This window comes from Hyaena hyaena, unplaced genomic scaffold (genome assembly GCF_003009895.1).
Source record: "Hyaena hyaena isolate Hyena2069 unplaced genomic scaffold, ASM300989v1 scaffold_109, whole genome shotgun sequence".
In the NCBI taxonomy this organism is placed as follows: domain Eukaryota; kingdom Metazoa; phylum Chordata; class Mammalia; order Carnivora; family Hyaenidae; genus Hyaena; species Hyaena hyaena.
The window spans coordinates 3067983-3179149 of NW_024080740.1; the positions used below are offsets into that span (position 1 = coordinate 3067983).

At 36.2% G+C, this 111167-nt stretch overlaps 1 protein-coding gene across 1 annotated transcript; it reads right to left on the reverse strand.

Annotated features, from left to right (window-relative positions):
- Positions 1-6996: 6996 nt before the first annotated feature.
- CASD1 (CAS1 domain containing 1) lies at positions 6997-57783 on the reverse strand. Its single transcript, XM_039236280.1, has 18 exons — positions 57526-57783; positions 49583-49679; positions 48664-48784; positions 40087-40131; positions 38561-38623; positions 33790-33834; positions 33241-33364; positions 31392-31606; positions 29385-29807; positions 28275-28364; positions 22347-22466; positions 21214-21370; positions 19764-19843; positions 17111-17212; positions 14744-14884; positions 14108-14185; positions 10444-10536; positions 6997-8461 (listed from the first exon to the last, which is right to left on the reverse strand). Exons 1-18 carry the CDS (start codon positions 57656-57658, stop codon positions 8195-8197), a joined length of 2394 nt encoding a protein of 797 aa, XP_039092211.1. The 5' UTR covers positions 57659-57783; the 3' UTR covers positions 6997-8194.
- Between the last annotated feature and the right edge of the window lie 53384 nt (positions 57784-111167).

The window sequence follows — 111167 nt, forward strand, 5'->3', positions numbered from 1 at the left end:
AGACTTCAACTAAATATTTTTCCATCACTTTTTCTCTCCCAGTGAGACTGTCCTGAGATGAGGATGCGATGGAAGGAGGCAAGGAAAAGAGAAGATGGGTGCTTAGTTCTAGTTTGCTTTTTCTATACCAGGGATGGCTGTCACTGTTTTTCTCGCAAATTACCTTGGAAAAACACATCTTGCCTCTCCAAACGTTAGTTATCTTCCAAAACCGATCTCATGTAGTCTCAGAGGGGAGAATCTATTCCTTTCACTAGCAGAATTTTGACCCGATGGCTTGTCAAATAAAACAAACTAAAACAAAAAACACAACTGGCTTAGTTATGAAAAGCCATAGTCAAAAATCAAGTACTTACTGAGACTAGAAGCTATGAAGAGGGCGAAAAACTAAAAAAACTGCCAGATATAGATTCGAGCTTTATTTTTACTGTATAGTAAGCCTTTAAATACAGAAAACATTTACAATATTGGAGATATGTTCAGGGCGCCTGGGTGGCTCAGTCAGTTAAGTGTCCGACTTCAGCTCAGGTCATGATCTCATGGTTGACGTGGGTTTGAGCCCCATGTCGGGCTCTGTGCTGACAGCTCAGAGCCTGGAGCCTGCTTCGGATTCTATGTCTCTCAATCTGCCCTTCCCCAGCTCATACTCTGTCTCTCAAAATTAAATAAATGTTAAAAATAATTTTAAATATTGGAGATATTTTAAATTTGAAAATAAAAATATAAAGGGGAAATACATTTTAAAAAGTTTTGAAGATTTTTAAAATGTTTATTTTTGAGAGAGAGGGAGAGAGTGCAAAAATGGGGGCAGAGAGAGAGGGGGACAGAGGATCCAAAGCAGGCTGGAACCCAAGAACCATGAGATCATGATGTGGGCCAAAGTTAGGTACTTAACCAACTGAGCCATCCAGGCACCCCAAGAGAAAAGACATTCAATCAGGACATTTTTCTTTCTTGGGATAAGAATCTTGATACTATCTTTTTACTAAGATGTAAAATGTCAGATTTTTCGCTGTGCTATTATTCAGTACAATTTTACCTTTGAATTCTTTAAAGACGGGGTATATGATTTCATTCAGTTTTAGAGTCTCTCAAATTCTTCATAATTGTTACTTTTGAACATGGATAAATGTCTGCATAATAGTTTTTATATCTCAAGGCAATTATTCCTAATGTATATGTAGAATTCAGGTTTTCCATTCTTGTCATATGCAGGTTCTGGTACCATATTAAATGGCAGTCATATAACTTCCACTCGAATCTCATTTTCAGTCTCATTATTAATATGGAAAAGGTAAAACAAATAGTATTAGTAAATTTTTGTAAGACTTCAAACGAGAAAAGAATCTCTAGAATTCAGTCTTCAATCTCATAATTTTGAGAATGTAAGTTGTCACCACTTTCTCTAGAAACCATTTTTAACATAAGAAAATAGCCCAGAATACACTTTGCCAAATAAGTTTCCCCAAATCACAATTATTTTAAGAATGAACAGATTAAGTTGTATATTTACACAGTTTTAAAAGTCTTTGCAGAGAAGATAAGATGATAAGATAGGTTGAACTGCCAATCGAGAATGGTCATCTTTAGTCTAGTCCTTGTAGTTAAGCTAAGAGGGTCATTTTCCCTTGAATGAAGTGAGGAATTAAATTTCTTTCAATAGTTCCAAAACTTTCTAGGTACAATGCTACCCAATCTCCTGTAATACAGCAGAGTCCCATGTGGTATACTCAATTTATTAAGCAAAACACTTACCTGTTGAAGTCATGACACACATCCAGTTGGTGATATGATGGAGTCCCAAAGGCATTCATTTTAAGATTGTGCCATAAAGTCACTTCCAGGGAATGAAATGAATGGACCTAAGTTCTTTGTCCTTTCGAAATACCACCAATTTCACTTTCGTTTTGTATGTCCATGGATCATCGCAATAGCACTTCGTTATCATACTTATTAATGATAACTTTATTAATGTTAATATTAGCCTATATTAAACTTTAAGATTTCTCAACCCAACTGATCAATAATGAACCTGACATAGGTATGTTTCTGAGTCCTATGACCTGAGCCGAAGTCGGACACTCGACCGACTGAGACACCCAGGCGCCCCTTTCATATTTTTCTATAAGTTCTCATATCTCAATATACTGAGGAAGATAAGAGTTTTCCAGTTAGCCTTCTATTTTCAAAAGCTTCTTTCTTTTTCACATGTAATTTCTGCTTATTTCTTTTGGCATGTAATTTCTGCTACATTCAGTGGATATGCTTTTAAAACTTACCATCTGTTAAATGTTTTGATGCAATTTTTTCACTTAATATATATCTGAATTTCACAGAATTATTATTTTTACATTTTTCATTTACAATCAAGTCCTGTTGAAATTTCAGGCTCATTTAATTCATTAATCTGATTTTATTTATACTGGCACTCACATATACATTTCTATGTACTGGCAATCGTTTTTAGTATAGTTTATTTCCTAATGGTTTTTTAAGTTGTACTCTTTGACATAGTTACATTTTGCTTGTTAAACACAGAGGAGTATTTTTGACTTCCACAAAAAGCACAATCTCTCTTTCTTTTGAGAATACATGGCTTTCTTGGTTTATCTTTTCATTTTCCTACTTCCAATAGAGATGTGAGTCCAAAGAAATAATTCTTGACTACAAGACAGATAATAGTATAAGTGCAATGGCAAATGGCAATTGACACCTGGCCCCACCATAAAGCAAGAAAATGAATGGGAGGACCCAGGGTGAGGAAAAGACTGATGGTCTGCACGGTGTGGCTGGAGCTCAGCTCTGCAGAAGGGTCACTATTACCCTGCTGCAGGGTCCCTATTTGCCTGGCCTGAATGAGCGAGTTACATTTTTATAACATTATGCAAATCAACATTCTCATAGCCAGAGTACATCTTAGCCTCTTGTCCAAATTGCTAAGGAAAAGGAAAAGTTTTTTTCCCAGTTGCCTTATCATTTGCATGGCTGCCTACCTGCCGCAGAAGGGGGTTAGTACTTGGCACGGATTTTTGCCAGCATTTAGTAATGAATTCATCCGGCAAATACTTGAGAGAGGCATTGTTCTAAGAGTTGGGAATATCGTAGTAAATAAAACAGAACAACCCATCTGCAGAAAAGTCATGTTCTAATGCAGGGTGATGGAAAATTAAAAAATTGTTATGTAAGGTGTAAGTATGAAAGTATGCCATGACTATGGAAAAAAAGTGAAGTCATTACAGTATTCCAGAAACATGCTGATGGGTTTTGAAACAGGGTGATCACACTGGAGGTGATGAAAATGGTTGAATTACTCAATTACGGATATATTTTGACAAGATTGACCAAAATATAAGACGTTATTGTGTAAGAAAGAAGGAGTCAAAATTTGTTATTCGAGCAAGTTGAAGCATGTAGTCACCATTTACTGAGAAGAGAAAGATGGTGGTGTTTTTGTTTGTTGTCAGTAGTGGGGAAGCTTAGCTTTGTTTTAGACTTGTTAAGTTTTAGATACTCAAATGGAGATGTTAAATACGCAGTTGGATATCTGAGTCTGTACCTTAGGGAAGAGGTTTAGACTAAAATTATGAATTTGGTAGTCATCAGAATATAGATAATATTTAAATTCATGTGACTAGGTGATATCACTTAAGGACTGAGTACGGAGGTCTGAAGTCTGAGCTTTGGGGAACTGCCATTTAGAGGCTGAGGGTTCAGGGAACAAGCTTGGAGCAATGGCTCCTGAGGGGAGGGGAAAACAGGAAACCATGGTGTCCTGAAAGCATAGTGAAGATGGTCGCAAAGGAAGATAGTAAATCACCTGTGTCAAATACTGCCCATAGGTCAAGTAGGGCGAAGATTGAAAATCGATCACTGGATTTAGCAATATGGAGGTTCTTGTTGATCTTGACAAGAGCAGTTTGGGTAGGTAGGAGAAATAAACGAGACAGTAGCTTTGGGAACACAAGAGGTAAAGAGGAGTTAGTTTTGGTTTTAAGATGGGAAAAATAAAGCCAGAATCCCTTAGCTGATGCTCAAGACTCTTTACATCTACTTTGTGCGTGGCACCTTACTATACCACTCTTGACCCTGGAGTTGCAACCGTACTGAAGATTTGACAAAATAATAGGACTAGTAATTAGTGCTAGAAAGAGTTTAAAAATTAGATAATGAAAGTATTGTTTTCACAGAGAAGGTGGACTTTAGATTCTTAAAATTCTTCAATTTTTAATTCTTAGAATTCTTAAAATAAGTTGGATTTAGGTAGCTGAAAAGAGTGAGAACAAAAGAATAGTATGATATTTGGGGAACAGTAAGAATAGCCTGGCTGGAATTCATATTAAGAAGAGATGGGATGATAAACATGGAGAGCTTTTACCATCAAGCTAAATTCCAGCTTTGTTATTTCAGCAATGGAGATTATAAGAAATAATCCATCTGCGGTAGCTGTAGAATTAAAAAATAAAATCTTGTTAATAGTTACTTTTTAGTGACTTTCATTATCAGAAAATTATCTCAGACGCTTTCTAAATAAAGAGCAAAAGCTAATAAAACTAGCTGAATTTTAAAATACTGTAATAATTGCTTTTAAGCATGAAGATTTCGCTCTATGCAAGACAGAGATACTTCTTGGTAACCACAAATTTCCTTTTAAAATATTGACTGGTCCCATTTTTATGCTCTGGAATGGTATTTTAAAGGTATTAAATAAGAAATAAGTTACATAAATAATTTATAATTAAACCATAAGCTCATAATATCAACTCTACTTTGGTAAAATAGTCTCTTGTTTATATTACCTTATAGATCTTTTAATTAATTTTTTAAACGTTTTTATTTTTGAGAGAGACAGAGAGAGATACAGAGACAGAGAGGGTGAATGAACAGTAGAGAGACAGAGACAGAAGGGGACAGAGGATCTGAAGCGGGCTCTGTACTGACAGCAGCAAGCCCCAGGAGGGGCCTGAACTCATGAACCGTGAGATCATGACTGGGGCCGACGTCGGATGCTGCATGATCCACCAAGCCTCTATGGATCTAACTTTAAAGAAAAATAGAAAACATTTCTAATTTATACAAGAAACTAAGAGAGATTTCATTAAAAGACAAATATAGATTTAATGGAGATTTTCAAATTTGTCTTGTTTTCACCAATCATCAAAATCACCATAAATAAAACCAAACTTAGTATTTGGAGTTTTTGAAGTAGTTGTCAGAATCAGTTTTGCAGATAAATACCCAAGTTACTTTATTTTTACAACCTGTTAGGTTGAACCATATGAAACTGACCTTTTTATAGGTTAAAAGTGGTAGTGTATTAGTGTTTTAATACAGTGCAACGTAAAAAATCCAACTTGGCTATCCAAGGTTTGTTAGAAGTCCACATATAAAAGGGAAAGGACAATCTAAGGGAACGAGGCACTGTCCTAAAAATTGCATTCTCTGAAGAACTGGCTTTTATTGAATGTCTGTTACATGAAGTTTATGCCCTTAGTCCTATAGTTTGTTTACTTATTTATTTGGCCTTAATATTTATAATCTAATAAAAAAATAAATATAAGCAAACACAGATATGGTTATTACTAAAATTAACTTTACCAAGCTTGCAAGCTTCCTGTGCTAACATTTGAAATAATGCATCTGTGGGGGTAAAAAATTCACTCACCTTTAAAACTTTAACTGGTTAGTTTATCTGAGAATGGAACGGTAGGGTGCAAGTGTTACTTTACATCAGCACCTAAAGCCAAGCATAGGATCATCTGGCTGGTAGGTGCAGTGAATGGTTTTTGGTAAAGGCTCTGAATATTTAACGCTTTGCTGGCCATCCGTAAGAGCGGGAAAGTCTGGCCAAGGAAATGAAGAAGGACTGCAGTAGATTTGAGTCAAACAAGTACCTCTTGGGCCCGGGTGGTAGATTTCTCCGTGTGACTTATGTTACAGAAAATCTGAGTTTAGAGAGCCTCTGAGGCTCTATCTCAGTTTTAGTGTGTTGAAATATTCTGTCAAACATCTTTTCTGAAGAATGGGATGATAGCGCAATGCTAGTTGGAATCTGAATCAGTGTAGAAACAGTATTAAAACATACACCATACATTGATGCTGTCCTTATGGCAACTTCCACCACAGTAACCTCTTATCTGTAAACACTCATTAACAAAATTTAATGTACATAGAATACGCTTTAATTACAAAATGTACTAGATATGATACATATGATACATAACTATAAATAAAATAATACAGTGGGGCATATGAAATGAGAGCATGTGATGAAGAAAAGGCTTGCTAGTTAAGCTTTAGGCTTGAGTTCAAACAGGACGGAAAATGTATTCATTGGGTATCATGACTGGAAGACATAAGTGCTTCCAAAAAACAGAAAAATACTGGTCATCTTTCTTTTTCAATTGTTTCATCGGGAAGAATCTTTTTCAGGTGATAAAACTTACAAGCTAAATTAAAATGCACTCTACTCATTGGCAAGCCACACCAGCAAGAATAATGTGATCACGGTGCTTGGAAGTTTTTGATTTATAACTATACTATTCTCTACTTATAAGGCTGCAGTCTAGGAGGCAGAGCAATGAATCATTACAATTGTCTATCTGGGAAATGTCAAAAGATTAAGTAAGGGCAGAAGAAGAGAAAAAAAGAAAGAACACACATTTTTGTCTGAGAATTATTCCACAATTAATGGGACGATATCAGTAGCACATAAATCCATTGCTAAAGAAATAATAATTAAAATTTTAAAATCTTCAAGTAAGACTAGTAATAAACCATAATGCTTAAACTTGCTGGGTAGAAAGGCAAATTAGCTTCTGCGGCTCTGAAAACTAGCCCATTCCTTATTCAACTATCACAGTGACCTCTCCCTCTACACTAAGACATTGGGAAAGTAAACTTAGGCTGAATAAAATAAATGAATTAGAAATGTGAACCGATCATTAATGGATCCAGATTTTTAAAAAAGGGACACATACAGTTTAATTGATACTTTGCCAATACAAAAATAAGCATCCACAGAACGTTTATTTACTGTTTAAATTACTCCATATTTTCATATACCATGAACAGAAAATATATTTTATCCCACACACAGTAAGAACAAACAAGTGCAATCTTTCAAACATTAAAAGTTATAATCAAATCTGTACAACAGATAAATAAATTTATACCTCTAACAGTTAGCTTGTAACAAAACAAAATGAAAAACATATATTGCCTGAAGTCACCGGTTTACTTAAAATTCTACTCATGGTTATACATCTCACTCATAACAACTTGAATTTTTACTACACTGCACAGTTAGATTGATAAATATTTAAAAAATAGGGGGGAGTAATAGGAAATATGAAAATGATTATAAAGAGCTTTCCAAACATTGGAAATAATAGACAGAATTAATTAGTTGAAGGAAAACATATGAAATGGATCCACAGGGTACTGGTTTTACCCTGGTACAGCTAAAGGAGAGAAAACATGTGAGTGTCTGGACTGGAAAGAAAATTTGGCCTTTTTATAAAAAGAAGCAACAACTTCAACAGTGATAAAACCCTGTCATGGAGCCTAGAACAACTCTGTGAGACAAAGTGTACAAAGATTTAGGTATACCTGAAAAACACAGTTAGGAAGAAAAATCACGTCAGGAAACAGATAACATCAGAACACAAACATATATAAATTAAAGGCATACTGTTTATCGTTCCACAACATTGCACATATGATAAGAAAACAATACTGCAGTCACTCTTGAGTAAGAAAGTTTCGGTGAAGTAGGAATTTCCATGATGAATACAGGTGTAGACAATCTTATTACCACAAATTTCGTAAATATCAAAACACTCAGTGGTGTCACTAAGCTAATTAAATTATCTATATGTATTTACTGGAAAGGTAATTATTTCCCTGCCTTCATGTTAACTTAAAATCATTTATAAATGGCAATATAGATCCAGTAGAAAAGACTTTTCACATGCAATCCTATACAATGCACTCTGCTTCAATTTTTTTTCAGTATTTCACATTGGAGATGTATGTTTCCAATATATACAACCACACATGTTCAACGGACGTCACTGAACTGTCCTCTTACCACACAAGTTAACTTACACATACGTTTGTATCTCCAGATAGATGCTTTTCTCCTCTAGGCAGACACACAATCAGTCGAGTTTAAGTTTTTTAGGATTTTAGGAACCTAATGTCTGGATTTATCTTGAATCGACGATAAGATGAGGAGTCCACAAAAAAATGCAGCTATACATGCCAACCTCTTCAACAGAGATGAGTTATCTTTAGGAATAATAATCTGTGCAAGATCATTAGTGATCTGAGAAATTTCATGGGCCACACAAACAAATATGAAAGTGCTGACAATGATGTTGAGCATAGGGTTTCCGGGTATGAGAACCAAGATGCCTCTCGTGTCTGCTGCCAGCCATATGTGATACTGACAAATAAACAGCTGGAAGGAAAGTATCTAAAGTTAGATAGGTACAGAGGGTTCAAGGCTATATCACAGTTTTGCCTAATTTAAACATTTGGTAGCATAATTACATTCGAAGGCTTTTTCCAAACCATTTAATTCTGCTCCACTATTGGCTCTGAAAAGTCTACTGTGGTCTAACGTCCAGAACTCCTACTTGCTCAAGCACTACTTCAAATTCCCCAAGAAATGAAACAGGAACCTTAGAACTTTAAAAAACATTTTTTTGCATGACATAGAAGACAGCTGACAGAATGATATCGGAACTCTGGCAGTTAGACACCAAATAAAGAATTACTACCCGTGTGTATAAGCACATAAGTGTATACATATGTGCATACTGCATATTTAATTATATTTGTGAACTAACTTTCTGTATGTGGACACATAAGCAGGGAATGGCATGGATTTTAAGATGTCCTCAAGTTTGCTCTGCATGGCCAGACAAATGTTTTCAACTGCACTTCCATGCTTCCAAAGTATATTTCAACTCTGATGTGACTATGCATATTAGATGACACCACTGCGACTTTGATTATAATTACAAACGTTCTCTCATTACATTGGTTCAAAATATCAAAGAGCAGAAACATGCTTAAACTACCTCTCAAATATGAGACCATAAAGTTTCCATATATATAATTTTAATGTTTATTTATTTTTGAGAGAGTGTGTGTGTGCATGCACATGTGCAAGCAGGAGAGGGGCAGCGGGAGAGGGGGACAGAAGATCTGAAGCAGGCTCTGTGCTGACAGCATAGAGCCCGATGTGGGGCTTGAACTCATGCACTATGACATCATGACCTGAGCCGAAGTTAGACGCTTAACCGACTGAGCCACCCAGGCGGCACCCTAAAATTTCTATATTTTTACTAGAAATACCAAATTGTAACTTCATTCAATTAAAGTTAATACAAACTCTCATACTCCAAGTATTAAAGAGCTTGCAAAATAAACATTCTTTTATCAACTGTATGACTTGGTAAGTCATTCTTGATTAATAATTCTAAATTGTATTCAGTCTCATTCATGAGACCAAAAAAAAAAAAAAAGAATATTTATTCAAGAACTCAAAGAAAAATTTATTTTCCCTATTTTAAAGACAACTAAATAAATATTGTACTCTAAAATGTATCTTTTATGATTACAATATGAATTCCACTGTTTTAAAATGTTCTATCTTGGGGGTGCTTGGGTGACTCAATAGGTTAAACATTTGACTCTTGGTTTGGCTCTGGTCATGATCTCATGGTTCATGAGTTCAAGCCCCATACTGGGCTCTATGCTGACAGCATGGTGCCTGCTTGGGATTCTCTGTCTCCTTCTATCTCTGCCTCTCCCCTACTCACTCTCTCTCTTTCTCTCTCTCAAAAATACATAAACATTTAAAAAAGTAAAGCATTCTATTTTGAATAATAGAGCTCCGAATACTCAGAATGTATTTTCAAACCTAATTTAAGGTTTTAAATAATTCATATTAGGTACTGTACACAACATGTAATGAGTTTAAAACACTTCCCCAAATTTCCAATCACAAGGGTGGATTTTATTAGGATAAATATTGATAAACTAAATTCCAGTAATATTTAATTATAGAGATCAAGAAGAAATCAAAATCCCCTCACCTTGACTTCATTAATAACCATTGACAAATTTCATTTATACCCATTTAATTTTTTCTCTCCTGATCTCACCATCTTAGTTGTGCTTTTATTACAAGCTTAAGACAATATAAAGAATATTTGAAAGTCATCTATGTCCAGTCATTCAAATAAGGCTTTAAAAACATATTATTTTACTGCTGTTGAAAGTTCTGAATTCTTTCTCTGTAATGCCACAAATAACATAGCTTTGATTTTTTAAAAATGTCTGCTGGATTCACACACACACACACACACACACACACACACACGCATGTAACACTTGGCTGTATATGAGAGAACAAAATATTAATGTACCAACCTCTAATGAAATTTTTCCAAACCAAGCAAAAAATGAACTATAAACTGAACGGGCATATCCAGGGATATTCCTTATTAGGATGAAGGCTAAAATCTAAGGAAAAACCACAAAGGCAAAATGAATAATCTGTTTACCAAAAGCATTTGCTTTCCTTCAAGGGGTAACTTTATTATTCTTGGATTTGACACATACACAATGGGTTTTTTCAATAAAGGTTTAGCAAGTCATTTTTGTTCTAGAGTCTTACCAAGTTAGATTTCTCAACGTGTGCTCTGTACATATACTGCGCAGCAGTGCAGATTATAGGTAGTACATGGCTGAGCAATTTTATGTGTATTTGAAAAAATATAAACCCACCTGAGGCCCTTCGTGTAGAAAGAAATGATACCATATGTTGTATAGCAAAGTTCATAGAATCTCATGATACAAGTTGGCTTCTTCTATAAAGTATCTGCCTGACTGGCAGCCACATGCCTGACTTTGCTCTCTTCAAAAGCCTCCTTCCACTAACAGCTATGTAAAGATGAGAAATGGCAAGACTTTTAAGATGTCTTCCTGTTTGCTCTGTATGGCCAGGCAAATGCCATCTTGAACTGCATTCACATGTAATATATTTTCTCCTTTTGATCTCTTCTCGCCAAAAAGAATCTGCAGCTCTTGGGCACCTGGCCCTGGCCTTCACCTCTGTCCCCCCACTCACTGTACTAGGCGGAACAATCTTGAATTCTCTAAACTTCTAATTCAGTGTCACATTCTGTAACTAGCTTATCAAGCAAAGAACTCTCTTTAGAATCTACTCTCTGTATGGAAAAAAAAAGAAATTGTAAGTAAAAAATAGTTTTCACTTTCACCAATACTTTCTCTCATAAAAAGATGGAAAGATCTATTTGCACTTCAGAGAAAAATCTCATATTCACTGTTGATCACTCTAGGCATCTGGTCAAAGGCTTTAGGAAGAAGCCTCTGGGATGCCTACAAGATGAGCAAATAGCTCTGTGGGTCACTCTATCACTGGGAAAAAGGAACCAAGTGAACTACTCAGGTACTGTTAAGTTGAGTGATCTTCGTGGGCAATGGCATCAAAGGGACTCGAGTTTGAATCTGGCCTTTGCCTTGTATGATTTCTGGGATTTTAGGCAAGGTAGTTTACCCCCTTAGGTCTGTTTCCTCATCCATATAAAGAGGGATACAATTTACTTTGACAGTTGATGTGAACATTAGATGAGAAAACACATGTGAGGTACTTAGCATGCATTATGAGCATTTAAAGAAACATATTAGGTAATTAATAACACAGTTATTATGTAAATGTAAAATGTATATGTAAATGGTGAAAATCATAAAGACCTACACAAAGCCCTTGAACACGAAACCATTTACTGAGTTATTATAAAGTATTGCATAAACTGTAAAGTGCTAGAAAGAATGACACAGATACCTACAAATCACCAGTCTGAGCATCAGAAAATCCAGGAATAGTTCTAAGCAAATCAATTTCCTTCTTTCTAACTTTAATCTACCCTTTTTCAATGTGTACTTATTTCTTTAGCATATTCCGGTTTGAGTTTCGTCATACACTTACTAAACAATGTGATTCAGGGAAAAGAAAATCAATAGCCATGGAGAAGACAACTGGGGTCTAGAGAGTCATCCTAATGAGTTTGGTAAAGAAATCATAATAATGCTTAAGATTTGTTCAGCACTTATATCTTGTTGCGTACTGTGCTAAGCACTTAAAATACATTATTTATGTTTAGTCACCTGTATGCTGTTCTATAATAAGCCCTTCTGGAAATTTGCCCATACAGATTGATGGGCAAAACTAAAGGGTCAGGATTCAGGATTCTAGGATTCCTCTACAAGAGTGAAAAAATAAAAGGATTGAGAGTATAGAATTGTTGGATTGTGTGGACCATTATATTACACACCTGAAACCAGCATAATACTGTTAGTTATACTTGAATTTTAGAAACAGGGATTGATATATGAGATTTCTGCAGGGTCAGGCTGGGAAAATACTTTCTAACAGAAAACTAGGAATCTTGTACATGTTAAAATCTTAAGAAGCCCACTCAGATAAGTATGCTAAGGGTATATAATCATATATATCATTTTTAATAATCACAATGTCCTATATACACACATCCACACCCCACCTCCACACCTACATTCCCTGTTGGCATCTGAGAATATGAGTGAAGTGTGATAAGGATGTAAAATTTGGGGCTCCCTGGATGCTCTGGTTTTTACAGTGGGGGACTAGTGCCCTTGAAAAGAAGGACACTTCTTTTCCAGTAAAGGAAGGCAATAAGGCTCAGCAGTGCTAGCCTGTTATTCTATGTGTAGCCGCTTGGTGCATTGTGGACAGTAACACCTCCCTTCCATTATGAGTAACAGAGATGATATCAGCTATGATATACAGATCGTTTTTGGTAAGCACTACTACTGTCTACAGAAGTCATGAAAATGCCACATGACTACAGCATACTGTTTAAAATTTCATTATCAGTTACAGAGTCCATCACAGGCTCAATTCTACTGACTTTATAGAGGCTTAAAAGGAATAAAATAGTTCCTTGCACTGAAGAGAACTTAAGACCTATAACAGAAGGTCCTCTAGAAATTATCCCTGCTCCTCTTTGCTGGACTCTTCATTTATTAGGTCATGGCTTAGATACTACTTTCTCCAAGAACCCTGCTCAGATACCACGATGGGATGAGAAGAAACCCCACATGTTTCCAAAGCTTCCTGTACTTAACCATCACTACACTATCACAATGTCCTATAATCCTTGGCAACGGGAGGTATTTCTGCAAAATGTCAATCTGATTTGAGTTGCTTCTCACTGCTGCCCACCTCCTAGCCAAACACTTCTCTAGACCCTGGCTCTCTGAGTTCTAGACTGAACAACTTCCCTTAAATCTCCTGAATGTAAATATGCTTCCTTCCACCAAAGGGCTGTCTGCCTTCATCCCTCCATTCTCAACTTAATTTTCTCAGGGAAATAATTTCTGACCCCAGACCATGCCTGATTCAACTCCAACTAGGTCATATCCCCTTACTACATTCTCTTGTAGTATCACATGCTACTCTTTACAATTACGTGGTGATTCTATGATTACTATCTGTTATAGAAGAATGGAGGCTCTGGGGGGGCTAGGAACTAGGTCATATTTGGTTACCACTCTATAACCCCCAGCATAATATCTAGTGCATAGTAGGTATCAAATATTTGTTAAATGAATTAAAAGTGTTAAATGAATGCATACTTACTGGTCCATAGCTCTACTAGACTATAAATTCTATGAGGGTAGGAGCTGCATGTTATCTTAACACTGAACTTCTTGCATGTAGAATGGTACTTAACACACTAATAATTATGATTAAATAAAGAAATATGAGTAAATGAAGACAAAGCAAACATGAGGAGAGTTAACATTTTCTAAGTGCCTGCTAAATGACAAATACTAATCATTTCCATACATTTAATATAACAATCCCTTAAAAGAAATTTTAATGTTCCTGTAAAGGAAGGTAGGGGTTAGGATGATTAAATAACATATGTACATTTTATAGTTTGGTCCCAAATCTCTCTGCTTCTAAAGACTGTGTTCTTATCAAGAATTAAGACAAACACTTTTCTTTCTAAATCAAGATTATTACCTGTACCACAGATACAGATGGGTGGAGTTCATTGCACTCTGCTTTGTTTTTACAACTGCTAGCCCAGATAGAATAGGTCTAGAACAAAAAGAATATATATGGATCAGTTCATGAAAATACTTATGACTCAATGAGGCAGCTTTCTCAGAATCTTTACAGTTTTTTGTTTGTTTGTTTGTTTGTTTATAACATTATACTCCATTATGTTATTTAAAAAGCCTCAGTGCAGACTGCCCACAGTTTTGGTTATCACTTATTTTGGTACACTCAATGGTCCAACTAAAAGAAAGCAGACAGAGAGGAGCACAGGTCTGTGCTTTTCTGGAAATAGTGATCATGAGGAAATGATCGCTCTTCTTGTCAAACACTTTACTTATTTATTTTTCCCCCAATTTATTACAGTTTAATAAATTTCCATTTCACAGAATCCTCAGATATTCTTCATACTTAACATATGCATATATATACACACACATATATATATTCTCTTAGCATTTATGTTCAATTAGAAAACTACAGAGAAAAGGAATTTTAAAAGAGTTTATTTATTAAAAATAATTGACTGAATTCCTATCTCTTAATTTTCTGTACCATTTGGGATTTTGGAAAATTAGAAGGTTACATTCTGAAACTTACCAAGAAAGAAACTACTGAAATAAACAATAGAAAATTTGAAATTTTGTTTGAAAAGAGAGGTTCACCCTTTCCTTCAGAAAGTACTTGACGCTTCTGTAAAGCCAGATAAATGAAAGCAAACAGCATCCCATGAAAGACTACCTGAAAAATAAGAAGAGAAAATTTGTTTTAAACAGCTGCTTTTCAATAAGTAGCAGAAATAGTTGGAAAATAAGAACAATATATATAAAAGTAAGTAGGTTAAAAGCTTAACAATTGAATGAAGGACTTAAACTTCAAGAAATGACATAAAATCAAGGATTGTTAGAAGCTATCCACATCTCTTGCAACAATATGAGATAAGCTGGTTCATTTTCAGCAGTCTCAGTACCAAGTGAAGAAATAACAAGTTCAAAATAATGATAAAAACACAAGAAACAAGTGTTGGTGGGAATGTGGAGAAAAAGGAACCCTTGTGTACTTTGGTGGAAATGCAAACTGGTACACACACTGTGGAAAACAGTATGAAGTTTCTTCAGAAAATTAAAAGTAGGACTGCCTTATGATCCAGTAATTCCACTACTGTGTATTTATCCAGAGAATACATATGCACTAATTTGAAAAGATATATGCACCCCTATATTTACTACAGCATTATTTTCAATGGCCAAGGTATGGAAGCAGCCCGTGTTCATCAATAGATGAATGGATAAAGAAGATGTGTGTGTGTGTGTGTGTGTGTGTGTGTGTGTATACATAAATACACACACACACACGATGGAATACTATTCAGCCATAAAAAGAATGAGATCTTGTTATTTGCAACAACATGGATCTCCAGGGGATAATGCTAAGTGAAATAAGTCATTCAAAGAAAGACTTAACACTGTATGTTGACATAACATATATGTCAAGTATACTGGAATTAAAATTTAGAAAAAGAACAACAACAATAATAAAAACTATTCTGAAGACATGGTAAAATTTAAACGCTCAACCAAAATAAAACACATTTTATATTGATACTTTCAATCAAATAAAACAACAATAACATAACCAAGATCATGCTTTTAAGAAGGAGCATAGGCACACAAGAATGGGAAAAAACTATGGTAGACTAAAAAGCACATAAAGCTTTCTTTTTGAAAAAACAAAAAACAAAAAACAGATTTAAAGTGAACTATCATAGTAAACTGCTCTAATGACAAAGTTGAGAATTTAAAAGTATGGGTAGCAAGACTTCAGCAAAGCTTTTATTCATATGTGGTTTTGAAGTGCAGTGTAGTATACTGGAAAGTGCATGGGTATTGGAAACCTGAAATGGCACAGAATAGGTATTAAGAAAACATTTGTTGGGGTGCCTTGGTGGCTCAGTAGCTTAAGCATCCAACTTCGGCTCAGGTCATGATCTCATGGTTCATGAGTTTAAGCCCCACGTTGGGCTCTGTGCTGACAGCTCAGAGCCTGCAGGCTACGTCAGATTCTGTGTCTCCCTCTCTCTCTCTGCCCCGCTCCGGCTTGCACTCTGTCTCTCTCTCTCTCTCTCAAAACAAATAAACATTAAAAAAAATTTTTTAAAAAGAAAACGTTTGTTGAATGAAAAATAGGATGAGCAAAATATGGAAGAGAAAGGGAGAGAAGAGAGGTAATTAATATTTATTCATTGTCCATTATTTTCCAAATGTTATGCTAGATATTTTATTTTCTTGGTCAACTGAATCTTAGCTTTCCTTCAAAATTAAAGTTACAGAATCATCCATGACACTGTTCTCTCATATTTACACCTCTACCACAAAATCCATATTGCATAATTAAGCACCTAAATATAAGTAGCAACCTTGGGTTTTAAACTAGATTGTAAGGCTTAAAGCCTGGTGGTATGTCTTCTTTCTGTAATATATTCCTCACAAAACCAACATCTAGAGCATATACTAGGGTTCCATAATTATTGTGTTGAGTGGTCAAAGCATATATATGAGGGATCATTTTAAATTTTTTAAATTTATAGGGATCATTTATTTTTAAGTTATTTATTTAAGTAATCTCTACACCCAACACTGGGGCTCAAACTCATGACCCCAAGATCAAGAGCCACATGCTCCACTGACTGAGCCAACCAGGAGTCCCTATGAAGGATTGTTTATAAGTCAAAATTATGACTCAAACAAAGGTCACTTTATAGACAACATTTTTATAGTATTTTCCTGCTCATATACACACACATGCATACTCTCTCTGCTATAAAAAAATGGGAGCAGGGCTGCTTTAATTTACCAAGTCAACATATTTCCTTATACTGAGAACTAAATAAAGATAATTATAATTTTCTCCAAATATTTTTAAAAGCATTAATTTGAAATGGCAAAAGATCACAAGGTAAATACATACGTAACGGTCTAACCTCCATCTGAACCACCATTCATATACATTCCCTTTCAGTTCAAAACACTTGGACAATGGCCAAAGAGAAAAGATCTTCTCAAATGCACCCTGAGAAAAGGAATCCAGAACACAAATTAAGATGGTACGAGTCAATACTTATTTTCTAACGCTATTCTAAATTATAGTTTTCTAAAGTTAGGATTACATAAGAGTCATTCACAATTTTAAAATTCTATTTCATTTGACATTCATTTGACAATAAATTTATTTTACTAAAGGCTAATAACAATGACTTAAACTTTTTTGTTAACTTACTTTCACTGCACATGAAAGGCTACTGAGATTACAAAATCAGGACAAAAAGTAAGCTAATAATTGGAAAATTCTTCAAGATTTTTAATCTGTTACACAAAACAGCTAATATTTATTGATCAAAACATCAAGATACAAAAGACCTCAGCCATTATGATATCAATATCCTAAAGAATGATGTTTAAGATTAAAATACAGTTTTTCTTTCTCTAAATGTCCTTAATAATCTATAATCAACCATCTGAATTAAAAGAATCCTCTGAATTAGTCACCTTACTTAATCAACCATACCTAAATACCATTACCAGCCTTTGAAACAAAGTTTACAATTTTACTTTGGTCAAGTTAGTGAATATACTCTCATATTAATCTGACAAGCCTGGAAAATCTGGGAATGGAGGGGCAGAAGTCTTGGGTGCATTCCTGCACATTAATGAAGTCTTTCAAAGAAGAGAACAAAAACCTCAATTCCCAGACTAAAGAAGGACAGCAAACTCTATGAAGGAAAGCTCCATTGTTAGACCTAATGCTGCAGCATAGAAAATGTAACATAACGATTTTTAAGAAGGCTATTAAAAACCAAAAAAGTGAAAAGGGTATTGTATTTTAGGTAATGCTGAATCTTTAGAAGAATTTTATTATTTTAATAAAATGCAATATTCTCCATTTAACCATTTAAATAAGAATTTAAAATACTTATAACTTATTAAACAGAGGTCCTATCAAAATCTATGCCTCAGAAAATAAGAGTCTTACTAAGAGTTGCAATATAACATACTTATAGATCATAAATATTGATATGAAATACAGAAATATAAATACAATATCGATATGAGATATAGAAATATTTGGTATCTAACAGAAATACATGGTTCTATAGATCATATATATGTGATGCATTTAGCATTTAACATATTATTTCTGATTAAAAATTTATTTCTTATGTGGTCAACAGACAAGTATTTAGTGAACACCCATTTTGTGAAAGACACCGGGCTACACTGGGCTATGTACTTTTTTCTTTTTTCTTTCTTTTTTTTTTTAAATATTTTTTATTTATTTCTAGGAGAGAGAGAGAGACAGCGTGAGCAGGGGAGGGTCAGAGAGAGAGGGAGATACAGACTCTGAAATTGGCTCCAGGCTCTGAGCTGGCAGTCAGCACAGAGCCCGACGCGGGGCTCGAACCCACGAACCGCGAGATCATGACCTAAGCGAAAGTCGGACGCTTAACCGACTAAGCCACCCAGGCGCCCCAACTATGTACTTTTTTCTTTTGTACACTAATCCAAAGCCGGGGAAACGTTCTTTATTGAGCCTCGGGTTCACCTTCTCTTGTCTCCCTCAGATGCATCACAGAGTGTTTGGAATTTTAATGAGTGTCAGGTAGCTGTTGCAGTTACCTGGCTATTTCTTCATACTTTTGCTATTGTTTCCTTATTATTTTATAAATCTCCTGCAAAAAGCCTTGGAGGTCAGGTGGGTAGAAATAAAAATGCTTTATTTTTAAGCATGAAAATAAGAATGAAAGCCTATAAAACAAAGAAATAAAAACCAGCTTTATAGGATCTCTCTCTCTCTCTTTCTCTCTCACACACACACACACACACACACACACACACGATGCTTATATGGCATCTGCACCTGACACAACTAAGTACAAGACAGGGAAAGTTGGAGATGGGAGCAAATTGCAGAGTAAGTCACAACTATAGGCATTCAAATTAAAATATTTTGTATAAAGATCATGCTGCTCAAATAATATGTCGGCCTGATGGAATGACCAGCAGGTAGCAGTTTGCCACCTTGCTAAAGTAGCTGAGAAAATCTCAACCATCATAATGGGATTGAAGGGTGGAGGTTAGAAAATGACCAAAAAATTTTATTAAATTAAACATATTCCATATATACAAACCCATCTGCTCCTAAGTTGGTTTTACTAACTGCCAAAATTTTAGTCTATGCAGTTATGGAAAAATCAAGTAATACTTTGAAGCAATGAATAATGCACAAACCAAGCTGCAAATTCTGTCAAGAGAATTTTGATATCCACTTAGAGTAGTGTCTTATAAGAGGCATTCAATAAATGTCTGATTGATCAAAGTCAAGTAAAATGGATTTTGAACAATTGCCAGAGGAAGAGCTTTAAATTGCTCTTACAACAAAAACAGTGGTAACAAAAGTAGATAGGTCTCAAAAGAACTACACTGAGTAGTCAACTACAGAGTGACACTTTTATTACAGTCATTAAAAAATGAAGCTAAAAAAAAGCTCTGACTCTTCTCACATACTTTGACTTGAACTTTAAAATAAAATAGAACAAAATATAAACTGAAAAGACTGTACAAACCTGAGAATATGCCAAAAAACATATACATAACAGCAAGAAGGCTAGTTTCAACAGTAAGCCAAAATGCCAGAAACAATTTCCTAAGAGAGAAAACATTTAATTTACTAAAAGGTGTAAATTTACATTACAAAATGTATTAAATAGTCTCTGTTTAACATATTAACACTCTGCACAGCCCTTACAGTAACTGAAAGCTGCTTATAGGACACATAAAACATACGTAAGGGGTATAAAGTATAAGGGCACAGAGGAAAAGACAGCATCCTCGCTAGGCCACAACCCACACCTGACACCCTACATGTCTCCTGTTCATTCACTATTAATGTATCTGAAAGCACCTCCTGGGTTCAATCATATCTATTTATTATTCAAAGTTACAACAAAATTGAACAAAACATTCAATGTAATTCTAACAAACATTCTTGTTGAATCTGGCTTAGGTAACGTTGCTTAAACATTAAAAAGTTCCAAGGAAAGGGCTTAAGAACTCCCTAATGGACTAAGGTTTAACCTTAAGGTGTATTTTAACATATGCATATTTTAAGTTATGTGCTCACAGTTTATATATATTGATTTCATTGATTAATATGCTATGCTTGTGTCGAGGGATTAAGCTACAAAGGCTATTCAAAGACATTAATGGACTTGATTAAAGGCTGGAACTCAACTCTTTCCTGCAAAAGTTGTTTGACATTATAAAGGAAGTTAGTGGAAAATATTTTCGATATATAATATTTGGTTGAAAGAGTTAAATTAACAATTTTTAATTTTTCCAAAAAAGGGAAGCCTTTATTTCAATGATAGGATCTTAAGGAGAAAAAAAGCATGAAGAGAAATGAGTGCGCCCTCACTTTGAACATGATCAGTAACTGGCTATGTGAAGTTTGAAGGTGATGACCTTCTGGATACTTGGGTTTCCTTATATGCACAACAGGTCGACAGTAACTGCGTAAAGAGCTGTCTAGTGGATAAATTATATTAGTGCCCTTTAGATCTGGCTGACATAAAAAAGCTTTTTGTAAATGAGTGTTTATCAAAAAATCTCGATACGTGTAAAAAATCAAATAAAGCAGAGCTGCCAAAGACGAGAGAAGGCTGTAAGGTCTGGAACCCTATTGGATTGCTATCGTTTCTGCCTGGGCTCTTCACGCGGGCTCTATGCGGAACAGTCTGAAAACTGCTGGGTCATCTGATGTGTAAAATGACTTGGAAAAATTTAGCTTAAAAAAATATACATACAATATACATACAAACTATTAATCTGCACTGTTACATTCCTTGAATTAGTTAGCTGTACCATTTTAGAATCATAGTTTAAGAACAAAGTTTCAAATGTCAAAACTACACATAGATTTAAACTATGTCTCAATAAAAAATAGCTTTTAACAACCAAAAATAAATTTAGTACATTAAAAGTATATACTTATTAACAGTAAGAGAGTATATTTACCATTTGCTTTCTTTTGGATTATTTGTGGCCATAGTGCTAAAGTAACATATATGACCATGAACCATACAGTGACCAAGGGGACGAAGTAATAGAATTGATAAGGCCGATCCATGACTATACATAACACTACTACCAGGAAATTGAGACGAAATAAGACCTGTTAAAAAGGAAAAGAAAATGGTTTTCATTCCAGGTATGCAGGAAGAGCAAAGACAGATGCTCTCTGACAGAGTACAAACGTTTATTTAAGACCAAAGTAATAACTGTGCAAGTATATTTTACTAATCCTTAAAATTACATTTGTTCTACAATCACTGTAAAGAGTTGAATATAAAATATTTATGCATCATTATATTAACTAAACCCAAGCAAAGCACCAGCCTGAGCTGTCCTCTGGCTACAACTGCCATCTTGTTAAATGTAGGGAAAAAACTGTAAGTCTCCTTCCTAGGGCTACAGTTTATAAGCACAGATTAGATTACCTCAACAAAAGGGTGTCCATTTCATCTCTGTTTGATGTTGATTTACCTCATTTAGGATTAAATTGAGAGTTGTCATAGATACAAAATAATATTACTGAAATTAAAAAGTGTCTCTGGGACCTCTGCAACAGGCATTTCAGACAGTGTGATGTCGCTCAAAGAACACAGAATTTGAGCAGATTGATATTAGAGTCGTACCACTTACTATCTGAACACAGGCAAATTATCTAACCTCTCTGAGCCTCACTGTCCTTTCTGTAAACATGAAGGTCACAACTCAGGGTTGTAATGAGGGGTAAATCATGTTCAGGAAGTGCCCAGCATAAGCTGGAAAGTTAATAAACATTAATCCTCTTCTTAAAGAAAACAACATATTATACTAATTCCAGGTAACTATGTATTTCTACAAAACTGAAGTGAATTAGCAGTGTTGTCCCTTGTGTACTGGTGCTTTTATTAGACATTCACTTAAATTACATTTTCCCTTCCCTCAATAATGAATTATTTATCTCAGATTATTTAACCACAGAACACAGAAATAACACAACTTGAAAGTGCAATGTCATAAATTCAAATTATTTGTGGCCTTATAATGACCATATTCATATTTTCATGTCAAAATGAAAGAGAAAGAACTGAACACATTCCTACCTGACAGACTCTATGAATTCCAAAGTCTCCTTTGATCCAAAAGTATGAGAAATGCCCATACCCCGTCTGAAACAGGTATGCAGCAACCAGAACCCGGATGTGCATGTACACAGGCAAAAACTGTTGACAAAAACAAGCAGGTAAAATATGTTGGCAGTAACTATACTTTGAAATATCAACCTGTACATTTAATCAAGGCAATGGATCAGCGTAAACAGCTGGTATAAGCTCAATAAAAACATTCCTTTTCAAAAGTTAGGCAACATAGAGCAAGCGTTAAAAAAAAAATGTAGATTTCAGAATCAGACCCAATTCAAATTCTGGCTCTGCCACTTACCAGCTACATGACTTTAAGACTGAGTTTTCTAAACTGCAAAATGAGAAGGTTCTTATGAGGAATGCAGGAGTTAATAAATGTGAAACGCTTTGTATATTTCCTCCCTTTAGAATTAAATATATGATATCCATAATTATTAATCATCAGATATACTGAATACAAGGTAACTCTGGATTTCACATTTTCCCAGGAGAGGATTAAAAACAAAACAAAATCCCACATTTTTGGCCCCCTTAAATACATGGACTTCAGATTTGTAAATAGTGTGTAACTACACAATATGTAATCATTTAGCAAAGATATATATATTAAAATATGTGCAAAAATATATAATTTAGAAATATTATTCCCCTCCCATTCTTAATTTTTTTAGGTTTATTTATTTATTTTGAGAGTGAGAGCCAGCAGGGGACGGGCAGAGACAGAGAGATGGAGAGAGAATCCCTGACAGGCTCCACACTGTCAGCACAGAGTGCCTGATGTGAGGGGTCAATCTCAAGAACTGTGAGATCATGACCTGAGCCAAGATAATTTAAACTATGAAATGAAACTATCAAACACTTAACTGAGCCGCCTAGGTGCTCCTGATTCTTAATTTATAAAACAATTTTATTTTACACTCCCACATCAATGTTTCATCATGACCAAGACCCTTAGAATCATTCACCATGGTTTTTCAGAACATCTTATCTTTACCTCTAAGTAAATTGACATGCAACACATTTCTGATCTATATTTTATGGAAATGACTGGAAATATCTCATTGACAACTCCTAATTCTCATACCCCTAGAATGCTGTCATTTACCCTATCAGCCACTGCACCTTTTCGTTTATACTCATGATCTCCACTGGTTTTTTAATTAATCTTGTTTTTATTTTTTAAATTAATCTTTTAGAGGGACAGAGACAGCGTGAGTGGGTGAGAGGCAGAGAGAGGGAGAGAGAGAGAATCCCAAGCAAGCTCTGCACTGTCAGTGCAGAGCCCGATGCGGAGCTCGAACTCATGAAGCCAGGAGATCATGGCCTGAGGCTGAAACTGAGAATCAGAAGCTTAACTGACTAAGCCACCCAAGTGCCCCTTGAAATGATCTTTAAAAGGCTTGTTCAGTGACATCCAACCCTTGAAATGATAATTATTCTTTTAGGGATAATTACTGAATCTATGTAAAAAAATTTTTGGCTTCTATTTTATAGACACATCTGATCACTCTGTAATTATCCAGCATTGACAAGCTTATGGCCACTTCTGGTTAATGTATCTTTTCCAAGTGATACTTTGTAGGAAAAAATAAAATAAGTAAACATCTTAAATAGATTTTGAGTTCTTCAATGTTTGCATCTTTTGTAAATATCTTTGAAATGTACCCTTGAGCACATCATTTTCTTTTCTGAGAGGGCAAAAAGCCCTGAATTTATGATAGGTTATAAATTCTTCAATACCCCCCTCCATATTAGCCAAACTGCTAGGATGCTCTGTGTCCTAAAGTGATCCTTCTTATGCCTCCTTGTCACCTTTCCTTTGTTTACCTTTTTATTCTCTCTGGAATGTTCTTCTTGTGACCATGTTTTGCTTATTCAAATTTTATTCTTCTTTAGAGCACTGTTCAAAACTTCCTATCTTTACTCTCAGATAAGAGTCATTTTTCCTTCCTCGGAATTTTTTTTTTTTTTTTTTTTTTTTAATGTTTATTTATTTTTGAGAGACAGAGACAGAACATGAGTGGGGAGAGGCAGAGAGAGAGAGACACACACACTGAATCTGAAGCAGGCTCCAGGCTCTGAGCTGTCAGCACAGAGCCCAATGCAGGGCTTGAGCTCATGGACCACAAGATCATGACCTAAGCCGAAGTCGGATGTTTAACTGACTGAACCACCCAGGCGCCTCCTTACTCGGAGTTCTTAAAGCGCTGACATCTATGTATCAAACAGAGTTTTAATTTATTGCCCTTCATCACTAGTTCTTTTTAAATGTCATATCGTTAAATCAGAAATTTTAGATGTGATTTTCATCGAATCACAGTGATGAAGGTAGGAAATGTCATATTAAAATAACCTCAGGATTTATCTAAGCCTGTTACCTCATTCTTGAGAGCACTTTAAAATATTTCCTTGGAGTATCTGAACACTTTGAATAGCAGAATATGTACAAATTCCCAAGGCAATCCATTCATTTTCAGATGGTCATTTACTGCTATAAAGTTCCTTTTCAAGAAAAGTTAAAATCTAACTCTATGTAAAAGCTACCAACTTCAGTCCCCTAGGGCAATGCTATGCAACAGAAACAAAATGTGAGCCACATAGTACACTTTTAATATGGGAACCAGAATATTTAAAAGCTCAAAGAATCAAGTGAAACTAATTTTAATAAATATAATGTATTTAACTTAATATATACAAAATACTATCTTTCTAACATGTAATAATCATGTAACAAGATATTTTGTATGTTTTATACTAAATTTTTGAATGGAGTAATTAATTTATTACAATTAATCATACTTAACTGGTATGTATTTCACATTCAGAGTACATCTCAATTCCAACTAGCTATATTTCAAGTGCTCAACAGTCACATATGGCTAGTGGCTTCCATAATGGAGAGTCTAGCTCTAGAGCCTTTTGCATACACTTAATCACTCCTATACCTGATTGTTCTATAAGTATCTGAAAATAGCTGTCAAACCTAGGTTAACTATTCCCAATTACTTTAATCACTGTCCATAAAACATGCTTTGAAATGCCTTCAAAACTGGGCCTGGGCCTACAAACCTGGGACTTGGTTATTACATTTAAAAAGTAAATACTATTCATTTAAATTTAACACTATCACAGCAATATGCCAAATACCTGCCAATGTTGGATTACTGAAAATCTCAGGTAATACTTCTCCCAGGTTTTTATTTTAACATATTTTAAACCAGCAGAAGAGCTGTAAGAATAGAGCAATGGACATCCATATACCATGCTGACCCATTTTAAAGAATGCTGCAGACTACAAGAACATTCCTAAGTGTTCTAGCAAATATCTTTTAAGAAGAAAAAATAGCTTCTTACACAATCATATTATCATTTTCATAACTCAAGATTTAATACGACTATAACAGTATTTATTGCACAATTTATTTTCAAATATCCTTGATTGTGCCAGTAACATCCTTTATGGTTTAAAAACAAATTTTTTTTAGCAATTTGGAATCAAGGATCATACATTGCACTTAGTTGTCGTTTCTACTTTAATACAAATTATTTTTTCTTTTATCTGTCATGAGTCAAGTACTATAGCAAAATTTTAATATTAAAATGTTTGGAATTCTAACTGCATTATAATTAATAGCTAGGTTGGCTTCTGATTCTGTTGTTTTTTCTAGTCCCACAAATTTTCCCTTAAGATCTTTTATTCGGATCCTTTCATGAAAGTTACTTACAAACTCCCAAAGGAAAAACACACAGTGGAACATAAAATCATCTACTGTATAAACCTAACTCGCTGCACTCTCCATATTAAATTCACAGTGTTTTATCCATATTTCCTATAAATTATGCTTTAAAAGAATGTTTATACCAACAATTGCAATCTGCTAGACCATCTGGATAATCTTAATAGTTCTCTGTATTTTTTATGGTTTCTATTTTAGTGTGAAAACATGGCAAAACTAAAGTTTGACACATTTTAACATATTTTACTCAAAATAAAAAACATTAAGATTAGGTAATTGAAATAACCATGGCAGTTAAAAAGAGTTTTTAATGAGGGTAATCCCTCAAATATCCAAGAATCAGGTCCCAAAATATGTTATAAGCCATGCTAATAATGCTTTGCCAGTGTAGACACAGGTAATTTTTAACCACAAAATTCTATTATATAAAAGAACAGGAATATGTTAATTAATCATAACAAATGGTTTGTTAATGAAAAGTATGTCCTTCCAGAACAGGGATTTTTAAAAACTGTAATTTAGGATATATTGGGATGTAGTCTAAGATATATTAGAATTAGAATGCTCGCTTGGCAAATGATTATAACAGAATACCAAATTACCTTCTTCCTTTTGTGATCCAAATTCTTTCTGGAATCACTGAATTGAGGAACTTAATCTGCCATTAATTCTTTCTATCTGATTTTTTTTTAAATAGGAGTATCACCCTTTAATATGTCAGCAATTAATTATGTCTCTAAGTGGCATTTTCTTAAAACAAAAGCCTTTTTTCTTTCTCAAATTAATCTAATCTTTATTCATGTGTCAGAGATATTTCTAGGATTCAATATTCATCTCTACTGACTTTTTAGAGAATCTGACAAATTTATCCTCCAAATTCTGAGCTGGGCCTACAAACAAACAGTCTTACTATCCTCATCTCCTCTTGCCTTGAAATGTCTTTTACTGTCTTGGATCTTCTGTAATCACTTGAACTCACTAGGTCCCCTTCAGTTGCAGTATGACAGGAATTTCACTGCCGCCACAAATGCACATAGCATAGCCATGCAATTTCAATAAAAATGAAACTTCATTCCTTCATCTTTTGCCCTTCAAACAAACCATTCATAAAATCACTGACAATTTTTGAAAGTAATGAAAAGATTCAATGAAGAATAATATTATTTTCAAATTGTTGGACATATCTGAAGAAAACTTCAGTATTATTTATTTTCTTAACTGCTACTATGGAAATTTCAAAATACTTCTGCTGTCTGGACAACATTCCCTTCTTATCTCAATTTATCACTGATTCAAACACTATTTACAGATGTGTGCTTTATGTAAGCAAAACAATAAAAAAAACATTTCAGTAGTTCCATAATTATGAATGGGTTTCTTAAATTTTGAAAACATATTTTATAGAAATCGGTTTGTATCTTCACTATAAAACTTGCATGAAAAGTAGTTATCAGATCTAGATTCACCCTCAGAAGCCTGCTTTACAGTGTAGCTGGAATGTTACAGCTCGGAACACTTTTTTTTTTTTTTTTTTTTAACCCTGAAAATCCAGGGTATCCTGAGACCATGAGAATCCTATCTTTTAAGACAACTAGGGAGAAGGAAAAAATGATTTTGTCCTGGTACAGCACATCAATGGTACAACGGTAGTCCATTAGTACCGGAGTTCTTTGAATACTGGAGCAAGACAGTTCTAAGGTTTTTAAACCTCTGAAAGTATAACAATAGTTGGTCAAACTGCCTAAAATACAAGTAAGGGTAGAATATAAATATACTCATCTAATTTGATTTCTTTTGATAGTAACTTGCCTATTTGAAATCTTTTGCAATTAAGTGTCATCTATATTGTTTCTTCCTAAATTTAAATCAGCAGTCTAACAGGGTGGCATGAGTTAATACCCTTAGGTTATCAGCTGTTTCTACTCAATTAAAATTAAGGTCAAGTATTACAAATAAATTATCGCCTTGGAACTATACATTCTCAAAGAGTCAGGTGGTAGGAGGAGAATGGGAAGCCATAGAGGTTGGGTGGAAAATAAAACAGGTCTCTACATGGTAGAGACTATAAAACGCAAAAGAGGTGACGCCCTTCAAGAAACATTAAAGTGCCACTATTTCCCATATTTTCTGAATTTAAATTCAAAATACTTACTGTACTTGCTCCAGAGATATGATAAATCAGAATCACAAGCTGCATCCAGCCTTTCCATTCATCTGTTTGCTCTCTATTTAACACTTTAGTCTGTGGAAAAGAACCAGTCTGTTTCAAAATTCATTATGAAGGTATTATTAAGTAAATTTTTCTTATAGGACATAAAGCTAAGGCTTCTGTCAGAAGCTTGGGGGGAAAAACAATTAAAGAGTGTCATTTGATTTGATAAGAGATATAATGAAACCGTTGAAATAAAAATGAATTGGAGAATTAATATAAACTAAAGGAGATTTTAAATATTTAAGTTACTACTCATGGTTTTATATTAATATTACATTTAAACTATGACAGATGTGTTTGTGAGTCTAAAAAAATGGCATTTTATAATTTTCTTTAAAAAATCTTAGGAGTTTCAGCTGGAGAAGATCTTACAGCTCTCATACTTTACTGTGAAAAAAGGGTCCATTATTATAGTTTATTTTCCCAAAGAGATGAAAAAACTGATTAGTCATCCTCATGAGAGTTACTTCTTACAAGAGAGTTTATTAATTCAAATAAATCATGCCTTATAAAGAAGTTACACTAATATTCTGAGCAATTACAATAATTCTAAAACAGGAAACTCAGAATATTATAAGCAGTGCCCACATTATTATGTAAATTCTAATTTGTTTGTATGCATGTCTGACTGTATAAACATATAAATATGTTTGTACATATAGGCATTTATTAATTATATCTTTTAGTTACTTTGAAAAAATTTACTATAAGATAATAGTATCTCATGTTTGCAGACCATTATAAAATTGGGAGCACCTCCACTCTCCCCATCCCCAAACAGGCAAAATAATACAAAGTCATGACATCTGTTTCACAGATCATTGTTCACCAATGTTTCAACAATCTTTATGTAACTCTGAACTTTTTCCAAACTGTTTCAAAGAAAACAGCCGTTAAGAGTCCACCAAGCAAAATACAACCACAATATTCTTTTGTCCTCTTCTGTATACGCGTGTGAATATCTGGCAAACAAATGATCTTATTTCTTTAATCTAGAGTTTATAATGAGATGAAAGGGTTAGCATGAGCTAAAAAGAAAATGATTCTTACCTCCTTGGTATTTTCATTGTAAAATACTCCCAAAACCAAGATGTAGATAATTGGAATAAAGAAAGTTGAGTGTGTGTAAAACTTGTTTTCCTTCATAAATAGATTTGCACGGTCACACATATAGAAATAAGCCATTATCAGGCCAAGTTTGCAGAAAGACTGTAAAAGTATTTCTAATGGAGACACAGGGGTATTGATAATATTTTTCTTTTCCTCTCCACTTTCCAAATCAGTGCATGGCTTATTCTTCCGATGAGTGTTACGATGAATTACATAAAAAATTAAATATCCGATAATAGATAAAGTGAAAAAACAAGCAGCTAGCTTCTGTATGAGGGTAAGAGGAGGCCGAGGCTGACAACAGGAACCATCTACAGGCTTCAAAATCTTATTGCAATACACGTTCATAAGAATCATTGCACTCTGTGAACAAATCAAGTTATTTGGTTATTATCTTGTCAGTAATGCAGCTCGCATTAGATTTTCTCTTGTGAATACTACTGACTTTTCAGCACCGAAGCCAAAACGCCTTTGTACTTTTTGCTACCATTTCCCAAATACTCATGCAAATAATGGTATTCCTTAATCTGTAATAGCAAGTTCAAGGTTTTTCAAACTTCCTGGACTATGATCCATAATGAAACATTCATTTTATAATGTGACCCAGAACACATCCACAGGAAACAATATCTATCCTTACTATCTAGAATGCATCCTGACATTTTTCTAATCTATTCTTAAAAAAATAAAATGCTGATTTCATGACTATTGGGCCATGACCTTCGGTAAAAAACCTACTGACAGATGTCAAAGCCCAAAGAACTTTAATTAGCAGACTTTCAGGATACTTAAGATGGAGTGTCAGTCTTTAGATGTAAAAAAAGATGTAAAATTACTGCCACTGAAAAATCAGCAATTCTTAGCTACCAATGTTTGTAAGATGCTTTTCATTTGGTTTATCGTTTATGGACCACACAGAATTCTAACGTTTTAAGATTTCTAATGTTAAATAAAATGTGAAATCTTCAACATGGTTTCATTAGAGTACACATCTTCTAGATGTAGTTGCCAAGATTCTGCCTAGTTGAAAGTTCAATCAAATCTAGTTTTATAAAAATTTTATAGTTTAGGCAATTTTGGAACTCTAAGATGATTATATTTTTTAAGCCTAAACATTCAAAATACTCAACTAGTTAGACAATCTCATCCTTTAGGCCCTGCAACTTCAGGAAGTTCTGTACCTGGCAATCTTGAAGATACCAGCCTACAAACTCCAACCCAAGGTTCTTAACCAGTTCCAGGGGGTCCACAAAGCCCCGCAAAGTATATGGAGAACCATGTGTGTGTATATATGTAAACATGCATTTCTGCAAGACAGGAACAGAATCATTCCTTTTTATGGAATAATCAAAGGTGTTATGTGATTCTCAAGAAGATTAAGAATCACTCCTTTATAAGAAAACAACTAAATAATATCTGCTGTACTGTATGTGAAAATTTATAATTCTACAGTTCTCTTTCTTCTTTAACCGAAAATCCTTTTCCACCTGTCGATTTGTTCAGTAGCTGCTATGTACCTTGAATAAAACCTAGGGTATAAAAACTATAAGAAAATAATAAAAATTATGCTACATGTTTTAAAAATGTGTCCTTCACAGAAGCTTGACCTTACAAATTTAAGGTTTTTAAGGTAAAGAGAACATAAAGCAGTAATTTTTAAACAGAAGAGTGCTGAGAACTGATAAGCTTAGGAGACAAGGTATGATAAGAATGAGTAGCACTCAATAAATGAAGTTTCACTTCCTCCCTGCCATAACTTCTTTCCTTCTTAAACTACGACTCTCACTTGCATAAAAGCAAAAGTAGTTCTATGTGCATGTTTAGATAGAATAACTATAAGTAATTAAGATTGTAATAAAATAATTTGTTACTATATTATAGTGACTTATAGCTAAAACCAATAAGATATTATAGTTTCTATCTCCTGATAGATACAAGAATTCTTACAGTTTCTCTGCTGGATTCAGGAAGATGTAAGCCATCCAAAGACTCCATGATGGTTTCTTGAGCAATTAATTTGGAAACACTGAACATCTTAACATTTGATTTAGAATTTCTGGTGCTACTATTCAAAATACTGACTGCTGCTTCATTGTAGGCATCTATCTTCTCATTAGTGATCATTTTCCTGTTTTCACTTAATAGATCTTCATAAACTGGATCTGTACACAAAGCACATATTTTTAAAAACACATTAAAAAAAATCCCTACTGGTAGAATTAGTGATCATGCAAGGTCATTCACTGCACTTCGTATTTGGTTGTGAAAGTTCAGATACTTTGAATCAATCAATATCTCCTTTAAATCTAAAGAACTTCTATCCCTGTCTTCTCTTAGGTACACAGCTTTGGTAAATATTTTTATCTTCTAGCATATCTTAGGAGTTTAAAATTTGGGGATATTGAGTGCCACTGGGCAATGGGAATTTAAAACTGGATCGGGGAATAGGGTGCCTCAGTGGCTCCGTCGGCTGAATGTTCGACTCTTGATTTTAGCTCAGGTCATGGTTTCACGGGTCCCTGGGATCAAGCACTGTGTCAGGCTCCACATCAGACTCTGAGCTCATGGCATGGAGCCTGCTTAGGGATTCTCTCTCTCTCTATCTGGCTCTCCCTCTCTGTCTCTGTCTCTCTCACTCTGCCCTTCCCCTGCTTATATGCTCTCTCTCAAAATAAATCAATAAACATTTAAAAAAATAAATAAAACTGGATTGGGGAAGACTGACCAATTAAGAGTAACAGTCAATCTTTTTTCTCCTGTCACTGCTATGTTCACACAATTAGGAGGTAATGTTATTGAGGATCAAATTCCTTATCACTTACCATAAATATTTTTTTTCTCATTTTAGTAAGAGAAAGGTTAACAATGAGTTTGTAAATAACATAGACTGCAGAATAATCACTACTCTTGTTGTTCCATTTAACTTGATATTCAATTTGGAAATAATGGTAAGAGTTTCTGATAGGCAAGTTGAATTGCTAAAATATCCAAGGCAATTTCATATTGTGCTAGGCATTAAATAATGGACATTCAATAAACTCCTGAAATGACCTGATCCAATGTCAATGTTCTCTTAAAGAATTTCATTACCAAGTATAAAAGAGACGGGTATGAATTTAAATACGTTCTGTCAATTCTAGAATATATTTGCTTCCAATGACTCTAATATTATGAAATAAACTTAACAATTTTTGCCTATATTTCCTAATCACCATAAATATGCTTTGTAAGAAATTAAAATCAGAGGTAAACATTTCATTTATCTTTGAGAACTTACTCTTTTTGTTATATGCTGAAGCCATTTTGTATGCTGAGGCTCCTTGAAAGATGTTTTTGTCTATTTATTATTTATTTTTACTTATTATTTTTATTAGTCTGTTACTTAAGTTCAAAAAAGGAAAGCAAATAACTCAAATTTATTCTAGTTTTGGAAACCTTACTTCTTTAAAAAAATTTTTTTAATGTTTTATTTATTGAGAGAGAGAGAGAGAGAGACAGCGTGAGCAGGGGAGGGTCAGAGAGAGAGGGAGACACAGAATCTGAAGCAGACTCCAGGCTCTGAGCTAGCTGTCAGCACAGAGCCCGATGCGGGGCTCGAACCCAGGAACCGTGAGATCATGACCTGAGCAGAAGTCAGATGCTTAACTGACTGAGCCACCCAGGCACCCCTGCAAACCTTATTTCAAGATTTATTCTCATAAAGAAGTAATATTGCTTCTTGAAACTGGAGGAGACAATACAAACCCATGCTTCAAAATATATACACAATGAAATTTGTTCGTTACTCATTCCTTACCTTGTAAGACCCAATAAACATCACTTGTCTTTGCCAGTTTTTCTAAAAGTGGTGCTATGGAGGTAATGTTCATTTTATATTGGGAAAGCGCTTCGTTGCTACCATTGTGAATCTTGATAGACCACTAAGAAATAAAAAATAGGCATTAATTCAGTATTTATCACAGAAAAATTATGATTTGCACTACTGTAACAAGTTATTATTTTAAGATAATCACTTTATTCAACATTAGAATAAAACTTGGTCAAATTATTTCATGAAATCTATGAAGGCAATTTAAAAAAGCTGATATAACATTAGACACTCAATGTATAACATTCAAGAAGAATGTAATTTTAGATGTAAAATAATATTGACATTTAACACCAAGTTTATTAAGTTTATTCAGGTTGCTTCATTAAAATTCATCAGCCTCATTAATTATAATAGAAATAGGAACTGAAATATAGGTAGAATCAAGAATTCTATTTAATATAAGTTAACGTTTCCTTAGCATGTCCTTAAGTATGAGCCAAAGATCCTTACGTAAGAATATGCATAATAACTCACCGTGGCAGCTCCTGCTACAATCACATGGGGCTTTGCAACAGAATCCTAAAGAAAGAAAAATCTTTACAATCGTGTTCTATCCAGATATGGGAATGAATATAAGTAACCTCACTTACTTTTTGCCTTCAACTTAACTTCTTCCTTCCAAATGCATTTTAATTTTCTAGAGTTCCTTACTGGATTCTCATTATAACAAGATGGCACATCCATCCAATGCCTAAAACCTTACATGGTTATGTGGCTATATAGAATGGCATGAAGCTTGTATGTTTAATTTTTTGGTGTTCCAAAAAAAAAAAAAAAAAAAAAAACCCAAAACATTTCACTGAAATTTAATATGGCTTAATATTATTCTGAACTCTGAGTAAACTGTTTTGAGTAAAACTCTAAGTATATTATGTCAGCCAATTAAAAAATATTCATGAAGACTACAGAGTACATAGCAAAAATGCTAAATAAAATACAAGAAATGTAATCTTTGGAAAAGCTAAATCCAATATGTATTTAACAAAAGAAACTGCTAATTATCATAGACCACAATGTGCAAAGAAACAAGGAGAAATTTGGTAGAGCGCCTCATCAAATGCAAATTGTACTATTACTAATACTACCAATTATACAGTACTTAGTAATTTACTGAGTTCTCTTAAATTGGCTCATTTGAATATAGATTCTTGCCACCTGTGCGACAGGCAGGAAGATATTATACACATCTTATCAAATTAAGGATACAGACTCAGAAAAGTTTATAGGGTATTGCTGAGGCCTGGAAGGGACAAAGCCAGAACTTAAGTCTTGTGACTTCTAAATTTAGTGCGATTTCCACATCAAAAGACCTGCTATTATAATCATGTGCACAAGGAACAATTAAAAATAAGCAAGATACTTAATTAGAAAAAAATCTGACTCATCTATGAAAATAAAAATGACAGGTATTATCTCATTGTAAAGGTAGAAGACTGAAAGCGGAGAAAAAGAGTAACAATAATTTCCTTCATAGATACTCTCACTTCCAGCCTAGTGTGTTTCATTTTACACTGCTATTTTAGTGGAACTTATTCCTCATCTCTAGGTTACTCCCTTTCTCATGTGTCACAGTGGTTACCCCAAATCTTATTTCTCTTCTACGGGTCTCTCTTGCTTCCCTTCTCAGTTTCAATATAAAACTTAATCCTCAGATTTCATGGAGAAAATGGGATTCATCTGGCCTATGTGCACTAGACTTCCTTCCTCTATTCTTACAACCTCTCCCAGCCTATCTTCCTTGAATAACAGTCAATGGCTAATCCTCTTAATGGCTAAGCCTTACTTTGTGTCTCTGTTGCCTCCCTCTTTCTCTCCAGGGCTATATCCATGAATGATCGATCTCCAATTCTCATCAATTTCATCTTCCTTCTCCAGTCCCTTTTCTTCCCCATCTACAAAATGCTAAAACATCTTTATACTGAAAAAATGTTCCTTCAAGCCTGCCCCACTCTCAAATCCTTCCGCCTCACACCATTAACCAACAGATTACTTGGAAGAGTATTTTGCTCTCCCCATGTCAATTTTTTTTATCTCTCATTTAAGCCTCAATTGATTATGCTTTGATTTGGGGCTTCACCATCCACTAAAACTGAGCCCATTCATGAACTGTGGATTGCCACATTCTCTTAGCTTCATTCTACCCTGTCTAGTTCCTAAAGGAACACTTCTGACTGTCCACTTTTTAAAACTCTTTCCTCCCCTGTGTGTCACATGTTAGTTATTCTTCTCCTGCTTTTCCTCTTACCCCCTTTACTGCCCCTTCTCAAAATATTTTTGATAGCTGCATTACCAAGCCCTCTTCTTTAATCTTTAAACTCTCTCTATTCAATGTCTTCCATTCAAATAACTTTAGCTATCACCTCACACAATACCCAGATTCTCCAAATTCATCTGAGTAGCTCAGACTTTTCTTAATGAGTACCTTCACCTACAAAATTAAATCCAAATTGTTGGTTTCTTCACAGTTCAGCCTAATTTTCCACTATTGCCCCAATACATGTCACCATTCTCTTGTTTAAATGTTTCAGTGGGTCTCCGCTACCCTCAACATAAACTCAATATTCTTATTTTTAGGAAATACACCCTGAAGTCTTTAGAAGTAATCAAAACATAAATAGATAGATAAATGAATTTATACCACACCAAATACAGCTTAGGGTATTATTCATAATGTAATATCTGCTTACCTCGTCTCTTATTAGCCCTCTCCTCAAATGAGGCACATGAAAATAACAGCCAAAACCAAACATAAATAAAGAAGCACTTTGAATTTAAGCTCCAGCCATACTAACACTGCTAGTGGTTCCCCAAATAGGCTATCCTCTAACTTCAGTATCTTTGCGTATGCGATTTCCTGTACGTGAAATAATCCTCCTTTCTCACACCAGATCCTCATCCTTAAGATCACTTTATCTGAAAACTAGTTTTGAGAACTTACAGTTAGTGCCTACTTTCTGTAACTGGCTGTACCTTATTCTTCCCCTATTTTGGCACTTGTCACATTACTTTCTTAACTATATCTGCCACTCATCTGGAAACTCTTTGAGGAGAGGAACCTATTACGTTAACTGGGTATCAGCACTTTTTAGCCTAGTACCTAGAAAATGGCAGGTGATTAATAAATATCCGTTGAATCACAACAGAGTTGTCTAAATTCAACTTTGGTTTTATGCCTGTAGGCTACAATAATGCTCTTTCAGTTAATAAGTGTTATCTTTCTAACCCTACAGTTCTTCTGGAAATATTACCTTCTCTGTAGAGCTTTCTTAAACCAAAACCTGTATCTAACCCACCCCATCATAAATGCCTCTATCCATAGTGCTTTCATAGTCCTTTTGTGCTTGATTCTCTACTTACTCTTCATCTTACCATATTATTATTCATCAGGAAGTCACTATACACTAGTTACTGCAAATTCTTTGAGGGCTGAGACTGAGGCTAATTACTAGCCACACTCCTAACACCAGCATGAAGCCAGCAATATTACATAAATGATAAAAATATGGATCATTTATTCTCAGGGTCTAGCTGCTTACTATGAAAATAATTTTAAAAACACATAAGTTTTTATGTATACATAAATGCATACATACATACTTTTTATTTATTTATTTTTTTTTTACAAATAGTTTATTGTCAAATTAGTTTCTACATAACACTCAGTGCTCATCCCCAAAGTGCCCTCCTCCATGCCCATCCCCCCCTCCCCCCCACACCCATCAGTCCTCAGTTTTTGTCAGCATTCAAGAGTCTCTCATGGTTTGCCTCTCTCCCTTTCCCCCACCATTTCCGCCCTTCTTCTCCCCCTTGTTCCTCCGTCAAGTTCCTCCTAATCCTCCTATACGTGCAAACATATGATATTTGTCCTTCTCTGCCTGACTTATTTCGCTCAGCATAACCCCCTCAAGGTCCATCCATGTTGCTACACATGGCCAGATTTCATTGTTTCTCATTGCCAACATACATACTTTTTAAATAAATGAAATCAATCAATTAATCAATCTTTGGTAATGACACGGTCATCTACCTAAGTAAGTGGAGTCTTTCCCGTCCTCCAGTAGTAATAAGGAATCTTACAACAGAATCCAAAGCTCTAAAAACTGGTTTTAGCAAATTGTAAGAACTGAAAATCTGGATACGCAATGTAACTCCAGGTTAGTATGTAACAAAAGTTATCTAGGATTTTGCAGGACTTATAAATTATACTGCACTGATGTTTCTTTAACTGTTAATTTCTACTACTTTAATGGATATACTTTCAGGTCCAGCACAGATATAAAACATACGTTTAAATCATTTGAAATATATACATGCAACATTATTCTACACTTTTGGAATAAACATATCAACAAAAACAAAACACAATTATGTGAGACTGCAATTTTCCAGAAAGGTGAATTCTAGAAGCTGTCTGCATGTTTTGTTTTTTGAAAACTTAAACATTTGTCAAAGAAACAAAGTTAAAATGTTGACTAGGTTCCCACTGGATCCTACAAAAGCTTATTTGGTGTATGAAGTGGCTACGGTGCTAAACATATACTGTGAAAAGAAACAAGGAAAAATACCATTGCAGCACAAGTAATTAAGCAAAACAAGGTCAACAAAATTGAATATGGTTTTATCCACCCCAAATGCAAACACCTCTGGGAAAGAAGACAGGTTTAATTAAAGGACAAAGAGCTATATGGAGACTACCATGGAGATTCTAGAGAGGACTCTGCAGTTTTCGAGGTGAATAGCATGCTTGCCCTTGTATCTGTCTCCGAACATTTATGACCCAAAATATACCAGACTTGACTTCTGGGCAACAAATGTAATGATAAAAGGGAAGAAAACAGGCTATTCAACAACAACAACCACAACAACAACTTTCCCGAAGAATCTGGGCATGAGTTTCAAGGACAAAGTGGGAAAATGCTCAAGAGAATGTATGTTGTCCAAGGAAGATGACCTGGGTTTGAGTTAACTGGGCAATGATAGTAACAGAAAATTCTCTGTCCGGAAAATACGGTATCAGCATAACCACGGCAGGGTTAGAGTGGTGGCAGCAGAGGTACTGGATCAAAACTCCCTCTTCTCAGTTAAGTGACAGGATCAATCCAGCACAATTAGTCACTATTAAGAAAGTCGGCACAGAGTACAGAAGAGTAGGAGAGGTGAGTAAGGGGGGATAAACGATGCATGCTCATGAGCTCTTAAAATTTGGGGAATTAAAGCAAAAAGGCCTATATTTTCAAATACAGACCTCAGTCCACACTTTGATACACTGTTTCATAGAACCATTGACTTCTGGATGCCACAGAAAATCCTAAGAAAAGAAACATAAGGAAATAATAAGTCAAAGAGACTTCTATGCGCCACCTCAAAGAAACATGAACCCATTTCTTCAGGAGGACCTGAAGGAAGACACCGCCTCGTCCACGTGTTCATCTCCCATCTGTTCCCCACGGGCCTCACAGGACCTCTTGCATCCTCTTCTGCTAGTTACTCTCTGAACTAGTCTCCATAGTCGTTGTTTAAAAATTTAAATCTGGGGGCGCCTGGGTGGCTTAGTCGGTTGAGCGTCCGACTTTCGCTTAGGTCATGGTCTCGCGGTTCGTGGGTTCGAGCCCCGCGTCGGGCTGTGTGCTGACAGCCAGCTCGGAGCCTGGAGCCTGTTTCAGTCTGTGTCTCCCTCTCTCTCTGACCCTCCCCTGCTCACGCTGTCTCTCTCTCTCTCTCTCCTAGAAAAAAAAAAAATTTTAATCTGATCTGGCCACACATTCCTGCTTAAATATGCAAGGACTTTCAATTGTCCTCAGAATAAATTCCAAAGTCCTTAAAACTACTAAGGAGGCATAGGATCTGGCCTCTCCTGAGACATTCTGCCTTTCCTCCTGTCACCCTGCCCCCACTCTAAGCACCTGTTGGTTCTCTGTTCAGCTCCCGGAATGCTCTATGTGCTCCTTCTGCTCCAGGACTTTGCACACACCATTCTGCCTACGATGGTCATAAAACATTTCCACTAACTAGCTCCTCTTTATCCTTGAAGCTTCGGTTAAAACATCTCTTTCTCAAAGAGGAAAACTATTTCTAATTCATTGTTTTGTACGTTCCTAATGCCCACTTTTTCCTTTCTTTTTTGATTTTTTAATTTTTTTAAGAGAGAGAGAGAGAGTACGAGTGAGGCAGAGGGGCAAAGGAGAGAGAATCTTAAGCAGGCTCCACCTCCAGCACAGAGTCTGACTTGGGGCTCAATCTGAGCTGAGGCTCGATCTGAGCTGGGATCATGACCTGAGCTAAAGGAGTTAAAATAAAGAGTCAGAAGCTCAACCAACTGAGCCACCCAGGCGCCTCCCACTTTTTCCTTTTCACCATCCTTATTCCACATTTAAAGCATGCACAGAACTGGAATGACTTGCAAAATCCATTAAGTCGAGGACATTTTTGTCTTGATGCCTACTGTACTGTCAGTATTTAAAAGAAGTCACTGTGACTAGAAATTCAGAAAATCCACATATATTCTTTCATGGATATTAATCCTGAATACATAGTGGTTTCAAATGAACAAGATGATTATTTCTTGGATTAAAAAATCTGAGAGACCAAATTTTCCATTTTATTACACAAAACTGTGCATACAAGCATTTATTCCACCATTTTACCATTCTCATCTATTCTAAAGACATTAAAATATATTTAATAGATACAAAGCATTAGCTGATCTATAAATAAATTAACCAATGAATACAGTTTCAACATAACATTTAGTTTCCTATTACATTAACTTACCACTTTAACTGATGCAATCTTGTCTTCAAAAGGAATGTTCCCATGCTGTCATTAAAAAGAGAAAACAAGAAATATTAATGTATAGATTAATTTTATGTAATAATTCTCCCTTCCACTGCTTTTGCTGATTTATTTATGCACTACATCTCAATGATCTACATTCAACCTGAAGGGAAAAAGACTAGCATAAAATACCCAAAAATAAGTAACACTAAATTGTGTATATGTAATTTTTAACATCTAAGATAGAGTTCAAAGATAAAACCTCAGCTCCAAACAAGCAGTTATATGAACCTGCCCATAGAAATTATGTTTTTTTGCAAAAGTTGCACATTCCAATTTAGTCTTAATATTATTATGTAGGCAGAGATGGATTGCTCCTCTGCATTTCCTAAATTTCCACCAGTTAGACAGAACCACATGACTAGTTCTGGTCAACGTAGTGTGGCTGGATGTGATACGGGTCACTTCCACCTGAATTTCTCACGGTAATTCTCTAGTCTCTGGCTTACCCTGATGCTGAGACTACACAGGCTGACTATTCCACATCGTATAACTAGAAGATGGTACAAATTCCAACAAGCAGGAATCCCTGAATCTTGTCAACACACCTAGCATGCAGCTCTGTTTTGTTAAGATTGTAGAGTGGTTTGTTGCTAAAGCAACATCTAGATTGTTCTCAACAATACACTAGTATCAGTCCTGTCTGAACAGGAGTGCACATATATGGCTCTAGGTTATTTGGGGTTTTATCTTGAAGACTGTATAAATAGTCCAGTTCAATAAAAAAAAAATCAAAGTTTGGAGACACCTTCTTATAACCAAGTATTCCATATAATGAATATAAATTCTTTCAGAGTTAAAACTCTAGAGTGGGGCGGGGGATAGACGTGGTCAAATAAAAAAGGTAATTCTTCCTAAAACCAAGGTTGACATGTCTTAATTTAACCAGACAAATAGTATTAACACTTATATCTCTGTGAAATAAAGCTTATTTTATCAGCATGCTAACTTTTAAAATTCAAGCATCATTTCCCAAAAGGACTCTTGGGACCAACTGTACTTTAAGGTATGTTCTATGAATAGAGTTTCCTTGGTCAAATAAATCTCAGAAATACTGGGTCAGACCAAATAACACAAGTGTTTTCCTTCTACTATCCCATCTGAACTTTGTTAAAATTCTTCTTCAGAGAAATAATGTGTCATGAACTTTCTTCTTCCTCCTTTTGCATAGCTCAGGTAATTCAACTCCATCTCTCTCCTTTTGTCTCCTTTATCATTTTAATGTTAAAATTTGATACATACAAAAGACTATGTCACATATGTAAGTTAAAAAGCACAGTAAAAATAAATAAGTACTCATGAGTCCATGGCAGAAATCAAAGCACTCTCAACTCACTGAATGACCTACATGGACTTTTCCCTCTTAACTCCTTGCTTCACCCAAAGGAAACACTACTTTGAATTTTGTTTATATTTTGCTTTCTTTTTTATTATACAGTTTTGTCACATGTATATGCATCCTTAAAAGATACATTGTTTAGTGTTATTGGCTTTCTCTCCAACTTTTAATTTCGAAAAGTCTCAAACTTAAAAAAAAGAAAAGAAAAATGTTAAACTTAGAGCAAAACTGACAAAATTATATGAGCACCTAATACTCTATTGTTAACAATTCCTCCACTAGCTTGTCTCTTTCTGCATAGACATATGCATTGTTTTGTTTTGTTTTTTTAATGAACCATATAAAAGCAAACTGCAAACATAACATTTTACCCTTAAATATATTAGCATGTATTTTCTAAGAACATGGACATTCTCTTACATAACCTCAATACTATAATCCCACCTAAGAAATTTGATATTGATAAAATATTAATCTAATATACAGTCCATGTTCAAATTTCCCTAATTTCCCACTTTTTTCCTCTCTATAGTTCTTCTTATTCTTTTTTTTTTTAATGTTTATTTATTTTTGAGAGAGACAGAGGTAGAGACAGAGCATGAGCAGGAGAGGGCAGAGAGAGAGGGAGACACAGATCTGAAGCAGGCTCCTGGCTCTGAGCTGTCAGCACAGAGCCTGACGTGGGGCTCGAACCCACAAACTGTGAGATCATGACCTGAGCTGAAGTCAGGACACTCTACGACTGAGCCACCCACGTGCCCCTCTCTATAGCTCTTCTATTTTAATCTAGATTTCAACTAAAATCAGAGATTTAGTTGTCATGTCTCTTGAGTCTTTTAATCTAGAACATCCCCTGATCTTTTTCAGACATCAATTAACTTATTATATTTATACATATCAAATATTGTATTTATTTATTTTTGTAGAGTCTAGGCCAGTTGATAAAATGTACCAAATCTAGGCCATAAGCAGCACTGCCAGTTACCCTCTTGTGCATGTCTCTTATACATGAGTAAGAGTTTCCCTACAGGTTCACTGGCCATACAAACATTCACCCTCACATGATAATGTAAGTTATTTTCTGAAGTGTTTTAATAATTTATATTCTCATCAACAGTTTCAGATACAGAGTCTTTAATAAATCTTGTCAGATTTAATATTTTTTTTGCCACTGTCAAATTTAATTTGTTATATAAGGAGTTATAAAATGGTATTTCACTATGGTCTTAATTTGAATTTCCCTGATTGCTAGTGAGGTTAAACATCTTTTACATTTCCTCTTCTGTGAAATGCCTGGCCATGCCTTTCCTCTTTTGTTTCCTATTGGGTTGTCTTTTTTTTTTTTTTTTTTAATTAATTTGTGATTCTTTATGTCTCTTGGATATATATTATAAATATCTTCTAGTTTGTAGCTTGACTTTTTTCTGTCAGGTATCTTTTGGTGAACAGATACTCTTTTTTTTTTTTTTAATGTTTTTATTTATTTCTAGGAGAGAGAGAGAGACAGCGTGAGCAGGGGAGGGTCAGAGAGAGAGGGAGTCACAGACTGAAACAGGCTCCAGGCTCTGAGCTGGCAGTCAGCACAGAGCCCGACGCGGGGCTCGAACCCACGAACCGCGAGATCATGACCCAAGCGAAAGTCGGACGCTTAACCGACTAAGCCACCCAGGCGCCCCCCTTTTTTTTTTTTTTTTTTTTTGGTGAACAGATACTCTTAATCAAGGTATGTGAATTTATCCATCTTTTATTTTATGGTTAGCACGTTTTGTTTCTTATGTAAGAAACTTTTTCCTACTTGAAGTAATGAAAATATTCCCGAGGGCTTTTTTTTTTTTTTTTCCTCTAAAGGTTTAAAAGTTTTGGCTTCCATATTTAAGTTTAAATTCACCTAGAAATGATTTTACTTGATGGCATGGGGTAGGCCTTCCAATTTCACTTTTTTCTCTCTATACAACCAACTGTGCCAGATCATTAATTGGACAGACCTTCTTTTCTCCAAGGATTTTTAATGGCATCTCTGTTATTTATTAAGTCTTTGTATACGCAAGCATTTATTTTAAAGTTCTATATCCTGTTCTACTGGTTTCTTTATTTAGCTCTACCAATACCATGCTGTCTTAATTATGACACAGTTAAAATCAGTCTTGATACTGGAAATCAGTCTTTTCCACCTTGCTCTTCAGATCTGTGTGGTTATTCTTGGTCCATTGCCCTTCCACATGAAATTTAGAATCAGCTGGTAAAGTTCCACAACATATCCTGTTAGGATTTTACTTGAGTTACATTCAACCTATAGATCAGCTTAGGAATAACTGACATCTTTACAATATTGATTCTTCCCATTCCAAAATATAGTATATATCTTCCATTTATTTATATCAATTTAAATTTTGTTTACATAAAATTTTTTTTGCATACAGATCATCCACATTTGCTAAGCTTGTTCCTATGTACTATATGATTTTTGTTACTTTGCACACAGTGTATTTTAAACGTTTTGAACTTTATATTCCTGGAGTGTAGTATGCAATTCACTTTTAACAGCTTTATTGAGTTACTATAATTAATTTTTGTATGTTTATCTTAATATGAGTTAACTTGCTGAAATTTTTATTATATCTAGTAATTTTCTATAGATTCTTTAGAGTTTTCTTTGTATATGATTGTATCATATAAAATTCTGAGTCTATCTCTTTCTAATCTTTACATCTTTATCTTTCCTTGGCTAAGGGCCTCCATTACAATACTGAATAGAAGCAGCAATAATGGACAGCCTCGTCCTCTTATTGAGTTTAACATAAATGTGTCTAACATTTCACTATTAGGGATATTTACTATAGGCTTCTAGAATTTTTATCAGGTTAAGTTAGAATATAAAGGAACTAATCTAATAGAGACAGAATGATACCAATTCTCTGATATTGTTGAGGTCTGCTTAATGACACAACATGTTGTCAAAAAAGGTTCCAATATACTTTGAAAAAATATATATTTGATTTTTTAGTGTCTTCTTTAAGTATTGAGCTGTAAGTTCATAAAATCAGATATGCTTAGTAATTTTGCTTGTCCTATCATTAAATGCACGAGCAGTGAGCAATTCTCTCACTTTGATGGAGGATTTGTCAACTCTTCACTGTAATCACATTAATTTTGCTTTATAAATTTTAAGGTTAATTTATTTCATCTGCATGAGTTTAAAATCTTAGTGATTTGAAACTTTTGTCATTAAAAAGTATCTGTATGCCTGCTAATACTTTTTTCCTTACAACTGATTTTGTCTCATATTAATAAGGCTTATCTTTTTTTATTAAAATTTTTTTAAATGTTTTATTTATTTCTGAGAGAGAATGTGTGAGCAGGGGAGGGTCAGAGAGAGAGGGAGACACAGAATCCGAAACAGGCTCCAGGCTCTGAGCTGAATGTCAGCACAGAGCCCGATGTGGCGCTCAAACCCACGAACTGCGATCATGACCTGAGCCGAAGTCGGACGCTTAACCCACTAAGCTACCCAGGCACCCCATGACTTGTCTTTCTTTAATAAGAATTTGTCTACTAAAACTTTTCTCATTTTTAATTAAAACCTTTCATATTCTTTTGTTTTAGATATGTCTTTTTAAAAGCAGAAAGTTATTTTAAAAACAAATCTGAAAATCTGTGTTTAGCTGAAGAGTTTAGACTACCGCATTTATTTTTATTATAAATGTTTCTATCATCATGTCTTTTGATTTTGAGCTCCCTCACACATACATGGGTGTTTTATATATATGGAATATATATAAGCATTGATTTTTACATGTACATATGATTTTTGTATACATATGTGAATGTATGTATATCAGCATGTACATGAGTGTGCATGTGTGTATGTATGTATGGGACACTATTTGGCATTAGATGAGTTTGGTTTTAAATTTTTGTTCTTCTGATTTGGAATTCACACACCCTAATTCTTTTTAGTCTTTGCTCTTGAAATTTTACTATCATCTTTAACTTAAGTTCTAAAGTAAGATAGCATTTTAAAGAGTAAAGAGGACATTAGAAAACTGTGATCATCTCCCTCTGACTTACAAGCTATTATTGGCTACTTCTTTAATACAGTTTTTTAAGTAAAATGCAAAAAGAATTATTATTTTCTGTAGACAGCGTTTGTTTAGATTTACATACATGTTTAGGATTTTCCTTAACATTGCTTCTTACATTTCAGATAATTTTTTTCTGAATTACTTCCCTTCTTCCTGAAGTTTAGCCTTTAAAAAATCCTTTACTATAAGTCTGTCTAGTAATAAACCCTCATCACTTTTGTTAATCTGAAAATGTTCTAAATTTCAAGAATAGACATTTATATATTAGGTACACAGTACAATTTTAGTTTGAAATTTACTTTCTCTCAGAAGCTTAGAGCTATTACTCTAGTGTCTTCTGGTTTCCATTATTACTATTGAGAAATATGCTGGCCCAAAGCTTAGTTTTCTACATACAGAGCGCTGCAACAATTGGCATCTGTCTTCAGGTCAGTCTGAACCCCTACTTAGTATCTACTATCACTGTTCCCATCTCTGGTTTGACTCACAGTTTGTTGCTTTTGGGGGGAGTGTGTCCCATTTCCTCCAAGTCTAGAAATACATCAGCAAGTTTTTGTTGTTGTTATTTTAAATCTAGGATCTAGTTGGTTTGAGGTAGAAGGGGACCCCAGAGTATCTAGTTTGCCCTCTGGCTGAAAGCAACACAGTTTGCTATTTTACTGCAAGACTTCCAAGTTTTTAACATCCTAGCCTAAATTAAAATCAGCAAAAAGTGGATATGACATCCAGCCCTGCCCAAACTTATTTAACCACAGCTCCCACAGAACTAGTCTACAAAACAGAATTTGAGAAAAGTCCTGCTCTTTAAAATTCTTTTCGCCTTGGGGCGCCTGGATGGATCGGTCGGTCGGTTAAGCGTCTGACTTTGGCTCAGGTCATGATCTCATTGTTCACGGGTTTGAGCGTGGTGTCGGGCTCTGTGCTGACAGCTCAGAGCCTGAAGTCTGCTTTGGATTCTGTGTCTCCCTCTCACTCTGCCCCTCCCGTGCTCACTTTCTGTCTCTCAAAAATGAATAAACGTTAAAAAATAAATAAATAAATAAATAAATAAATAAATAAATAAATAAAATTATTTTTGCCTCAACACAGAAAAGAAAAAAATTCAAACAAAGAACTATCCTCAATACTTCTATTCTACCCAAAGTAACCCACACCAAGGCTAAAATAATAACAACAATAATCAGCTTATACAATATGCCAGGCTGGGTGAGGCATAAGACATGTATTTAAAGAATAATAATGATAATATGTAATCTATGTCTTCAAGGTGATCAGAGACAAGAGAACTAAATAAAATACATTTTGGCAAATGCTCCACTAGCAGTTTGAACTAGTTTCTCAGTAAATGTCTATGACAAACTGTCTTTGTTTCTCTTTAAAATGCATATACACTTAAAGGTATCTGGTTTGATAACTGTGGGCTAACTGGGCACCTCTAGAAAACAACAATTAGAAACCTCAGTGTTATAACTAGGGCTCAGAAACAATGTACCATATTGTGCCCACTTAGGGCTGTAAACTAAACCATTATAGTTTTTTCAACTAACTGTGGCCAAATCCATTATTCCAAATTTCAGAAACTCATACTATTCTATAGAAGAAATACTAAAACTGCTTCTTTGAAGTCAGAAATCTCTCTAATTTCTAAAAGTTCATTCACATTTTTTTACTTTAAATCATGATGATCTCATATAATTAAATAGTTCCAACTCTTCAGTATAATTTTATGTATATAATTACCAATGAAGAATACATTTACAGATATCAAATTAAATGAAAAGCTGACTTTACCATTTTCCATTATTCATATTTAAAATCTATAAGAGCCTTTCCTACCGGACAAAATTTCTGATAGCTGATGGACTCTTCTCAAAAGGAACAGTTCCCAAGGATTTAGTACCCACTACCATCATGACTATGGGACTAGATATTTCAGTTGTGAAGTCGCTAATTTTCAACTCCTTACCACAGGGCAGGTTGAGGTGAACGGGGAGATTTTCATCATAGAATCATGAGCTATCCTCCCTATAATTTTGAACTTTCTTGTGTTTCACTTTTCTCTCCTTGCTATTGCTCACTAACGATCATACACAGTTGAAGACAGGGATTAGACCTTTGGATCACTTAAAAATGTATAAAAAGAAAGATGCGATGATTCATAAAATATTAACTAAGCAACAAATTAATTAACAAATATATAGAGAGAGATCCATTCTTATTCGTTTTCGAAGAAAGATATATTTTTAAAATCAGAAATTTTCTATGAAAATAGCAAATATTTGTTGCATTGTTGTTTTAATTATACAGCATACCTGCCCAATGCCAGTAAAGTTGCAGAAAATTAGGTCCTAATGGGCACTGCCGATAACAGTATAAATGAAAATAGCTTAGCAATATAATCAATAATTTTTAAACTAGATTATTTAACCTAATATTTCTCTCATAGGGATTCCATCTACAGAAATAATTAAAAAAGCAAAGTTTTCACAGAAAGATGTAATTGAGAATGTCCTTTCATAAACTGCAAAAGTAAAAAAAAAATAGAAAACTATGAGAAGTTAAGAAAAAAGAAAATTATAAATTACATCATATCCATCAATAACGTGTTGCCATTATGAAGAGACTTACATTGATTATGTAATAACACCATGAATTATGATAAATGGTGGAAGCAAGACATAAAATTGTACATGCTAAAAGATTATTATTATTATTTTAAAGAGACTGAAAAGATATATGGCAAAATATGAAAATAAGAATAAAGGATATTTGCTCTTAGGTTTCTTTCCAAGGAATTCTAAAGAAAAATTTTCCATTGAAAGAACTTATCATTTCTGAAAATCAGAAGTTTAAGGCAATAAAAGGTTTACTAATCTGTTACCCGCCACTTGTTTTTCTTACATTCCCCATTATGTTCTCCATGATTTTCTCCATCATCCTTTTTTCTTTCCACCTTTCACAAAACAAAAGTAATAAAACTTTTATTGTTCTTTCTTTTTATCATTCTTTATTATGAAAAGACATATTCCTCCTATAACTATTCAGGTGGTTAACCTGTAAAATACCCTAGTGAAGAGAATAGGTAAGTTTTACCTTATTTCCTTCTTCTTTGAATTGGGGATTAATTATTTTTACAAAAGAATAAAACAACTGACGAATTCTGGAATCTCCAATAAATGCAATATGTTTATCTACAAGACAGTTCTTTGCTTCACTGAAATCAACAAAGAAACATTAATTACAATAAGTAAAATCAGCATGTTGGCATTTCAAAGCACAGTTTGTGAAGAAAGTAGTACAGAATCATCATACATATAGTTATGTTGTTTTAGAAATAGGTGGCCAGGTTTGTTTAACAAACCGGCCCATGGATGATCAACTAACTCTCAATAATTACAGCCCCCATTTATTAAGTGTTGAATATGTACTCTAAGTATATTAAATGTTTTATATCCATTATCTAAGAATAACTCCATGAGGTAGCTATCCAAGTCCTAAAGCTAGAGTCCTCTCAAGGGCTATTTATTGCCTTGAGCCTGATTGTCCCTCACCTGAGATAAAGAAGCTTGGACAAAATTCTTCCCTGGATGTTTTTGGCAGGAATCTTCATTTGGACTCACTCCCATCCCTACACTTTGTTAACAATTCTCTACCATAATATACAGAAATACCATATAGTATTTCCTTTGCTTCATCAACCCCTCTCCATTAGTTATTAAAACTTATCCTCGAAAGGTGCCAGGTGGCTCAGGTAGTTCAGTGTCTGACTCTTGATTTCTGCTCAGGTAATGACCTCATGATTCATGACTTTGAGCCCCGTGTCTCACTCTGCGCTGAAAGCCCGGAGCCTGGTGCTTACTGCAGATTCTGTATCTCCCTCACTCTCTGCCTCCCCTCCACTCATGCACATACTCTTTCTCTCTCTCAAAAATAAATAAATAAACAAACATTTAAAAAAAAAAAAGGCCTATCTGAGAACAGAAAAAACAACAACAAAATGAAGACAATTTACCTGATTTTGTATTTATGCATCATGCAACTGTGAGGTTGCCAAACTTTCTCTCCAAGAAATCTGCCACTTGAGAGAAGGTATTCACATGAATCATTGCCTATAACAGTTAAACAAATGGCACTGTAAACAATAGTTATATTTTTATACATTGATTATCTGACCCCATGTAAGCTCTCTGAGATGAGCAAGTACAGTTTTCTATTCTTCATTGTACCTTCTCAGTACATTAATTACTCATTCATGAGAGGCATAGTAAATACCAATACATTAACATTCCGGAGGAGAAGAGCCACTAATGACAGACGCTTTACTATAGAAGATAAAAGAGACTCCTAACTCTTAAATGCTATATTCACTGCTTTGGCAGTGACTTCTGTTTCAGGTTTTCTTTCTAGGGATATCATCTCAACCACAAACTAGCCCTTACCTGTTTACCACTCCTAGTTGGGAAGGAAAAGCTTAAGGAATAAAAGAGAAAAGTTTGGAAATGACTTCCTATTCAACTATTACAACATATAGTGCATTTGCACATCAGGAAATGCAGTAATTAAAATATTTTTTAAATCTACTCCTTGATTCTCACAACTTCTCTGTGAAGAAGTATGCTACCCCTATTCTGTAAATGTGCATACAGAGAAGAAGATTTATTCATGAACTTCTTATTGAGGTCACTAAAACTTCATCCTTTTTTAATTTATAAAGTACAATAAAACTATGTTAGCTACATGGTGGCTGAAGGTACACAGGATCAGTATCAATAACAAGTGTAGATTTCAGTTAATAACATTCAGCCTGTCTACCTCTCTTAACGTTCTTGCTTTCCTTTCTGGTGATAAACCAACTCCTCCCAGTTTGGTTGGGACTGTCACAGTTTCACATAGAAAGTCCCACATCTGGGAAACACTCAGTCCTATGTAAGAGGGGAGGTGTTCACCCTATTTCCCACGGCCATTTTATTATACATTAGCTGAAATGACTGAAAGAGTTTAAAGGGGAGTTGGAAATGTTAAAAAAGTCCAAATCTGTCAAATGGATAAGAGAAAATGAGATATTTCGAATAACCATAGAGTTATAATCAAATACACATATTATTTAAATTAATCTCTAGTTCTTTACTAACAGTCATCAGCAAGCTCTATTTGTTTCACAGTTAGTTAAGGTCAGGGTGGAGAAGCTCTACAGAACAAAAATGGTACTGAATCACTCAGGGTGGGGAGAGGGAAGACCCAAAGATATTTAAAGAATACATGTCTTTTCTCAGTCTGTTTATCCATTTATCTGGCCAATATACAGATAAAAGGTGATACAAATATAAGACAGGTATGCATAAATAATGAAACTGTTGTTATTTCAGTGTCATAAATTCTAAAATAGAACACGTAGGGAAAGTGAAGATACTGCATTGTTGTGTTGGTAGAAAACTGGATAAGGAAAACAGAATACCAATTATTAAAATTTTGCAATAATATATATAGGCTGTGCAAGGTTTTTTTTTTTTTTGTATTTCAAGGATTTTTTAATAACCTCTCTAAGGAAACTATAAATAATCAGTTCTTAATTTTTTCCAATTATTAAAAACTAATTCTAGTTCAAAAAAACAAAATTAAGCCACATAAATACTCAAGAAGGAGTAAAGAAAAGATTATAGGAACACACAATTAAGTTCTTTTTCTAAAAATATCCTGGGCATGCCTGGGTGGCTCAGTTGGTTGAGAATCCAACTCTTGATTTTGCCTCAGTCATGGTCCCAGGATGTGGGATGGAGCCCTGCATGGGGCTCCATACTGAGAGTGGAGCCTCATTGGGATTTTCTCTCTCCCAATGCCCCTCTCTCCCAGGCTGCATTTTCTCTCTCTCTAAAATAATAAAACAAACAAACAAACAAATCCTTCTGCTATATTCTTTTATAATGGTTCTACAGAAAAATACTATTAAAACTCTAGTAAAGCGGTGCCTGGGTAGCTCAGTCGATTGGGCATCCAATTCTTGATTTTGGCTCAAGTCATGATTTCATAGTTTGTGGGAATGAACTCTGCGATGGGCTCTGAGCTGACAGCATGGAGACTGCAGACTGCTTAGGATTCTCTCTCTCCCTCTTTCTGCTCCTGTCCCCGGCTCTCTCAAAATAAATAAATTAACTTTAAAAAAAATCTAGTAAATGTTTAAAATTAGAATGGAAATTCCATATTTATAGCATGTCTACCTCTTTAAGTACATCTATAAACCAAGTAAAAAGTTAGTATTATCTATTTTCTAAAAAAGTTATAAGAAGTTGCAAATAACTCAGTATTAATTATATGGACTTTTTCTTCCCTTTCTTTCTCCCTTCCTTTTGTTGTTGCTATTATTTGATTTTTGTTTTTTGATAGAACTTTAAACAGAAACACACCTTACCAATCTACATTATGTGGGATTATGTTACTGTTAATTATAAGAGTTATCAGTATGGTTTTGTGGAGATGGAAGTACCATGCCAACATCTTAAAATAACCAGTCTCTCTCCACCAGAAAATGTGTTTAAAAATGCAAAGTTCTGGGGCGCTTGAGTGGCTCAGTCGGTTGAACGTCTTGACTTTGGCTCAGGTCATGATCTCACAGCTTGTGGGTTCGAGCCCCACGTCAGGCTCCGTGCTGACAGCTCAGAGCTTGGAGCTTGCTTCAGATTCTGTCTCTCTCTCTCTCTCACTCTGCCCCGCCCTGGCTCAATGCTCTGTCTCTGTCTCTCTCTCAAGAATAAATAAAAAATATTTTAAAAAAATAAAATAAAAATAAAAATGCAGGTTCTTTTCCTTTTTTCCTCAATACTACTACTCACACATTGTTTTTCAGTAGTTCAGCCAGTGGGAAATAGCACTTCTAAACTGATGAACCCAAATTAGAATACCAACAAAAAACAACCAAAACAATAGACCAGCAAAACAGATTTGAAGTTGTCACTAACCAAAAGGCACTATAAACATAGTATTTTAGAGACTACTAGTCTTTCCAGGAAAGAAAGTTCTAATTTGCTAATGAATGCTAGATGGTGATGACTCTTCTTAATATATTTTATAATGCAAAGTTTTTTTTTAGTAATCTTTGTATCTTAAATTAATACTCTCTGTATCATATCAGTTAAGCTCAGTCAGAAGACAGAAATTGCACTGCTATTTTAATAGAGAGAATCTAATATAAAGAATTATTAGAAAAGCAAAAGAACTCCTAACTAGACATCTAAAAAGGCAAGAGACTTCTTTATACTTGCCAGAAAGATAATAAAAACAGTGGTGATAATAACTACTATTATAATCTGATTGAAAATAAATGAACTTAATTTAGAAAAGAAAACTCCCACAAAATTCCACAGTCAGAAACAAGTTCTTTTTTCCTGAGAAGGAAATGCTTCTGGACCAAATCACTAAATGTAATCTAGATGTTAAAATAAGTTAACATGCCACATCTTCATCATGCATACTAAGTATATGTAAATATCTGCTGGCACATACTTCCCTTTCCAAATTTACCCAGAAAAAACCCAAACAAAAGAAAACAAAATATCCCAGTCATTATTTTCAATTGCCTTCTATAATTTTGATAGCTGCTTTAAAACAACCAGCATGAGATGCAAGTTGCCAAGTCCTCAGATAAATCAAGCCAGGAACACAATAAAAACAAACACCCCCCCCAAAAAAAAAAAAACAAAACAACTAAAGGGAAAGAATTATCTACTTCAGCTATCTCTGATACTAGATTATCTAGATGAATGGCTGTGTCTTCCTCTTCATTCTATTACCTTAACCATAAGCATGGTTAAGTCTTGGGTTTTTATACACGAATTTTCTGTATTAGAAAGATACTAAAAGTAAACAAAATAAGTAAAAAGACAAATTTTTAAAAGGCTGAAAAACAAAATGTAACTACTAAAGAAAACACCTAATGTGTTAAATAAACCATAGCTTATATTTTCCTTTGAATAGAATCTCTCTGGCATACAGCACCTCTGGACTGGCTGAATCATCCTACCAAAGCTATCTGTTTATTACTACCAACCATGAAAATATTAGATCATAAAGTTTTTAACATGATTTGTAAAATACTTTGTTTGCCTAAAATTCAGCAAGGTTACACTTTGGTCTGTGCTGAAAAATCACTGTTTACATTTTTCTTTTGACAAACTAGGAGTGCCACACATAAGTGGCATCTTATAGATCAGGATCTTTCCGGGAAAGAAAGAAAAGGCTAAGAGGCCTGGAGTTGCTCCTTTCTTACTTTTAATTTCTGAAGCTTTGAACTCATTTTTCTCCAAAACATGCAATAATATTCAATACTTGCATTTAATAGGCCCAGTGATAGAAAGGAATTACATTTCAACAAACGTAAAGCATTCGAGACCAGTTTATTTTATCAATTAAAAAATTAAAAATTATCCAGATTGGAATTACCCTTAAGGCTACTGATACAGGCCTCTTGTCACAGAAATGATGTTTTCAATCTGTAATCACAATAGTAATGGACATTTTGTAATTTAGTACTGCTAGAAATTGAGAAAATTTAGAAAAAATTTAGTTAATAGGATTATTTAATATGTTTCTACTATTTTATGTAAAAGGAATATTAATAATGAAAAAACCCTCTATTTTCTAAATTTAGGATCAGAACATGCTATTAGAACATGAAATTCAATTAAAACCAAAAGAACTAAATCAAAGGAAAAAAATAGGACTTCGAAAAATAAGAAAAGACTTTGACAATCTATTTATCCAATTATTGTTTATGGAGTTTCTCATGTGTGTTAAGTTCTGATGATTTAAAGATGAATAAAATAGCCTTAGAAGCTCAGAGTTCATGTGGGGGAGATGGATACAAATTATTACAATATAACATAAGTATGTACTAATTGCTATAGAAACAGTGAATTCCTAACTCTTACTTCTGTGGCGGTGACATTTGAACCAGACCCTGAGAAAAATCTGTACTTTCTTTTAAGGAGGGAGGTCACTGCAGGCAGAGAAAATCAGGTATCTGACATATGTAAAAAGGGCAAAGCATATTTAGACTGTGAGCCTGAAGTTTAGAAAGAAGGAAAAAGATAAACATAGGTAATAAAAAGCTGGTCAGATTTTGAAGTTGTATACATGCAACTTTCAGAAAATCACTTTACTGGAAAAAGAAGGGGAAAACTCTTGGCTGGTACTATGAGGTTGAATTAGTGTTTCTAAATGATTTAACCCGTATCCCTCTGGAAAATGCTTTCTCACTCCATCTTCTATATATCGCCACTGTCTTAAGAAGCTCTGAGAAAGGCAGTCTATAACCTACTGGCATGAGGCAGACTAACTGGGTTGTAAATCCTAGCTCAGTCATTGACTAATTGTGTGTCCTTAGGCAACTTAACCTCTCATGCCTCATCTTTAAAATGTAAATAATACTGTAATTTGCTGGATCTAAGACCATTGATTATAAGACACATCATTATTTTATGTAACACTAGAAAAAATGTTATCAATTAAACTTTGACATGCAATAAAGTTTTAAAAATTCATCCTGATTACAGAGATGTCAAAAATGGGGGGTGGGGTAGAGGATGAAATATTGTAATTTTATAAACTTCACAGAATGGCTGTAAAGAAAAAAGGAGATAAAACATGTAAAACCCTTAATAAAACAACATCTGACATGTAATAAGTCCTCAATGTGGTGTTCGCCAAGCTTTACTTTCTGTTGTATATAATGCTTTCTTTACTTTCTATAATTTGTAAAGCAAGAGATACTGAATATGTGTATTCAAACTGGATTCTCTCTACCTTGCCTGAGGCATACTCATACCCACACACTACACACTTTAATATTACGCCTAAGCCTCTTATCTAATACAAGGTCCTTATTCTAAAGATTTATGATATTGTGATTCAAGTGTAGGGTTATATTTGTGTGAAGGGCACTACATTTCACTCAGTTTGACACTGCCAAAGTATGAGGATGTCTAAAAACTTGCTGGTGCGATCATTATTTTTCCCAAACAGTCCCTGGCTCAAGTTCTTGACATTCAGTCTGGGCAAGTACACACACCAGGTGTACTGCTTCACACTCAAGGCACTGAAGCACCTACAGAAGCTGATGACTAGCTTCTGGAAGAGGCTTTATAAACAACCCCAGATTGCTACACTGACTCATAAGGTTCCATCTGACATTCTATTTTCCCTTCTGATGATAGATTTTGAAAGGATGAAATATATAATCTAAATATAATAATTACCATCCAAGCTTATCAAAAGATAAAAGCACAATATAAAAAAAGGAGGGAGGATTAGATGTTTGCCTTTCTCACTACAGCACCACAGTTACATTTACCTTCACCACCAATCACATAGACAAAATTGAGTGAGAGTACTGTCATCTTATAGACAAGACTGAGTTAGATTACTGTCATCTTATACCAAACTAACATAAAGTGATTAATAGTAGTCAGAAAATTTTCTTCAAAACGACCACAAATTAATGCATCAACATTACTAGTTTTATTTTGTGTATCAAAGTGTCTGACTTCTGTCACAGCCACTGCAGATGAACCAAAACCCTGCCAGATCACATGACTGCGATCTATAGGAGGCTGAAGAAGAAAGGCTGAAGGGTATAAAGAATTTATCTTTTAAAATCGATTTAGTGCATTCATATAAAGAGCTATTCATCCAGTATGGTACTAGAGTATGAGATTTTTAATCCTCAAGAGTTGGAGAAAACAAAGCAGCAAAACTGATCAAAATGTCCTACATTTGAAATGTCTCCTGGGATGAGAACAGAGCTCAGATTCCAGCACCCCGTTTACTGGATATTTTGCCAAAGTGGGTGTGAAGTTAAATGGCAAAAGCGTTAAATGTGCACCTGTCCATTACCCATTACATCTTGACCAATTAATCTCACAGTCACAAAGAGCTGTCCAGATAATGGTTTCGATAATACTAAGAGCCAAAAATAAAAGATCCTATCATTATTAATTTCTCTCAGCTTGTCAGCCTCTCTTCTAGTGGTATTTTAACAGAGAAATTTAAAAAAAAAATCAATCAACAAGGACAAGTAAATATCCCTTGATTACTGAAAGATAACTCGTTCTGAAATAAGGAGGTCATATTTCCTTTCCCCCTTTACACCAATTTCAAAACCCACGTTGAAGGCCTCCTTTCAAACAGCTTCCAACGTTAATCTCCTTGCCCACCTCGACTCCTGACAACCCAGAACTTCAAATATCTGCCCCACTGCCTTTACTTTGTAAAAAGTGTGCAATCAGAACCCTTAAAACGTTTCTGAATCACAGAGGCTGGGTGACACCTCCTCCATTTGGCCAAGGGCATCTTCTGCCAGCTGTCGCCCCCGCGGCAGAAGAAAATGGGGCGGCCCTTTTCGCTGTCCAACAACAGCTCGGCTTAGCAGTACCGGGCAGAGGCCCGATTAAACAAAGGCGAAAGAGCCAGACCCCAGGGCGCAGAAATCCACGACCTCAACTCCGGGCAGAGGTGCCCGCTTGCAGGGCGGCCTCCGCCTTCGGCAGCCCGGGCTGGCCCCCCGAGGGCGGCGGGTCCGACCTCCTGCACTCGAACCCCGGGCCTGGCGTTAACTACCCCGGCCCAGTTCGCACTGGAGCTCGGACCCAGGCAGCACCTCGCGCCAGGCCCGGGTCGGCTGCCCGAGCGCAGCGCAGGCGGCTCAGGGGGCGCCAGGACCACGGGCCCAAGTCCAGGGGCGGCCCGCACTAGGGTCCGCTCACTCGGCCAGGGGAGCCGGGCCCGCTGCCGGGGCCACCTGGGGGCACGTGGGGCCTCCGCCTCCCCCGCCGGCCCGGCCCGGCGCGCGGGCGGGCGGGCGGGCGAACGCGTGAGCGTGGGCGTGTGTTGGGCGAGGGGGGCGGCCTCCAGCCGCTGCGTCGCCTCCTCCCCCGGCCGGCCGGGGCAGGGGGAGGGCCCGCTCACCTCGGTAGCGGCGGGAGGCGAGGTGGCACGCTGCGAGGAGCAGCACGGCCACCAGCGCCAGCACCTTGGCGCTCCTCACGCTGAAGTAGTGGTTGATCTCCCGCTTGCCCAGGTTGTAGGCCAGAGCCGCCATCTTGGTTCCTCCATGACAACAGTGCGCGGCGGAGCGGGGAAGGGGCGCCGCACAGGGGCAGCACTGGGGCGGCCGCCGCCGCAGCCAGGCGAGGAGCCGCCGCCAGCCTCCGCGGCCGCCACCCGCGCCTCCCGCCGGGGAGCCCGACCCCGCCGCCGCGGCGCCCCGGGCCTCCACCTGGCCCTCCTTGGCCGCGGCCGCCTCAGCGGCTTCCCCCCAGCCTCGCCACCCCGGCTTGGCGGTGGCGGTTCCCCAGGCGCCCTGGACGCCTGTCTCCTCCCCTTCCTCCTCCTCCCCTTTAGCCTCCTGCGTTAATAGCGGCTGCGCCTGCGAGGGGGGTCCGGATGCCCGGTGCTCCAGGGTCACGGGCTCCTGATGGCCCTCTGGGGTCACCGGGTCATGGGCGGCGGCGGGCGGCGGCAGCATCGGGGACATGGGGATGTGGGGAGAAGGAACAAGTGGTCCAGCCTAGCCCGAAGGCGAGCTCTGGGGCTTTCTCTTGTCTTACTGGCCTCTACCTGAGTCCAGGCTGGGACCACAGAACTACAGTTACGGAGTAAAAGTACACACAGCTTCGCTCCTTCTTTCCCCAACACACCCTTTCCTGAGCTTGCTGCCCCCCAGCTGGACGTGATGTCCCAGGGGCTGATGGTCAAGCTAGCTGGTCAGTCTGACTGAGCCAAGGTGCTTGCCAGATGTTTAAACTGCTGGTGGCCGGGGCGCCTGGGTGGCTTAGTCGATTAAGCGTCCGACTTTCGCTTAGGTCATGATCTCGAGGTTCGTGGGTTCGAGCCCCGCGTCGGGCTCTGTGCTGATTGCCAGCTCAGAGCCTGGACCCTGCGTCAGATTCTGTGTCTCCCTCTCTCTCTGACCCTCCCCTGCTCGAGCTGTCTCTCTCTCTCCTAGAAATAAATAAAACATTAAAAAAAATTTTTTTTAAACTGCTGATGGCCCTAGCACTGAACCCACGGGTAAGACCAATTTCAACTCTTCAACTCACTTTCTTGCTCCATTTCTTTTGAAACTTAATAAAAATTCCTCAGTTTGCCCAGTTCCAGTGGGCGAAGGCACACTGAAGTACAGAGTACAAGGTACAGAACGAACCTAGGTTAGTGTAGGGGTTGGGAGAAAACATCTTCAGTCTTCATTTGTATTTACATAAGGTTGGCTAAGTGGCTACTCAAACACTAAAAAATGCGTTCATGACCATCATTCCTGCTCCTAAAGACAGTTAGCATTTTTTGTGGTTATCAATAAAGCAACCATGCCTTTGCTTTTCTCAAGCTTGTGTTACCCCTCACCCAACTTATTCTTTCTTTCCTTTTTTTTTTTTTTTTCCGTCTCTCCTGCGCTGCCCTCCAGATGGGGATGGTTATTTACATTGCTTTCCTATCTACTTGTCTTGTATAAGTGAGTCATTGGTTAGTTGAGGTGTTTTCAAGTATTCTTTACAACTTTCCCATTTAGCCATTCCTGAACTCGTGTTTATGAGCCCCTCTTAAAATTATAGAATGTTAGGTTTGAAGGGACTATTGAGATCTTGTCATCCCAATTCTTTTCATCCAAGGACTCTTTTTATTATGTTTTCATCCTTGGACCCCATATCTTGAAAGATTTTGTCACTTAAATGAAATCACATACATCACTGTCATGGATGTAATGCTAATAAGCAATAAAGTTAAATAAGTGTACAAACACTAGGCACTGTTCCCTGGAAATGGCCGCTTAATTTTGGCTGTCACTCTTCTGATCCAAGGTTGATCACATGCTGGAAGAATTAAATCTGATATTGTAAAACCCAGATAAATAACTTTGCTAACAGCATATGGTCCACCAATAACATCCTAGAAATTTCTGTGATGTCATCAACAGCAAATTAGAATTTCTGATCAGCGTGTGATAACCAGTGTTAGCCCTCGGGGTTGATTTAATGCCTGCCAAAAGTAAAGAAACTTGACATTTTATTTAATTGCAATTTCCAGGAGGCTTTCTGAAATATTGTAAATAGCCTGTGGACTTCTTTCTTCCTTCCCTCTAGTGTAAAGGTAATCCCTCTCCTCTCCTCTGAATCTCTTCCTGTCCCCCTTTCCTGGGGTGTTGCCGACTCCATCAGTCAGCCCTATGTCAGTCATCCTTCCTCTGTCTTCTTTACACACTCTCTCTCTCCTGTTTCCCTTCCACCAATAAGTTTCTCTTCTTAGGGAAATACATCCATGGACTCTGTATTTCTGTGTGTTTACTTCTCCTTCTCTCCTTCTCTGACAGGTATCTAGAAAGAGTAGTTGACTTTGAGGTCTCCATGGACTCCACTCCCATTCTCCTTTCTAAATAACTCAAATATACTGCCTCCTCTCCATCTTCCTCTTATTGCCTTAGTTAAGGCATCATTTCTTGCCTGAATTTCCCGTTTTTAAAAACCCATCTTCCTCAATCCTGGCTCAAAAATCAAGCCTTACTACCTCTCTGCCATACCTCTAACCAGACTGAATTTTTTTCCCCCAGACTGAACTTTTTAAAGCTCAAATCTAATGAGGTGAAAAACTAGACCAGGGCTCCATTTTTATTTGCCTACCCCTAAACTGTCCAGAATGTTTACTAATGCTCTGCAGGTTACATCAACCTTAATAATCTGACAAAAAGAGAAACTATTTGATAGGAATATTTCAACCGTGCATTACTTAAAAGCAAAGCAAAAACGACCACATTTTATCCCTCTCCCCACCCCTTCCTACTTCTTCTTCTTCTTCTTCTTCTTCTTCTTCTTCTTCTTCTTCTTCTTCTTCTTCTTCTTCCCAAACGTCTATTTTCATTGTTCCACAGGAGGTCACAGGGACAAAGAAGATAGCAAAAGGAGACTGAAATGGAGCAGCCAGTGCAGTAAGAGCCGCACAGTTTCGAGGTGAGACTCTTCTGGTATAAAGTGTTCCTGCTTCACTGTATCCATGCATACTGTTTATAGTGATCTAATTTTTTTATTATGGTATAATTGACATATAACATATTAATCTCAGATGTACAACATTATGACAGCATTTATATACACAGCATTACAGAATGATCACCACAATAAATCTAGTTAACATCAGTCACCATGCATAGTTACCAAGTGTTTTTCTTGTGATGAGAACTTTAAGATCTACTCTCTTAGCAACTTTGAAATATGCAATACAGTATATTAATTATAGTTCTTTTCTGATCTGAAAAATTCCTTCTTCCTTTTCCCAAAGCTGTCTCTTTCATCAATGTCTTGGTATACTATTTCATTGGAGAACTTGGTCTCATAAGTTTCCCTTTATTTCTACCTTCAATTTTTCCTTCTTCACTGTTTGCTCTACATACAAGCTCAAATGTTTCCTATTTAAAGTACTTTCCTTAACTCACTATACAATCTGTCTTCTCCCTATCAAACTTCTTGATGGAACAATCTATAGTTACTGTTTCCATTTTTTTTTTACCATTGATTTTTAAGCACTTGAAAACTGACTTCTGTTCCTATTATTTTACTTGAACCACTCTTTCAAATGTCAGCCACATCCTAAGTTACCAAATCCAGTGTCTTTATCTTAGCTTTATCCTTCTTGACTGCATAGCACTGTTGGAATATTTGCTTTCTTAAAGTCTCTTTATGCCTTCTATGCCACTACTGTCTTCTGTCTTCCTTCTTTCCTTTCTCCTGCATCTCCAAAAAAAATGCTCTTGCTTTTTCAAAGCCCTTATATGGAAGTCCTTTTCAGAGTTTTGTTGTATGCTTACTTTTCTTCTTGGGAAACCTATGTTGCAAGATGACCTCAACTGTCACACTGGATTCATGCATCCAACTTGGATTCCTCTCATGTGCTTCAGACCTCTTTTACATATCTCAGGAATAGCTTCACTGAGTATCTCAGGGTACCTCAGACTCAGTGTGCTGGAAACCAGTTGTATTTTCCTTCAAAGCCCATTCATCCTATTATGTTTACCATTTAGTTTATTGGCACCACTATCCTCAAGTCATGCCTGCTAATCTTTGACTCATCTTTCTCCTCTACCTAATCTGAAGTATTGGTTTTCAGTTGGGGCTGTGATCACAGATGAGCCATTTGATAGTCAGAATAAAGTGCTAAAACTTCTATTTATAGTTAATTTCCATTAAGAATGATTTCAAAAGTTACTTTAGGTGATAAGAACAACGTCCACGTCATGAAGTGGATAGCTCCTTTCATAGACCTGCAAAATGGGGTGGAACTCAAGGAATTTTTATTTTATTTAAAAAATTTTTTTAACATTTATTCATTTTTGAGAGACAGAGACAGAGTGTGAGCAGAGGAGGGGTGGAGAGAGAGGGAAACACAGAATCCAAAGCAGGCTCCAGGTTCTGAGCTGTCAGTACAGAGCCTGTTGTGGGGCTTGAACCCACCAACTGTGAGATCATGTCCTGAGCCGAAGTCAGATGCTTAACTGACTGAGCCACCCAGGCTCCCCTAGAAATTTTGATAGGATAAAAAATAAAGAACACGGAAGAGAAAAAAAAAAAAAAAGAAAGAAAAGAAACTATTTGATTGGCTGGAGTCACATAGTCAGCCTTTTTGGCATGAAAAGAAACAAGGAAATAAGTATATAGCCCAGAGCTAGCTTGGCTTTTGGGAATTGGCTTCACTGCACTTCTGGTTAAGTTGGGCGTATAGAGAAACACAAAACTTATCTAAGTTTTGGTTTGTTGTTATGGCACCCCTGAGCAGGAATGGCTCATGTTAGGCCTAGAAACTTATTTCAACATTCCTAACTACAATAAAACAGGGTTTTATTATGATTTCATGTAAGTGCTTCCCCAGTACTCTAACTTGGTCTATATGTAGAGTTATGTCAAGTGTACTTGGAGAGGAATCCTGAAGGGAGTGTGAGAATTCACACTTGTGAAGAGGTCAACAATGGCTCACTTAAATTTTTACTTTAAGCATACTGTGCCTATGAACCTAGCAAATGGATTCACAGATTATATTATCTACTTTAACTTAAACTCACAAAATAGAAAGTGACTTTAAAAATCCCTGTGGTGAATGGGAATTGAAGATGATTCTAATTATAAAAGCACTAGCAGTGCACCTGGGTGGCTCAGTTGGTTAAGTGACCAACTTCAGCTCAGGTCATGATCTCTCAGTCTGTGAGTTTGAGCCCTGAATCGGGCTCTGTGCTGACAACTCAGAGCCTGGAGCCTGTTTTAGATTCTGTGTCTCCCTGTCTATCTCTCTGCCTCTCCCCTGCTTGCCTTCTCTCTCTCTCTCTCAAAAATAAGTAAACATAAGATAAGATAAGATCACTAGCAAATAAGAATATATAGAATGGAATCTTCTATAACTAATACAAACTCTTCATCAGCTGTATTACATGTTTTTAATTTATCATATATACACATACAGATATAACAGATATATACATAGATTATATATCACCCATGACATACATAGATATGGACCACTTTAACCTGTAAGAAATCGGAAAAAATTTTGAAGTTATCAAGATTGTTTGAAATGAGAATTTTCATTTGCTCATTGTAAACCATAGATCTTGCTGTAAATACATGGTGCTTTGAGGTGAAAGTTACTACTAATATGAAGCCATCAAAATTAACAAGCCATTTAGAAATTAAGCATCCAAACATGAATTAAACCACTCTCCTTAAGAGCAAAAAAAAGTTTGCGAGCACATATGAATGTTTCAAATTACATGTATAATATTAGTTCATTAGTAGAGCAGTACATATTTTATAACTAAAAAATGTGCATTACTTGGAGGGGTACATGCTGAAATTATAACTGATACTGGGTACACAGTCAAAACCCCCAAATCACTTCCTTAGTGAATCACCGTATCCTGTTTATTCTGGCTTCCTCAAAGCCCTTTCCTTCTCCCTAGAATGCTCTAGTTCAGGCTCCAACCTGATCATTGCAAAAGATTCCCACTGAACTCCTTCCTCTAACGTCTCACCTTTTCTATCTCTTTTTTTTTTGCCAATTGCTGCTTGAGTTGTTTGAGGCTTATATTTGGTCTTGTCATTTCCCTGCCTAAAATCTTTGGTGGTTCCCTGTTGGGGTATAATGAATTCCCAGCCTTTTAACATGTTTAGAGTTGTTTGTGGTTTGGCCTAAACTGCCATTTCTTCTCTTTAGCTCTTATTTCATTCAGCCATGCTAACCCACAAGCCAGGAACATTATATATATGTCACTTTTCTCTTACTACTTCCTTAGCTTAAAATACTTTTTTCCTTGCATCTTATACTCTGCTTGTTTATAACCTATCTTCTTCACCCCTCCCTGCCTTGGTTTTATTGAGGTATGACTGACAGATACAATTGTTTATATTTCTAGTGTACAATGTGATGGTTTGATATATGCACAGTCTGTGAAATAATTACCATGATCAGAAGAACTTTCTCCTTTAATGCCTGCTCCATTTTGCCTCTTCCATAAAGTAAGCACATGGCTCCTTATGGGAATATAACTCCTTTCTCTGATTTCTCATAGTACTTTGTTTCTGTCTGTGCTTAAGTATGCATTCAGCAAAGGCTCCGTCCAATCAGAACAGATATCTTCTTTACTTGTGCATACTGTGTGTTTTGGGAAATTATCAGCTCAGTCTTTTGGGATATATCCCACTGTGCTTTATAATCTATTCAGTTATTATGTTTATCTTTGTCTTCTTCATTCCTCTCCTTCTAGATTTTATGCGTTGGGACACAGGGAGTTAGTACTTTTTGTATTATTTGTAGAGAAAACTTGTGAAAGACTTAGAAATGGACCCAGATATTGTAGTTGTCTTCAATGGAAAACTAGGCATTGTCCAGATTATCTGATTCTATCGGGTCTCTGAATCTTTTATTGTCTTTGAGTTATTTTACATTGCTCTAAGTTATATAATACTTATAGTAATGCAAATGATTTTTGTCCATAGAAATGCAAATTGTGTCTCATTGGGATTCAGTTGATTATTGCTCTGTGGATATTGAGCAGTTTTGAAGTTTAACATTTGTTAAGCAAATTTATTTCTCCATTCCTAATGCTATATATATGTGGTTCTTTTAATTCTCCTTTGACCAATTGTAATATCTTCTGGTCCCTTCATTAATTAATGAATAAAAAAAAAGCTTTGACACATGTTCATTTTATATCTGTATGAAAGTCATGCTATATCCTCTTCTAAAAATTATCTTTTAATACATGACTATGCCTTGAACTTAATAAATATTAATGTTTCTTAAATCCAAATTAAAGGTCATTTAATGAAGATCACTGGAAAAAATTGAGGCACTTTTTTTCTAGGAATTTTTGAGAGTATGGGGTAGATCACTATTTTCCAAACTGAATTTTGGCTTGTCTGAACAAGTGAACAGTCTCCTATAGTAGGTTTAAAGCTTGTTTCTGTCACAATGAATTTGAATATTGGTCTTTGAAATCTTTGATCCAGTTGAGTATACCCAAAACAAAACAAAACAGAACCCAAATATGCAGTTTGTATTTACTCAAGTATTCAAAAACTGATACAAAAAAGAATAAGAAATTCTAAAGTATTACTCAATTATTTTATTACATGTTTAGCTGCTTGTTTTTAATCTAGAAGATTTTGGCTTGACAAAAATTACAGAGAAATCTCAATAATCCTTTGGAAGTTGTAAAAGGTAAACGTTTCATACATGTTGTAATAGTCTAAATGCAAGAAACACATTCTGAATGCACCATATGTTCACATCTGTTCTTCTTGTCTTCAGTTTGAGAAATGCTTAAGAATCAACCTTAGGGGTCTGTTTTTTGTCCAGATTCTTTCCATATACCAATCTTTCTCCCACCTTTTCAGCTTCTCTTCTATCTGCTTTCCTTCTACTCCAATTGTAGTGTTTCCCAAATATCTGTACTTCTGAGAAAGTTCTTCACTCCCTCCCTTCGGATTGCCATTCATTTTACTGTTTTGGACAAAAGCAAAATCAGAGAAGATGAGAAAAGAGTGGAAGGACTGGAGACAGACTTTCTAAGTGCAATGGACAACGCTTGCTGATGGATTGTATGTGGGAGATGAGGAGGAGGGAGAACCAAGGGCTACTTCCGTGTCTGGCTTGAGCAACTGGTGGCTTCAGGGGCCATTTACCGACATGGGGAGACAGGAGTGGGAATGAGCTCAGGAAGGATGATCAGAACGTGGTTTTCAGTTGCTTTTTTTTTTTTTTTTATGTGTATTTACCATTGAGAGACAGAGAGAGACAGAGCAAGATCATGGGAGAACCAGAGAGAGGGGGAGACACAGAATCCAAAGCAGGCTCCAGGCTCTGAGCTGTCAGCACAGAGCCCGACGTGGGGCTTGAACTCACAAACCATGAGATCATGACCTGAGCTGAAGTCAGACGCTCAACCAACTGAGCCACCCAGTCGCCCCAGTTGCTTTTTGTTTACACTAAAATGTGTTCAGAAATTAAAACCCAGAAAATACAGGATATACTAAATTTTCTTGTGTGAAATTCTGCTGTACCCACCACTCTCAATACCGGCTCTCTAGGACAGAAAAATGTATCTCCCCTTCCATTCCAAGTTACACACTGTTTTTTTTGTTTCATTGTTTTTTTTTTTTTTTATTAAGTTAAAGGGGAAAGGGTTGGTAGCGTAACAATTATTTTGCCCCAGGTCTTCCTCAAAGGCTGAGACAAATTCTCCTTTCTGTAGAAGAGTTGTTTAAATTAGCTGGAAATTCACAGCTCACTGCTTTTTAAAAGGCACCCTGTCCCTTAGGGAAGGAGAATATGAATATCTCCTACTGTTTCTAAGGTGAAAGATGTTAACCATTGGTCAGATCAGAATGGGGCAGCTCTAACAGGAGAAAAAAAATTCCAAACGACCTGCCTGGTTTCACAGCCTTCTGGCCCAAATGGTACTGACATTTTCATTAAGCAGGTTAAGGAAAACAATAGAGGTTAATTAACTTAGTGGTGTTTCAACTGAAATGGCCGAAACTGCCCTAGGCCTCAGGTAAGTCTAATACTGTTAGTAGCATCTTGGCCTTCCATTTTACACTATATCACCTTTGAAGGTCTGTAAACAAATTAGAATCGCTTTTTGTGTATGGCTGTGTAGCTCACAGGGATGTGAAAATATATTAGGTAATGTCTATAAAGCACTTTAAATGATTTATTCTTGAGCCAGTTTTTCCTAAGGGATACTTTGTCTCACACGCTTCTAATTGCCATCGAGCTAGATGATAAAGAGCAATCTTCAACTAAACACTTAGTGGGCTGCAGGAGATGACTCATAGATCTTTTTACTCTACGCACACGGAACATATACTTACATTTCCCATCATGAAATTCTGCCTTTTTAACTAGCATATTTTTCTTTTTGGTGACATTTAGATATCATTTTTGGTTTGCAGAAGTGGCAGGTATAACTTTGTGGTTGTTAGAAAAAAAGTTTTTACTACGGGGGTAGAATAATGTAAAAAGAGCGTAGGTTTTGAAAGAATGTTCAGGGTTTGACACCTGGCTTCACCATTTCCTCGCTAAACAATGTGGCAAATCATTTTGCCTGTTGAACTTCAACTTTCTTACTTGTAAAATGAAGATAATAATACCTATCACTCAAGGTTGTTTTTCTGACTAAGTGAGTAATGTATAGTTTTTGACACTTAGGTGATGCTCGATAAAAGAGTCTTTCTTCCTTCAAAGTTCATTGTCACTGGTAAATTCATAAGCTATCATTCTTAAGTTTGCTCGCTACCAGTCAATATCTACAAGTTCATATGTATGTCAGAGACCAGGTGTTTAATAGAAAATAGTCAAGAACAGATACATTCCTTTAGATAGTAAAATAATCTTTGGTTTAGTCTGTTAAACAGTACCCCAGTATAATATTGAAAGGTCCTGTCCTTTTTGCTTTATTTCCAAGTTTTAAATAATTTTGCTTAACAAGCTACTCTTTAGATCATAAATAACCTATAGAGATTATCTTTGATCATGCACACACCCCCAAATCTGGTTTCATTATGTTTGTTTACATAGCTCAGCAAAAGGTATTAACTAACCATATGTGCCCCTTTGAGCATTCAGTATTGAGCAACTATACAGGCCCAAGAATTAAATTCTGCTGAATAATTTCATTAAGGAATATAGGATTCCATCATTTAGAAACATCTGTTTTTTTCCCTATCCCAAGATTGGGAAACCAAGCTCAAGAAAATCTGTCTACCAAGATTTCACTTGCATTGCTTATAGATTCTAGAGAATTTCTTTCTACATGAAGTCCCAAATACATTGTGGTTCCTGGCCAGTCAGTGAGTGATGTAGCCTATGACCTGTGAGGCTTTAATTGTAAGACAGGTACAAGACCAGTTTTCTTGGGTGGTACCTGTTTTATGGTTTCTTGCTTTTACACATAAAATACGCATACTGCTTAATGATAGACTTTCCATAACTGATTAAATATCACTTATTTTCAATTATGACTCTCAGGTATGACCTTGTGTGACAACATCACAGTTGAAGACAGTAAGATTCTCTGTTGGGGTGCAATACATAATTTTTTATAAGAATTTGATACCTGGTGAAAACAGCTGCTTAATAACCCTATGTAGGTAACTTCATTTTCATGAAAGGTATAGAGACTCAGTAAAGGTGTTTTGGTTTTATATTCTGAAGGAGGCACTAACAGAAGCCATTTTTAAAAATATTTCACTTGATATTGAGAGTTAAAGAATAAGAGGTAAATTGCCAAGTAAAAGGAAAAACTTCTTCCTACAAGTATCAGAAACTAGACAATTAACAAATAAATGCCATCAATATTCCAAACCAAAGAACTATAATTAAATTTAGTTTATTTAGTTCATTTATGCATTTATTTGGTCTTATGTATTTAGTTTTATGTATTTGTTTCTTGTTCTGCTGCATTGTGCTTTGGTCATCGGGCTGCTTTCATGAAGTCATCTGCTTCTAAGGTAAAAAGGGTCTTGAAAAATCCCAACTTGTTCCCACATATTTCTGACAATTGTGCAGGCGGTATTATCTTTATGCTCTAGAGTTGCAACTCATGAGCCTGTTCGTTGAAATATCAACAATTAAAAGAACATAGTACGGACCCTTCTGTGAAATTCTGAGATTGTCTTTCTTTGTTGAAGATACAAATTTTACCTCTGCGCATTTTGGCAAGCATCAGAAGAGAAATCACAAGACTCAGTGATTATGGTTATTTTTCTGTGGTAATCAACAATGTCAAACCTGAAGACAATACAATCTCTACTGAGTGCAGTACATAGTTGGTTTTTTTTTGGGGGGGGGATAATATGATTAGTACTTCTCCTGGAAGTAAGAACATGTTATGAACAGTGAGAGCGCTGGCAGATCTCCAGGGCCTTTCAATTCACTCTCTTATGTGTATAATTTCAGAAACACGTATATGAGTAATATTTTATCTATAAAACGTAGGCTTTAATTTGACCACTCTTTTGATTAGTTCTTGCAATAGTGTTGAGCTAATCAAGAAATATAGACTATGTCAAGAAAACAACTATTTGGGGCATCACTTCTTTTACAAGGCAAAAAACCAAATCTTCATGAATTTCCAGGGCTCTTATGGGAAATTTTTATTTTTTTTTAATTTTTCTTTTAATGTTTTTTATTTATTTCTAGGAGAGAGAGAGAGAGAGAGANNGTGAGCAGGGGAGGGTCAGAGAGAGAGGGAGTCACAGACTGAAACAGGCTCCAGGCTCTGAGCTGGCAGTCAGCACAGAGCCCGACGCGGGGCCCGAACCCAAGAACCGCGAGATCATGACCTAAGCGAAAGTCGGACGCTTAACCGACTAAGCCACCCAGGCGCCCCAACTTATGGGGAATTTTTAAAGAGGTTTTATGTGTAAAGAAAAATGCTGAAATTTTAATTTTTCTGAATCTAGGATGCGATCATGGGAGAGCAAAATCAAGAGTTATCAGAGTAGTGGGGCACCTGGGTGGCTCAGTCGGTTAAGCATCCAACGCCAGCTCAGGTCATGATGTCACGGTTTGTGAGTTCGAGCCCCATGTTGGGCTCTGTGCTGACAGCGCAGTGCCTGGAGCCTGCTTCAGATTCTGTGTCTCCCTCTCTCTCTGCTCCTCCCCTGCTATGCTCTGTCTCTCTCTGTCTCAAAAATAAATAAACATTAAATTTTTTTTAAAAAAAGTTATCAGAGTACTTTAGATCATCTATTATGACAGGATCAGGTGTGCCTGAGGAAAGATAAATTGGCTATCTATTAACTAAAGTGACAATACAATATTCTAAATAACAAGAAGGTAATACAATTGCACGGAATCTTAGATCTTTTGGAAATGAGGAACTTTATGTTTTTGTTCCTTAATAATCAAGGGCTTGACAAAGTCAGCACAAAACACAGGAGACTGTTTTGATGGGACATGCAAATTTTGCCACACAGACAGATCCCAGAGAATGTCAAAGAATGACTATTTACTATTCCTTGTTAGGAAAAGGCCAAATAGTTTAAGATAAGCTGTCATTTTAATATATAGAAAACCAAATTCTAGTTTTGTGTTAATATTATATTTAACAGTAAAAGATTCATGAGCTCCTTGCTCTACTTTTTAAATTATCTTACAAATAAATCCATCAAAATTGAGTGAACTTTATTAAAAATTGAAAACATTTTATTTCATCTTTTCAGATTCATTACATGCAGTTTGAGGCAAATGCAGTTTGTTTCTTTTTCTGCCAAACTGTAACTTCCTATATCTATTAAATATTTGTCTCACATTATCCTTTTTTACATTCTGGAAGAAACAGACGTTTTCAGATAAAACTATTCTCTTTTCCTTGAAAACAAAAACACATTCTATTCCCTTGCATTGACAATTGCATTTTTCTGCTGCTATTTCTTTAATATGGTCTTTGATTACCTGTATAGAGTATAACTTTCAGTCAAGTAAACTAATTTATTTCATAGAGAAAGCTGGAAGAGAAATGTAGAAGTATCTATCGTACACCATTTAGCAAATTAGCAAAACTCCTGAATACAATCAGAAAACCTTCTAGAGTCACACACACTTATGTTTACATTTTAAATTAGCAGAATGAACACAATCATTAACATTTGCTGGATGTACCAACAAATACATCCACTGTAAGAAACAAAAGCGTACATGTTAAAAATATGTCAAGTGACTGCATTTCAGTATTATATTTCACTTTGAAATTGTCTAAGTGTCCAAGGTTAGGCATTAAATAACTTCATTTAAGAGTAGTCCAAGGTTGTAAAGTTAAATAAGAATCTTGGTTAAGTAGACATGCTGCAACTTAGAAAATCATTTATCAGAATTAAAATTTAAGAATTTAGATGATTTATATTCACATAGCTTGGGAGTGAGAACTGAGATTCCCTATATCAATTTGACTTCATACTTGTTCCAGGAAATTCTTACTCAGGAGTATAAAGATATAAACCAGTAATCAATTTTACTATTTGCTTTAGGAAATTCCTGAAAAGCGATTTATCCATATGATTTGCTCATCTGGCCAAACAGCTCTGTCTCCTATCAGGATAATAAATTGCTCACTTGGCCAAATAGGTAGCTTATAAAAAAAAAACATTTACTTATTAAGACTCATGTCAAGAAGCTGGCCTTGCTATATTTCTCAATCCTAAACTATTATGTCAAGGACTGTCCCCCGTGTCAATTAGTTTTCTGTCTTGACAAACTTGCCTTCAACCACTTAAGCCCAGATCCCCGAGCCCTATAATTATCCTTCCCTAATTTCCCCATTTTGAGACATTACTAGGATCTCTCAAGGTGGTGTTATTCCTTACTGCAGTAGGTCTAATGAACTTAGCTTTGATTGATCAACAGAAACTGTGAGTTAATAAATGTGTGTTGCTTTAAGCCTAGAAGTTTGTGGTAATATTGTTATGCAGCAATAGCAAATGAATACAACCACATTGGTAAAACCAGGGAAGAATCAGATAGCTCCTTTCAAACCAAAAGTGTATCAAACCTGCCTAGATTGTAAAAGATACAACTTCATTACATAAACTTGTATATTTATGCAAACCTGCTTCTGATCTTGAGGTTTCTGTAAGAAATTTTTAAAGCTTGTTTTACATCTCCATTTTTTAAAATTTCCTGAAAAACTTAAGAATATTTGAGTTATGTAAGTGCTTATTTTTCTTTATGAACGAATTAGAATGGAGCTATTTGGATTTGAGAGACTTTATAATTTATTTATGTGCTCAAGAGGTAGGAAAACGTCAAACACGCAGTGAGAGGTAAAGGTTTTCTTCAGTTACAGATGCACAGACATGCTGCGAGCTTGCAGCTTTAGCTCAACAACCTCAATCATAGATTAACAATAAACACAGAACCATGACAACTCACAAGAGCAGATCTCAAAGGGATGTTCTACTTTCTGTGAGAATAAAATGTTTTCTTGACTGAGTTGAGTTCACACATAATGAAGCAGACAAACAAACAAACAAACAAAAAGGTTAACAAAGCAGATTCTTTATCATCTCTCACCTAAAAGATCCCTATTATGTCCTGACAGAATCACCTAATGGTTACATCGTAAAACTGTGTTCCCAAATACTGCTATTATCAGCGCGAGGGAGCACTTATTAGCTGTACAACAACCAGACTTACACACACACACACACACACACACACACACTCAGGGTGCTTTCTTGACTATGAAATCAAGACTGGCTCAGTGGTCCAGTGTACCAATGGGTCTATGGGTCCAGCTGTGGAGTTAGACATGAACAGATGAATAATCTAAGCTAAGAACCGGCAAAAGGAAACAAAATCTTCCACAGTGTACTCACAATGACTTAGGCTATTTTAGTATTGAAGAGTTTACATGGGGAGTAAGATGGCCAAAGGGGCCATATTACTGATGACATTGAATGTTAAGATGTGACAGTGTATTATTATTGGGTGTTAAAATATACTTCTTTTCCAAAAGATAAAATCATGACGTTCATATAGATATAAAACTGTATAGATGTTAAAGATATTTTTTAACTCATTGACAAGGACACTGGTGATGTGTCATAAATTCAAGGAGGAATTATAAAAACAGGACACATTCATAAGTCAGGAATATTGAAATCAATGTGCAAATGGAGGTAAAACTGGCCTCAAGGGAGTAGATGTGAAGGGAGGAAAGTTAATTGACTCTCCACCAGACAGAATTTACACAATTACAGACAATAATTATTATGCATTGTTATTGGTTATCTCCATCTTACAAAATTGTAAAGTAAATCAAGGACTAGAATCAGATACTTGAAACAGTATGAATAAATAATATGTTTTAGTTTTTTTTTTTTTGTTCACTGATAAATATCTAATCATAATATTTTCCTACAATAAGATTGACTGGCTTAATGGTAGAAAGTAGTGGGCCAGTTATGAGAAGGGTTTTAGGAATAGAAACTATACAATTTGGTAGTTGCTTAGATGTGGTAAGTGGGAAGGAAGATTCAAAGATCATTCATTACAAGTGTGGCAGTTGCCAAAGTGGTTACTGGTTGCTTCATGTGGGCTAGGATAATGACCAGCATGGTGTTGGAGACAGAGAGGGGAAAATCAAGGGAATATTTTAGGAAGAAATCATTTTAGAAGTTCAAGTCCTGTAACAGAAAAAGAGGCCTTTTGGTTGAGAGGGGGAGGGTGGCCAATTACTCCATGACTGTCAGACACTCCTTTTTAATGGTTCCCTCAAATAGTCATGTAATCTAAGTAAAAATAGTGTGCTTGCTCAGCCTGAGAACCCCTAGGTAAGTCCTTTGACTTCCTCTTTTGGAATTGACTTAGAATATATCACCTTTTCTGATGGACTTGATTAGGAATCATTTGTGAACCTACAGAAAAGATCAGGAGGGAATTTAGGAAAGTCCTGAAATGAACTGAGGAAGACATTGCTTAGTAGATTTCTTCTTCTTCCCCAGTATGGATTTGATTAGAGAATATTCTGAGTAAAAATAGAGATACAGAGAGAGAGAGAGAGAGAAAGTAGAAGGAGGAATTGGAGAAGTATCTTCTCTTCAAAAAGTTTGGGTGAAAAGGCATTAATATGACCAGGGATCTTTTTCAAATTAAAGATCTGAAGAATACTAGGTTTATAGATATATTACTATTTGTTTAACTTAAGGTCCTTTGAAATTCAGTTTTATGTCAAATATATAGGCTCTAACTTAGTCAACTTGCTGTTCTGGTTTCCCAACATTTCAAAAATTTCACCTTAATATAATCTCCTCTGTTTATTCATATACAGAAATGAGGTAGTATATTGCATTGTTTCTTGTTTAAGAAAGAAAAAGAAGGAAGGAGGGAGGGAAGAATGAAAGGAGAGAGGGACACTGGACAACAGGAATTGGGAAACCAGAGAAGAGAGAGAGAAAGAAAAGGAAAGTGAGGGGACCCCTGATTCTAGTTACAGTTTGGTCACTTACTTGTTACAGAAGTTAGTCTGGCCACTACTGTAGACTTGGGATACCTTTTCTTTTTCAGCAAACAGGGTAGTAATAAAATCCTCAAACTACAGCTTTCCTTAAACTCTATTATACTTTCGTTTATACTAACAATTAATGAATATTCAGGACCTCAGATGTACCAAGCCCTATACTAGAGATTGGGGATATGGTAAAGATAAAGGGCATTCTTGCCCTCTTTAAACTTTTGCTCTGGTGGGAGGTGCTAAAAAATAAACATACATAAGTAAAACACAATTTAATACAGGGTATTGAGTAAGAGACCTTGTTTGTTACTCCTAGATTGATGGCTAAAGCCAAATCTGAGGTTAAGAAATGTGTTGAATGCTCCATATTCTGAAGACAACAGCAAAGAATTGGAGACAGATATCCCCTCAAGGCTGTGGTTGCTTAAGTAATTCTCCCAAGTGTCAGGCCAGCTCCCCTGTCCATTTTCATTCCACCACTCCTAGAGGGGATTAGAGAGGGGAGAGAGAATCAGCTGCCTTAAGTGAAGGTGCTTGGCTTCTCCTCTACTACATTTGTTACTCCTGTACTTAGCAGAGTTGGTGGGTGTCCCCTAAAAGTCGAGAGAATATTTGTTTAGCCCCAAAAGCCAAGGGAGAGGAGCTTCAAGACAGCCACCCATAGAGATTGGGGGTATCTGCAAGAAAGCAAGACTGCCTCTTGTTTTCTACTGGGTCAAATGCTTATGCATGTCCTTGCCAGTCTGCCTCTCTGCCATTTCCACATTGTGGAAAACAAATCAGAAACAAATGGCACAACAGAGAGAAGTGGCTTGTCCTCTAGCCTTGGCATGGCAAATATATTCCCCAGTTCACATAGACACTATAACTATAGATGGACTCGAGCTGACCTCCTGCTAACATTACCTGCTGAGTAGATCTTGACAATCAAGAGCTTTGTGGCGTATGTTAGGGCACCTGCTGTAGGAAGGTTGGAAGAGGTGAGACAGAATGGGATTGCATATGGATCCCTCAGAGTTTTCTTGTTGTAGGGAGAACCCCGAAACCTAGGTGATGTTACTCAGAGAAGCCTCTATGACCAAGAGAGAAACAACAACAAGCAGACATTTACATGAGATCTTGGCTATCTTTTCTTCCTTTTCATCCTCAGTTCCAGAAGCCTTAATTTTGGGAGGATGAGAGAGGAGGAGTGAAGGAACATGCTGGGAAGAGACATCCAGAAGAGAGAATGAAACTAAGGTTTATAAATGAGCCTGGATTTTTAAAACTGAAAGTGACCCAACAACTTTGGGAGCTGCCTGAGTTACTGTTAAAAGGCAGGAAAGGAAAATCGAACAGTGCAACGTGGAAGGCAGTGATTGGAAAAAAACAATGTGTATCTGTTTGTTTCCTGCTCCTGTTTTTCCCCCCGTAGAGTTCAAACTATAAGTACAAACAGGTGGGATAATGGTGTTTGGTGTTAATGCTATGAAGCAAATAGAGGAATGAGTAGAAAGTAACTATGAAGATAGTGGTGGGTAGGAGGCTGCCTTAGCTATGGGAGTCTGGGAAGCTCTTTGGGTTGAAAACTTACATGAGAAAGAGGCACTCATTCCAAACTCTGGGACCAAAGTATAAAATGCTCTAAGGTAAGATCAAGAAATAAGGCCAGTGTGGATGGATTTTAGTTAGTGAGGCAGGAGGTGATCAAAGATACTTCTGGCAAAGTGGGCAGAGGCCTATAGGCCTTGGCAAAATATTTTGATGGCAACTTTCTTTTCTCAAAAAATTTTCAAGCATTTTCTTGACCCTAGACTCCTTACAGAAAATCCTAGATTGGTTAACTTAATTTTATTTAATGGATCATACAATTTGAAGTAATTCTGGTTTCAGAGGCAAGAAACTACTAAGACCTCTTATATCTGTTTTCTTATGACCCCAGTGCTACTATTATATCAAGACAGTGATAAAAAATTCATTTATGCTACTCCAGGTTTCATCTCACTCAGTGCTTCATACCCAAGGATTAAATCCTTGCCCATCAGGGGGATGCACATACTTAAGTAGTTATAATTGACGTCTAGATTCTAGATGATATATCTGCTTGTCAAAAGATTGAAGTTATGGGCTCGAGTGTTGTTGTAAATAGTTCATCTTAATCATGCCAAAAGAAAGAACAAACTATTAATTTGCTAGCATAGAAATGTATGGAGAGTGGGGCGCCTGGGTGGCTCAGTCGGTTAAGCGTCTGACTTCGGCTAAGGTCATGATCTCGCGGTTCGTGGGTTCGAGCCCCGCATCGGGCTCTGTGCTGACTGCCAGCTCAGAGCCTGGAGCCAGTTTCAGATTCTGTATCTCCCTCTCTCTCTGACCCTCCCCCGCTCATGCTGTCTCTCTCTTTCTCTCAGAAGTAAATAAAACATTAAAAAAAAAAAATGTATGGAGAACACTGGAAACTTGGAAGCTAAAGATTCTGCTCTTTGATATTTATGATTTAAACCCCAGAACAGGAAATCCTCTTGGACTCGGCTTTAACCCCAGAGGTGGAAATCTCTGGCAGGAGCAGTACGCATTGTCTCTCATTAGAGTGCAGTTTTTCCATAACCACATTAAGGAATGCACAGGCGGCGAGGGACGTGTGCTGGGTCCTCTGGCAGCAATGTTCCTGGCTTCTTCTCTAATGTGAATCACAGACCTCTCAGCACAATCCTTAAACTTCTCCCTGCTACACTTATGCAAATAGTCACTCTGAATCCAACATGATACCTTTTGGTTAATCCTGGAACATTAAGTGTTGCAGCTGTCTCATGGAAGAAACTGAGAGAAAAATTTCTGTTCAGTATGGAAATAACTCTATAAAGCTCATGATAAATGAAGGCTTATGAATAGTATATCAGTTATTGCAGTCATCATTATGGGAGTATATTTCCTTGGGTTCTTGTGGGAAATTACTTTCTTTGGCACATTCTTGGGAATTATTTCCTGTGTTCCATTAGCTGCGCGGGATGACATCCTAAAGTGACGGATGCAGTTCTATTGTTTTGTTAGAGTGCTCTGTAACTGCTCTTAGGGCTCCTTGTTTGAATGCATGTTATATTCTCTTTGAATATTATCTGAGAATATGATCCATAGTTTAGTCTTAATGTTTCCAAAAAGATGACTTAATGAACAAGAAGGAAACTTGTTCCGGTGGAAAGAATAATAAACAGCAGAGCAGGTAATCCTTGTTTAGTCTTGATCCCACTGCTAACTATGTGAACTCTGGCAAATTGCTTTAGCTGTAGAGTCTGTTTTTTTTTATCTGTAACGTACTTTTAAAACCCCCTTCAGCGCATGTTTTCTGTTATCCTAACATTTTCAGCATTTCGTAAATAATAACCCTTTAACTGAAAAATCCTGCTGGGGAGGCAAAGCTGAAGGACAAAAATTACAAAAAGATGTACAATCAAGTACTGACTTAACATAGTATGTTAGTAAGGGATATTGCTTGCGAGCAACAAAAGTCCACAGACTAAGCAAAATTAAAGTTATTGCAAAAAGTATCAAGGGGGCTCTCAAAATTAGTTGGAGGCTAGGTAGGGAGCTAGGCTTGGGAATGGGGAATGTTCTGGAGAGTTCTGAAGAGCAGAGAAACAGGAAGTGCAGCCACTGTAGCATGGCTGGAACAGTCTGGTCAGGATTCTGCTGTTAGACTGTCTGTTGCACGACAGTCAGCCACTCATTTTGCCTCACTCGCTCAGATTCATAGTGTAGGATGAAAACATTCAATGTGCTGTCGTCAGGTGTACTTAGAGGTGGGGCCCTGTCAAGGCAGGTACCTACAATTAGAGAGTAATTCTAATTCCATAAAAGGAAGTTAGAGTGCCTTAAAGTAGCATGGTTATGGCAGTTGTCCCCTTATATATTGAATTACAGAGACTAGAGAAGCTAGGTTAATTTACACTGGAATTATTGAGAGACTTTATGAAAAAGCCTGGATAAATAGAAGTGTAGGTAAGGTCAATGGAGGGAGATTAAAAAAGAAAAAGAAACAACAACAACAACCACACACACACACACACACACACACACACACACAAATACCCTACAAAAAAAAAAAAAAGAAAAATAGATCTAAGCCACCAAAATTCAGCCTGTGGAACTTTCAATATTATTTCTAATCAGCAACATTGCACCTTTGGTTCTCAGAGAAACTTGATGTTCACTCATGGGAAAGAGAACAGTGTAACTCTTGGCATAGTCTATTTTTCAAAACCCAGCAAAATCACATCTTCTCATGAGAGAGTGCACTCTTTTTAAAGGCATCCTGAAAATGCATTCCCAGGACATTGTCCCAAGCCACCGAGGAATTTGGTTCCTCAGTTTCCCCACCCATTCAGAAAATACCTCATCTTCTTACATTATAAAACAAATAAGCACAGGGGCGCCTGGGTGGCTCAGTTGGTTGAGCTTCTTCGGCTCAGGTCATGATCTCACCACTCGTGGGTTCAAGCCCTGAGTGAGGCTCTGTGCTGACAGCTTAGAGCCTGGAGCTTGCTTCAGATTCTGTGTCTCCCTCTCTCTCTGCCCCTTCCCCACTCGCACTCTACCTCTCTCAAAAGAATGAGTAAATGTTAAAAAGAAAAAAAAAAAAACCCAAAGTAGATTTAAAAAGAGCTAAGACAAGAAGTAAGAAATCATACACTTTTGTCATGGCTATCACTTATTATTTGTGGCACATTTTTCTTCTCTCTTTCCACCAACATTTTATTGCTGACTTGGAATAGTGTGGATTATATGGTGACATTGCTTAGAGTTTCTAGCAACAGAAGCATACTCTCTTTCCACAGGACTGTATGGCTGTGCACGGCAACAGCCAGCCACCCCTTTGTTAACCAGTTTCAGAAGCTATTAATGATCAATGGAATATACCTAGACTTCTGTGACAGAGATGTTCAAGTTAAATTTTAATTCCCCTTCACCCATAATAGAGTCAGAACTGAGGCTTATAGAACTTAATTCATTTTTCACAGAGAAAGAAAAACACACTTTTTATGGCAGCGACACGAGAGAACCAATGGAGACCCCCACCCGTCTCTGTCTCAGCATCATTTCAAATAAGCACATAAAACCTACTTCAAACATCACATTTCCATGAATATAAACTTGGGGATTTCTCTGTGCTGAGCATGCATATTAGGGACTCAATAAATATCAGTTGATTTAATTCAAAAGTTGATAGGGAAGTGCTCCTTCATGTTGGCTGTCATGAGATTACATTACCATTGTTTGTGGTGGTCCTGTGAAGTAGAGCTCTCACTTCCCCCCAGAAACGGTAGGAAAGCAAACAACTCTCTAGATAACATGGGTAAACATGAATAAAATATATTTACAGTATCCTACCTTGATGATGGATTTGCAAATCTGTCTGCTTTCAGATGTTCAAGACAGAGAAAAATTGCACAGGAAAGAAATCTTGTATTTCCTTATCAAAACCGGTGAAAGTAAACATGTATAGTAAATTGGAAAAAGGCTGTGAGTCTGGAATATTTTTTAGTGTTATCTTTTGTGCATTAGCTTGGTGTTCTTGGCGGTGAGAGGAGGGCAATGATTATTGACTTTCCTTTCTTTAATTTCGTTTTTCTTCCTCGAAGTGACAATCGACAATTGACACCAGTGGGATGAGACAACCACCAAAGTGTATTTTCCCCCCAATTAGTTGTGAAGAATGTGCTCTGTTTGTGGCAAATTCCTGCACATAAGGCTGACCAGGATGCCAGCAACAAACGGGCTGCTATGGTTAACGTTAGGGCACAGAAGTAACAGAAATGTGAAGAAAGACCCAGTCTGTGAGAGGTGTGTTGTCGGGGCTGAGCCAGCAGCTGGCTTTCTAGACACCTTCCAGAACCCTGCGAGAAGGCTTTATTTTGCTGAATTTATCACAGTAAAGGGTCTGGCCTCGAGCTTGTCGAAGCTTGAAGCCCTGAAGTTTTAGTCAAGAATGGATGCATTTCTCGGTGACACTCTGATGTAAACCAAGCTCACAGGTTGATATCTAAAATTGAGTACCAGTTTATTAATTTTTAATTGGAAATGTAGTTGTCACAATAACCAGAGAACTATAGTCTGTGACCAGTCCATTCTGTTTCTGTTGATAATTGAATGTGAGATGTCAAATTATAGCCTGAAATTCACTTGATGATTATGAAATTAAAACAAAGGGAATGGTTAAATAAACATTCTTTAACTGTTAATACATTCAGGACACAGTCAACTTTTCTCTTTCATATCTTTTGTTATTAGTCATTACAGGCTAAGTTTAACCATTTCTGGACCATCTTCCCTCATTTCCCAGTCTTAGGGAAAACTTTAATCCTTCATGTACCGAGTTCAGGAGAATTCTGTTTTTAACTTTTACTCTAACAGAGTGTCATTTATAAAGCATAAATTATGATTATAGGCACAGTTTTAAAAATGTGCATATCAGTAGCACATAGAAGTGACAAGTATTCTTAAAAGGCTGAGTGAGAGTTTAATGAAGTTGAGTAATACTGGGGTGCCTGGGTGGCTCAGTCAGCTGAGCGTCCAACTTTGGCTCAGATCATAATCTCACGGTTCGTGGGTTTGAACCCCACATTGGGCTTTGTGCTGACAGCTCAGAGCCTGGAACCTGCTTTGGATTCTGTGTGTCCCTCTCTCTTTCCCTCCCCTACTCGCTCTGTCTCTGTCTCTCAAAAATAAAAGCATTAAAAAAATAAAATAAAGTTGAGTAATAGTGAATTTCTGAAGCAGTAAGTTGTCTGCTACCCACTGCCAAAGCGAGCCAGGAAGGATTGTCCAATTGTGGACCAGGAGAGAGACACCAAATTCTGACAGATTCCTGTCTCCAGAGAAGTGTTACATGGTGAGAATACTATATCATGCCTCTTTACAACCTGGATGAAATATCCACAAATACTGTGCGTGTAATGTTTCTTGGACTCCGGGCCCCCACATACCTTGGTACTAGAAAGGAGGTATCCTGAGTTGTGCAAACTGTGGTAGGTGAAATTAAACTCTGCTGGGTGTTGTGTCTGATGGGCCTCTGACTGTCAGAAAAGTCATATTTAATATGCGTGCCCCACCGTCACTTTAATTTTTCCTTACCTGTTCGGCAGAGTCTGGTGTGAAGGCAAGCAAAGAAAGTGAAGAACCTAAGGCTGTTCAGTGTCTGTTTCCACATTTCCATCCCCCCCACCCCCTCCAAGATTCAGACTTCCTTGTGCACTAAGGAGGCCTGTAATCTAGGCATTCTAGATCGCCGCCCATACTTGGCCACACCAGTACCATTCTGGGGAGGAGAGTAATCTAGGTCCTAGACCTAAACCCAAACTCCCAGGATTCATTTGTATGACTAAGAAAAAAGTGTCTATTCCCTCCCTTTCAAAAGGATTTTGTGCTTTTGTCTTGGCTTTGCTGGTCCCCAGTCCAAAGTGTTTTTGTAGATGGGATTCCTTGAAGTTGTTCTAGGCAAAACAGTTGATTAAAGAGGAGTCTCTATTTGAGAGGAAGCAAGGATGTTCCAGTTTGAAGAATTCCTCCCTCAGGTAAGGGAGAAGGAATGAGTTAATATATATCTGAGAAGAGCAAGAGCAAGGAGAGAATCTGTTTTTTGGGAGGCAAAGTTTTCCAAATGTGGTAGAAAGAACTCAAGGTTTTAAGTCACACAGACCTGTGTTTGAATTCTAAATTATCACTTGCTGATAGAGGGATGGTGGAGAAGTTGCCCAGCTTCTCTGCTGTTGCCTCATAGGTGTTGATGAGGGAGGAAGCCATCTAGGTCACAAGTGAGACCACATGAACAAAGTGCCCATCAAGGTGCCTAGACCACTGTGCTGTTCAAATGCAGGTTTCTTTCTTCTTAACCCATGATGTTTACTTGTGACCAGGTGAGAAAAAGGAGGACTTCCGGGATAATAACCTTTTCTTCCTAGTTGATTGAAAGTTTCTCTTTCCATAATGTGATTGCCCTGGTAAAACCGAGAGAAGAGCTCTTTCACGCCTTGTCTGCAGACATCCCCGCCAGCAATCTCTTTTCCTGATTCACTTAGTGTACTTACCCTTGCTGTGATCACCCATAAGAGAGGAGATTGGTTCAATTCAGCAATGAGGGGAATATGTCACTGTCCCACAGCGGCAGTAATGGCTCTTCTGCCCTTGGGGAGAGAGATAACAGGCACTACTAAGTTATTTGAAACTTTCATCTATACACTTTTGTCCTTTTCCACTTTTGCCCATTTGATCTTATGCCTTTTTTTTTTAATATTTGATGGCATTCAAGGCTGGGGTTTGGAAGCAGTTCAATAAATGAGTGTAACAATACATGTTATATTCTCTCTCTTTTTTTTTTTTTTTTTTTGATTTTTCAAGATGGGTCCAGCTAACTTAGCTTTTTCTTTTTCCAGAATTAAGTAGCTTCTTGAATCCTTTGATTCTTGGACTTCTTTACTTTCTGTATGTGTCCTGAATACCATAAATGCAATATTACAGTGAACCAACATTTTCACCAAGGAGCATCAAATCAAATCTCACTAAACTTGTTTTTCAAATGTAAGAGCCAACACTGTGATTACCTGGGGGCCCAAGGCATGAAATGGGAATAGGAAAACAAGAGTATAAAATAAGGCAGATTGTTTTCCAACAGGAATATAGACATATAATTAAAATGATTTTCAACCTACAGACACAGCCTAGATTTGACTATGTTCGAATGGCAGGGGACACAATGAATACCTTGTTTCTTTGACTAACAGTGAAAACCTCTCATTAAAAAAATACATTTTCAACAGTGATGCCCTAGACTGCAGAGCCAATCACCTAAACAGAAGATATTTGGGCAGAGTATGGTTACTATATATCTATAAAGAAATCTAATTTGGAAAATGCTGGTCATTTGATTTTGAAAGAAAAGCTAATACGGTACTATAGTTACTGTAGAGACCTCTAAGAAACCATTGTATGTTTGCAGTTGAATTTAAGTTATAGAAAATTCCAGTAAAGCTTTTCAAGCTGTATCTACTACATTGAGTGAATCAGAGGTGAGAAATGTTCTAAATCAATAGCCGGCATTCTAATGTGACTTTTATGTAATTCTTCAAGAGGAGATTTAGGAGAGCCAATGCAATGTGACTTCTAGTCAAGCCCAGACAACTTGCCCTTGCTGCCCTGTTTTCTCAAGAGAAGGATGAACACATGGGTATGACGAAGGGCTACCCACTTGGGATCCTATTGATTTTCACAGGTTATTTTCCCTTCTGCTTGCCTCCCCCACCAATTTCTCACTCCCTGCTATTTCTTTCACTGCCAGCATGGCAGAGAAAAAAAATATGGTTATTGGTACACGTTGGTGGATATTGCACATATTGGTACTTTGAATAAGGTTTTCTATTTCTGTTCACGGTGCAAGAGTGCACACAGAGAGGGGAGTTTTTCTACAGTCCTAATGGTTCCTTTGGCAGAAACTGACTGATATCCAGCTGAATTTAGAAATTGTTATTTCGAATGGCCTTTAAATGTGGGTTGCTTTATAGGTAATTAGGACTTAAATTAAATTTCAGAGAGCCAGCATTACAAGGTGATTAAGGAATAAGTTCTGGAACAAAATCCTGATTCTACATCTTAGATATGTAATTTTGGGTAAATTACTTAACCTCTTTGTACCTTAGTTTCCTCATTTGTAAAATGAATGTTTGTTGGGATAAAATATTTTGATATGAAAAGCATTTAGAATATGCCTGGCTCAAGATAAATATAATTTGAATGTTTGCTCTCACAGGTCTACAATCCCTTATTTGTGATTCTAAAATTGGAAAACTGGGGTTGGGGGGGAATGGCACATATTATAGACAATGTGCTAAGTGGTTAAGATCTGACATGAACTGATGTGTGGAAATTTATAGATTTCATTTATCCCACTTTGTGTGAGTATTCATATGCAAGATTAAAGAATTATTAATATGTTTGATTATTAGCTAGACACCTCCCACCTTGGGGTTGTTGCATAAGATACTATCTGCAACTTTTTAAAATCCAAGATGTTCTGAATTGGAAAAGATATCCCCCCAAGGGTTTTTCGAAGCTCAGTAAAGCGAAGTACAATAAAGCAAGGAACGCCTGTATTATAGTGCGCTTTTCAATTGACTGTTTAAAAATTATATTTCTATGTCTCTATTTCTAGTTATTACTTTTTACCTTAAAGTTTACTTTATTGGATCTTCATATAGTTACAACACTTCTCTTTTGGTTAGTGTTTGTATACCTTTTTTTCCCATACATTTCTTCTAACTTTTGGTTTCTTTTACATCCAAGGTGGTTGTCTTGTAAGCAGTATACAGACTTATAAAATCTATCTTCAACAGTTTTGTCCTTTAAATGTAGTACACAGTCACTTTATATTTAATATATTGACCATTATATTTGTGTTTAAATTTACTATAGTAGGCTTGATTTTAATTCTTCTCGCCTTTGGGTTCTCCTTTTCCCTCTTCCCTAAATTTATTTGAAGTAATGAGTATATTTTATTCTTCTTCTACTTCTATTAGGTTGGTAGTAATGCATTTAAAAATATTCTTTTGTGGTTAATGTAGAGATTACAATGTGCATCCTTGAGTTATTACCATCTACGTTAAGGATCATCTCCCTTAGTACTTCTTTAGTACTCTTAATGCTTTATGGACAACGAAAGGATCTTAGAAACATTCTGATTCCCTTAACTTACCCCTTTTGTGCTGTTGTGTTATGTATTAGTTTCCATATATTTTAAACCATACAAGATGCTTTAAAAAATCAACTAATATTAATTTTGGTTTCCTTATATTTTGAACTTTTGGTCCTTTTCCTTAATTCCTGTATCACAAAAAGTCGAACTAGATCATTTTTCTTCTAACTGAAGAACTCTTCTAGAATTTTTTTTTAGCGTGTATCTACATTGAATTCTCCCAGTTTTGTTTTTGTTTTTGAATTTTAATATAATTTAAAATATAACAGCTTCATTGAGATGTAGTTCAAATACCATAAAATTCAGCCTTTTAAAGTATTACAGTCCAGTGGTTTTTATTATATTTATAGAGTTATAAATACACTGTCTAATTTTATTATATTTACACAGTTGTAAATACTATGTAATTTTAGACTATTTTTTATCATCCCTGAAAGAAATCCTCTCCCCATTATCAGTCAGTCCATATCCCATTTTCTCCTCAACCTATGGAGACTGATAATCTACTTTCTGTCACTCTACATTTGCCTATTTTGGACACTTCATATAAATGTAATCACAAAAAATATGGCCTTTGTGTGGCTTCTTTCACTTAGCATGCTATTTTCCAGGTTTATTCATGTATAGCATGTATAAATATTTCATTTCTTTTAAAGGCCAAATACTATTCTATTGTATGGATATACAACATTTTGTATTGATTCATGAGTTGATAGACATTTGGATTGTTTCTACTTTTTGGCTATTATGAATAATGCTGCTATTAACATTCATGCACATGTTTTTGTGTGGAAATATGTTTTCAAGTCTCTTGGATAATTAGGGGGTCAGATATTAATACTATATTTAACATTTTGAGGAACTGCCAAATTTTTCTGGCAAAGTGGTTACAGAATTTTATAATCCCACCAGAAAGGTATAAAGTTTCCAATTTCTCCACATACTCACCAACCCGTGTTATTGTCTGTTTTTTTATTTTAACAATTTTAATGTCTGGGAGATGATTTCTCATTATAGTTTTGATTTACATGTGACTAATGATTTGGAGCATCAGGTGCTTACAGGTCATTTGTATGACCTTTGGAGAAATATGTATTGAAATCGTAGCCCATTTTAAAATTGGGTAATTTATTTTTTTAATTGTTGAGTTGTAAGAGTTCTTTATATATTTCGGATGCATCCCTTATCAGAAGTGATTTGCTCGTATTTTCTCTCATTCAGAGAGGTTTTTTTTTTTTTCACTTTGTTGATGGTATCCTTTAAAGTACAAATATTTTTTTTTAATTTTTTTTTAATGTTTTTATTTATTTCTAGGAGAGAGAGAGAGACAGCGTGAGCAGGGGAGGGTCAGAGAGAGAGGGAGTGACAGACTCTGAAACAGGCTCCAGGCTCCGAGCTAGCAGTCAGCACAGAGCCCGATGCGGGGCCCGAACCCACAAACCGCGAGATCATGAGCTAAGCGAAAGTCGGACACCCAACCGACTAAGCCACCCAGGCGCCCCAAAAGTACAAATATTTTAATTTGATGAAATCCAATTTAACTATTTTCTTTTGTCACTTGTTCTTTGGTAGAATATCTAGAAAACCATTGCCAACTCTAAGGTCTTCAAGATTTAACCCATGGTTTTTTCTAAAAGTTTTATGGTTTTAGCTTCACATTTAGGGCTATAATCCATTTTGAGTTAACTTTGATTTATAACGAGGCTGAACTTTATTGTTCTGCCAGTAAATATGAAGTTGACCCAGTACTACCTTTAAAAAGACTATTCTCTCCCCACTGAATTGTTCCCATTGAATTTCCTTTCTGACTTTCCATGTGGATGTATTTTCTAGTTACTCTCTTTATTAATCTTTATTATTATTTACTTTTGCCTTATCTGAAATTTTTTTGCATTAATTTTTTTTTATTTTAGAGAGAGGGAGAGAAGACATGAGCAGGAGAGAGAAGCAGAGAGAGAGAGAGAGAGAGAGAGAGAGAGAGAGAGAGAGAATCCTAAGCAGGCTCCCTGATCAGCGCAGAGCCCAACCTAGGCCTTGATCCCACAACCCTGGGATTATGACCTGAGCCAAAATCAAGATTCAGATGCTCAAAGGACTGAGCCACCCAGGTGCCTTGCCTTATCTGCTATTACATTCATGTATTGAATCCCTTTATTTAAAAAAATTGTAATGTTGATTTACTTTTTGAGAGAGAGAGAGAGAAAGAGAAAGGAAGGTGGGAAAGGGCAGAGAGAGAGGGAGACACAGAATCTGAAGCAGGCTCCAGACTCTGGGCTGTCAGCACAGAGCCCCATGAGGGGCTCAAACTCATGAACTGTGAGGTCATGACCTGAAGTTGGACACTTAACCAACTAAGCCACCCAGACGCCCCTCTTTAATTCTATTTCTATTCTCAAATGTTTCCTTTTTTTTTTTTTTGTTATATGTTCCAATTTCTTTTCTCTATTAACATGTGATCAGTATTGGACATCTTGAACAAAAAAACCATAGAAGTTTTGGATGAGGATGTCTTTCCTCAAAGATAATTTAATATCATTTTGATGGGAAGATAGATATATAGAAGATTACCTCAGTCTGGTTGAGAGTGGATTATCTATTCTTATGGGACTGGTCTAGTTCTAATTTGCCTTCATTCATAGAACATAGCTCTTATTTCTAGGGTATAGCCTTTCAGTGCTCTTAAGCGCAATCATGGGGTCATTTCCTATACCCCCTTTACTTTTGTGATCCCTGAGGTGTAAACTATATGTCCCAGGACTATCGTACTATTAAAATTTTTGCCTAGCTCTTTAGCAGACTGTTATGTTGGCTAGATTTCTGGGAGTCTTGCTCTTTATATGTGCAGTTTTGGAGATGATGAACTCTTTTCAGGGAAACGGCATGCAGAATTAATGCTCACTTTTATAGATTTCATGTTCTGTCTCAAGTCTTAACCATATTGGCTGCCCTCAACTACAAACTCTGTCTTTTTAAAAAAATTTCTTTTAATGTTTTATTTATTTCTGAGAGAGGGAGAGAGAGACAGCGTGAACAGGAGAGGGTCAGAGAGAGAAATACAGAATGTGAAGCAGGCTCCAGGCTCTGAGCTGGATGTCAGCACAGAGCCGGACGAAGGGCTCAAACCCACGAACTGTGAGATCATGACCTGAGCCGAAGTGGGATGCTTAACCGACCGAACCACCCAGGTGCCCTCAGCATATTCTGTCTTTTTAGCCCAGCAAGAGTGCTGCCAGCCTGGTTTATGTGTCTGTTTCACTTCAGTTTCTGCTACAGATCTGCAGATGCCTTGAGGGGAAATCACAGAGGCTCACCTCAGGGTGCTTACCTTCTCTGAGGCACTTCTGCTTCTCAGACCTCCCTGCCCTCAGGACTCTCTGATGGTGGGAAACTACTGCTTCATGCATTTGATAGTTGATTTTGGCAAGAGGACTATTCTGATGTATGCTTTTCTGTATTAGCTGGAAGCAGAGTTTCCCCAACTTTCTTTGGAAAACTATATAAGGAAATTCCTATATTTTGCTGCAATATACTTCTGTCATATCAGTAAGTGATGCTTTTAAGAAAGTCAGATAATTTCCTGGTGTTTTAATTTAGGGTTTTATTTGTGACCAAAAGACTTGGCACCAAATAAACCCTAAAGAGAGTCCCCCTGAAATTGAATGCTAGGACATTTCTACAAAGATATGATAATTTAAAATTGTAAAAGCAGGCTGGTTCTCTTTCTGCTATATATAAGGGACTTCAGCATATGCGATGTGTAATGTATTCAAGAAAAACATTATATCAATGTGTTGATCCACAGTCAATATGTCAGTAACCATTAGCTTTTAATTTACTATGTGTTTTTTTGTCTTAAAATATAAAAAGTATTTCAGGAATTACAATTTGGATGAACTGGCTCTCTTTATAATGTTTCCAATAAAGTTCTAACTACTTGGTACATTTTCTCTCAGTAACCTTCTTGAGAATTAACAAAATCCTTCTACTGATCTCCATTTTACAGAAATATTACAGCACATATAAAAACATTTATTGACATTGCTGTTGATGACTATCAAGATGTTTCTTCTACTGAACATTATTTTTAAAGTAATGATTGACAAAATATTTTTCTCTCCCTTTATCCTTGCCCAAGATTTTGCAAACTGTAAGTGTATCTAGTAAGTATCAGAACAGGAACTAATCATTTCTGCCTACTCACTGTCATTGATACTTTGACAATTATCAAAAGCCTTGACATTTTATTATAATCTACATGAATGATGAACATTTCCTTTAAAACGGAATCTTCAGCTTGACTTATAGAATTGCAGAAATAGCTGTGATAGTTTAAAAATTATATTCAACTAATATTTATAAGGGGAAATTTAAGACTTTGGAATAAGCAGAGAAGACTACTGTCTATATATTCAGAGCCTTTGGGGATTATCTGAACTTCCAGGAATATGCAACCTTGTCTCAAGCTAAGCTATTTTACAACTCTGTACAGAGTAAAGTTAAGTTGTAGAAAATGGGTACCAGTACAAATAATTCTTGTCTGTAGACATACACAGAAATTTTATATAATAGAGGGAAAACATTTTTCCTCCTGTGGAAAAGGCAGTTTTGTAAATTCCTGTCAGTATTACAGATTCATGAATGTGTCTTCCTTGAGGTCTCCTTTTGAACCCATTGTAATGGGTCTCTCATTTAATTAATGGGTTAAATAACACCTTTGACATATGTTAATTTTGTATTTGTGTGAGAGTCATGATTCTATCTTCTTTTGAAAATTATCATCTAACATATTGCTTCCTTGGGCTTGTTCATTTATGGAAACTCTTTATTAATTTTTTTATTTTAATAAAAATATAGTAGAGTGTATAGTATACAGTGTTATATTAGTTTCTGGTGTAAAATATAGTGATTCAGCAATTCCATACCTCACCCTGTGCTCAGGAGGACGTACTCCTTGATTCCCATCACCTATTTTACCCATTCTCCCTCCCAGCTCCCCCTGCTGGTAACCATCAGTTTGTTCTCTATAGTTAAGTGTTTCTCTTAACCATCAGTTTGTTCTCTGTAGTTAAGTGTTTCTCTCTCTCTCTCTCTCTCTCTCTCTTTCCTTTTCTTGTTTGTTTTGTTTCTTAAATTTCACATGAGTGAAATTATATGCTTATTCCTCTTTCTCTGACTGACTTATTTCACTTAGCATTATACTCTAGAGCTCCGTCCATGTCATTTCAAATGGCAAGATCTCATTCTTTGTTGTCTGAGTAACATTCCACCTCTTCTTTTCTGTTGATCTGCCAATGGACACTTGGGGTTCTTCCATAATTTGGCCTTTGCAGATAATACTGCTATAAATATAGGGGTTATGTATCCCTTTGAATTCGTATTCTTGTATTTTTGGGGTAAATACCCAGTAGTGCAATTACTGGATCATAGGATAGTTCTATTTTTAACTGTTTCAGGAACCTCCATACTGTTTTGCACAGTGGTTGCACCAGTTTGCATTCCCACCAACAGTGCAAGAGGGTTCCTTTCTTCCCACTTCCTTACCAGCACTTGTTGTTTCCTGTGGTTTTGATGTTAGCTATTCAGACAGGTGTGAGGTGATAGCTCATTATATATTTTTTAAGTTTGTTTATTTACTTATTTATTTATTATTTGAGAGAGAGTGCAAGCAGGGCAGGGGCAGAGAGAGAGGGAAAGTGAGAATCCTAGAATCCTAAGCAGTCTCCATGCTGCCAGTGCAGAACCCAATGTGGGGCTTGATACAATGAACCATGAGTTTATGACCTGAGCTGCAATCAAGGGTTGGACACTTAAACCAACTGAGCCACCCAGGTGCCCCTGCAATTATTTTTTAGTATGATTTGCTGTACTTTTTATTTCAAAGTCTGTAGTTGGTTCAGTAACTAAAAATGCCCACATTCCTGAAAACAACTACCAATAAAGAGATGTTGAAATATCTAGGAGCATGAGCTATTATATGTTTGCAAACCCTTTAGATGTAGGATAGTCTCTTAGGCTACTTACTGAATCAAGTCTTGTTTATTTCTGCACTCCTTCCCCTTTAGCAGAAATGCAAGGAATGATTTTCCCCATCATTACTACTATACTAGTTCTCGAGTAGTTTATCTCTATCTTGGGTTAAGAGAAGTCCTGAAGTATCATAATCAGGAGGGAGATTTCCTCAATAGCTTATTCAGTAAGGGATTGGTACAAAAAAAAAAAAAAAAGCTTGTAACCCAGAAGGTAACATCCTGTCTAAAACCTGTAAGTGAAGCATGGGTTCTAATTAAGTCCTTTATCATTGCTGAGAGAGGATCAACTAGGGTAGTGACATCCTCACTCAAGTCAAGTTCCTGCTTACTTACCTTCCATTCTTTCCTGGGCACTGGAATAGTGCTCTTGGCATTAATCCTTAATTAGATCTCCCCCTTGTTTCTTCCCAGGCAGCAAGCTCTTTCTTGGGCTGTGAGGCACCTGGGCCTCCTTCTGATACTCCCTTTTATTTACTCACCTCTTTCCAACTTCCTTTTAGCCAGGGATAGGGGGAACATGCCACTCTATTCAGACTTCCCTTCTAGGCATTTTCCCTCTCCTCAAATTTAGTTCTCTGGTTTTTCTCCCCCCACACTAAACTTTGATGGCTCACTACTCTTAGAGATTGAATTATTAACAACCAAAATATTAGTTCTTTTTCTTAATATTGAAACCCTGCCTCTAAGCAAGGGAAGTGTTGGCCTTCCATCATTCTCTGCATGAAAGAAAAGAAAGAAAAAGTTAAACAATTTAAGTTTGCATATTATCATAGCCATAAAATTGTGGTCTTGCCACAGAAAAATACTTGGTTGGGAAGCTGTAGGAGATGGAAAAATAAATAATGGAGCTGAATAGCTCCCCCCATTACCCTTTTTTCTTAAGTTCAGAATGCAGAAGAAATACTGTATTTGTCTACAACTACTGTAGAAACCACTTGAGATCTGATGTATGTTTCAGAGTTCAAAAATTTTTAGATTTTAGAATGGTACCATAAATTCATATATCACATATGAATTTATTCTGTAATTTCTCCCAGAGGGGCCTGGGTCAGCACTGCTTACTCAAAAATATTTTTTTTTGCCACCAACCTATGAATATCCATACTCTGTAGAATAAAATCTTTAAATGGCCTCTTGACAATTCAGATCAACTTTTGCTACTAAATGATTTCAGATCGGACTATATTTTGCTACCAAATGAATACAAAATTGCTTCAGATTTTCAGAGATTTCTGGATTTTGCAATTTTTGTTAAGAGATTTGGACTTACATTTCCTCAATTTTAAGATTCCACCAATTATATTTCCTCAATTTTAAGATATCACCAATTAGGAAATGCTCTATTCATTTAATGATAGTTTTGAGAACCAGAAAGAAAATGTTTCACTTGCTATTATTTTATGTGTTTTTACTTTGTTTTATGCTATCTTAGTTTATATATCTGATTTCATTGTATGTGGGCAGTAAACATGGTGTGCATAATATTGGGGTTTTCTTTTTCTTTTTGTATTTTGTTGAAACTTCCTTTGTTGAACATGGTTGTTTTAAATTTCTTACTTATATTAGATATATATGTATTTATATATACGTATGCTTATATACCCCCACCTATATACAAATACTCTGATGTGTATGTATTTGTGTGTATACATGCAAGCATATACATAGATACACATGTAAACACTTGTACATATTAGCAGATATTATGTTATCCAGACATTGTTGATACTCTTTATTTGACCTGCGAACTCACTTATGTTCATTGTTAGTTACTAGAGCCTCACTGCTTCTAGACCCTCTCAGTAAAAGGTAGAAAATATATGTGTGGTATATAAACATGCACGCACATGTATTATGATACATGCATATCTATGTTAGTCTATGTATCCAACCATATAAATATTAAAATAAATGAGTTCGTATTGATACCTCCAGTTCCAATTTAACAGCCCAGGCCTCCTTCTAGCCTTTATCCTTTTCATATTTGTGATTCACCCCTCCAACACTGAGAACTCTGGCTCCCGTTATTCTTAACACAGTTACCTTTTCCCCTCAACCCTCCTGTATATAACTAATCTCCTGACCACAGGCGCCATATCTTTGGCCTTTAGCTTCACCATCGTCTCCTCAATGCTCCCCTTTCTCTGTCCTATGGGTAGGTACTTGGCCCCTGTCTTCCACTGCCACCTCTGTGCATACGCTATTGGTCCCATGGCCAATCACTTCTTCAGCTGCAAGCCCTCTACTGCCTCCCGTGCCTTTGACCATGCTACCACCTTTAAAGAAAGAGAAGTGGAAGAACAAGAGGAAACCAGTTAGGAAGAGGAAAAAGAAATCGAAGGGCTTATATCTTATCTTTCACGGTGTGAAATTTTACTCCAAAGTTTCTAGACTTGGATTTTTTTTCTTACCGAATTATTTTTCTGGGAGCACTTGGTGAGCTCTTTTGACAAAGGAATCTCATCACTAGTCCTTAGAAATTCTTTGCCTCTATTTCTCCAAACATTTCTATTCCTGTTTGTCTTTCCTCTCCTTTTATGGAAATTCTTTAAGTCATATATTAGAACTTCTGAATCTATCTGCTATGTCCCTTAAAATTTCCTTCACAGTTTACACCCCATTGCCTCTGTTTTATGTTCTAGAAGAAGTCATCAGCAATATATTATAGCTTACCAATTTACTCTGCAGTAAATCCAGTGCTATTCAGTCTATTTATTATGTTGTATATTTTAATGAGTATATTTTTCATTTTAAAAACCTTTAACTGATTTTTTATTGCTATTTATTCTTGTTTCATAACTACTTGTTCTTGCTTTTAAGGTGAAATTCTTCTTTAAATCCTCTGCTTTAAATCCTCTGCTTTATTTCTCCTATAGTATGAAATGTTCCTAAGAGACCTTTATATTAACTCATTTCCTCAGGTGTAAGATCTTTTTTGTGGGCTGAGGGGCTGAGTTTGTTAGCAGTCTTTCATGGTGCTGCTATGGGATTAACATATCTTATTTAGACATTTTCTGCCATGAAAGAATTCTCCTGGATACATGCTAAGCTATGGCAGTCTCCCTATGGTATCTAAATTGACTCCCAATGGGGATGATGTAGTTCTCCTTATACAGCATAATGTGGCTATAGCAAGGGTAATATTTTCTTTCAGGATGACTGTCTTAACTCCTTAGGACAGTAACTATGACATGCTCCAGATATAAAGGGCCCAAAGAATTTTTGCCTATAATAACTTCTAATTATGATGACTTCCCATACAACAGATGCCTGAATACCTCTTAAACTTATGGCTGTAATTCTGACTCATTGCTATGACTGCCAGTCTTGTTTTCAGTGACATCTTATAGATTTACATCCACCAAGAGTTTCCTTTCTCATTAAGATTTCTCTCCCTTCCTTCCTTCCTTCCTTCCTTCCTTCCTTCATCCCTGCTTCCCTCCCTCCCTCTCTCCTTTTCTTCCTTTTCTCCTAGTTCCTTTGTTCTTTCCTTACTTCTTTTAGCTGTTCTCTGGCTTTATGTGTGAAGTAGCGATATCAGCATGTGTTAGTCTGTATCTTAGAACCAGAATCTATGAATAAAATAATACCTGTATGTTACACAAAATAACCTGTATGTTAATAAATTTATGTAAAGAATGATATTTTATGTCCTTGGCTTCATAAAGATTGAATCTATATATTTGAAGTCTGAGAGCTCTTCTGAATCATTCTCATCTATGGGCAGTCATATATAGCACCCTATGGAAAACACTTCCTAGGAGACTAACTTCTTTAACATGTTTAGGATTGATACATTGGTACTATAATATGGGAGAAGACTGGGATTTTGTTAGCATTGCCTATTTGATTAAACTCATACATTGTTTTTATCTTTAATTGAATTAAGCATTTCTAGTAGTTAAATGACCTCTCGTAGAAGTCAGCCAAAGATTTTTGAAAGATAGCTATTGGGCACCCGACTATGGTTCTCTGTAAGCATGTATCATGTGCCCCAATCTCTTCTAGCTTTGAAAATTTGATGATTTATTAAAAAGATTTGGCAATTTCTGTTGGCTTTAATTGCATTGCCCGACTTCTGCCAGGTAATCTTTATCTTCTGCTATCACAATGTTTCATTTCAGTGCTGTTTCACAATGCAGTCATTTTGAAAGCATTTTAAATGAAAGTTTGGGATCTGAGTTTAAAGTCAATGGGCAGCTGTATGATACCAATGCAAAAACAGATCACAACTCAATGCCAGGCTCTTCTTTCACTTAGGTGAGTTTTATCAATGTGTAGTCAATGCCAGCTACATCACAACTTACTCCTCAAAGTTTCTTTGGATATATAATGTGAAGAAATAGGCTTTAGTCCAGGGATTATGGTATTTTTGTTAAATATCTACTATACTGAATAAGAGAATAGAAACAAAAAGGACATAATAGTCATGGGGTAAGAAGAAGCAACCAAAATACTCTGTCAAAGAGGTGTCCTCTGATGGTGTGAGAAAGGAAGGTTAACTCCAAATAGCTCAAGAAGCAGAACACATTGGCTCATGTAACAGAGAATCTAAGGGTTTGAGGCAGGACTCAAATGATATCAGGACCTAGTTTTGACATTTCTCTGCATTCTGCTATCTCCTGGGCTGGCTTTATTCTTTGGGTAGCTCTAGACCTAACTTCTCGAACATTCAAGTCTACAGGAAAAGGGAGACATCATCTCCACCCTATCAGGTGGTCAAGACCAGTAACAAAATAATCTTAGAGATAGGATTGGATATGGAAGCTAGAGAGAATAGGATAAAAGCTCCCGATTGTAGAGTCTGACGGTGGCTGTCAGTTCCTATTTGTTAACAGGATTTTATTAAATTATGGACATTTTTCAAGGTCTCTAATTGGCTGTCTATCATCAGTCATACATAGCGCTCCTCTTCTTATAGGTAGACTAAAGACAATTTATTTAGGATCAAACTAAAAAGAAAAGAAAAGAAATATATAGGAATAAAACAGAAAAAGAAAATGTTTCCTTAATTGATCCAAGTGTACTTAAGGCTCTTATTCAACATGATAACCTGGAAAACTCATTGCTCCTGTGGTCTCTGGTGAGTAGGTAAATAGCAAAAATTCTGTTTGTTGGCAAACTAGGGGCAAACCACACTATATTGTTTGTTGTTCTCATAAATCCTGAATACATTATGCTGCTTCTGGTCAGAACTCAATTATTGTTGTTTACTGACCCTTCAGTAGCACAAATATGTGCAAAATATGATTGTAATGTGGTATTCTAGCTCCAAAGCTGATCTCCTACACCTCCCTCAGAGACCTTAACACAGATGAGCAGAACAGCAAGAAAATAAGCAGCTATTGCCTTTTGTAGCCAACAACACCCTTGGCCTTTCCCTGTCACTGTGCCCCTCGTGCCCACACCAATGGGACCAGATAAACATATGAACTGACATGTTCCCTTCTTGAATCACAAGATCATAACTACGCTTGAGTGTTATCAGTCTTTCAGCTTAGTCTTTCACTAAGGCTTTGCACTAATAGTCTGTCTTAAGGGTATTTGCATCATAAAAGGAAATTCTTAAGGACTCTAAAGAAGCTCTTTGAGATTTAACTGGAATGGTGGGAAGACAGGTTCTTCGGGGGGATGGATACCCTATTGCCACATTTTTGGTGGAGCAGCAAACACAGACCAGGTGATTTTCATAGTGTTTCTGCTTATAGATTTAACCTGCCTGCCTCAAAGTGCATCTCCTTCTGGGCATGTGTGTGTGTGTGTGTGTGTGTGTGTGTGTGAGAGAGAGAGAGAGAGAGAGAGACCTAAAGATACTAGAATTCTTCCCTCTTCCAGTTCGTGAGAGAGTGAATCAATAAAGACTTGGCAGCCACCTGACAGAGGCTGCTGACACCTGCTCCGGACAAATCCCAGGGCAATGTGCTTTCCATCTTCATTGCATGTTCTGCACGAAGAACTAAACTTTGTTTATCCTCCATCCAACTAGAGATTATATTTCATGGCCAGCTGGTTCCCTCTGAGGCAGAATTTGGCTCCTTAAATATAGTACTTGCCTAGGTAAATGGTTAAGTTGTTTAACAGAGAATATAAAATCACTTTCCACTTTTCATTAGTCTAATAGGGATGATTCGTATGTTTCTTGACAATTTTTTGTTTTGCTCCCTCCCCTCAGAACAGTCTAAAGAGACCAAATATTTCATTATCGTGGAAGGAATTCTTTCTGCTTTATCATTATTCACATCACTGTCCTCCTGAGGCTGTGAATATGATCATAATAGGTCTAGAGTTATTGGCTTTCAATTAATATAATATTCTCGATTAATTTGGGGGTGAGGCTTTTTTTTTTCTCTTTTAGTGTGTTTCCCTTTGGTGTTATTATGTGGTACTTTCCATACTCTCCTCTGTCATGATAGCCTTGTACGCTTAGAATTAAAAACTTAAGTCCCAGTGAAAAAATCTTAAGTATATCTGCTTCTAAAGATCCATAAACATCTCCCCAAGCCCTGTAGTGAATACCCATAGTGTCTATTACAGCACTGTGCACACATTATGCATTCTGTCACGCTTGTTACTTGAGTGAAAAAGATGTACATAGTTTTGAGTTATCTATGTTACTATCCCCAAATCAAAAATAGATCGTAATATTAGCTCGTTTCATAAATCTTCCCTTACGGGTTATTTTGATGTTTCTGTTGCTCATTTTCACGGAGCCCTAACCTGGCAATGTGGGCTGGATCCTCATGAATGTAGTGGACTCGGATGTGACAAAGCTTCAGACTGTTTCATTAGGTCCAGTTTGCCTGGTTTCACATAAAAAAGGGAGCCTAGAAGTGTCAGTCCCCGAAGATCAGAAAGCAGCCACCATGAACTAAGCTAAATGAGACACCTCTGATTTTGTGGGCATGACTGAGAAACTGATGGCACCGCAGCTGTGTAGGGAGAATGCAGAGCAGAATGGAGTCAGGCTGTCTAGGTTCAAGAACCAGATTTTCCCAATTATGAATGTGTACTTTTGGATCAATTATTTAACATCTCTAAGGCTCAGTTTCCTTGCTTGTGAAATGGAGATAATAATAGTATCCAACTCACAGGGTTGATGTGAGGATTAAATGAGATCATGCTACCGAGAGAACACGGGGCAGAGCCTGGCACCAAATAAACACTCAATGAATGTTAGCTGTTAAGTCCTGTCTGCCATAACTACTCCTTGACTCTGAACTACTAAAGCTCTTGGAATCTGCAGTGCTCATTTTGGCACTTGATCATGCATTAATTCATCTATCACCATCTATTGAGGTGACTTTAATCCCCACTGGAGTGCTGAATATGGCTCACATAGTGTTTAAGATAGCAGATTGCCTATTTTAGTGCTCTGCGTATTAAAATGGCCTCTGATAAATATTTATTCAAAGCTCTAAGTCAATGCTAAAAAAGCTAAAGGAATATTGTGTTCTATTAACACAGAAAAAGTGTCCCGTTTATAGAAGCCCTGCTTTATTCCTCATTGCTAGGATACTATTGCTATCGATACTCTGAGAAGGACACTGGCAACAAGAAGCAAGGAGAGGAGGGTCTAGCAACCTTACATTATATGAGAAATGGCTGAAAGGACTGGATAAGGCAGGGGATAAGAATGTCTCTTTTTTGGTGTTAGATACTATTGGAGAGGTTTGCAGTTTTTAGATTTTTATTTATAGTCAATTTTAATTCAAATCCCTTAGGCTGGGTTGGGGGTAGTTACCATCAAGAGTTCCCACACTTGAGAAGAAGCCTTTGCTCTTGGGGGACCTGAGTGGCTCTATCGGTTAAGCCTCTTGATTTGGGCTCAGGTCATGATCTCAAGGTTTGTGAGTTCAAGCCCCACATCAGGCTCTGTGCTGACTGCCTGCTTGAGATTCTCTCTCTCTCTCTCTCTCTCTCTCTCTCTTTCTCTCTTAAAAAAGAAACAAACTAAAAAAAACAAAAACAAAAAAAAAAGAAAAGAAAAGGAAGAAAGAAAGAAAGAAAGAAAGAAAGAAAGAAAGAAAGAAAAAAGCCCGTACTCTTACTGCTACTATGGCTTTATTTTTAAGTCAGCTTTATTGTCCTTGGCTTCCTGCCCCAACCCCCAAATAGTCCTCCCTAGAGACTCTTTGTCTTTGCTGAGGGAGCACCTAACCAGTTTGCCAGAGGGCCTCAGCATTGCCAAACCTGGAGTCCTAAACTCTCACTGTGCTCTTCTCCTACTGTGCTCAGTAGGTTTTAAAGCAATGGAGTAGACAGAGGTGGGAAATTGTCACTAGCTATAGATAGCCAAGGGGACTGGATTCATGGTCCGGAAGAGAGAACTGGTTTGGACAGAGTGGATTCAAACCTTTATCTTTGTGAGATCATGTACTTGGTGTGCAGAGAAACTACCGCGTTGCAGCTTAACCCTACCCCCAGTTTTACACTTCCTGGGACTTTGAAGGTTCTCTCTCTCTCAGGGGATTGTGCTGTATAGTTTATTTTAAAATATTAGTGCAAAAAAGAGTATGGTTTTTCTACAAAATTAAAAAAAAAATTGGATGTCTATACTATATTTGGTTTGGAGACTAAGTATCTAAATATGTTGGTCAAACTATCAGTGAAAGTGCCGAGAACTGCTTTCTTTCATGATCTGATGTTTGGGATCATTGAATTTTGCACTGAAAAAACCAATTACTTTGATTTTATGTTCATTTTTGTTTCTAAAATGGAAGTTAAGTGCAATTTAGGCTATTATGTGCAAGTCCATCCCTATGTGGATTCTCCTTCCTTCTAAGCTTCCTACCATCCTTACTGCCTTTAACTCTAATGGTGGCTCAGCTGTGTGCTTGAATGTTTTGCTAGTAACTCAAATTTGCTGTTTTCCCATCACAACAGTATTCTCCATTACTTTTTGTTTTGTTTTTCAGCAATAGTTGTAATTCATGTAATTGTAGGATGTTTGTTTGATGTAAACTCTTAGTCCTTTTTGGAAATATTTAAAACACTGTGTTCTTTGGGAGCACATGAGGAATAATATTTTAACACATAGCTTTTATTTTCACTGAGCTCGCATTAAGCCAAGGTAATTTTGTTCCATGTTGTGTAATGTTCTCACTTGTGATTATTTCTGCAGGTTTCTCGTTTTCTTTTTTAAATCACAACAACTAAAGGACAACAATAGCGGCTGGAGATACGTTTGTCAGACATTTTAGGTTAGTTTTCCCCTTTGCATGACCAGGTTCCATTGACAGCACCAAGCTGGGTATATGTTGAGATTGCCACCCACTGGTGAAATAGAGAATTTTCATTTTCATGTGTAAGAAAACACATTTGTTTTTCTGTTTTCAGAGTATGAGTTCATATATTTAGGTCCTCTAAAAAGTATATATTTCAAGCTCCATTAAAAGAACAAGAATTTCATTATTGTGAAACAATTTAAAGCTTTATGAGATTAATAAAAAAAAGTCATTATTATAAAACCATTTAGAAACCTTTGTTTACATCTCTTGTATCCTCTGCAAAGGGGTGAAGTGAAAAAAAATCTTGGAATTAATTATGCCAAGAGTGTTATCAGTGGTTGCTGTTGAATACTAAGATTAAGAGGGATTAAACTAATTTTTGTTGCATCTCTACACTTTTATTTAGGTACCTTTTTTTTTTTTTTTTCCTGCAGAAAGCTTGTATTGCTTTAAAAGAAAATATAAATCTAAGGAGGAAAAATAACTATATGTGTGTATATAAATCGAAAGGTAAGTCTTCAATAACAGCACTTTATGGAGTGTTAAAAAAAAAATAGCACCACCCTAAATCAATGCCACATTTAACTAAACAGATACGAAAGGAACAAAAGCTCTGAGATTGAACTGCGGCTTTCATCACTCCGCTAGCACAAATTTTAAATTCAAATGCATACATGAGAATTTATTATGTGATAAAGATGCCATTTCAAGTTCATGTGCAAGGATGCTTGGTTACCTTACAGTATTTACCAAATAAATTCCACATGTGAAAATTAAAAACATAAAATAAATTTCAAAATACATAAATGAATATTTAAGCTAAGCAAATATGCAATGCAAAAAATTATAAAGGAAAATATTGAAAACTCCTGTGTAAGAATATTACCATAAAAGCAAATGAGAAGCTGGGAAAAAATATTTACAGCATATAGAACTAAAATAAATATTTTTTAAAAGGCCTGTGAGCATTTAGAAAAAAAGTTAAACCTCATTACTAATCAAAGGATTGAACATTTTTTTTGAAATGAATAATTTAGCTATAAATTGGCCAAAATTTAAAAAAGATCAATGTTTTCAAAAGTATTCCATACTATAGAGCTACTTTGCTATTTAAAATTGTTCCTTAAAAGGATATGTAATAACATGGAAAAATATCCATTATCAAATTTAGATTATAAATGGGATTTAAATACTAATGTAGTTTATCTATCTCTCCAGGAAAATATTATTCCAAAGTTTTAAATGAGATTATTCATGTTACTAGAGTTATTGGTGATAACTTCCTTTTTCATGTATTTCTGTACTTTTTAACTTTTGACAACAAAATATTTCCAATATATAAAATGCTCATTAAAATTCACTTAATTGGAGTACAAAATAATATATGTAGTTTGATTACTATTTTAATAAGATACAAAGCATATGTATGTGTACATTTCTGTATTTGTGTCTCATATATGTAGATTAAAATTGTTTTAGAGTTTAATAGTGATTATTTGTATGGTTATTACTTTGTTTATGTTTCTGTGGTTATAGGTGATTATTCATCATTCATTTTGTAATAATTTTACTACTGATAAACAAAAATGTACGTTGTATATACTGAAAGTCTTCTTTAGGATGATAGTTAAAAACATGTAAAATATTCACAGACACTTAATGGTTGAAAGAGGAAAAATTATAGGCAGTATATGCAGTTTGTTGACAGTGTGATAGAAGTAGAAGCATGTATCTATTTTGTTCATACATGCACATGAATAGACTTTTAAAAACTTATGAGGACAATGTTCTAAAAGTTTAACTGTGGTTATAGTACTACAAACATAGTTGATAGTTTTCTTCTTTAGTTTTCTAACTTTTTAACTAGAAATAATAGAGTCTATACATATATGTCAAATATTTACGTTGAACTGCATACTTTAAATATGTGTAGTTTATTGTGTTGATTACACTTCAATAAAGTTGTTAAAAATGTATAGTATAAAACTGCTGCCCAGTAGCACAATAGAAACTCTCACCTTTTCTTTCTAATAAGAAAATTTAATGTTTAAAAAATGTGGTGTCAGCTTTTACTAGCCCAACTTTCATTTCATCCCATTTGTAGATATGTAGACTACTTAAGACATTTCAAAATATTTCTTCACTGGCATTTGGCACAGTAATGAATGAGCATTTTAAACCAGTTTCCACAAATTTGGATCTGCACATTCTTCTCTAGGGTATGGAGAGTGGGGTACAATATTTCTACCTATCATGATAATGTTAATCCCTATCATGTGCAAGGAGCCAAGTACCTTGTGGAAACATTTAGCCATTTTTCCATCAGAAGAAGGTGATTTCTTATGATTAACAAACTTCAACAAGCAAACAAACATGATTTGACTATCCAGAAAGAAACCACTTACTCAGATATTAGAGTCTCTCATTAACACATCCTGTGCTTCAGCAGTAATTTTATTGATTATGTGAACTGTTAAATAGTCCATCTGCAATGCAAATGTGACTTTAAAATTAAAATCCTGACATCAATTTATTTTCCTCCAGCAACTTCAGAGCTAAATTAAATAAAACCCTTGATTTGAGGCAGCCAGCCCTTTCTGATAAAGCTTTCAAATATCCGGCATGTTAAAAGTGTGTTGCTAGGTACGTGAAAGATGATACTAGACAAAGAACGGCACTGTTTCAATCATTTTTTAATAAAGGAAAATATACAGCTCTCCTGTGTAGCTGCACACTGCTCGACTGGTGGGCAATACTAATCTGTGTCCAGAGATACGATGATGTATCTGCTAGTCTTGCCGAGCTGTGCTGAGACCTCATGTACAGATGCTCCTGTGTGACAGCTGGCTGTGTAGTCTGCTCTGCCTTGCTTGCAAAGCTCGTGGTCTCAAAACCAAGCAGCTAATTTTAAAATAGTAATGCATGGCACAGGCCTAAAGAATGAATGAAAATACTCATCCCCGAGGCATATCATGAGTTGATTATAATAAAAATTGCTTAATTATTTATTAGTAGTTGCTTTATAAATTACTCTGGTTTTGCTGAAGGGTATAAACTGTGAGATGGGAGAGAAGAGCTAGAGAGGTGATATTGTCAGGGGACACTGCAGTTAAGGGTTTCATATACCACACAGATGCCTTTTGACTTTATCTTGTAAGTGATGTGGAAACAGAAATCTTTTAACGGGATATTGAAAGGTCAGGTTTGTGTTTTCTCTGTGTGATGGGAGATGGGTGTGAGAGGGACAGGAAAAGAGGCAGGTAGCAGTTAAGGTGAAAGACTATGAAAGCCTAAAGTGAAAAAGTACAGGGGAAAAAGATGAGAGGAAGCACCAAAATATTTAAAAGGGAAAACATGTGGGAAAACATTCAGAAAGATCTGGTAGGTGAATATGGGGGCCAGAGATAAAGTAGAGGAAAGAATTGAGTTTTCTTCTTTGTATAACTGGGTGGATAGTTAACATCTTTCACTGATCCTGAAATCACAGGTGCTGATGCCTATTAGAAGGGGGAAACCTAAGTGGCTGGTTGACCTACTTTGCTAATAGATACATGCAGTCACTCAGAAATTTTACAAGAGCAAATTGTATAGATAGACATACAGTAAACAATGACAGTAAAATTACAGACAGAGCCCTCCAACTAAATCACAAAAGGCTGGGAAAGCATAAGGACCTTTTTATGAAGCTGATGTCAGAGACATGGACAAAAATGGAATAATTAGATTGCATTAATTGTATTTGTTATGTTGCAATGGCAATGATTTTCTTGCAGTAATAATGAGCTCTGTTATAATGGGCATTCACCTTGTATCCCACCTATTCATTCATTAGAATGAAGGTTCTCCCCCGCTTTTTACAAAGTAAATACACAATAAGATCAAATAAATTTTGATGATTGCCAACAGATGGTGAGGGGCTCAACCTCAGACCATCTGATCTTTTCACTTTTCAGTTCTTTCCGGCTGTTCTTTCTACTTAATTACCTTCCCCTCACTTCCTAATCCTTTCCATGTAATTCTACACCAAGATTGGGTCTAGCCACTCTCTATTAATTTTCCACAGCCTACACTCCTTTTCGATAAGATATTCTTTCTTTGTAGCTGTGTTGCTAATGGATCTAAACAGTCTGGTTTTAGCAGAACCTTTCAATCCTACTTGAACCATGTCTTTGCTCAATTTATTAATTCAGTTTAATGCTGAGAATTTAAAACTGACTCTTACAGTTTAATCTCATTTCACATCTGACACAATAGATCAACCACCAGTAATTTTACACAATCAAAGAACTATTTTAACTGACCTGTCTTTGAAATCCTTCTCATATGAGACATTTATTTTTTCCAATCACTAAAACAGACTTACTAGAGTGATATATATGTTTCAGTGAAAAATTTCCTTTATTACATGAATGTGTCTATGCATTTTTTATGAATGAATCGGGGAAAGTATTGCTGTAATAGGTATTTTAATGAAATTTTAGACAAGTGCATAAAGGGTAGGAATTCATGGAAGCTCAACTCAGAAGGCATCTCCTAACATAATTTACTCTAGACTCTGTATGTGTATTTACATAATCCATATCTAGATAGAACCTTCTTTTTTCCTTTGACAAGTACATTTTAATGTCCAGTTCAATATAAGAAGGCTGTTTCCACGTCCTGTCCGATAGTCCCTAATAATACTGCTTTACGGAGGTAGACTAATAGAATTCTGTTGATTGAGACTTCCTGCACTATACATGTGTTCTCATGTTTCTGTTGTATTTAGTGGTAGTTTGTTTAACCAAGTGCTCGCTCTTTTGGTATAGAGATTGCACACCCAAAACTATACATTATAAGCATTTGTATTAAATAAGGCTTAGTTTTAAAGGTATCATCTATGCTTTGTGAGTGCCATTTAAAAACAATCACTTTTTTTCTGATAATGAAAGCAATAAATGTTCATTTAAATTTTTTAAAAAACAAGAGGGAAGAATCCCACCAATACCCATAATCTCATTAGAGATGATGGCTGTTAAATTGTTGCATATACCCTTTCTGGATCTTGTATGCATATCTGTTTAAAATTAAAATTTTAAAACACACTTGGACTTGAATATGGTGATTTATACAGATAATTGCTACACACTTAACTTATGTGAATTTTACTCTGTGTGTGTGTGTGTGTACAACAATTTAAATAGATTTAAAAACTTTTCCCCTTTATTATGTTCATGAGTATACCCCAGAATAAGCATGAGATGGGTGATAGGAATTGACTGTTTCCTCAATCTCTGTGCCTCAATTCTTGTGTGTCTCTTATAGTATGTGCATCTTGCTACAGTGACTATGATTCCAGTGGTAAAAATATATATTTTTTCCTACAATGTAGTTTAACCTTAAGCCAACTGCTTTGATGCTCACAGATGCAGTTATCTATTCTAATATGAAAAAGAAAACCTGTGATGAAATTATGGTATTTGGTATCCAACCTGGAGATTTTCAAGGATAATGGTAACTATATGAGATTTTTTCATCATGATTTAAAAGCCTATCTGCTGCATGAGATGCAACATCCCTGTAATCTACTTATTTATTTTAGTGTATAGTTATTAATTTCCCCCCATATCACGAAGTACTCTTTGACAACATTCTGAATAACCACACAACAATCTATCAAATGGATGTGCCATATCTACTTTAACCAATACACTATTATTAGACATTTGGTTAATTTCCAGTCTTTTGCTATAAATAAGGCTATGACAACTGTTGCGCCCGAGATATGATACGACCATCAGCCATTATTTTTGCACATGTACTTACTGCTGCTGTAGTGTCTTTCCTTCAGGCACTTCTACCACGCTCGTTCTGATAAGATACAGGAGGCAGGAGAATGTGATTTCTCACAATAACCAACTGGGGATTGACTCCAGTGGAAGAGGAGGCAATACAACATGCTGTTTTAATACAACCTTTTGGTGTTTCTTGGTGATTCCTTATGATGACACCTCCTGTTCAGAGGGTTAGATTGGCACTTAGCAGTGTGAGCCAGTTCAAAGAGTGGATTTGCTGTGGCTTTTTTGGGAGCTCCAGGGTTCTGCCTCCTTCTGTCAGCTTCATGCTGCAAATAGCCATAGCGTTTCTCAAAGTTAGAAGACTTGCGCGATTCATGTGCTTGTCTCTCTTACTGGCCTAGGTTGCTCTGGGTAGCTGCACTGAAGGACAGCTATGTGTTCGAACTTGGGCGGTGGAAGAAAAATTAGAGTCTCACCAGCTTCATGAGAAACTCTTCATACAAACTGTGCTTTGTTCAAAAGTCTTGAGAAGAGTGAAGGATTCATTTCCTAAGATACATTCCAAGGTACGGAATAATAACTGGTCAAAAGTATAAACATTTTTAAGGCTTTAGATACATGCCGATAAATTGCTCTCCAGAGGTTTTGTACCAATTTATACTTATTCCACCTGTAAATGAGACTGATCTTTTGGCTGAAACACTTTATTTTTTAAAGGAGCAAAGCCAGACACCAGTTAAGATTCTACTTTTTGTTTCTTTATTAGACAATTTCCTAAAATCCATATTCTTTGTCCAGTCCCACCCTCCCACATCCAAGGGTTTTTTTTTTTTTTTTTGTGCGAGTGTGTTTTTTTAATTAATGTCTAAGAACTTTCTGTATTTTATGTTCTTATCTAAAGACAAGTACTGAAAGCACGTGAAATAAGGTACACGTTTTTCAGGAGGAAGGAGTGACAGAAGGAGTTTAGGAGGAAAGAAAGGCTGCAGACCTCCAAATAGAGATGTTGCTTATGGCTTTTGGTGCCCTCGCCCCCTCCAAAAATGGCCCCACCCATGGCTTCTGATGCCTAGGTGGCCAGGTGTTATAACACACGACTTTAAAGATCACAGCTGATGGGATGTCTACTCGAAGGTCATCAGTTAATAGGCTGCCAAGGGATTTATGAACTGCACAGGAGTCTCTTCCAAAGGAATTAGGATAGTAAGTTAAAAAAAAAAAAAGCCTTCCAATTAATAGGAGATCTAAAAAGACAAACATGGGGAATATGAATGAACCAGATTAGTGGTAGAGCTGCAGAGAATAGAGTCACCAATTCCTGCCCCAGAGATCTCTAAAGCCACCTTAAATAGAGAGCCACATTCCAGCTCCAGTTCCAGCAAAGCTGTTTATGTTTCCCACTCTAAGCGTGTCCTTGTCACAACAAGCTTCCTGGATGCATCTCTATTATTTACAATTAAGTGAACTTGACGAAACAGAATGATTCCAAGTGGAAGTACTTATGATACAGACTTAAGAACTACCTCAGTTAGAATTCCATACATATCCCAGCAGAGCCATGCCTATAGTTAATTCTTTGATATAACAATTTGTTCAACATAAAATCATCGAGCATGCAGTTTATTTTAGGCATTGGGCTAGGTGATGAAGGAGACACGGAGACGAATCAGACAATCTCTGTGATCTAGAAGCATATAGTTCAATCACACTTTTCTACATAGCGTGGTCTTTCATTACTGCAGATTGTCAGATCAATGGTGACCAACTAGTTGCTAGGCAACTCGAAAGACAGGAATAAAGAGCCGATGCAGCTCTATTCTGATATGTATTCTTCTTCGAAATGTTTGTCAAGAGCTGTGAAGGGTCTGAAATTTTCTCTGCTTTAAAGCTAAGATGTTAGCCTGCCACAGTTTAATAGATGCTGGCAGAAGACATGTGACATCTAGGTCAGAGACAAAGGAGTTTATGACTCAGAGCAAGGCAAGCAACCAGAGCTTTGTGTTTACTTCTGGTTCCCTTGCCCCCAAGTCCTATGGAGACAAGGTAGAGCAACCCAGGTGGGTGAGTCACAACTGAGGAGCACCAAGTGAAGGGAACCCAAGTAGTTTACAGTGGGCTACAAACAAACCTGCCAGACATTTGCCCTGTAGGGAAACATTATCTTTATTAAACCGGACAGTAGCCTGTTCTGTCCTGGAAGAAGACACCATCTCCCTCTTTCAAGGCTGTTCACTATCTCTATAGAAGCATCCTTGAAATGGTTATCCAGAACAAATGTTATCAGAATCTTTGTCTGCAAGACATTTTGCAGAAACACCAAAGCTCCATGGAGAATTGTTTCCTTACTGTATTCTTTCTCTGGCTACTTTTTTAAGTCATTCAAGTTTTTGGTTCTTATTTTTACTAACTCTGAGTATCTACTCATTCTAAGATTGGCCTATACTCCTCTATTTTTGCTATTCACTCTATATCCTGTTTGCTAGGTGTATTTGTTGAAACTTGTTTGGTTTATGTAATAGAAACCAACTGCCTCTAACTTAAGCCAAAAGGATAGTGGAACAATACTGGATTATGTCATAATTCAAAGCAAAACACCTATTAGCATTCTAGGACCTCATCAGCAGAAGTGCATGTCCACATCTAGAGTGCTGTGTTAGCATGCCTCAACTTCAGTGGCTCCCAGTCTCTATCATTCTTCACTCCAAGTTTTAAATTCTCAGGAAAGAGGAGTCAAATGGCCCGGTATGGCTAAGGCCCTGCCTTTATTTTTTCAGTTAAGGCAGGGGAAAGGGCCATAAAAAAGCACAGGCCTAGTAAATCTTGGCTGTTCCCAAATTAGGAGAGATTATTTCTTGAGAGCTTTGGAAGCCTTCCCAATTGCTTTCTACACTGTCTAGATTTGTTTTGATTGACATTCCATTACATATAAGAGAAATACAGTTATTGTATGTAACTTCTTTTTAAAAATCAATTAAATACAGTTTTGCTTTGCATATTATTTTCTTGGCCATCTTCTGCCATTTCTCAAAATTTTTTGTTTTGTTTTGTTTGTTTGGAGTCATTTCATGACCTGATAAACCAATTTAGTGATTCAAGAATTTTGGGTAAATATAGGTAGCCTCTAGTGGTTGGAGGTTGATTGGACTATAGGTCTTTTCTCGTCAATCTTGCTACCAAGTGGTATACCAGTAGAGCAAGGCTTAGTTCAAATTTTGTTAATATTAATACTTATTAGCTAGTCATTTATCTTCAAGACCATTATTCCAACAAAAAAATTTATTTTTCACATCTTTTATGCTAATTAATGTATCCCCTGATGTAGATTTCAATAATGCTATTTGAAATACCACAGTAGCTACCTACCTCTAAAACTTGAATTTTCCTAATTAGGGTCTTTCCAAGGTTAGCTAATCAGCCCCAGAGTGTGGACTAATGTTACCTTATTGCCCACATGCACATATATACATGAGACTTCATGTGGAAGTATTTTTAAAGTAAATTGCCAGACCGACAATATAATAGGTCAGAATTTAGGCATTTAGTCATGCACTCATACTAATTTCCATACTCCTTTGTAATTAACATTCCTCCTGGCTGGATTAATTGGGTTTGCAATAAGTAATCACATTTATAATACTGCAACTGTTCCCAAATTAATTGCTCACAAGTTCAATGAGCCATTACATGTTCTCATTTAAAGCAGCTTAGAGAGCCCATGATTTTAGAGCTGTGGTCCTAAACATTTTGGGGAGAGGGGCACAGAATCATCCAAGAATATGTCAATAATATGGTAACAGCAATAAACCAGTGGTTCCCTAACTTTGAGAGTACATGGGAATCATCTTAATGTACTCCCTGAAAATGAAGATCTCTTCCTCAGTAGTTCTGGTTAGGCAGATACTATGGGGTCTGGAAAAACTTTTAAGTATTGCACACCATCTTCCTAGCAAAAGGCCTGAATACACATACTTCCAACTTTACCAGTGATTTTAAGGGAGAGTATCAGAGCCCAGTGCCATGACTTGAGTACAGTTTTTCTCAAGACTGGCTGCATATTACATTCACCAAGGGAGTTTTAAAACAATATTTCAGACCAATTAAATCATAATGTGAGTGGTATAGGGTGACTAAATTGTCTGCATGGTTTTTTCTCCAACCCAGAATGGAGACTAGAGATTTTTCCCAATGTATCAATCTATTTTACTGAATTAGACTCACTTGACAGATACCTAGCAAAAGTGATAATAAAAAGAAGCCCACTTACTCTATAAATCTTACAAAATACACAGTTTAATTTGTGTATTGGTGAGAAGGCACATCATTTTTGGCATTGATTTGTCTCTCTCTTCAAAGGTTCAAAGGATTTAGTGGACTTTGTTTTCTTGTTTGATAGATAGCCCTCCCAAGCTTGAGGGAAGAAAAGCAAGGCTCTTTTTATAGTTTATGGTGACAAGGTGAGTGTTTATTGTGATATTTTAGTTGAAGAAAATCTAAGAAAACATTTGGAGCTGCAAGTTGACCATAAGTTTACTATATTTCAATGTTTAACAGAAAGTAAATATTTGTTATGAATAAACCCAGAGAAATGGTTAAAATGGGCAATTGTCTGGATGTTATCTGAGGAAAGTCTTCTTTTTTTCATTCTTTTGATTAGGAACATATCGTGATGAGCAAAGTAGCAGATGGAAACTGTAGTTACATTGATAAAGTTTAAAAAAATTTTTAGACACTTGTGTTATAAGGAAAAGGAGACCTATAATCAGTGATAGAAAAACCATGTTGGAAATTGCTATAATCCAACATCTTTGAAGTGGATCCACTTATAATAATACTCATAGAGACATTCAAAGCACTGGCAATAATAGGTGATTTAATGATGCTTAAAACCCTTGAGTAAATTCATATAGGCTAAGAAATTTTCCAGAGGAACTGAATTTAATAATTACCATCATTTCTTGTGCTGATAACTTTTGAGTTAGAAATTCTGCTTCCAGAGACAAAGTTTTAGAAACTCAAATTGTGAAAATTAAGTGTCAGGAGTTTGGCTAGTTCAACATGTATATGTATGACTTAGTCCATTTGTGTACAAGAACTGGTTTCCACGTAAGCAAAAGGGGCATTTTCTCAGCTCAGAAAGCTTTGTCTCCAAAGTTAGATGAACCTAATGATTTTAGAAATTTTGCCTTTTTGTTTTTACTGTTAAGGTGGGATTGTTAGTTTCCTTTGTAAACAATTGAGAAGATTTTCAAGCTTCTAATAAAAGGTTGATACTTTTTTTTTTTTTTTTATCAGACTGTGGAGGACTCACCAAAA

Coding starts and splice junctions, on each gene's coding strand:
- CASD1 (XM_039236280.1), bottom strand. CDS start 57,658: ATGGCGGCTCTGGCCTACAACCTGGGCAAGCGGGAGATCAACCACTAC. Junction 31,607..33,240: donor TGTTTATTGGGTCTTACAAG/GTAAGGAATGAG, acceptor CTTTGTGTACAG/ATCCAGTTTATGAAGATCTA. Junction 21,371..22,346: donor GAATTCATAGAGTCTGTCAG/GTAGGAATGTGT, acceptor CCTTTTTAACAG/GTCTTATTTCGTCTCAATTT.